At 33.6% G+C, this 129,412-nt stretch overlaps 9 protein-coding genes and 1 pseudogene across 23 annotated transcripts; 7 read left to right on the top strand and 3 right to left on the bottom strand.

Annotated features, from left to right (window-relative positions):
- The first annotated feature begins 2,380 nt into the window (after positions 1-2,380).
- Positions 2,381-12,072, top strand: LOC128191691 (chitin synthase chs-2-like). Of its 2 annotated transcripts, none has more exons than XM_052863901.1 (17): positions 2,381-2,682; positions 4,013-4,102; positions 4,214-4,246; positions 4,359-4,884; positions 4,985-6,183; positions 6,275-6,377; positions 6,495-6,604; positions 7,222-7,316; positions 7,402-7,519; positions 7,729-7,882; positions 8,188-8,434; positions 8,745-8,945; positions 9,290-9,687; positions 9,854-10,018; positions 10,105-10,307; positions 10,411-10,607; positions 10,935-12,072. In XM_052863901.1, exons 1-17 carry the CDS (start codon positions 2,609-2,611, stop codon positions 11,720-11,722), a joined length of 4,701 nt encoding a protein of 1,566 aa, XP_052719861.1. In that variant the 5' UTR covers positions 2,381-2,608; the 3' UTR covers positions 11,723-12,072. The 2 variants fall into 2 exon arrangements, with proteins under 2 accessions (XP_052719861.1, XP_052719862.1); XM_052863902.1 differs by lacking the exon at positions 2,381-2,682 and adding an exon at positions 3,738-3,815.
- A 1,067-nt stretch (positions 12,073-13,139) lies between these two features.
- On the top strand, positions 13,140-27,734 carry LOC128191690 (chitin synthase chs-2-like). Its single transcript, XM_052863900.1, has 16 exons — positions 13,140-13,378; positions 14,571-14,690; positions 14,862-15,369; positions 16,022-17,202; positions 17,330-17,432; positions 17,529-17,653; positions 17,881-17,975; positions 18,248-18,368; positions 19,069-19,219; positions 20,886-21,120; positions 21,217-21,417; positions 23,347-23,744; positions 23,846-24,010; positions 24,154-24,359; positions 24,531-24,868; positions 24,950-27,734. The coding sequence occupies exons 1-16, from the start codon at positions 13,329-13,331 to the stop codon at positions 25,750-25,752; spliced, it is 4,800 nt and encodes a 1,599-aa protein (XP_052719860.1). The 5' UTR covers positions 13,140-13,328; the 3' UTR covers positions 25,753-27,734.
- An 11,464-nt stretch (positions 27,735-39,198) lies between these two features.
- Positions 39,199-53,414, top strand: LOC128191692 (chitin synthase chs-2-like; annotated as a pseudogene).
- A 190-nt stretch (positions 53,415-53,604) lies between these two features.
- Positions 53,605-54,778, bottom strand: LOC128191689 (uncharacterized). The gene is made up of 2 exons (XM_052863899.1): positions 54,613-54,778; positions 53,605-54,414 (listed from the first exon to the last, which is right to left on the bottom strand). Exons 1-2 carry the CDS (start codon positions 54,679-54,681, stop codon positions 54,139-54,141), a joined length of 345 nt encoding a protein of 114 aa, XP_052719859.1. The 5' UTR covers positions 54,682-54,778; the 3' UTR covers positions 53,605-54,138.
- An 866-nt stretch (positions 54,779-55,644) lies between these two features.
- LOC128191688 (uncharacterized) lies at positions 55,645-63,076 on the bottom strand. Of its 6 annotated transcripts, XM_052863894.1 has the most exons (10): positions 62,929-63,054; positions 62,561-62,623; positions 61,675-61,710; positions 60,153-60,356; positions 60,013-60,036; positions 59,063-59,464; positions 58,155-58,285; positions 57,724-57,987; positions 57,467-57,579; positions 55,645-57,104 (listed from the first exon to the last, which is right to left on the bottom strand). In XM_052863894.1, the coding sequence occupies exons 3-10, from the start codon at positions 61,679-61,681 to the stop codon at positions 55,883-55,885; spliced, it is 2,367 nt and encodes a 788-aa protein (XP_052719854.1). In that variant the 5' UTR covers positions 61,682-61,710; positions 62,561-62,623; positions 62,929-63,054; the 3' UTR covers positions 55,645-55,882. The 6 variants fall into 6 exon arrangements, with proteins under 6 accessions (XP_052719854.1, XP_052719853.1, XP_052719855.1 ...); XM_052863893.1 differs by lacking the exon at positions 62,561-62,623 and having other exon boundaries at positions 62,929-63,076; XM_052863895.1 differs by lacking the exons at positions 60,013-60,036; positions 62,561-62,623 and having other exon boundaries at positions 62,929-63,076.
- A 2,555-nt stretch (positions 63,077-65,631) lies between these two features.
- On the top strand, positions 65,632-85,411 carry LOC128156907 (leucine-rich repeat-containing protein 74A-like). 4 transcript variants are annotated; one of them, XM_052819238.1, is made up of 16 exons: positions 65,632-65,790; positions 69,271-69,464; positions 74,255-74,953; positions 75,070-75,272; positions 76,885-76,992; positions 79,124-79,217; positions 79,495-79,544; positions 79,728-79,809; positions 79,921-80,006; positions 80,270-80,464; positions 80,656-80,751; positions 80,850-81,119; positions 81,216-81,301; positions 81,457-81,610; positions 82,090-82,134; positions 85,090-85,229. In XM_052819238.1, the coding sequence occupies exons 2-15, from the start codon at positions 69,320-69,322 to the stop codon at positions 82,114-82,116; spliced, it is 2,295 nt and encodes a 764-aa protein (XP_052675198.1). In that variant the 5' UTR covers positions 65,632-65,790; positions 69,271-69,319; the 3' UTR covers positions 82,117-82,134; positions 85,090-85,229. The 4 variants fall into 4 exon arrangements, with proteins under 4 accessions (XP_052675198.1, XP_052675199.1, XP_052675197.1 ...); XM_052819239.1 differs by lacking the exon at positions 85,090-85,229 and having other exon boundaries at positions 82,090-82,139; XM_052819237.1 differs by lacking the exon at positions 82,090-82,134 and having other exon boundaries at positions 65,633-65,790; positions 85,090-85,411.
- A 618-nt stretch (positions 85,412-86,029) lies between these two features.
- Positions 86,030-94,803, top strand: LOC128157532 (leucine-rich repeat-containing protein 74B-like). Of its 6 annotated transcripts, none has more exons than XM_052820118.1 (14): positions 86,030-86,215; positions 88,370-88,441; positions 89,538-89,689; positions 89,788-89,999; positions 90,260-90,367; positions 90,507-90,600; positions 90,910-90,959; positions 91,679-91,760; positions 92,241-92,326; positions 92,423-92,617; positions 92,858-92,950; positions 93,061-93,324; positions 93,671-93,756; positions 93,888-94,803. In XM_052820118.1, exons 3-14 carry the CDS (start codon positions 89,569-89,571, stop codon positions 94,057-94,059), a joined length of 1,563 nt encoding a protein of 520 aa, XP_052676078.1. In that variant the 5' UTR covers positions 86,030-86,215; positions 88,370-88,441; positions 89,538-89,568; the 3' UTR covers positions 94,060-94,803. The 6 variants fall into 6 exon arrangements, with proteins under 6 accessions (XP_052676078.1, XP_052676079.1, XP_052676076.1 ...); XM_052820119.1 differs by having other exon boundaries at positions 89,524-89,689; XM_052820116.1 differs by lacking the exon at positions 86,030-86,215 and adding an exon at positions 87,071-87,510.
- Positions 94,804-97,205: 2,402 nt separating this feature from the next.
- On the top strand, positions 97,206-107,858 carry LOC128157361 (apoptosis-inducing factor 1, mitochondrial-like). The gene is made up of 17 exons (XM_052819863.1): positions 97,206-97,331; positions 97,915-98,045; positions 98,619-98,769; positions 98,899-99,014; positions 99,518-99,639; positions 100,130-100,220; positions 100,624-100,708; positions 101,230-101,306; positions 102,250-102,358; positions 102,495-102,527; positions 102,679-102,741; positions 103,152-103,240; positions 104,916-105,056; positions 105,493-105,635; positions 106,464-106,575; positions 107,019-107,225; positions 107,700-107,858. Exons 1-17 carry the CDS (start codon positions 97,253-97,255, stop codon positions 107,784-107,786), a joined length of 1,836 nt encoding a protein of 611 aa, XP_052675823.1. The 5' UTR covers positions 97,206-97,252; the 3' UTR covers positions 107,787-107,858.
- A 953-nt stretch (positions 107,859-108,811) lies between these two features.
- LOC128155710 (uncharacterized) lies at positions 108,812-111,806 on the bottom strand. The gene is made up of 3 exons (XM_052817556.1): positions 111,708-111,806; positions 109,919-110,115; positions 108,812-108,959 (listed from the first exon to the last, which is right to left on the bottom strand). Exons 1-3 carry the CDS (start codon positions 111,742-111,744, stop codon positions 108,891-108,893), a joined length of 303 nt encoding a protein of 100 aa, XP_052673516.1. The 5' UTR covers positions 111,745-111,806; the 3' UTR covers positions 108,812-108,890.
- A 363-nt stretch (positions 111,807-112,169) lies between these two features.
- LOC128157489 (vacuolar protein-sorting-associated protein 36-like) lies at positions 112,170-119,996 on the top strand. The gene is made up of 13 exons (XM_052820069.1): positions 112,170-112,328; positions 115,272-115,340; positions 115,748-115,818; positions 116,013-116,127; positions 116,334-116,405; positions 116,543-116,659; positions 117,000-117,077; positions 117,515-117,649; positions 118,236-118,301; positions 118,505-118,569; positions 118,683-118,767; positions 119,244-119,320; positions 119,768-119,996. The coding sequence occupies exons 1-13, from the start codon at positions 112,233-112,235 to the stop codon at positions 119,862-119,864; spliced, it is 1,143 nt and encodes a 380-aa protein (XP_052676029.1). The 5' UTR covers positions 112,170-112,232; the 3' UTR covers positions 119,865-119,996.
- Positions 119,997-129,412: the final 9,416 nt, after the last annotated feature.

Below are 129,412 nucleotides of genomic sequence, written 5' to 3'. Positions count from 1 at the left end.
AGAATGGAATTTTAACGCAAAAATTCATCAGAACTTTTAACTACCCGAATATTACACTATTTCACACTTAATCTTTACTGGCATGCATAACAAATAGCTGATGACCGAGTACCAAGGCCACATTTTGTTCACGTATTGGACCTTAGAATAAAAATAACGTATTTGCCTCCAGCTTCCAAAGGCCGATGGCAACATTTTTGTCGTTAGGTCCAACAAATTGCATGCCACCTTTATAAATGTACTAGTATAGTATTACCCAAGCAACAACCTAGAAATGCTCAAACTAGAAAACTGAGAGAAAACGTGCTCCCCATTAGAAGTATTTGAGACATAAGTTAATCGGACAGATCCCTCACTTTGAAAGAAGAATAAAACCTACGGTGCTTTAAAGTATAAGACAACAATCACAGGAGGCCTTAACCACAGAGCAGATTTCTGTTTTGCTAAGCACAAGACAATAGACATGATAGACAAACCGCAAAATACCAATATCAAGATAGCAATACACTGTACATACATTTGGAAGAGTCTGTTGACACTCGCAGTGTAACATTGTATCGAAGGCGTTACATATCGAATTTATCGAGTAATTACCAAGAACTGGTCAACCATTGTGGCATGTTGTCAGAGCTGCTGTTGTTCTGGGATTCAATCATCCTATACGTTGTGTTTTGCCAATGTTGTGCAGAGACCTGCTGTATATGGATCAGTCAAGTTGTTTTTCAAGTTAGCGCCTCTTTCCATGACAAATAAAATATCTTATGCTGAGCACTATTTATTTATTTTTCTTCTGCTGGTAACGCACAGACACGTACAATATGAAGGAACAATACATTACTTTGTATATAAGATTCTGGTCATAAATATTTGATATTTATCTAGAATATGAACATACATATACATGTAGCTTACTTTTCTTAAAGCTTGCAATTTTGCAGTAGAGTTAAAAAAAAATTGGATATGACCGTAAGATGGTATGAAATATCTATGGCTATGCTACAAAATTAGTATGTTTTAAGATGATTGTTAAGACCATTAAATGATCAAAAAGTTTCCTTTGATATGTAAAACATTGAAGTTTTAAAAACATATCTTATCAGTTGGTTTAAGTTTTTGTGTTTAAAGTTTTCTTGTTTTCGTTTAGTAAGAATTAGATGATTGTCTTTTTAAAGTCGACGAAAGCAAAATACAGGGGGCGCTCACTGCAAAGCATGTTTTGATAATCACAGAACAATTAAACATTATAACGGAGATTCATATGTCAGAATCAGTTATTTTTGAAGACAGATGAGTAAGTTAGAAGTTTTGTAATGTGTCTTTAACATACAAGGAAAGAAAAATAAGTAAGCATCAGAAATAACATTAAGGTTAATTAATACAGTTGTTGTCATTTTTTTGGAAAGAAAAAATAAAAAAATAATTTTAAAAGAAATGAAAATATATCAAAAATCATATTTAAACGTTCAAGATTTAAGTGTACGTTGGACTAGTATATGAAAGAATTAAATTGCAATCTAACACAGCAGCTTTGTAAAGGTATAATAGTCATTTATCTTTCAGAGAGTAGAGTAATTGTATGTTTTATTAGATAAAATTTATATCAACATGCAGTTGTGTCTTATCTGTCCAAAAAATTTATGTAATAACTCTTATCACAGGTGCTATTTACAAAATCGATCGCTTTCAAGAATATTCAAGTATGAGGAAATGGCGGGTTTAACGTTTTATTACGAATTTTACCCTATAAAATATAAATTTTTCACCTGCATGAAGTGCGTTCAGTACTCAGTAGTCTATCGCTAGAGGGTTTTTTTTTCTAACAAATTCTCTTGATTTCTGATCTAAATATACGAAAACCTATTTCGCTGGTCAATTACACTTGATTCGGTCTACTCAAATTTAAGAGCTTTAGGAACCATTACATGTACAAGGGAAAATAAAACCTACGATAGGTAAATTTTTCAATAACAAAAGTGTATGAATAATCTTCAATAAAATTAATAGAATGACAAAGACATAGATGGCCAAATCTGTTACTTTAGTACATGCACAATTAAATATTTATCTATAATCTATCGAGGATTGGGAACAAAAATCTCCAAATTGAGAGAAAATCCCTTCCTAAGTGAATGAGCATTATTGGAATTTCAAAGTTTATAATAATATTAAATACATAAACATAGTTTAGAATTACGATTTAGATGTAACTTACTAGATTTATTGACTGCATTTATGTATGGACTTTGATATAAGAGAAAGCTATGAATGCAATCTTTTTTTCCAAAGTATCCCTTCGATAAGATTTTTTTGGGTTAAGGAAGTGATTTTCGATCAAGAAATTCAATAAATGCTCTCTGTAATCCAGTCGGCATTAGAAATAAAATCAATAACTGAAGTCATTTTGATAAGGTTATACCGGTAGGTTTATCACGGGTAATAAATTGTACCCTCCGAATATATTATGTGTGCTCCACGCCATTCTCCAAGACCTCCAGTTACAGCGACACAAGAGTAGATAACAATTAAAAAAGGTTATTTAAAATATCGAGATTGTGACGAGACTTTGGCGATTGCAAGTAGAAAGAGGGAAAGTTTTGACGTCATAACAATGGAGGAAACTGAGGTAAAAACACCGTTTGAAAATCACACTCTGCCGGGAGAAGTTAAACCCAAAATGAAAACGTAAGTCTTCACAAATATTTATTTATGACGACTCCAAAAACTATGTCAAAATACATGTACATTCTTTAACTTTTTAATTGATTGGTTTCGTAAAAAACCCTTTTTTTTTTTTTTGCTGTAAAGACCAGAAAAGTATTATGTTTTACATATATATTTGTCTTTTTCTACATACCAAAAAAACCTCAAAGAAAGTCATAATTTACTCGATTTAAAACTTTTTATTGAAAGAGAAATTGATATGGTGTATTGTTATTGAAAATTTAATAAATTGAAGCAATGAACTAAATGATATAGCCCTAAAATATTGAAATTTTTTTCTCTCCTGTAAACTTTTTAAACTGATTTTTTTCTCTCTTTTTATCTTATCCCTCGCTTTAGTTTAACCCCATCATCTAATTGTAAAAATCTAAATACCTTGTAAGAAGCATATCTATTCTCTGTTTAAAAAAGACCTGTTTAACAGCAGGTACCAATGATAAAAAAGAGACAAGCTTATTTTATTGACCGAAACAAATAAAGGTTCAATAATAAATGCTTAAAACACCAAGCATTGGGTGTCGACGTTTAATTTAGGTGGATTTTCGATCATTGATGTTGTTTCCAGGATACAACAAATGATTAAACTTCAATATGGATGTACCGATTTTATAGTCATAAAATTCACGAATTTTTAGCATGTTGATTTACTAGCATCTAGATAATAATTGAAGAATACTAGTATCAGCGACAATGAAATAAAAAGCATCTTGTCAAACAAATGGTAAATTTCAAAATAAATAAAATGCCAAGTTTTTTTTAGAAATATTTTTAACATACCACTATATGAACCAGGAAGTTGATTTATGAAGAACAATTTATATATAGGGAGAGATGTAAATAATACAACCCCTCGTACAGATTAAACAGTCGTTCTGCAGAATCTACACCGTGTGTAAATAAGACCCTATAGATTACAAGCTCAGTAAGAACACTTTGATAAGAAACCTATCGACTTCGAATAGGTTTTTTTCTTACCCTTGGATACTTCTCCGATCTCGATGGTAGGGTTATCATGAACTATAGTGTCAATACTTTACACAGTACGCATGAAATTAAAGTTAAGCCCGAGAATATTTAGGATGATGAATATTCCGGTAAGCAAGAAAATTTCTAAATTTAAATTTTGTTTGCGATATTACATGTTAGGATTAAATTTATCCATCATGATACCGTAATGATAAAGCTTTATAGCAAAGTACTTCAATCTGACCTTAAATACAAAGCTTGTATTGTTTTATCAAGAAAATGACCTGTTTGATGATTTTACTTTGATAAAATATTTTGGTTGCAGCAAACGGCTTAATCACTTCCCGCCGATGACTTCGAAAGACGAAGATGAAACCGAACGGAAGACTACCGCTGGCAATGGCAAAAAGAAAGGGTAATGGACTAATTAAAATAGAATGTGCAATATTATATTAAAAGATATAAATTTATTTGATTCCTTTTTGAATACTGTACAAAACATGTATGATTATATACCTTTTTACAGGAAGAAGAAGGATCAAAAGAAAAGCAATCAGGGGTATACTACAGTAACATATCACACGCTATAAAGAAACTTTAACAAACATAGTGTTTAAAGAATATCAATATGTTTTCTAATAACAAAGTTAACGAGAAGTTATGTTTTGCAGCGATGAGAACTGGGACTGGGACTGCGCCGAAGAGAAACCCATGCATGGTGCCAACGATGACGAGGGGACGTTTTGGCAAATATTTACTCAAATTGGATTGGTCGTCAGCGCCATAGCATTATTCGTGATCGTGTTCGGGTCTGCTTGTCTCTCCAGAATCATCATCCACGTGATGATATGGAAGCTGAATCCACCGTTAACTGAAACTAACTTCGCAATGAATAAACTAGGTGGCGTATTAAAGCCAAAGATTGAAAGAATGAGCCTGAACTGTAGTGACCTTTCAACGAGCGATTGTTTGCAGGGATATTATGTTCGAAACGGTCTGCCAGATTCGTGGAAATGCACAGTTGAACCGTACAAGTGTGTGCTACGTGAAGACCCCCCGTCCGTGAATGTGGCCTGGATATGGGGTCTCCTCATCATCATGTCTGCTCCATATTTTTACACGATTATCGTTTCTATGTGGAGGATATGCTTCAAGAAGAATAAAGTGGACAAATTTCAAATCAAAATGTTTTTACTTGTAGGTACAGTTTATCTATTCTTACTGCTTTTTATTTACTTAGTAAACATGTATATGTCATTATATTCATTTATTTTAATAATTCTTAATCTTTAAACAGAGTCTAGCAGTGGAACTGACCCATGCTACTGGCTTGTGTATCATGGTCTTCTTGGTTATGCCAGCCTTTGATCCACTGTCGGCCTCCATTCTCTCATACTTTGTATGCATTTTCCCGACGGTTTTAAGCTTAAGGTTCCAAGTAAGACAAGAAGACACCAAGTATAGAAAACAACGACAAAGAGAAAATATTAATTCTACCGTGACGAATAACCAACAAACCAATAACCCACGTACCGATGATTCTACCGTGACGAATAACCCACGTACCAATAATTCTACCGTGACGAATAACCAACAAACCAATGACTCTACGTCGACGAATAACCCACGTGCCGATACTTCTACCGTGACGAACAACCAACGTACCGATAATTCTACCTTGACGAATAACCCACATACCAACCTTAGATACCCAGAAACTCCTTTTTTAGGAGGACTTCTTTTTCTAATAGGATTAGTATTTCTGTGTTTATATGTTTATTATAGCGCAGAAGACGATAACTTAGTTGCCATTTTGGTGCTGTTGTTGATATCAATATGCATGGTTTCAGTAATATGGTGGGAAAATTTTGTGACGTCAAACATCAGTCAAAGCTCAGAAGCGGGAAAACAATCTTTTCTCAAGGACTATGTGAAATCAAAGCGGGAGAAAGTCTCGGTGCTTGTGTACTTGTTGAAAATAGCATGGATATTCTTAGTTACTTTAATCATTTACGTAATTCAATCGAAAGGAGACACACTAGACACAGCAAGGACGTTTTTGTATTTGGATGAGGCAGCAACAGTGAACACACTAAGTGGGGCCGTCCGTCTAGAATCTAGCTCGTACATTACGTACGGATGCATGACACTTAATCCTTACATGATGTCACTTATTTGCTTAATTCTTACCTTAATTTTCTTCAAGATGGCTCGATACGCCTGTCGCGTAGTACTGCAGCGGAAATGCTTCTCTTTACCTATTATTCTCAATCTTTTCTTTGTGCCTCTTTTCTTTATCATCATTATGCGATTTCCTTTACCGTTTACGGCGGAAGGATGCAACGTACTGCAGCCCTTGTGGGAACTTGATTTCAACAGTTCCATTGAAAGAGTCTGGCCACTCATTGCATCTGGCTGTCTGGGCTTATTATCGGTGATTATCTTGACAACATATATTTGGTCAACTGGAGGATCAAAGATGGAGAAAGTTGAAAGGTGAACCATTTGGCGCTTTTAAAAATGAAAGGCTGAAAATAATCACAAATTAAGAGGTAATTCTTTAAAGATATCAACTTTCTTCTTGCAGATTGTTCATGAAGCCGGCTTACTGTGGAATATTTCTCGATTTGTCGTTGTTATTATCAAGAAGGAGAACAATCGACAATTCTGATTTTGTCAAACACACACAGGTACAAATAAAGTCCTTTTACCATAAGAAGACATAATAATAAATTATTTAAGATACAATGTAATATGAAATGATCCTAACGAGAGTTTAATATATTTTAATTTTCCCTCTGACCCAGCAATCGGAGGAAAAACCACAGGAAGTGTATTCGCCTATGGTCTATTTCTGTGCTACGATGTGGCATGAAACGGAAAATGAAATGACACAGTTACTGAAGTCCATATTTAGGTAATAGAACACCGGCACTTTGTGAATAAATTGCGAACACGAAAAAAACTTTGTAAAAGTATTTTTCACCCCCGTTCTTTTTAACATTTTCTTCAATATTTTTTTTAGTGTTAATACAAGGTATTTACTGTCATTATTAACAAAAAGGCTCATATAAAGCTAACAGAAACATCTAGAAACAATGCCTTAAAAATATTGACAGTGCATACACGTATCGAGTTTAGAAAAAAGGGAAATTTTATATACCGTGTTCATTATGCATAGTACAAGAGAGATCTCCAGTAATTGCAAAAAACTTCACTTGAATAAGGCCAATAAATCTGTATAGATTACAGTTCAATTCTCCTGTTATGGAAGTAGTTAACAATTGCTTAATATTTAAAAAAAAATCGTCATAGAACAAAAGCATAATCAATTTTTAAAATAGCAGGTACATATTATAAGAAAATGAAAGTTTACCGATGGATTTGGATAAGTTGTAACAAACGCAACTGAATATTATTGCTCAGATTCTGGTTAAACAGTCAAGTTTGAAATAATTTTTCTGAAGTTAATTGTCAATAAATTATGGTCTTAAATCAGACGTTAAAGCATAGTTGCATGGGTTTCCTTTCTAGAGTTGACATGGACCAGTGCTGGAGAAGACAAGATCAAACTAATAAACAAATGCAAAAAGGAGGTTACTATGATGAAGACATATACGATTTTGAAGGCACGTATTTACGCAAAAACATAAACTTTTTGATAAAGATTATAAAGATTCTAAATTAAAAAAAAATGTGTAATTGTCTTTTTAGTTCATATATTTTTTGACGATGCTTTCAAACCACGCAAAGTGAATGGGAAACCAGGAAAGGGACGTCATGTGAATGAATATGTGAAGCTTCTGGAAAAGTGTGTCCCAAACACTGCTAAGTATGAATTTATAGCATACCATTCTACAAGTTTAAATCCAATATGATATATTAATAAAGTTTTTGTACTCTTGAATCTAAAAAATGTAAAAATCCATCATCCATCACATTAAACCAAAAATGTACATATTGTTGTAATTGAATTCAAATTTATAAAAAAAAGAAATAATTAAACATTTCTACAATGTAGTTGAAATTAAATCGTATTAGGTTGATTTATGGTAATTACGAACTTGACCCTGTAAAGAAGTATGAAACTCCCTATGGAATGAAGTTTGAATGGACCATGCTTACGGATGGTGCTAAACTGATAGTCCACCTGAAAGATAAACAGAAAATTCGCAATCGTAAAAGATGGAGCCAGGTAATGAGCACAAGTATCAGAAAGTAAACCGAGATTGTTTTCATCACACAACTGAATTGTAACGCTATATTAACATGCTCATGGTATTTTACAATATGTCCATTTGTTCAAGTATTTGCCATTTTTACCATACAATGTAAATGTACATGTAAATGTACATACTAGTATGCTTAATTTTGAGTTGAAATATACAATATTTTCATTTTTTGATTATATATGAACTGAAATACAATTGCAAAAACTATTTAAATTTAAAAAAAAGTTAAACAACTTCCCTCAAATCTCGGAATCTTTTCTAATTGTAGGTAATGTACATGTATTATTTACTTACGTTTGAGTTAAATAAACTAAAACCGCATCTAGATCTTCAATGTCAAGAACTGTCCAAATCGGTACCGGAAATGGTTCACAACCTCTCTGAAAACACATTTCTCTTGGCATTGGACGGAGACGTTGACTTCAAACCGGAAGCTGTGACGCTGCTGCTTGACTTGATGAGGAAAAACACCGAGGTTGGAGCTGCCTGCGGAAGAATACATCCTATAGGTTCAGGTACCTGTCCAATGTGTATGATGTCATTGTAAATGACTGATTTCTAACCTAAATTACATGATTATGAGCGCATATTAACAGCGATGTTTATGAAAAAAGATATATTAAAATAATGAGATGCCGATATAACTTCGAAAAAATGTTATTTTGAGGTTTCAACGATTTCAATTGAAATTATATTTCTTTATCTGTTTTTTTTTCAAGAGTTAAACATGTTTAGTTTATGTTGCAAATTGGACCAGCCTTAGTTACATGATTAATGATTCATCTTTCAACAAGTTTTCTTTAAATTATTCGACTTTTCATCTAGGGCCAATGGTATGGTACCAAAAGTTCGAATACGCCGTCAGTCATTGGTTGCAGAAGGCAACGGAGCACGTGATAGGATGTGTTCTCTGCTCGCCTGGCTGCTTTAGCCTTTTCCGCGGGTCTGCTGTTTTGGCGGATAATGTCCTGAAAACGTACACAAGACAAGCGACGGAGGCAGAACATCACATTCAGTATGACCAAGGTAAACTAATTCTAGTCACTATTGGTCCCTGAACAGAGTTGAAATATTGTAGACCTGGATAGTTAGTTACCAATATTGTTTCGATTCTCAATGCAAGGTTTTCTGTTTGTAAAATATATTTTTCAAGCTAAAACGATGTATATTTTACTCTCACCAACGAATCAACCTCGAGAGGGAGAAAACCAAGCATTTAACCATTCCTCCACTACAAACATTGGTTCCCTTTAAATTTAATTTTTCCACATAAGTGTTATTCAGCTTAAAATCTACCTACTAGTTTTATGGGAACATTCTGGAAATATGAAGGGTATCCAATTTCTTGTATGGATTCGTGTTAATTACAGGAGAGGATAGGTGGCTATGCACACTCATGCTTAAAGAGGGGTTCCGAGTAGAGTACTGCGCAGCGTCAGACGCACTGACGTTCGCCCCGGAAGGATTCTTCGAATTTTACAAGCAGCGACGTCGCTGGGCTCCATCTACCATGGCCAATATATTGGATCTACTTTTAGACTGGAAATATGTGAAAAAGAATAACGATAGCATTTCGATGTTGTACATCATTTACCACATTTTTCTTTTCGTATCGTCATTATTGACGCCTGGGACCATCTTTCTACTAATTATGGGTGCCATAATCACAGCTTTCCCTGCAATCCAACCATGGCTGGCTTTAGTACTCAACATGCTGCCTGTTGGCATACTTATTGTGTCTATATTTCTTACAAAGGAAGATACACAGGTATACAACATCCCTAATTCATCGCTAAAAATATTTATTGAATAATTTATACTAGTAGACAAATATACTTTTGTATTTAACATTTGATGTTTGAAAAAAATACTGTCATCATTGTCTTAAAATTTCACCCTGATCAGATTCCAACTATGTACATTTGTATTTTAAGCTGATGCTGGCTGGAATCATTTCCACTATATACAGCCTCGTTATGATGGTGGTTCTGATTGGATTGATAAAAGAGGGTGTGGAGTCGCAGTTCTGTTCCGTCACTACCGTATTCTTCTGCTTCGTGGCAGGTGTTTTCATCGTTGCAGCGCTTATACACCCACAGGTGTGTTTCTCTATGTTTGAAAAACAGCATTCGATTGTTAAGGTTTGTATAACATTTCATGACATTTTTTGTCGTTTTTTTTTTAGGAATTCACTTGTTTATTTCATGGAGTGCTGTACTTTCTGGCGGTACCCTCCATGTCGATGCTTCTGATTCTTTACTCCATCGGCAATATGCACAACATCAACTGGGGCACGAGAGAAAACAAGTCTGCCGATTCACAAGAAGCAGTTGCAAAACGAAAATCAAAGTTTGAAGGACATACTTGCTCTATTGGGGAATGGTGTCGGTGAGAGCGTAACCTACATGTTTCTATTGTCATTTTCTCGAAGAATTGAATTAATTTTTGTAACAACAGAGAATTGCACACAAGTCAATTAATTTTTTTATAGTTGCATGCTCTGTGTTCGAGAAATTGTTGAACCTATGCCACAGGATGCAATGGATTATGCGTCTGATAACCCTTCAGACGATGACAAACCACAGCAAGAGGCAACCGACAAAGAGGCTGCTCAGAAAACCACAACAGAAACAGAACAGGCTGACCATGACAACACTGTGGTGAAAAAACTAACGGGAGATAACAAAGGTAAATCAGAATTTAATCATGTAATGTTATATATTATTTTGAGGTTGATTTATGAAACAAAGTTACCATTAGAATATGCTAAATAATTTATGATTAAATACTTAAAAATTTAAGCACAGGGACGGTTTTACTCTTTTTTCAGTACAGATATTGAAGCGGATTGTTAATGATTTGGTCATTGAGTTTTAGTGTTTGTGGCGTAATATTGAGAACTCGGTGTTTGTAACAATCATTCCTTTTAGGTCCCCGATATATCTGCGCAAAACAAATCGGGTCCGTCGTCCTTAAGGTTACACATATTGAACATTGCACATTGTTTCTTTGCAGGCAAGGTTAAGAAGGGAGATTTCAAGAACTGCATGGATCTCTCCGAGGACGAGAATGTATTCTGGACAAGACTAATTAAAAAGTATTTGAAACCAACAGTTATAAAGCCTGCCGAGCAAGAGAGAGTTAAAAAGGAGTTGGAAGAGTTGAGGAATAAGGTTTTCTTTTTCGTTTTTATTATAAACGCCTTATTTGTGACAATAGTCTACGTTTTGACGCAAGTCAATTCCTACCAGGGAACATTGGAAATTCCTCTACCTTGCAATGTTGCCGGAGGCAAGCAGGGTAAAATTGAGCCGATATCCATTGCATTCACTTTGACATTTGGATTATTACTGTTGATCCAGTTCTTTGGAATGATATATCACAGAATATCAACCTTTACACACATTATCGCTTCCACCAGGTTAGATACTCAGAGGCAGATCAGGCGACCGAATCTTAGAAGAAAGGAGGAAGAAACGACAACAAAACGAGAAGAGGAAAGTAAAACCCCAGATGGTAACAACTTGCCTAAACACTTGCCACCAATTCCAAACAAAGGATGGAAGAAAATTAAAGGAGGTATAAAAGTAAGTAGTGCGCTTCGCTCGATTTCTGGAGAGAGTAAAAACCGACCTGAAAAACTGAACGAGCTGAAAAATAAGATGAAGGAGGAGTCTATAATTTCCGATGAAGATAAAGACATTTTGAGTCAATTTCCTGATACTCCGGTCGGAATTTTGAGCATTAGATCTCTCCGTAAAAATGATATACAAGAGGATATTCCAGGAACTTCAAAAGGCTGATATAATAAAGGCATTGATTATGAATACATTACATTTGAATAGTCAACATGATTGGCAGTTCATAAAATAATTTTTATTATTTTAAGATATATCTTATGATTATGATTACTATCTTATTTAGTAATGTAGAAATCTAAACTTAAGAATTCGTTGGTTTTGAATACTAGTAGCATCTAAACACAAATAAAAAAAATATACATTTTGAAATGCATGAAGGTACAGAAATTTGAGATCAACTTCCCCCTACCCCCATATTTTATACTTGATATAGTTTTAAAAAGTTTTTTTGATATTGTAATGTCTTTAGTTATAGTTTTAAATAATTATAATTAAAGTATGTATTTTGGATATTGGTCTCTTTGCGTGTCTTGGTTAGTGTGTTAAGTACGTTCTTAAATATTTTGAAAGAGCTTTGTAATGAATAATTTTTTAATCAGTTATATTTGTATTGTTATTTTATCGTCATTGTATCTGTTCTGACATTTCTATGATCTCAAAGTCGATCATTGGAACTTTGACCAAGAAACTAAACATGTTTAAACAAGTCTTTAACACTATAACTATTAAATTGTTCTTTCATTAATTGATAACTGTTTCGTTTTTACTGGTAATGTTTTGGTTGAGAAATGAAGCATTTGCATTTTACATGAAGAGAATACTAGAAGTTGTATTGATTACTTTTGTATATTAATAAATTGATACCATAAAATATCATGTATATTTAAATAATTTATTGTTATAGAATTTAAACTTAGTCACTCTAAAACCTTTATGTCTTTGATGGAGCCAATTATGTGTTCTTTTGGCATATTTATTGTAAAACAATTAACCACAAAATATGGGGAAACCAACAAATAATAAAAAAATATTGTTAATTTCAAATAACACGTAAAAAATTGATAGGAGTGCAATTTACAATATTTGAAATAGAACCCTTTCACTATTTCGTAAACTTCTTAAAACATTTTTTACAATTTCAGTATATAGCAATACACTTAATTTTGCACAACACTTAAGGTACGGTTTTTTCAACCACAACAAAAACTTCTTGTCTAATCCAATTCAAAATAATAAGAATAATAATCAAATAATAATAAATTAATTTCTTTTTTACAAAGGCATAAAAATTGGTTTTTAATAAATCATGTCACATGGGCATACATATATTTATATTTAATTGAGACATTTATTTAATCCGCACAAGGTTTTTGTCAAAGTAAATTAATAAATTGTTAAGACCTGGTGTGCATCAAGGTCACACATTCATAATAGGTTTCATGTACATTTCGAAGAATTTCTTGGTATTTAAACTTCCGGGTTTATTCCCGCCGTTTTCAATGAAAATCATCAATGTCTGTGTTCAATGAAGCAACCTTAATGCAAACAAGAGCGGCGCACTCATGGAACGGTGTCATTATTATTAACACAGTTAATGAATACACATGGTATACAAAAGGTTGGTAATTGCAGGCTATTTAAACCCATTCAAATACAAATATCTAGTGGTTTGTACCTCGGCTCTGACAACTAGTCAGGTCTTCGGAATCAAAAAAGCAAGAAAAATATAGTTGCAGTCTACGAAGAAAAATCTTAAATTTAGCAAAAAATGGAAACAGCAGGTGAAAGTGAAACAAAAGAAACGCTGGAACCAGTAAGGTAGGATGCTTTCTAGTAAAAGTCGAGGTACTTGGTATATAAAACTATTACAAAGAACTGGTAGCTTATCTTAAAAATTAAAACAATTCAAATTCTGCTTAGGATTCAGTAATTGATAAAAGAATAGTTGTGCATGAAATTATTTTTTGATTCATCAAAAGTCTGCAAACATAGTTTCGGTAATCTAAACCAAAACATCTGAATAGATCAACATTCATGTATAGACGTGTTATGTGCAATTTCCAAAAACGAAAAAAACATCACATAATTACAATTATGATAAATATGATAATGTGGATTTCTATTGTAAAGCGGAGGCTGGCATATTTCTAATAAATTGCATTACTTTTTTAAAAAGAATTTAAAAAACAAATTTAAGGTTGTAAACCTCTTCATTACTACCCTTTAATCTAATGAGCAGTATATATATTTTATCATGCAAACTTCAGTCGAATATATCATGCATTTGACCTCTCTAATATAAAAATTTGATGTTGCGACCCCAAAAGAAATAATACTGGTATTTGATATAGTAAGTCGTAATGGTCCTTTTTATATTAATTTAAATACATTGCTTGCATTTTGAATGGTCGACTTCAGCAAGAGCAATGAGATATATTGACTCGTTCCTTGTTAAAACCCAATCAGGTGTCTATAATCAATACGACAAAGGAACCATCATTCATAAAGGTATTTATTTAAACGACACACAAGCAAGGTCGCTGCTTATCTTTCAAATAGTAATTTTCCTTGGAAAATCATACTGATTTAAATCAAAATTTTGAATAATTACCGTCCAGTAACTTTAACTCTATTTGTTGCATACTGACAATCAATTTGGAATTTCGGGCTCCTCATACGGGATACAGGAATGGCTTGTCTGAACATGGACATAAAAAGAGAGATATAACAAAGAGAGCGAATAAAACTATTATCAGAAAAAACAACAATTTCTAAAATGCAATTTCTGACCCCATCTAGTAAACGTCATCTCTTTTATTGTCTAAAATTTATTTTACAACATTTTGTTTTTCGAACTTCGAGGTTTATTTGACAAATCGAATTTTAATACTATAATTTGTTTATAATCTGGTTGCATGCGAATCACGTTTTATTAAGAAAATATGTATCGGTCTTAAATGCCATCGTTTATTAAATACCGGTATATTTATTTATGAGGTTTTAAATTTAGAGACAATATGCAGAGACACTTGTCGCCTTTGCATACAACTCCAAAATCGAAAGAAAAAAAGAAAAAAGATGACATCAAAAAGAAGTCGACGAAGGTTGATGATAAGAAAAAGGAAAATGAGTGAGTATCTTTTTATCGAGAAGTTTAGCTTGGTCATTCACTTTTTTGTTAGAGTTTCATTTAATTGCATCGCCCAAAGCATTTTAACAGAAGTAACAAAGAAGGCTAAAAGGGTTATGCTGATTGTGCTACACACATATATATATATATACCTCCTTTGTTGTTCTCTAGGGATGAGGACTGGGATATTCCGGAGGAGAGACCTCAGATTAGCTCGGATGGAGCAGCAAAGATCTGGGACTGTTTAACAAGATCATCAGTCTTTATAATCAGCTCATGTCTGTTCTTTATCGTTCTTATATCCACCGGTTTAACACGCGTTATCATCCATCTAATGATCTGGAAGCTAAATCCACCAAATCCTAGTTCCGCCGTTTATCTAAATAAGTTCGGTGGTCTGCTGGAACTTGTGGAAGAAAGGTATTTTATAACCAATTGTTCTTCTGAGTGCGATTCTGGATACGTGAGGAGGAATGATTTACCAAGCTCTTGGAAATGTTTTTCAACAACCAATTCTACTTCGTGTAAGCTGCTTCAAGAGACTCCAACAGTAAATGTTTGGTGGATTTGGGGTCTCATAATTATAATATTGGTTCCAGATCTGTACTCTTTGATTCTGGGCTGTTGGAGAATATGCTTTAAAGAGACGGATGAGTTTAGCGTAGGAATGTTGTTGATCGTAAGTTTATTTTGGTTCATAAAATATCCCTTTTCTAAGAGCTGGACGAAAGGAAAATCTCCAAAACATTTTGTTGATGTTAATTAGTTTTAAGGTCAGACACAACCTATTCCATTATTTCCTATTTTTCAAGTCTCCGCAATATGAAGATTTTCACTGAATAATTCCATAATTATATTTCAATGTTATATAAATCCTTTTTATTTAAATATGAAGTGGTTAAGTGAATTTATAATTTATAAGCATTCAAATGCATTTTGTCTGCTATTTTAAGGTGAATTTTAAACATTCTAGCTCAAAAAATAGCCAGGTAATGTACCCTGAATTTCTGGGAATTAAGGTTTAAATGTTAATTGATAAGGAAGAATATATTAAGGAAAATTACATGTATATAAAAATGAGGAAGATCTCTTGTGTCCTTAACCCAACAAAAACCTTTTTCCAACACAACAAACAAAATGAAAAAAAAACAAACCTCGTCTTATAAATCAAGAAAAGAAAAGAATTTTTTTTGTTCCTTAGTAACTGTCACGAAAGTGTGTTACCACAGTATTGACACGGTATTCCGCCTTTCGGCAATTTAAACAAGTCCAGATGCATAGTTCAATAAAAATTCAAACCAGTTAATACATGTAATTTGTTTCCATTACAGAGCATTGTGGTGGAGACTCTTCATTCTACCGGACTGTGCCTTTTGGTATTTTTCGTGCTGCCAGCGTTTGATCCTATTAGTGCCTCATCACTTTTGTATCTCGTCGTTTTTGTTCCCTTATTTCTGAGCGTGATATCTGAATTTAAATTCAGTCAAATGACAAAAACGTACTATAAGATAAGTCCGCAAGCTGGATCTGTTTCACAAACATATAATAATCCTGAAGAAAAAGAGGGAAATGGGAAGCAACGCAAGCGAGATTACTTCTTTTACAAACTAACACAAGTCATTGGTATTGTCTTCTTCGGTGTTTCCATTCTTGTTGGAATTCATTATATGATTCAAAATACTGTTGATGAAAAGGAAATACTATGCATTCTATTTGTCGTCTCAATATTACTTGTATCTGTCGTTTATTGGGAAAATTTTCTCATCTTTAGTTCTACTGAGAGCAAGGAAGCAAATACAAACCAAGATACAAATGAGGATACAAGTACAAACCCAGAATCGAGTAAAGAACCGAATACTAACCCAGAACCAAGTAGAAATACAAATATAAATCAAGAATTACCTAATTCTAGCAGGCCAAAATTATCATGGAAACAATTTTTAGTAAAATATATAAATTCTAGAAGAGAAAAAGTTTCTAGTTTGACAGCAATTTGGAAAATTATTCTGACAATAGGTCTTCCATACTTGATCTTCACTACGAGGTCAATAGATGAACCTCTCAAAGTCGCAGAAGCCATTTCCTTTCTAGGAACAGCAAAAATGAAGACCTTGACGGGAGAGGTTGTGTTGGAATCCCAAGGTTACTCTTCATTTGGATGCCAGAGAAATGATATAGTTTTACTAATTGTCATCGGCATCATTCTTGGTTTTATCAGTTTCAAGAGTGCTCGGTTTGCATGTAGGGTGTACCTTCAAATTTGGTGTTTTTCACTTCCCCTTACCTTAAGCTTGCTCGCAACTCCTCTCGTTTTTATTTCGATCATGAAGTTTCCTTTGGTTTGGACAATACAGGAATGTAGTATTGTCCAACCATTGTGGGAGTTGAAGTTCAATGATTTTAGAGAAATTTGGCAAATCTTTCTCGTTGGAATACTAGGATTCTTTAGTTGCGTTCTTCTTACTCTGTACACATGGACAAACAATGGATCCAAATTATTAAAATGCGAAAGGTTGTTCTTTTTTTCATTTATTTTCTTATATGAAAATATTAGGCCTTATAAAAATTCATGTTGACTCATCGTTGCTCTACAAGTCAGATCTTTTATTTAACATTCAGTCGATAATTATGTTTCACAGGTTATTTCGAAAACCTCCTTACTGCGGATTATTTCTAGATTTATCGTTGCTCCTAACGAGATGTAAAGATACAACGGAGCAGATGGAGGAAGAAATTGACGAGGCAAGTTTCACCGAAAACCTTAGACAGTGTCCACCTCTTTTTGCATAGATTAAATGTTTTAAAATTATTTTCCATTCTTCGATTTTGTTCTCTCAGGAAACAGGTTTAAGAACACTTCAAAAGAAGAGTGAAGATTATTGTCTTCCATTTGTGTATTTCTGTGCAACTATGTGGCATGAAACTGAAACTGAAATGACACAGCTTTTCAAGTCCATATTTAGGTAAGAAATGATTTTCGATTCAAACCCTCGTATTATTTGAAATCAAAGTAAACGAAACATAAATACATTTGGATTAACATATTCCTAATACACATATATTAACACATACATGTATAATTAATACAAGTCAAGACTTACATACAACATATGAATCATTAAGTTATCTTTCATCAGAAAGTATTGTTAATGTGTTAAGAACTAATGAATAAAACGTACATATCTTGTAGGGTCGATTATGAGCAATACCTTCAAAGGGAACATCAGAGAGAAATTCAACAACGTAGGAAAGGATATATCAATGAAGATGTATATGAATTTGAAGGTAATAAGGTATTTTTAATGTTCTTTCTATTAGATTATTTTATAAGCTTCTTAGATATTTACTAAAAAGAGCCTTATGAATTGTTTTTGTTTTAGTGTGTGTTATGATATCTTCAACTATTTTGACCGATTAACATGATTATTTACTACATGTAAATCTTTTAAAACCGTTTGGTTTTATCAAGAAAAAAAGGGGCAGCCTACATTTGATTCTTATTAGAAGAATGTTATTCAAAGAATTTTGAGTTATAATTTTCTCATTTGTTATTACAGTGCATATATTTTTCGATGACGCTTTCAAGCCCCGCACGAATAAAAATGGAAAACCAGTGAAAGGAATTAGAGTTAATGAATATGTGAAGACTTTGGAAAAAGTTATCCCCAACACAGCAAAGTAAGTTAAATGCAACGAACCTGTCGTTAATATAGGTTTTTTTTAAAATAGTTTTGTTAGGTTAGGGGGACATTGCCGTCGTGAATATTTCTCGCCGAGTTGTCGGTGTGTTGTTAAAACAAGACGAGTCTTGTTAAGGCTTTTCGCGAACTTGGTTGTCGCAAACCAGTCTATCAAAGTAAGTCGCGAAACAAGGTCGTCGCGATTAAAAGTTTGTTTACACTTTACCCCATATTGTTATCTCGGGAGAATTATTTATTGATCCATATAGAACTATTTGAAACTGTTTTCAATGTTAATACAGTGACATTGAATGCATATTAATTTGTTGTTGTTGTTTTTTTAGTTTTAAACAGTGCTTCAGACTTTACAAGTCTGCAGTTTTAAAAACCAGATTAATTTAATTTTTTTTTCAATTTTGTGTTTTTTGGACGCATTAATTCATATCAGATAAAGAAAATTAATATTAAAAAACGTATTTGCGCAAGTTATAGGGTTTGTAATGGGTGTTTAGCTTTATCAACAGGTAATGCTATTTTCCTTTGCACAACAGAAGAAATATAATTCATCTACTATTCACTTTTTAGTCTCAAAAACTCTAAAGTAAAGTAAATAAAAAAAATATATATATATCGTGACATGAGTTTTTAAGATTTCAATTTCATTTTCTCGAAACGGCTTTTTGCCATTTGATTTTCAGATCAGAGTATAGAGGATTTGAATTAGAAGAGGTAAAGAAATTTGAAACCCCATATGGTGCCCGATTTGAATGGACTTTGCTCACAGATCAGAAGCTTATAGTTCATCTAAAAGACAAGACAAAAATCAGGAATCGAAAGCGATGGAGCCAGGTAAATCAAAAAATTGATGTGAGTCTTATATGTGTATTTCGATTTTAACTCGCTAATCGTCATTAACTGCGATGGGCAATTAGAAATGCCTGAAACAATTCTACATGATCAACTAAGATATTTTTTGGAATTGCGATCATGTCCTTTGTAAATTTGCTATGTGGCACCGCAAATTGGATTTTGTTTCAAAGTGCGTTAAATTTTTGACCAAATTAACGCACTTTGAAAACTTTTTTCAAAGGCCTTTAAATTCAGGAAAGTGCGTTATGACGGTCTATCAACATTTTTTTACTATCGAGAAACTAAACACTCTTTGAAAAATTGTGTATGAGTTACAAAGGGTTGAATTGTTTGTTGATAGTAGGATGATTTGCTAACACTGATGAGTCTAATTTACCGTCTTTGAGAACGGGGGTTGGGGTAAAACAAAGATACAAGTCCATTACCACTACATCATTTTTTCTTCAAAAAAACATGATATTCAGCAACTCCGGGTAAACGTATAGAAACGAAAAGAACAAATACACTTTGTAAAATAAGTACAGTGATCTTGAAAAAACGAGCTGGCCAAACAATAATTTCTCCAGTGGTTTTGAGGCCAAGTTAGGATCAAAATCGAAAATATCCCTTCGGTTCGCTGTGGTAGAATTGTGCTGACTAACTTCCGGTTTCATGTAAGCATCCCATTCGATCCTCAGCTGTTCACGTGATACCCGAAGGGTATATAGGCTGAGAAAATCAGTAGGATCGGAGAATCTGTGTTTGACGGCAGAAACACCAACACATCGAAGCCAGGGAGGAAATAGAGTATTGTAAGGTTAACCTGCCTATAGTCTTACGTGCCTGTAAAAGGCTTTCGAGACTATAGAAGTATATTTGGATTAATAAATATAAAAATTGGCTTGTAGACTGTGGTTAGTACGCTACAGACCCGGAACGGCGCGTGCGCTCCTGTCTCCGAGAAGCGCATACGCAATCGTCATTTGAAGTGCGTGCGCAACAGAGATCCGGGGAATATTATTTGTACATATTTAAAATTAAATTCTGTGATTGAGGAAATAGATCCTTTAATTCACTCTTTGATTTGCTCAGGCAGAGCAGCCGAATCCCATATCGAACTCAGAAAGGTTACAATTTGTTGAAGACTATGTATGTGTTTTAACATAAACCTTTTTTTCAAATTTTAATAAATAAACCACTTCGCTATAAGCAAAAAAGTTACATTGACAAAAATTAAATAAATATAAACTAGAAAATACGCATAAACGTGTGGTTTTTTTCTCGCACTAATATTCTAAAAGATAGTACAGTAACTGCTTTTCTTAATAACGAAAAAAACATCATTCAATGGTATTAAAAGAGCACTACTAAACATAGAAGCTTAAGAAAGTTAAACATTAGTCATAAATTGCGACTTCCTTATTTATATTCGTTTAAACGATTTTTATGGGCAATGTTTTGTATTTGGCAAGTAAAATTGAATGTCATATAGTATTGGTGGGTTTTTTTATTCGCCACGTACATGTATATATGTGTATCATTTAAACTGTCATTTCTTTAAATGCACAAAACATAATGCTCGCGAATGTGTTAAATGAAACACAGATAAATATTAACTGTGCTTGTAAATAAGTTATAATGCTTTTCAATGTTTCTAAATTAACAGGTTATGTATCTCTACTACCTTCTTATATTCAAAATGAGCGATGTTAGAGAAGAAGTTAAAAATAACAACAAAAAACAAGGAGTTTCCATTGAGACATTTACTTCGAACACCTTTATCTTGGCATTAGATGGAGATGTAGACTTCAAACCCGAGGCTGTAACACTGCTGCTAGATCGTATGAAGAAAAATCCATTAGTCGGCGCTGCTTGTGGACGAATTCATCCCATAGGAGCCGGTATGTCTTTGCTTGTAGTCGCAGTGGTATAAATAAAGTTTAGTTGAAATCTGACATCAAATCATTGATCTTTATTGGCTGGAATTTTTTTTACAGGTCCTATGGTATGGTATCAAAAATTCGAGTACGCAATAAGTCACTGGCTTCAAAAGGCCACCGAACATGTTTTTGGATGTGTTCTTTGTTCCCCCGGATGTTTTAGTCTGTTTCGTGGATCCGCACTTCTGGACCACAACGTTATGAAGACCTACACACGAAAGCCTACTGAAGCCAAACATTATGTGCAGTATGACCAAGGTATACTTCTCTGAAAATATACAGTACATGGTCAGTCGTGTGCCATAAATAAGTTCGCAAAATGGCCACAGTAACATCTTTTTGCCTCACATGAACCAAATGTGCAAGTGAGCTTTTCTGATCACCTGTTGTCCATCGTCCGTCAATCTGTCTGTATGTCTATAAACTTTTCACATTTTTTGACTTTTTCTCTAGAACCACGGGCCTTGATTATACCCCGCTCCAAAGGAGTGGGGGTATAGTGTTTTACTGTGTCTGTGTGTCTGTCTGTCTGTCCGTCTATCTGTCCGTCTGTCTGTCTGTCTGTCCGTCCGTAACAAAAATTTCTGTCGCATTTATCTCAGCAACTATTTATCGCAGATGCTTGAAATTTTTACACAGTGTTTGTTAAGGCATGCCATATTGTGGGATATATTTTTGTACCCATTGGACGTCAACTTCCTGTTAAATGACGACTTTGCTTATTTTTTTTACCAAAATTTTTAAATAAATTTTCGTCAAAGATTTCTCAGCAACCGTTAATCGCTGATGCTTGAATTTTAAACAAAGTATTTGTATAGGCATGCCATATCATGGGATATAATTTTGTACTCATTGGACGTCAACTTCCTGTTAAATGACGACTTTGCTTTTTTTTTTTACCAAAATTTTCAAAGAAATTTTTGTCTAAGATTTCTCAGCAACTATTTATCGCAGATGCTTGAAATTTTTACACAGTGTTTGTTAAGGCGTACTTTGTTTATTTTTAGCAAAACATTTTCAAACAAATTTTTGTCAAAGATTTCTCAGCAATTATTAATCGCAGATGCTTGAAATTTTAACACACTATTCATTTTGGCATGCCATATTGTGGGATATATTTCTGTACCAATCGGACGTCAATTTCCTGTTAAATAATGACTGTTTATTTTTAGCCAAAATTTTCAAACAAATTTTCGTCAAAGATTTCTCAGCAGCTATTTATCGCAGATGCTTGAAATTTTTACACAGTGTTTGTTAAGGCATACCATATCGTGGGATATATTTTTGTACCAATCGGACGTCAACTTCCTGTTAAATGAGTACTTTGTTTATTTTAGCCAAAATTTTCAAACAAATTTTCGTCAAAGATTTCTCAGCAGCTATTTATCGCAGATGCTTGAAATTTTAACACACTATTTGTTAAGGCATGCCATATTGTGGGATATATTTCTGTACCAATCGGATGCCAGCTTTCTGTTAAATGTCGACTTTGCTTGTTTTGCATATTCACATCAGAGCGGGGGTATCACTAGTGAGCTTTGGCTCACAGATATCTTGTTAAACCAAACTTTGTACAAAGCATCTTTATGTGAAGGTGATTCTAAATTGTTAAAATAAAGGGCAACTACCATTTTAATGCGGTAGATAATTGCGAAACAATAAGAATAGTGTGCGTTCTAAGAAATCTTTTAAAAACCACTGCACCCGAAATTCCAATATTTACACCAAATCTTGTATATATAGTATATAGCAAGTATTGAATAGTCTACAATTTTTAACGCATAAGAACAAAAGAATGATTTTATGAGCTTTGGGTATTATCATAATCCCTACGACCTATAGACTTACCCCACAAAGGGACATAATTCAAATTACATTTTGTTCAGTTGAAAATCAACGTGTACGGAGTATTATTATCTTAATGTCGCGAGCCTGATAACCGTTTTTAGTGAATCGTCAAAACCACCTAAGTCATGATATTGCAGTTTTACGTTGTTGTTAGAAATAGTTGGTACACAAAAATTAGGTGACGACGAGACCTAAGTAAACGTCGACCATTTTGTGAACTAAATGATGGCCAACTACTGTATATCCTTTTGCAGCTGTTGGGTACATAGACTAAAGAAAAACACAAAATGACTCAACTGCCTATGAACTAATGAATGTTTTGTTGGTTTCATTTTACAGGGGAAGATAGATGGCTATGTACCTTGTTATTAAAACAAAAGTATAGGGTTGACTACTGTGCTGCCTCTGATGCATTGACCTTTGCCCCGGAAGGCTTTTACGAATTTTATAAACAAAGAAGACGATGGGCTCCATCAACTATGGCGAACATCCTTGATTTATTGATGGACGGTGACAACGTCAGAAAGAATAACCAAAACATTTCGAGGCCGTACATTTTCTACCACATTTGCCTATTTATTTCATCAATACTGACACCCGGGACAATATTTCTGTTGATCTTAGGTGCAATTATAACGGCTTTCCCATCGATAGAGCCATGGGCTGCCTTGCTGTTTAACGGACTGCCTGTTGCGATTTTTATCATTTCTATTTTCCTTGCAAAAGAAGATACACAGGTAATGACGAATTCTGAAAGAAGACACTATTTCATGTATACTAAGTTCTTTTTTTCAATTTTCGTCCAAACTAAATAATAAGTATATGTTTTCTTTTCCAGCTTTTGCTTGCAGCTATATTTTCAACAATTTATAGCCTGGTTATGCTAGTTGTTTTGATAGGACTGTTAAAAGAAGGAATCGAATCGCAATTATGTTCCGTCACAACCGTTTTTTTTTGCTTCGTGGCTGGTGTCTTTATACTTGCCGCTATTATGCACCCAAAGGTAATAATTTTATTCATTCCTGTTTTTATCATACAATGATGGTCTCTAATAAACAATAAAAAAAACCAACAATTTAAGTTCAATGATACAAATACATAAAACATGTAATAATGCATTTGTAACAATTTCAATATCACTTTCAGGAATTTTCCTGTATCCTCCACGGATTGCTATATTTCTTGGCAGTTCCTTCTATGTCGATGCTTTTGATCTTCTATTCTGTTGGAAATATGCATAACGTGAACTGGGGAACTCGCGAAAGTAAAGTAGATAATAATGACGGATCATCTGCAAAAATGATTCAAAGACAATTTCTTGGACAGTCCTGTTCTATTGGGGACTGGTGCAGGTAATAGCGAATATTTGCATTTTTTTGGCGGTATACATGTACTAGTTTTCGCTTATTTTTCAGTCCAGATGTTTTCCTTTTAAAATTTTCTTTGAATCCCAAAAATGACCGATTCATTCATTTAAATGATATACTCCCTTTAAGATAAGAAAGGCAATTTGTATTCTACAGATGCATTATGTGTGTCACTGAAAAAAAAGATGATCCAGTTATATCTGACGATTCTGAAACGGACGAAGATGAACATCCAAAAGATGAAGAGACTAAAGATGAAGAGACTAAAGATGAAAAGCCTAAAGAATTAAAGCCAAAAAATGAACCTTGTGATGAAAACGAAACAAAAAATAGCAAAACCATGGAAGAATGCGAAAATAAAGACACAAAAAAAGAAAAGAAAGAGAAAAAACCTAAAAAAGACAAGGCAGATACAAGAGATGAAGAAACAAAATCGCCAGAGGGCGTAGCAAAAAAGAAGAGCAAGGACAAACCTAATCCCACTGAAAAGAAAGGTATACCTCCTTCGTGTTCGTTTTATTTTCTTCTTCATCCTTATTATTGAATCCTTAAAAAATTTCATCATTAATTTGCAGATAAAAAGAAGCCTGGAATTTTTGCCAAATGTGAGCCAATTACAGATAAAGAACAGCATTTTTGGACAAGGTTCATAAAAAAATATCTCAAACCTGAAAAACAGTTAAACGAAATCAAACGAGAAGAGTTGCAAAGCGAACTTATTGATCTTAGAAACAAGGTCTTCTTCTTTTATTTCATCACTAATGCAATTTTTGTAACGATTGTTTATGTCCTCACACAAGTGAATGCTCGCGAAAGCACTCTCTCTATACCCCTACCCTGCAACGTTGGTGACAAGCAAGGTACAATAGAACCAATATCAATAGCATTTACTCTAGTCTTTGGTATTCTACTCTTCGTACAGTTTTTCGGTATGCTGATGCATCGTATATCCACTATTTCCCACATTATTGCAACCACCAAAGTTTGTGGTAATAAACTTTACACAAAGAAACCCATTGTTAAAATAGAGAAACCAAGTGCATTTCAAAATGATGATGTTACGCCATTTAAAAACGACAAAAAAGAAAGAACAGCAAAACATAGATGGAATACTGTCAAATGGGGAATAGAGCTGCAGAAACGTTCTAGTGGGCTGCGAAAACGTGACACGAAAACTCTTGTAGATCTTAAAACTACTATTCGAGAAAAGTTGAAAACTATTACTGAGAATACCGAAGAAGTGGATAAGATCGCTAGCTTTTATTCCGATGAACCTGTCAGTATAACTAGTGTCAGAAACCCCGTACGGAGACCCAAACCAGTCAAGAATAATGAAGAGGTGTCGAGTAGCGACACACCAGGACCTTCATCTTCTTAGATCTGTAGTTTTTTCTCAAAATTTCATGTTTTAGTGGATAATAAGGACTGCAGTGGAGAAATTCATGCAACACACATATCTTGGTTATTTTTTTACCACATATTATGATAGCTTTTTCAGGTTTGTGTTTATTTTTTCTCTCTTTTATCTCATTTGTAGAGATCTGGGTTCTTATATTTATCATATCACCTCTATTTTTTACAAATCAAAATAGTGCTTGATATAATGCACTAATTGTTATGTATATTAATGCTAGCATTTAAACCTTTTAAGAGTTTTTCTATTAACCCAGTATATACCCGCTAAATGATTTGTTGTGTTATAATGCAATTATTCACCAGAAACCATATAACAATTTCTTGAATATCTTAAGTCTTAAGGACACAAAAGTAAATGCACTGTTCATTTTGTTAAAGCAAGGTAAATTCAATAGTATTATTCAGAATTTTATCGAAGTAAGACTATTTATAATTATATTAATTAAAGTTGTTTTTGTGAATTTATCGGAATAAATGTTGAGTGAATACAAAAGGAAGAAATAAATTTATGTCGTTTTGAGGAGGCTATTTATTTTTTGCTGTCTTGTAAGAAAGAGGTTGTGTAAACAATAAATTGTGAAAGTCTACAGCAGGCTCTTTATTTGATTTAATTATATTTGGGTTTTGAACTTGCCAGTACAAGTATTTGAACCTGGTGTCAGATAAACAAATTAATCCAAAGTGCGGCGTCAGCACGTTGCACTACTTTTACTTAATAATTAAAATATGAACTCAATATTTACCCAAGTTATACGAGTATACCCTGGGTTGGGACAGTTTACGCTTTATAATTCGCGAAAAAACACAAAAAGGCGCTAATTGCTACAACCAAGGTCATATATACGAGTATAATTCGGGTAGATATTGAGTTCATTCCTCTTCTCAAAATTGAGCACGTCAGGTTGACTAGGTTAATAAAATCAATATCTATACTTCTATATTAAAATAATAGACTCAACTTTTTTAGCTTTAATACCGAGAAATCGTAAGAGTACTGTCTTTTGTTTTATATATTTTAAACATCATTGGTACTTGAAGGTTACCAATTTGTTTTTATTTTTTCTCAATCAAGCTTCGCTAATTAATAATTAACGAAAATTCCTTTTAAAAATCCGGAAATCATCTGCATTTTTTTTAAATTTTACAATCATGCGCATTACATTCACGCCAAATCACGAGAGGCTCTTTAATTTATGTATCCACAATATCACATTTGTATGGATAAACTCAGAAACGATGTTACATAAACGGGTAAATTTTTATTGGAAATTTGTCATACATTCTGTTCATCAAAGGAAATACGGGAGATAACTCAGTGCATTTATTATGAAAAATTCCGAGAGTTCCGAATGTCAACATGATGTGTAAATTCGAAGCGAGTAAAAAATGTTGGTGAAAAGTGTTAAATTTCTTATTAATATGAATTAAATTTTTAAATAAAAGGTATTTACAGTCTCAAAATGGTTTGTTATGAATAATTTGACTGTTATTTTCAATGCAGCTTTATTAATTTTCTCCAAAATCGATCGTTTTAGAGCGATTCTGCAATATTGCTAGAGTCTATGGGTCTATGGGAGGCATTTCAACTGTGGTGAAGGCCTGTTCCAATACACAGTTAGATTATTATAACTAAGCAAAGTTTAGTGAAATTAACAGAATTGTTGTAGGCTAAAAGCCTGATTATGTAAATGTCAACAATACGGTGTGTCGATGTATCTCTTTCGTAAATGTCCGATATCATATGCAATGCCAACCCGTGCACGCAACGGTCAAAATCTAGTTCTTTGTTTAAATGTACTAAGTCTGATAATTCCCACATTAGCCCATTGTCTAATCATGAAACATTCTTTAAACAAATTGTATTTCCTTCCCGATTTCTTGGCTAAAAGATAATACTTTTTCTTACTTTCTAATAACCCAACATTCCAAATATATAAGGTCAATTTTGTATGATATGAATTGGTATATTATTTATATGCAATAGTAATATCATTATATGCAGTGATAACATCATTATATAATGTGAGTTCATAATTATATTCAGGGATAAAAGCTTTTAGAGGTGGTCGAATCAATACCTTATGTCGTAAAATCATTATGTGCAGTGATTAATTGGTTATATGCTAAGAATGAATCTTTATGTGATGTAATAAACACATTTTATGCATAGATAAACTCATAATCTATTGTTGTTCAATCATTTTGTTATGTGGTACACTCTGTAAGTACATTTGCAAAATCCTTCTATACACTGCAACATCTTGAAATTAGGTGATAAATTCATTATATGCAGTACTAATTTCATGTTATGGTGTGTAAAAGTAATTATGAACGGTGGTAAAACATTATTGTATTGTGGTAAAAACGTTACGTGCAATGGTAAATCCTTTATATGATGTCACAATTTTATTGTATGTCGTTGTTTGGTCATTATATTATATGATCGGCTCGTTATATGGAGTGGTAATTTCTTTATATGCAGTCGTAACTCTTTATGATGAGGTTTAAAACAGGTTCTCGCTGTAAAGTTTTACAATGGGGAAGAGGTCCAGTTTTATTTTGGAAAAAAACGCCGCGATCATTGTTACAGTGCACATTTCCTGGTAAACTTGTTCTTCCGATTATAAAGTTTTTAGCTGATAACGTAATTCCAGTTTGAGATTTTAAAGATTTTGTTAATTTTAAAGGACAATTTTGTCCACTTAACTCCTCCTTTACTACGGTTATAGAAACTTAAAGGGTTTAAAAAAAATCTCCATTGATTTCACATTACATCACAGTCCATTAACAATATCTAACCATTTCAAGCCAAAATACTTAGTAATACAGTTATATCTATAAGTCAGTGGATATGTTTTATAACAATTATAGCATATCTGCAAATTTCACAAGATTAATTTTAAACATTTGTATTTTTTTTTTTTTTAGATATTTACAAGAACATCAATATTGAATCTTACATTGTTTTCAAATATGAAACTATTTTAGTATAGATTATAATAGACTAGACTTTGACCCGTGCGTGCACGGGTTGACATTGCATATCGGACATTTCCGAAATAGGTACATCGACACACCTTATTATTGACATTTACATAACAAAGCTATAAGCGTACAATAATGCTATTAATTTCACTACACTTTCCTTAGTTTGAAAAATCTAACTGTGTCTCGGGAAAGGCCCTTGCCACAGTTAGAATGCCTCCCTCATACCTGTAATGTAGCAGAAAATTGCAGAATCGCTCCGGAACGATTTTGGAGAAAGTTAATGAAGTTGCCTTGAAATAACAGTCAAATTCACCACAACAAACCTTTTTGAGACTGCAAATACCTTTCAACTAAAAAATTTAACTCATAGAATGGAAAAATTTAACACAATTTGACCAACGTACACGTATTTTCTTTGTAAAACTGGGTCCGTAGTACGTTATTCATTTTTGCGATAAAACATATTCTATCTTCACTCTCCTAACAAATATATGTAACTTTTTTTGCACGTAATCAAATATTATTTGTCATCACGAAGACAAAAGTAAGTACTTAGTTGAAACGTATATTTGTTATTTTATACTTTCTCTCATAAGAAATCATTAATATATATGAACAGAATATATAGCAAAAGTCCTATGAAAATTTACCCGTATTTGTATTATCATTTCTGAGTTTATTCATGCAGATGTGATATTGTGAAAACATAAACTAAAGATCCCGTTAGCGTGAATGTAATGCGCTAGTGCAAGATTGTAAAATCCAAAATATCCAGGTGATTTCCGGGATTTTTGGAGGAATTTTCGTTGATTATTAATAAGCGAAGCTTAACTGAGAAAAAATAAAAACAAATTGGTAATCTTCAAGTACCATTGATGTTTAAAATATATAAAACAAAAGACAGTATTCTTCCGATTTCTCGGTATTAAAGACCAAAAATTCGAGTCTATTATTTTAATATAGTAGTATAGATTGATGTCTGTCGATGATCCTCTACATTTGATATTATTGAAAATGCGGAAGGCGCCGAAGCTCGCCCAAGCGCGAAAATCAGTACCAACATTTTATTAGGTTTTATAAAATATCTCTTCCGTTTGATGCAGGGGCCGATGATGTAGCCTCGATAAACCCTCGGCTCGGCGTTCTAATTCGCTTCAACGGATTCCCCCATACGTTTTGGTTTCCTTTCTTGTGATTTTTAGGAGGCATTTGACCTGATGGTTACAGATTTTTCACGCTCTGATAAATCAGTATGTATTAGAGGCTTAGTCTAATGAAAAGATGTGCATTTGCCCAGATCATAGTCTCAAAATCGTTTGAATTGATCGATGTTTATCTATACATCACTACTTTAATAATATTTTACGTAATTTGGAGTTTTAAGGGAGTCGAAGTCCTAAACTATAACCATAAATATCTTCAAAAGGGAGGAATATTTTGAAAAGTAGTGTAGAACAAAAGTAGCTTAGAGTAATTTGTTTTAACAACATGCTGCCTTAACCCTCTTGGTTTATGGCCCCAGTAAGAATTTTAAGGTTCGGTCCCCAGAGATATCTCTAAAACGGTCAACAATTCCTTAACAGCTAAAAAAGGGATTTTTTTTTAAAAACAATGTGCAACAAAAGTTGTTTAGAAAGGACTTAAAGGATCAGCCTTATACACATTTGTTCTGATATCTCTAGAATAAGTATCAATTCCCGAACAGAATATATTTTATTCTTAAAACTTCATTTCCTTTCAGACAAAGGGACTGGTCACTTTAATTAGGGGCCGGGGGCCTCTAAAGTCTTTTTTTACTATAATATTTCACAGAGCAAAAAATTGTTTTCAATTATAAATTAAAGTAAAAATGTTGTTCTTGTCGTTAATTATCTGAAAAATATCATGCCGAGTTCATATCTCTAATCTGTTTCAAAAAAGGACAATGCATTGCAAAGATGTCGAGGTTTAAAAATAGACCTATTAAAATTGTCGACATTTTTATTCCCGCGGTCTTGGTAAAAAAAAAATACAGTGAATAGCTCATATTAAAGTTAACTCGTACCAAAAAGAATGTAATTAATTGTTAAGTCGTACTAGAACTTATGAACTTATTCAGGTTTTTTGTTAACTCTTTCTTGGAATCCTTTGGATTTTATTTATTCGTATTAGAATAAGTCGAATGTGTTGTGTTTTACCAAGAATCATCAGGATTTTTTTCTTTTGCTCGTCTTGTAGCTATTGACTTCAGAATCAAGCTTCCAACAGGAACTGTGAACTTTTACTTATAACATTAACGGAAGACTCGCAATCATTAGGCTTTGCTGTAGTTATTCCTTTTGACGCTTATTTTGTGCAAGCGATTTCTTAGTAACGACCCAATCATTTCCATACATGAAACTTTAAGATCTTGACATTGATATAAGCTTATATATAAGCCTTTAATTTCATTTCAAAAAGGGGGGCTAGTCTCTTAACTAAGGGCTGATATAGTTCTAAAGCCTCTCATTCATAGGTCTCAAAATAGGAATATTTTACATTTATTGCATGAAAGTAAGGGAAACATGAAGATTTATTCCTCTAAGAAAATTCATATTTCCAAAAACTTTGCCCGAATAAAATGTTTTTTCGGGGGAATAAATCTTCATATTTCCCGGTTATTCATGCAATAAAAGTTTTATTATACCCAACAACATAAACAAACATAATACAAAATACGTCAATTATTCTTTTATAAATTAAAATCAAATTTAGTAAAATTGGTTTTTGTGGTTTAAACAGAATTTAAATGTTTAAATATTTAAAGTACTTTACTGCTATGCAGTGATTTGCTATGCAGCGATTAGTCATCCCGCACGCTGATCAATTAGGTTGTGATGAAACTGGGAAAGAATTACCAGACAGTCCGTGTTAGAGAAATTCGAAGAAGTTATGAAACTGGTCAGGGTTTTTTTTTGTCAAACTGCGCACCGTCGCATTGTATACGAGTACACTGCTACAAACCTGTCTCCTCACATACAGTTATAAAAATATATGTACATCCACCTATTATTATTGACCTGGAAACTATTTATATTTTGTATTTCATAGATTGTGTAGTCTCTTGTAACCTAAAATTATCCACTGGCTGACATTCTTAGCTTTAAAAAAAGCTAACCTTGTGAGGAAATATAGTGCGTAAACAGAAGCTGAAATGTAGAAAAAATCAAAACGCCGCTCTCCCTACAGCACATATATAAGGAACTGATTAAACACTTCAAGTTTGCATAGTAGATCTCATTTGTGTGGAGGTATATTTTACGTCGCTTACACTTGTTACTTATAATTAGAATTAAAGTTTTCTTTATGGCTTCGCACCATGGGTTATTAAAATTCTTCAATACGTTAAAACGTTTTGCTGACAATTTTGAGTTCTGGACATTAACTAATTAACCCCAGAAGGAAACCATTCTAACTTTAACATTCATTGTTAAGGAATATCTTCCAAGTTCCCCATATACCATAACGTGGTGTGTTCCCGTTTTGCACACATTTGATAATTGGGTATAGAACAATAGGTGTGAATTGTGTTGTGATTGCAATTATAGTCTGCTTTCAGTCAAAGATTTTACCTGGATTTTTACTTGTGTTTTATCATTCATTCATCAGCGCCATGAAACAGGAAGAATATAGATATTTTGTTGTGTTTTAGACTAATAACTATCACAATTTTTTTCATTTGAAAAAATAAAGATAAAATTAATATTTTTAGTCTTAAATTTCCGCTCACTGATAAGAAAAATAAGGATTAGATGATTTGACTTTTACATTTTTGCCCATTTACTTTAAATATAAAACTCGATGAATTGAGGAAAAATTGCTGGCCCCGGGCCAATTGGAAGCTGATTCAGTGGAAAATTATATGATAAAGGGGAAAACTACACGGCCAGTCATATGGGGTAGTCCGTGTCTCTTTTTACAACTTACATTGTAGATGCAAAATATGTAAATCGCATGTTTATAATTGGTTGTTTGGTATCAACAGAAAGATTATTATGAAAAGAAACAGACCTTTATCACAAAATATTTCAATCTTCGAAGTAGCAGCCTTGACAGTAGATCTTATGATCAACATCACCGCTTTAGTATATCGAGGGTCACTTTTCTGGATTTTCAAATCAGCAACTCAATAAATTCCGACAAAAATAATAATTAAAATATTGAATCGATATGTATACCTCAAACTGAAGAAGATTGAAAATGTATGAATTAGGTCTACATTTGATAGGTTTTGTGAAAAAATATTTTCAGTTTTTGAAGCATATAAAATTGCCTATTTATCATCATATCGTCATATACATTTATTCGTCTAATAGTATTCTCTTCGATTATTCAAGCTACAGCATAAATGAAAAATAATTAGCAGCGTTTTCACTAGACACATTTCCTCCATTTATGTAAGCAAAAGCAATAAATAAATACTAATATATGATATTTTCTCTTCAAACTTGTAGCGTGTAAATGTACTTCCTAAAAGGCAGGAAGTTAAACAAAAGCACTACATAAACAACATTTTTGCAATAATCTATTTTGTTTAAAGAAATTAATGAAATTGTTGATGACAAAATCGATGTTTAAAATTAAATTCCAGAACATGGATGTCAATTATCATGTAAATGTGCTTCTATGCAAGTTATATTGTAACATAAAATAAATGTAAATATCAATTGCGAGTAGGTATGTTTTATTTATTTGATTGTCGGTTACCCACACAGGAACTGTGATATAGACTATAGCAATTAAGCAATTATCTCACCTGGTCAAATTCCCGTTTCGCACACATTTTTTCGATACCTAATTTTCAAATGTGTGCAAAACGGGAACAAACCGTTTCAATATCCTAAAATGAAGAAAATTTTTGAAAAGCAATATTGAACAATGCTCTAAGTAATGTGTTAAAGAGACAGTACAGCTGAAAATATATGTGTAAAAAACTTCAGATTTACCTATTGTATCGTAAGGGAATAAGAAATAACGTTGATTGTAATAGTTGAAATACATAAAAATCCCTTTCACATTCCTAATAAACATAATTATGAGCGTCCGAAAATTCAAGGGTCGTACAAACCAAAATAACATTGTATCGTTTATTTGTACCATGTGGACTTTGATTGACAGTAATTGACACGTGCTAAAAACTACAAGATTTTCGTCCAAGTACGGTTAACATGGTATACGATGTTTAAGGGACTCTCTAAACGGAACATCGTCACTTACTTAATAATTTATAAATGTTTACCAATTTCCGTTCATTTTGAAATGAACAGACATAATTATGTCAAATAACCTCTTCAAGGGGACTCATTTACACAAATGAATTTAGGCTGTAGCAACTCTTATGATAAACATGAAAAAACATGCTTACAAAAAAATAATTGTGGTTATTTTAAAAATGTTGAACAATTATATCCTGAGAGAAGTAGAAAAAACATATTTTTATCAACAAACATGTCCAGGAGAATCTTCGCGAGCCCTGCATGTGTTTTGTTTACAGTACATACCAAAGCGTAATTGCTAGCGCTCTCGAGCACTAGCAACTACGATAGTCCTTTTCACTTTAATACGCATGCCCAACTCCATTGTAGGGGATTCTGGGAATACTGTAGATAAACAGTACCATTTGAATTTTTTTTATAATCTTCACATGAAGTTTTGTGTTTTATTGTAGCTGTAAAAAATAACAGTAGCTTACATGTAGGTCTTATGATGCAAAGTTATTTCAAATAGTATAATAATTAACTAGCTTTATCTTAAAATTTCTTCAAGCTCGGAAAACAACCTCTAATATGTTTTCCGAGCTTGGCGGAAAGTCCCGACAAGATACAATTGCTGCAGGGAAGTACAAATGGTTCTTCGAAATTGAAATTACAGTAGATACATGTACATTAAAGGCACAGTCAATGAGCTATGCCTTTGCCGATGTGAAACCCACTCTAGATTAACACCACGTATAACACAACATTCGGGGTGTATGCTATATTGTACACGGGGTGTAGGCTTCCGAAGCGAGAAAACGGCGTCGAAGGTACGATATTTGTCCAATTGATTAACTAAAGGACTTATTTTGCCAAAAAAGTATGCTTACGGAAGAAAGCATGAATTAAGGATTATATAGACACGTTTTATTCCATTTTACATGTTCTAGTTTTCTCAAACACCTCAACACAATTCCGACAGTCAGGGTGAGTTTGACCCTGACGTACGTTAATGATCAAATATCTGCACAAAGGTTCCGTTTATCATCTCTGTTTTGTTATTAACAATTACATACCATCAGTGTTTGATTATACATAAATTTTCTGTGAATAAAATCAATCGCATATAGAAATATTTGCGAAAAAGTGATGTTGTACACGGGGTGTATACAACGTGTTGTACAAGGGGTGTATACAATCGCTTTTTCTTGCAGAGACTTGTGCATAATATCAATGGAAAATGTTTAATGCTCATTTATTGGGAGTTGATTTTAATCAACTCTCCTATGCAGTTACTCAGGCAAACCGAAAGTGAAACAGTGTTTGGACCTAAGCGCAAATCAACACCGCTGACAAAATTTAGTTCTAATCAATAAATTCGATGTAATGAGTTCTTAAGCATTGTTCTAAAAAAGTCAAGGAAACTCATTTATAGATACCTTGTAAATAGTCAGATTTTAAATGGTACAAACAATTTAGATATTTTTTGAAGTCGTACATTTTATGTATTCCTACGCCAGAGTTCAATATAGTCTCGTTCAACCAGACGCTCGACTGACTCCGTAAATCTCCGACAAGCATAAAGTCTCTCTTGCTTGTCGGAGATTAACGGATACAGTTGAACGAGAGTAGAGTTCAATTTTGTTTGGATCCATACAATTTCTCATAAGTATTTCGATTACTAATACGTAGTTTGATGGAATAATTCTTTGAATATTACACAACATGATTGATATTGGATTTTCACGAAATTCCTGTAGGATTCATATTATAAAATTGTGCGTAATTCAAATACTTATAGGAATTTACTTGCCATGCAAAATAACATATCGTTGATTTTAAAGTGAATAACAATCGATGAAATCAACTCCCGTCAGTACTTCAGTACTTTGATTTTGATAATGTAGCTCTTTATATTGTCTTGGATTCTAGATTATCATGTATAGAGCTTGGTTAGCACAACACACGGTAGGTACAGACTTTCAACAGTGTATATTGATAAATCTTTTGATCAAATGTTTTTAATTAGTCCAAAACTGCTTTGTAGATGGAGACATATTTAAATTGATCCTACAGAGAAAGTTCATGAAGAAGAATCCTTTACATGCGAATTTTGCTCAAAGTCAATAAAACACAGATCGTCTTTGTATAGACACCTGAATGCTCACAAAAATGAACTGTTTAAATGCAAATCAATGCCCAAAATATTTTCCACGCGACATTATTTGAATCTTCATATAAGAAATGTCCATACAGAGCCAAGAAACTTCCTCTGTCCCCATTGTGGTCGAGCATTCCACACTTCATGTGCATTGTCAAACCATATAAGGTTTAAGCATAAGGGTGGGGGTAATGAATGTAGCATATGTGAACGTAAATTCAAAGACAATTACGGTTTAAAACGGCATTTGTCATCTCATGAAGAAAAGGCACAGCACTGCTCCATTTGCAATAAAAACTTTAAAAACTTATATGAACATTCGAAACATTGCACAAAGGAGAAATCAGATCAGACGTATTCTTGCCATCATTGCGACAAAAAATATGTATTGAGAAGATGCCTGAAAGTGCACATTAAAACACCCCATGAAACCAATTTTGAAGGAGTGCACTGATGCTTTATACTAGAAGGTGTGCATTGCAGTGCAAGTTACGCGAATCAGTAAGTAATGCATATTTGTTTTTAGTTGCCTTGAAAGATATGCGATTTGGTTTATTAAGCCAGAGTCTTCTCTTTTTCCGAGACATTTGTATACATGTTTTTTGAAACATGAATATTAAAAAGTAAACTTACAAGGTGTAAAATATAACGTTTTAATCTTTATTCATACCCATATATTGCTTGTTTATAAATAGTGATATATAATATCGTCTTCTTTTATTTTTAATTGATCATTCGTATCAATGATGGAAGTGATAGACATAATAAATATGATAAAAGCAAATATTTCTGTATTCGATTGATTTTATTCACAACATATTTATGAATAATAAAACACTGATGGTAAGTAATTGTTAGTAACAAAACAGTGATGATAAACGGAACTTATTCATAAATATGTAATACAAGTTTACTTTTTAATATTCATGTTTCAGAAAACATGAATACAAATGTCTCGAAAAAAGAGAAGACTCTGGCTTAATAAACCAAATCGCATATCTTTCAAGGCAACTAAAAACAAATATGCATTACTTACTGATTCACGTAACTTGAACTGCAATACACACCTTCTAGTAAAAAGCATCAGTGCACTCCTTCAAAAGTGGTTTCATGGGGTGTTTTAATGTGCACTTTCAGGCATCTTCTCAATACATATTTTTTGTCGCAATGATGGCAAGAATACGTCTGATCTGATTTCTCCTTTGTGCAATGTTTCGAATGTTCTTATAAGTTTTTAAAGTTTTTATTGCAAATGGAGCAGTGCTGTGCCTTTTCTTCATGAGATGACAAATGCCATTTTAAACCGTAATTGTCTTTGAATTTACGTTCACATATGCTACATTCATTACCCCCACCCTTATGCTTAAACCTTATATGGTTTGACAATGCACATGAAGTGTGGAATGCTCGACCACAATGGGGAAAAAGGAAGTTTCTTGGCTCTGTATGGACATTTCTTATATGAAGATTCAAATAATGTCGCGTGGAAAATATTTTGGGCATTGATTTGCATTTAAACAGTTCATTTTTGTGAGCATTCAGGTGTCTATACAAAGACGATCTGTGTTTTATTGACTTTGAGCAAAATTCGCATGTAAAGGATTCTTCTTCATGAACTTTCTCTGTAGGATCAATTTAAATATGTCTCCATCTACAAAGCAGTTTTGGACTAATTAAAAACATTTGATCAAAAGATTTATCAATATACACTGTTGAAAGTCTGTACCTACCGTGTGTTGTGCTAACCAAGCTCTATACATGATAATCTAGAATCCAAGACAATATAAAGAGCTACATTATCAAAATCAAAGTACTGAAGTACTGACGGGAGTTGATTTCATCGATTGTTATTCATTTTAAAATCAACGATATGTTATTTTGCATGGCAAGTAAATTCCTATAAGTATTTGAATTACGCACAATTTTATAATATGAATCCTACAGGAATTTCGTGAAAATCCAATATCAATCATGTTGTGTAATATTCAAAGAATTATTCCATCAAACTACGTATTAGTAATCGAAATACTTATGAGAAATTGTATGGATCCAAACAAAATTGAACTCTACTCTCGTTCAACTGTATCCGTTAATCTCCGACAAGCAAGAGAGACTTTATGCTTGTCGGAGATTTACGGAGTCAGTCGAGCGTCTGGTTGAACGAGACTATATTGAACTCTGGCGTAGGAATACATAAAATGTACGACTTCAAAAAATATCTAAATTGTTTGTACCATTTAAAATCTGACTATTTACAAGGTATCTATAAATGAGTTTCCTTGACTTTTTTAGAACAATGCTTAAGAACTCATTACATCGAATTTATTGATTAAAACTAAATTTTGTCAGCGGTGTTGATTTGTGCTTAGGTCCAAACACTGTTTCACTTTCGGTTTGCCTGAGTAACTGCATAGGAGAGTTGATTAAAATCAACTCCCAATAAATGAGCATTAAACATTTTCCATTGATATAATGCACAAGTCTCTGCAAGAAAAAGCGATTGTATACACCCCTTGTACAACACGTTGTATACACCCCGTGTACAACATCACTTTTTCGCAAATATTTCTATATGCGATTGATTTTATTCACAGAAAATTTATGTATAATCAAACACTGATGGTATGTAATTGTTAATAACAAAACAGTGATGATAAACGGAACCTTTGTGCAGATATTTGATCATTAACGTACATGTACGTCAGGGTCAAACTCACCCTGACTGTCGGAATTGTGTTGAGGTGTTTGAGAAAACTAGAACATGTAAAATGGAATAAAACGTATCTATATATTCTTTAATTCATGCTTTCTTCCGTAAGCATACTTTTTTGGCAAAATAAGTCCTTTAGTTAATCAATTGGACAAATATCGTACCTTCGACGCCGTTTTCTCGCTTCGGAAGCCTACACCCCGTGTACAATATAGCATACACCCCGCATGTTGTGTTATACGTGGTGTTGACGAGACCTTACAATAGCAAACAATAAGTGCACGCATATTTAACGATGTTATTATTATTCAGACAGAGTTAACGTTGCCACTGAAATGGATGCACATGGTATAAAAAAAGCTCGTAACTACAGGCTGTTTAAACTCATTCAAATGCCAATATTTAGTGGTTTGTATCTCGGCTATAACAACCAGTCAGGCTTCGGAATCGAAAAAGCCAAGAAAGAAATCTTTGAATTCCATTTAGCAAAAAATGGAAACAAATGGTGACAGTGTAACAAAAGATACATCGGAACCAGTAAGGTAGGATGCTTCTGGTAAAAGTTGAGGTACTTTGTACAAAAAACCATAAAAGAGAACTAATTGCTTATTTAAAAAAAATACAAATTCTACCCAAGATTCAGTAACTGGTTAAAAAAAATTGCGCAAAATTATTTTTTGGTCAATCCAAAGATTGCAAACATAGCTTTGGTGATCTAAATGATTTATGAAAATATCTTTATTAATACGATTAAACTAATAAGCAGTATTTTATTATGCAAATATCAGTCAAATATTTCATGCATTTGACGTTACTAATATAAAAAAAATTATGTTGTGAATCAAAAGAAATAACTCTAGTATTCAATATAGAAAGTCTTTGTGTTCCTTTTCGTATCAATTTAAATACACTAGACTTTGTCCCGTGCGTGCACGGGTTGACATTGCATATGATATCAGACATTTAAGAAATAGATACATCGACATACCGTATATTGTTGACATTTGCATAACCAAGCTTTAAGCCTACAATAATGCTATTAATTTCACTACACTCTACTGAGTTGGAATAGTATATTAACTGTGTCTCGGGAAAGACCTTCACCACAGTTAAAATGCCTACCATATACCCGTAATGTAGCAGAAAATTGCAGAATCGCTCCAAAACGATTTTGGAGAAAATTAATAAAGTTGCATTGAAAATAACAGTCAAATTGTTCATAACAAACCATTTCGAAGCTGTAAATACTTTTTTTTCGAAAAGTCTTATTCTTTAATTGCAGATTCAACATTTTTTCAACAACGTTTTTTACACACCATGTTGACATTCGAAACTCTCGGGATTTTTAAAGTAAATGCACTGTGTTAGAGTTGTCTCCCGTCTTTTCTTTGATGAACAGAAAAAAAATTCCAATGAAAAATTACACGCATTTGTTTTATCGTTTCTGAGTTATCCATGCAAATGTGATATTGTGGAAACATCAAATAAAAAGAGCCTCCCGTGATTTAGCGTGAATGTAATGCGCATGCACAAGATTATAAAATCCAAAAAATTCAGATGATTTCCGGAAGTTTTTGAGAAATTTTCGTTAATTATCAATTAGCGAAGCTTGATTGAGAAAAAATAAAAACAAATTGGTAATCTTCAAGTACCAATGATGTGTAAGATATATAAAACAAAAGACAGAACTCTCCCGATTTATCGGTATCAAAGCTACAAAATTCGAGTCTATTATTTTAATATAGTAGTATAGATTGCTTGCATTTTGAATGCTTTACTGAATGATTTCTTGGCTTGAAATTTTTTAGTTTGTTAATAGTTAAATCCCAATCAAGATCAAGTGTCAATAAACAATATTTTTTAATACGACTGAGCAACCATCATTCAAAGAGGTGTTTGTTTAAATAACACGCACTCAAACATCACAACGCGGGTTGGTTAAGGTTAATGATTGTCAATATTATGGTCATTGTTTATTTTTATGAGAACAATGCTTTATATTAATATATAGCGAATTTGTTCACAAAGGAATTATATTTCTGCTTTAGAATCAAGTCACTCTTTGAAGCTGTCGTGCCATGGTATCATGTGACAGTTAAAAATAGATTACTATTTTACTTAAACAAAAAATCAAAGAGTGTAACACTACCCCGAAGTTCATTTGTACGCATGATATTCTATCATCAGTACTACAAACATATTTATTTATAATGTTTCAAATCTAGTGACAATATGCACAAACACTTGTCGCATTTGAAACAACTTGATGTACAGCTTATTTGGCAAACCTGTGTTACAGTTCTAAAACCTCTGATAAACCTCCAAAAACGAAAGAAAAAAAGGAAAAAGATGACAACATTAAAAAGAAATCGACGAAGAGCGATGATAAGAAAAAGGAAAATCAATAAGTATACTTAGTTAATCAACAAGTGGCTTAGATTGGCCATTTAAATTCATGTTTGATTTTTTTTTATAATTGCATCACTAAAAATTTTTACCAGAAGTGATGAAATATGCTAAAAGGTAATGGTAATTGTGTAAAACATACCATGTGTGTTGTTTTCTAGGGATAAGATCTGGGATATTGCGGGGGAGAGACCTCATGTTAGCTCGGACAGAGCAGCAAAGATCTGGAACATTGTAACAAACATAGCAGTTGCTATAATCAGAATATGTCTGTTCTTTGTCGTTCTTATGTCCACCGGATTAACACGCGTTATCATCCATCTAATGATTTGGAAGCTGAATCCACCAAATCCTCATTCCGCCGTTAAACTTAATAAGTTGGGTGGTCTGCTGGAACTTGTGGAAGAAAGGTATTTTATAACCAATTGTTCTTCTGAGTGCGATTCTGGATACGTCAAGAGGAATGGTTTACCAAGCTCTTGGAAATGTTTTACAACAACCAACTCTACTTCCTGTCAGCTGCTTGAAGACACTCCAACATTAAATGTGTGGTGGATTTGGGGTCTTATGATTATAATATTAGTTCCAGATCTGTACTCTTTGATTAAAGCTCTTTGGAGATTGTACTTAAAAAAACCGACCAAGTTTAGCAAAAGAATGTTGTTGATAGTAAGTTTTTATTTTTCTAAGAGCCGGAAGCAAAGGAAAATCTCCAAAACATTTTGTTGATGTAAATTTGTATGGTTTTATAAAAAAAAACCTTTTCTAACCCACCGCGCCATACAAATGTATACTAAAAAATAAAGAAAGCAAATTATTTGGTTTCTTAGTTACTGTCAAGAAAGTGTGTAACGACAGTGCATATTGACACGAAATTCCATCGTATTGGCTTTTAGCACAAAGTCCATATGCATAGTTCAATAAAAATTCAAACCAGTTAATACATGTTTGTGTGTCAATTACAGAGCATTGTGGTGGAGACTCTTCATTCTATCGGACTGTGCCTTTTGGTATTTGTTGTGCTGCCAGCGTTTGATCCTATTAGTGCCTCATCACTTTTGTACCTCGTCGTTTTTGTTCCCTTATTTCTGAGCGTGATATCTGAATTTAAATTCAGTCAAATGACAAAAACGTACTACAAGATAAGTCCACAAGTTGGATCTGTTTCACAAACAAATAATAATCCTGAAGAAAAAGAGGGAAATGGGAAGCAACGCAAGCCAGATTACTTTTTGTACAAACTAACACAAATCATTGGTATTGTCCTCTTCGGTGTTTCCATTCTTGTTGGAATTCAATATATGATTCAAAATACTGTTGACGAAAAGGAAAATCTATGCATTCTATTTGTCGTCTCAATATTACTCGTCCCATTCGTATATTGGGAAAATTTTCTCATATTTAGTTCTACTGAGAGTAAGGAAGCAACTACAAATGAGGATACAAGTACAAATCCAGAATCAAGTAAAGAACCGAATACTAACCCAGAACCAAGAAGAAATACAAATATAAATCAAGAACCACCTAATTCTAGCAGGCCAAAATTATCATGGAAACAATTTTTAGTAAAATATATAAATTCTAGAAGAGAAAAGGTTTCTATTTTGACAGCAATTTGGAAAGTTATTCTGACTTTAGGTCTTCCATACTTGATCTTCACTACGAGGTCAATAGACGAACCTCTCAAAGTCGCAGAAGCCATTTCCTTTCTAGGAACAGCAAAAATTAAGACCTTGACGGGAGAGGTTGTGTTGGAATCCCAAGGGTACTCTTCATTTGGATGCCAGAGAAACGATATTATGTTACTAACTATTCTCAGTATTATTTCTGGTTTTATCAGTTTCAAGAGTGCTCGGTTTGCTTGTAGGGTGTGTCTTCAAACTTGGTGTTTTACGATTCCTCTCACTTTAAGCTTGCTGGCAACTCCTCTCGTTTTTATTCCGATCATGAAGTTTCCTTTGTTTTGGACAATACAGGAATGCAGTATTGTCCAACCATTGTGGGAGTTGAAGTTCAATGACTTTGGAACAATTTGGCAAGTCTTTCTTGTCGAAATACTAGGATTCTTCAGTTGCTTTCTTCTTACTCTGTACACATGGACAAACAACGGATCTAAGTTATTGAAATACGACAGGTTGGTCTTTTTTTCATTGAGTTTCAAGCATAAAATATTAAGGTTTATTATATTTCATGTTGACTCATTGTTGCTATACAAATCAGTTAATTTTTTTTTACATTTTTAATGTATTAGTTGTTTATTTTTTATAGGTTATTCCGAAAACCTCCTTACTGTGGAATATTTCTGGACTTATCGTTGCTTCTGACGAGAATTAAAGATACAACGGAACAGCCTGTGGAAGAAATCGAACGGGCAAGTTTCACCAAACTCCTTAGAAAGTTTCATCTTCTATCTTTTCAGATTGAATATCATATTAATTTTCATTCTTCGATTTTTTTCTCAGGAAACAGATAAAAGAACGTTTCAAAAACAGAGCGAAGATAATTATCATCCATTTGTGTATTTTTGTGCAACTATGTGGCATGAGACCGAAACTGAAATGGAACAGCTTTTCAAATCCATATTCAAGTACGTGATAATTTATTAAATCCTTGTATATTTTAAAAAGTAAATGAAATACATGTAAAAAAAAATTTGTTTTGAAATATACGTCATATTATCAATTGATACCAGACCTGACTACGATAAATAAATCATAATGTTATCTTTTATCAGGAAGTATTATCAACTTGCTAATTAAGGACTTATGAATAAACATATTTTTAGGGTCGACTATGATCAATACCTACATAGGTAGGATGAGAAAAAAAATCAGCAACATGAGAAAGGATATATCAGTGAAGAAATATATGAATTTGAAGGTATATCTTTCAAGATTAATCATAGGAATTTTTAAATGCTTCTTTCGCATTTACCATAAAAACCCTAAATTAACCATTTTTGTTAGTATGAGTCATGATATTGCGTACCAAAAAGAATTTTTTTCTAATTCCTAAATTAGGTTTTATTTACTATTAAACTCGCCTATATTTGTTTTCTATCAGAATAATGTTCCGGACAGAATATTGAGCTATGGTTTAATTTTGTTTATTTCAGTGCATATATTTTTCGATGACGCTTTCGAGCCGCGAAAGTCAAAAACTGGAAAACCAATGAAAGGAATAAAAGTGAATGAATATGTAAAGACTTTGGAAAATGTTATTCCTAATACTGCAAAGTAAGTTAAATGTTACGAATCTGTCAAGAATATAAACCACATAATGTATTTTGTCTTATGTGTTGTTTCGACACTTTAGACGATCTTTATGAAGAAAGCATCACAAAAAAATCAATTTTTTTTCTTTGACATCTAGGGGAGTTACAAAAAAGTATGCAAATTTCAAAAGAGAGCCTGATATCTTTGATCCATTTGAAACGGCTTGATACTTATTTCATATGCATTCAATTAAAAACAACAGGAAATTCTATTTTCTTCCGCATAAAAGAAAAGAAATAAATCTACTATTCGTTTTTTTTTTTCTCAAAAATTTGTTCAAATGGAAAATTCACCTGGGGTTTCATACATATCGTAGTACAAGTTTTGAAAATATCAATGTCAGTTTCTTATAACGACTTTGGTGCAATTTGAATTTCAGAATGGAGTATATGGGATATGAATTAGAGAAGGTTAAGAAATTTGAAACCCCATATGGCGCCCGATTTGAATGGACTTTGCTCACAGATCAGAAGCTTGTTGTTCATCTTAAAGATAAAACAAAAATCAGGAATCGCAAGCGATGGAGCCAGGTAAACTAAAACTGATGCGAATGCATCTCGATTTTAACTCATTTTAAAACTGTCATTAAAACTTCGACGGACAATTAGAAATACTTTAGATTAATGAAATGATGAAATAATCTTTAAGAAAATTTCATCCATATTGCTATATGGTTCTAGTGCCTTAATCTTCTACAACGTGTTTTGCCAGTTTCGATTTTGATTAAACGGTGTGTGCAATGACTGTAGCTACAATATGCTTTATGTTGCGAATATATAATCAAAGGTCGTAGGATCATATGAATTATGAAATACTAACTGTACGATTTTTGCATTCATTATTCGTTGAAAATCAATTTTCATGGATTTCGTTTTTGATTTGATACCCGAAATTGAACGTTTATTGAATTGCAGTGCTGGTGGAATCATTTTCAACGAATTCACGTATTCTCGAAACTGTCATTTTTATTGTATCCACAAAAATTAATGTCCACAAATATTATTGAAACACAGTACAGTATTAACTGTGCTTGTTAATCAGTTACCGTATATCCGGTTGTTTTCGCAATAATTCCATTTTTGATTTTTTTGTGATCACTTTTACATCGCAAAATATTTCATACGCAGGAATTTGGTACTATTTGTCATAAGAAAAAATGGCTGATGCAAAGTAAAGATATTACACAATTTTCGAGACACAAGAAGAACAGATATAAGTTATCATACTCTCAATGTTTTAAATTAATATGACAGGTTATGTATCTCTACTACCTTCTTTCATTCAAAATGAACGAAGCTAAAGAAGAGGTTAACGTTTTTGAAAGTAACGACAAAATAGTGAAAGAGTCCATGTTGAAAATTACTGCAAACACCTTTATCCTGGCGTTAGATGGAGATGTGGAGTTCAAACCCGAGGCTGTAACGCGGTTATTAGATCTGATGAAGAAAGATCCACTTGTCGGAGCTGCTTGTGGACGAATTCATCCCATAGGAACCGGTAAGTTTTTTTAACGTGAATTGTTATAAGAGCTTGATTGAAGTCATCAAATTATTAAACTTTATTGGTGAAATCCTCTACAGGTCCTATGGTATGGTATCAGAAATTCGAGTACGCAATAAGTCACTGGCTCCAAAAGGCATTCGAGCATGTTTTTGGGTGTGTTCTCTGCTCCCCAGGATGTTTTAGTCTGTTTCGTGGATCTGCACTTCTGGACAACAATGTTATGAAAACTTACACACGAATGCCGACCGAAGCTAAACATTATGTGCAGTATGACCAAGGTATTCGTCTTTGAAAACTACTAGCATTTCCTTTCACGGTAATAGACACATGAAAGAAAAAGAAAACAGCAATCGACTTAACAACATATGATGAATTTTTTGTTGGTTTCTTTTCACAGGGGAAGATAGATGGCTGTGTACCTTGTTATTAAAACAAAAATACAAAATTGAATACTGCGCTGCCTCTGATGCATTGACCTTTGCCCCGGAAAGCTTTTATGAGTTTTATAAACAAAGAAGGCGATGGGCTCCGTCAACTATGGCGAACATCCTTGATTTATTAATGGACAGTGACAATGTCAGAATGAATAACCAAAACATTTCGAGACTGTACATTTTCTACCACATTTGCCTATTTATTTCATCAATACTGACACCCGGGGCAATATTTCTGTTGATCCTAGGTGCATTTATAACGGCTTTCTCATCCATAGAACCATGGGTTGCCTTGCTGGTAAACCTTCTACCTGTTGCAATTTTTATAGCTTCTATTTTCCTTGCAAAAGAAGACACGCAGGTAAAGAAAAAAAAAACTGGCAAAATTCCATTCTCTGTTCTTTTTTCTATCTTCATCACAACTAAATAAAATTATGCAATTTATTTTCCAGCTGTTGCTTGCAGCTATATTTTCAACAATTTATAGCCTGGCTATGGTAGTTGTCCTGATAGGATTGGTAGTAGAAGGAATCGAATCACAATTATGTCCAGCCACAACAGGTTTCATTTGTTTCGTGGGTAGTGTCTTTGTAGTTGCTGCCCTTCTGCACCCAATGGTAATTAATTTCTTTATCTGAGTTAAATCATAAAATGGTAGTCTTTGATAAACAATAAAAACATAGCAATGAGAATACAGCATATCTATCTATACTATCTATACTATTATATTAAAATAATAGACTCGAATTTTTGAGCTTTAATACCGATAAATCAGAAGAGTTCTGTCTTTTGTTTTATATATTTTAAACACCATTGGTACTTGAAGATTACCAATTTGTTTTTATTTTTTTCTCAATCAAGCTTCGCTAATTAATAATTAACGAAAATTCCTCGAAAAATTCCGGAAATCATCTGAATTTTTTGGATTTTACAATCTTGCGCACGCGCATTTCTGCTACATTACGGGTATATGGTAGGCATTTTAACTGTGGTGAAGGCCTTTCCCGAGACACAGTTAGAGTATTCCAACTCAGCAGAGTGTAGCGAAATCATAAGCATTATTGTAGGCTTAAAGCTTGGTAATGCAAATGTCAACAATATACGGTGTGTCAATGTATCTATTTCCTACTTGTCCGATATCATATGCAATGTCAACCCGTGCACGCACGTCTAGTAATAGCATATAAATAAAGATGATGCATCTCTAACAGTTTTAGCTAACTTGAGCCAAAGGTTCAAGTGTGCTTCTCCGATCAAAATTTGACCTGTTGTCTTTGTTGTCTGACCTGTTGTCTTTGTTGTCTGTTGTCTTTTTTGTCTGTTGTTGGCGTTGTCGTAACTTTTCACATTTCCATCTTCTTCTCAAGAACAATTTGGCCGATTTCAACCAACGCACCACGCATTCTTGGGGAAAGGGCTTTCAAGTTTGTTTAATAAAGGACCACATCTGTTTAAAAAGGGAGAACATAAGGAAAATGTAAAATTTGGGTGAAGTTTTTTTTTAACAAATCTTCTTCTCAAAAACCAAATACCTTGTGATATCTAAACGTTAACATTAGCTTTCTGATCTATGGTAGATTTAAGATTATTCAAATCGTGCCCCCCCCCCCCCCCAGGGGTCAGGGCCCGCCTTAACAAGGGTTCAAAGTTCATAGTTCTTAGAAATTTCAAAGAATAAATAGCAAGTAGAGATTCACGTGTTAAATATCAATTATAAGTTAAATTAGTATTAGTATTTTTTAAATGCTTTACTGTTGAGTTAGACAGTGCAGCCTTACTGCCTGATTTTTTTAAGGGGGTGAGGAAACAAGACATAAGATTCTAAATTAGGTTTGAAATTATGAATTGGTAGTGTTATTATACTGTATATATTTAAAGGTTAGATATTAAGAAAATAACTACACTTTTTTTTATTCCTCAAGTGAATAATCAACAATCAAGGTAATTCGAAAATGAAAGCAGCAAAGCCAAATGCATCGCACTGAATCTATTTATGGCCTATATGGTACATTTGTGTTAAGTGCAATTTTACTATGTTAAAAATAAATAGCATTAATGGAATACACGTGCATTTAACACACATGGTGCATTTTTATATTAGCCACCGGTTAAAGGGAGCTAGCTTCTCTACCGATTGAAATTGAAATGTATTCCTTTAAACAATTCGTGGTTTTATGTTAACATTGTTTGCAATACTTCGAAAATTCAGAACAATTTGTTCAGTCAACAATTAAATATCAGTAATTATCAGTACCAACAACAATTATTAGTAACAACAGTAAACCTATCAGTAAATATCAGTAATTCTCAGCAATGACGTAACATTATCGGTAAATATCGGAAATTATCAGTAAAACGACACTTACGCTACTTTTTCGGTCAGTTGTGTAAGATTTGGCTGCTTAATTGAGTTAATTGACTTATGGCCAATGTTACTCAGGTGAACGATGTGGCCCCTTGGCCATATGTTACTTTACTTTCAGGAGTTTCCCTGTATCATCCACGGATTGCTTTATTTCTTGGCAGTTCCTTCTATGTCGATGCTTTTGATCCTTTATTCTGTTGGAAATATGCATAACGTGAACTGGGGAACTCGCGAGAGTAAAGTAGATAATAACGACGGATCCGCTAAAATGATACAAAGACAATTTCTTGGACAGTCCTGTTCTATTGGGGACTGGTGCAGGTAATAGCGTACTATATTAGGTCATTTAAGCGGTAATCTAATTTCAAAATTTTTGTTTTTTGATATCACTTTTACCTGTAGCAATATAAACAAGTCGCTGATTTAAGTCCGGATGTTCCAGTTTTAATCTTTTTCGATTCCAAAATTACTTAAACAATAAAGGTTACACATACAATCCCTTTTTGCAAATTTTATGACACGAGATAAAAAAGGATATGCGAGTTTATTTTTAAAAATGTGAGTTAATGTGCACATTTGATACCAACTAATTATATATAAAGCTTGAGAATAGCAAAGCATTTGTTGTAACGTTTTGCATTTTACAGATGCATTCTGTGTGTCACTGAAAAAAAGAATGATCCAAATATATCTGACAATACTGAAACGGACGAAGAAAAACAGCCTGAAGACGAAACTAATGATGAAAAAGAAACAAAAAACAGCAAAACCGAGAAGGGATGTGAAAACAAAGACCTCAAAGACAACAAAAAAGAAAAAAAGGAGACAAAAACCAAAAAAGACAAGGCAGATACAAGAGATGAACAAACAAAATCGACACAGGGAAAAGGAAACAAGAAGAGCAAGGACAAATCTAATTCAACTGAAAAGAAAGGTATCTCTTCTTCCTCTTTTTCTTTCTTTTTCTTAATCATCATCCTCATCCTGTTTTTGAAATCCTTCAAAAACATTAATGATACCTCGCGCAACGAAGATGCAAGTGGTATTTTTTTGACCGGTCCGTCTGTCCTGTTTTTGTTGTTGTTGTAAGCGTTACTCCTCTTAAACCGCTGCAAGGAACTTCGTAAAACTTTGTAAGCATACATGACACAATGTGCATATGTGCATATTACCAGGAAATTCCGATTCCTTTATTTTTTTTCTTGGAATTTCGGCCCTTTCAAACTTAAAATTTTGGCCCTATGTTCTATATTAAAAAGCAGTTTGTAAGCGCAACTCCTCTTAAACCACTGCACGGAATTTAGTAAAACTTTTAGGCTTTTAGGATGCAATGAAGATGTAAATATCACCAGTAATTCCGATTCCATTATTTTTCTGGAAATTTTGGATCTTTTTATCTTTGAATTTTAAGGTTGTTAAAGACAAAGGAATAGATGTGCATTATTTCAGGAAGTTTTTGGATGATGTTGTATTTTTGCGAGTTATGCTTTTAAGCTCACCTCAACCGAAGGTTCAAATGAGCTTTTCTGATCACCTATTGTACTTCGTCCGCTGTATGTCCGTCTGACTGTAAGCTTTTCACATTTTTGAATTCTTCTTCAGAACCACGGGGCAAAATTTAACCAAACTTGATACAAAGCATTCTTATAGAAAGGGAATTCAAATAATTTTTTTTAAAATAAATGACAAATCCCTTTTTTGAAAGGGAGATAATTGCGAAATAGTGAAAATAGGGTGCATGTCTTAAAAAATATTCTTCTTAAGAACCACAAGAACAGAAATGCCATTATTTACACCAAAGCTTGTATATATAGTAAGGATTATAAATTGTTAAAATCGTGACCGCCAGACCAACTCTTTGGCCTCGGTGGGGGGAGGGGGTTCAAAGTTTAACATAAAACTATGTAGGGAAAATATTTAAAAATCTTCTTCTCCAATTTATGATATAACTATGCAAGAATCCTCAAATAATGTAGATTATAAATTGTTAAATCCGTGACCCCCCCCCCCCCATCAATACTGAGGCCCTATGAGGGGTTCAAAGTTTAACATGGAAATATAAAGGGAAAGTGTCTTAAAATCTTTTTTAAAGAACTAAAATGCTACCCTTTGTGAAATTACAATGCAAGCACCCTTAGATCATGTAAATTCTAAATTGTTAAAATTCGAATCCCTGGACTAATACTGGGGTCCCAAGAGCTGTTTGAAGTTAACATAGTGATATTTTGGTAAAATGTTTAAAAAAATAATTTAAAATGATACAAGGAATTACTCTTGTTCAGAAGAGCGATGAGGCCTATGGGCCTCTTGTTATCAAATTAATTTGTGTATTTAATGCATACCCTACCATTAATTATATGTATCATTGTCAAGTAATGGGGAAGCATCGGGAATGTAAGCTTGCTTACTTTCTTTTAACTTATTCTGCAGATAAAAAGAAGCTTGGACTTTTTGGCGAATGTGAGCCAATAACAGATAACGAACACGAATTTTGGACGTGGTTCATAAAAAAATATCTTACACCTGAAAAACAGATGATTGAAAATCAACAAGTCGCGATGAAAAGCAAACTTATCGATCTTAGAAACAAGTTTTTTTCTTTTTTTTCATTATAAATGCAATTTTTGTCACGGTTGTGTATGTACTCACACAAGTGCAAGCTATTTCAATACCCTTATCCTGCAACGTTGGTGACAGGCAAGGCGCCATAGAACCAATATCAATAGCATTCACTCTAGTATTTGGGATTCTACTCTTCGTACAGTTCATAGGCATGCTATTGCATCGTATATCCACCATTTCTCACATTATTGCAACCACCAAAATTTGTGGTAATAAACTTGACACAAAGACACCTATTGTTAAAATAGAGAAGCCAACTCTATTTCAATATGATGAAAGTGCAAACAAATCCGGAATAGGAGTGCAGATGCTTACCGGTGAGCAAAAAATTCACATAAAAACTCTTGTAGATCTTAAAACTACTATTAGACAGAAGTTGGAATCGATTCCCGAGAATGCCAAAGAAGTGGATCTGATCGTAAGTCGTTATTCCGATGAACCTGTTCACATAACTAGTGTCAGAGACCCCGTTTGGAAACCCAAAACAGAAATGAATAATGTAGATGTGTCGAGTAGCGACACACCAGGACCGTCATCTACTTAGATCTGTAGTTTTCTCTCTCTCAGTTTTATTATTTGGGGGAGAATAAGGGCTGCAGTCGAGTTGTACACGCAAGGCACGTGGCTTTTATTTTATTTTTTTATTCCATGTATGATGAAACTTTACTAATTATAATTTTGTGTATCTTTGCAGGTATGTCTTTGATATGGTACCAGGTATTATAGTTTTATTGTATTTAAGTTACAATTTTTGTGATACTCATTATATTACATGTCTTAAACTAAATTCTGTGTTATATTAAATCATTTACTTAGATACCACAGAGGAATTTCCAAGAAAACAAAACAAAACGCGAGGACACCAATATACTAATAATGCATTATAATGAAATACAAAATATTATTTTTTTTACAGCAAAATACGAAGGTACTTATATTAAACATGTAGTAATATACAAACAAACAATACCATGTTTAGTAGTGTTAACTGAAAGTTGATAGTATGGTATAATGATATATACGTATAATATTAATATAAACATTTGATTCCTCTTAATTATTTGTGCAGATACAGCTTTTCTAAGTATCTCCTTAGAGACATAAGAACGAGAGGGGGTACATTTTATGAAGATTACTCTAATTATGGCCATTTTTAGAATATATTGATATCCTTTGAAGAGCTTTGTGTGAAGGGAAATATTAAAATTTTAAAGCTAACATGAACGGATTTTTTTCTTACTGAATAAAATTTAATTTTTTACTTAAGGGTTTATAGTTAAATCATATCTAAGAATTTAACGCAGATCTAGTTGGTAATTTGATGACCACCCAGCCCCCATACATGTTGTGATCAATGTTTGTGTGTTTAAATGTGTACATTTATACAACTTGTGCTTTATTTATATGGGGTTTTTGTATTTATGAATAAAATTAATTGCTGTGTTCATTTGTTTTAGCATCATTGAGGTTGTTATTAATTATTGTTGATATGAATATGAATTACTAATCTTTTACAATGTGTAATGAAAAAGACACTGACCAATTATTAATCAATTTATCGTTCAGTATGTAAGCATAGAGGCTTTGTTAGTCAAAAAATTCATCTTTAAAAACATTCCAAAAATAAAACCAAATAATTCCTGTTCAGAAAACAAATGAAATGAATAGCTGAGTTCATTAGAATTAGCTCCCGTCGTGTATTCTTACACTGAGCCTCTTCCGATAGATATCAATCAGATGTTAGAGACTCCTCAATAGCCAGACGGATACCCTAGCGTTAATGGCTGCTGCAAATGTATAGATCTACGTGAAAATCAGACATAAAAGAGATAAGTAAAATTTGTACACCGCAAATTTTTATCCATTTTAAATTCTGTGTATTTTTTTCAGTATTGCTATAGTCAGGTTGCTAACATGTACATGTATGTCGATTTACTTTTCGGTAAAACTACGTCATCTCTTCCGGAAGGACACTTTCATAAACCACGGTAAATGGTAGCTAAATGATAAATACGCTTTTAGAAATTAATGTCAATATATATATATATATATATATATATATATATATATATATATATATATATATATATATATATATATATATATAAATAAAAAAGCACTAAAAATAACCAACGACACGAACAATAAAGTAAAATATTGTCAAATTTTCGGGACAACCCGTCCCTTCTTCAGGACAACAAAATAAAAACTACATAAGAAATAAGAAAAACATCTACAAAACTAGCACTAAACTAAACTAAATAATATATAAAAACTAGATAATGTTTAAACACCGGATCAAAACGTGGCAGCTACATCTTTATATTTAAGAATTCGAGCCCGAGAAAGAAAAATCCTGTCCGACGCAGCGGACCGTCTGTGAAGAAGTGCTGAAAGATAACGCGAACGAATTAACTTGCTAATTGGGGGTTGCTGTTAATTAAGTTGTACTAGTAAGATAATTCGTAGTGAAAGTTTGTAGGGAAGATTGGCCCTGTAAAAGACCACATAAATAATCATGAATGTAAAAACTAATGGAAGTGAAATAAAGCAAAAGAACAAAACCGATTAAGGAAATAGCTAATAATTTGAATAAATAACATGATTAATAGTTTGTACATGGACCGAAAAATATGAAGATGGTGATATTGCTACGAAAACAAATCAGTACTTAGTTGATGTTCATTTTGGTGAAGTCACTTAATTTGTTAATGCCGTCAGGGCGGAATGACTTCAGTCTATGCATCCAAAATTTTTCTTTATTTTTTCTCTCCGCATCTGTCCAGTTAGGGTTGTGATCAATGACCAAAACCATCATGTCCTCCCATTTGTGATCATCTAAATTAAAATGTTCCCCGACGGGTTCTTTAATTTTCTTAGTTTTGATGGTGGAACGATGATTATTGATGCGCCTGCGGAGGTCTCCTGTTTCCCCTACGTATTGTTTCTGACAAAATTTACAATTGATGAGATATACACAATTGTCCGTACGACAAGAAGTATTTGCGAAAATTTTGTAAGTACGGCCAGTAATGGGGCTAGAGAAGTCGTCTGCATCAGAGCTGTGTTTGCACAACAGACATCTGGTGTCAGAACAAGTTCTAAAGCCACCATTAGGCAGAGGGTTCTTTAGTTTGGTTCTTACCACCATGTCCTTAAGGTTTCTAGGGCGCTTGAAAGCTGCCATCGGGGGTTTTTTGAAAACCTCAACCATTTTATCATTGCTGTAAAGGATTGGTAGGTTCTTCTTTAGGACTGCATTTAGGCCCCTAAGGACAGGGTGGTAAGTAGTGACAAATGGGACCTTGTTGTCTTCGTCTTTGTCTTGTCTTGTTGTCTTATATAAATATAAATATATATATATATATATATATATGGATTATCTAACCGTTGCTTAGAAAAAATTGAAGTTCTGACAATTTGAAAAGTTTTTAAGCAACGAATTTTTACCAGTGATAAATATTGTACCGCTTGATATTGTAACGGTTTTTCAAGTTACAAATTAAAAAAAACTATCTATTAATTCGTGAGTTCGCTTAGGTTTCCTTCCTAAGAATCAAGTAATAATCAACAAATGTAACAAAGCCTTCAACTGCCAATATAACACGCAGTTATTATAAGCTTTTTCTAGGGCCTACCTTGGCTGTTTGGTTGTAGAACAACTAACCAAGAATAAAAACTATCTGTAGACTGTGGGTTTAAGCAAACAATTCTGTTTGCTACCACTGTGCTACACAACCACTATCAATTCACGGTCAGTCGACAGTCACTAAGACACTAGCAAGTCACCAAGACACAAAGACACTATCAAGTCACCAAAACACAAGTTACAGAAGCAGAGTTAGAACAGAGAGGTCTAGCTAACAATTCTGTTGCTTTCCGACACAGCTCAAATCCCTGTTCTGCAGAACTCTAACCGAAGAGTTTCACCAGAAAACCGTTCGAGTCGTTCACCGGCGGAAGACTGACTTAAGAATGATGGAGTGGCTGTTTATATACCCAGCAAGTTCTCGCTGATTGGTCTAATCATGCATCATTTCTATAGGGTATACTGATTATCACTGATAAGTAAAAAAAACACCGAGGTACTGATTGGTTAAACACCTGATACATTTCAGTTCGGAAGTAAAATCATTACAGTATATAGAGGACTTAATCAGAGAATTATGAAACCAAGTCCAGGCAAAGAGGCATTTTAATTTTAGAAATAGATAATGATATATACAATCAAACATGTTTTTATGTATGCCAGTTTAAATACTTTAAAAAATTACAAAAACAAAATAACATCGCGCGTAAAAATCATAGGTAAAAATACTGTAACTGCAAGTTTAGGATAAATAAAGCTGGAGACAACAATTTTGTATACAAAATTAAAAAAAATCAACAGTTGGTCACCGATAGCGAACAAGTACTCATTCGAAAATACTTGGAATGGCAGATTTACGCGCTTCTCGCTTCTTCTGAAGGTTAACCATTTGGTGTTGCAGATTGCCGGAAATCCGACGAATGTTCGGAAGTGGAGCGTAAACATCTGTGTTCACGTCACTGGAAATGGTTGGTGCCTCGCGAGAAATGGCGGATGAGACAGCTTTAATCCTCGCCCAGTTTTTGCCGTCTGGTTCATGTAAGTCTTGTGTTGATTTGCTTCCTTCGAGTTCTGTCAGCAAAGACTGCATGGTGTTCATGATGCTATCGGCGTAGGTCTCCTTTTTCTCGGTCTCCCTTTCTACCGTCACGTCCTGCAACATATCGCGAACGCTCCTCATCAGAGTATCCGCGGCGGCGATACAGTGGCGGCCTCTAGGGGCCTCAGACTCTGGCTCCGCGGCTGCCATGGCCCCGTATTTGTCCATTAAGGCTTGTAGCTCGCTTTGTCCTTGTTTGATCTGATTCGCTGATGCTTCGATGTTTCCTGTTTTTACATGCTCAGCTGCTATGTGAAGAACATTCTGTGAAATAAGTCTTGCATCGTGCATCAGGTTTGCTTTGATGGCTTCAGATTTTCGGCCGGTTTGGTCTGAAAACTCGCCTCTTGCAATTTCTACGAAATATTTCATTCTCATGCCCACTGCTTTTGTATATTCGACTTTAACTTTCAAAACAACTGTGTTTGCATCACTGTCAACATTGCTCAGATCTAATGCTACCCCAATATGCTTCGTGGACGCAGCTGGGATGTCGTAATAAAAGAAGGCCTTCTCCATTTTCTCCTTCCCTCTCCTACTTCCGCGTAAGCGAACCTTGTTGTCTTGTGAAGTTTCATTGTTTAAAATAACAGCGCCATTAACAGCTTCCACGACAACGGACACATTCCAAGCAACTGCCGTTTTTCGCAACATGACAGGGAGAAAAAGATCGGGGTCGTTTTCCTCGGACTTCTGCACATCCAGATGATAAAACGCATCGCTGCTGCAACATTTTGACAGTAGGTACATTGCTTCCGATACGTCATTTCCTGTAGCAATTGTGGAGATGCTAACCCATTGGTTTTGCGAGTCGTCCAAATCGAATGCGTTCCGTCGGATTTTTTCTCTGACTTCATGGATGAGTTTGTTCGGCTCCTTTGTGCCTTCGTTTATTTCACCGTCAGAAAAAACAATGATAGAATTCCTGTACGTTAGAAGATCTTCAGGTCTGAAAAGAAATGTTCGGCTTAAATATAATTTACGGAAATCTCTTTTAATTTCTTTGAGAAAATTAAAACGTTTATGTAACATTCTCCAATTTAGTCATTTCTGCCATCATAAACAGAAAAATGATTGTTTCTTACAATTTAGTCATACTCTTAATGCATTTAGTTTTAAATCAAATGAAACGTAGACTAAAACAATAGGGCAAATTAACTGAAATCGGAACCCCGACCCCCCCCCCCCCCCAAACAAAATACAATTGGTTTATCCTAACTTACCAAATAGAAAACTTGCAATTAGAAAAAAAAAAAGTTTTCCTGCAAAATTCAGCCGGTTTACGGTATTAAAACTTAATGAAAGTTTTACCCTGTGGCGTTTTCGCTGAATATGTCGATGGCCCGTGAGATTCCAGCGCTCAGATTGGTTTTAGTTGAAAGGTAAGTTTTGTCCAAAGTCTCCAATTTCGTCTTCAATTCACTCTGTAAGATGGATAGAGAAAAATTGAAATTTAGTATCTTTTATAAACTTAAAGTTTATCTTTTTTTTGGTATGATACTAAGTATCCCACCTCCCTCTAGCCCCCATTGAAAAACAAGATCTTAATATTAGTAATAAATACGTACCCTTGTTTTAGAATTGATTTCTTGGAGCGGCACCAGAACGTTTGTTTTCTCGCCAAAAGTGACAACCGACGCAAAGTCTCCATCGTCCAGCGAATCCACCAACTCTATGGCGAACTTCTTCATTCGTGACAGTTTGCTGTGTTTGCGTCTCCTGTCGTATTTAATCCCCATGCTGCCGCTTATGTCCACCAAAATCAGGATCCTCGCTTTGACACAATGTACATCAATGTCTTGTTTGGTGGACAGTTTCATTACCACTTTTCCCTGCAAGATATACATAAAAAATAATTTTTTTTCTGAATAGCATAGATCCTCCGTTATATGGTTTTAAAAAATTTTAAGGGAAGTTGGACAGGAAATGTTTCTTCCTTGAGTTATTCCTTGACCTTCGTGGTAACAAGTACCACGGAGCATTAGTTTAAACTGTATACCTTATCCTCCGTCTGTAGAAGGTTGTAGGTGAGGTCAACGTCCCTCTCCCCCTTACCGGCCAGTTTCACGCTTCCCCCGCGGAACGTGTCCCTCTTCATGTGAACATGCCCCTCCTCCTCCCCCTCTGATTCTACAGAGATGCCATACACACCAGTTAATCATTCGTACGTGCATTGAATGTTAAGTAATGTCTCAATGTACGTACTATACTGTTAATTCCTTCACTTCATTTTCTTATAAAGGTATAGCGCACTTAGTACACGATTTCCTATAGCGTATTTGCAAACAACAGACATTTTCAATATTACACAATATTTAACCAAAATATGTTCCGAGAAAACGCAAATTACACAATTACCATGGTCTTAATTATCTTACACAGCATCATTTAAATCGTCAGGTGTTGTAATGAATATTTAGGGAAATAGCATGCAATAAAAAGTTTAATATTTGACTAGTCGAACCACTTTTACTTTTCGTTCACACACGAATGTAGGCGAAATAATAGGAAAAAGCGCTATACCATAATCAAAAATTTGATATTGAATAAATTAATTAAAAAATTAATATCTATATTTCTGGTACTGGTATATTTTAATTTACTTTGCTTCTTCAGTTGAATTTTACTGCCGATATAAGCAGAATTGAATGAGATTAAGCCAATACAGGTAACCTTTTAAGCATGAAATATGACGTTATGATGAAGGAATCGATTCATGAATATAACATTGATAATTACATTGAAGGTGGTTTGTGACAACGTTTGATTATTCCGTTATGATGTTAATTTCTATGGTTATAATGAATAATTTTATTTTTGGTAAAATTCTTAAAACATCAAACGAAAATAACAGCCAAACTACATCTATTTCAAATGTGTGTTTTATTGACATGCGCAGTAACTCACCGGAAGAAGAAGACGGGGATACATGTAAGATACCGGTAAAATTCTTAGTGACTGCCGCTCGCTTGACAGTTTTAATGGAAGGTGTTGTGTCAAGACCATTTACTTCCGGTGAACATCTCACAAAACGAGGTTCCTCGTCATCCTTTCGGAGCGATGGCAGCCCCTTGCCTCTCGTCGGTTTTCGGCTGTCAAAACGCTTACTCTCTACGCCATTTTGTTGCTTTCTTCCAAGACTCCGTATTTTCGCCTTTTGTCCTGTTTTAAGATTCAATTTCTCGATGTCGTCTTCGCTAAGTATTCTTAAGGTCTGTAGATCCTCGATTTCCTCGTCCAGTAGAGTCTGAACGGTAGTTTCGTTCAATCCGTTGGAGAGAAGATATTGGCGGAAGTCATTGCTGTCGTCTGAAATGTTCGGGGGTCGTAAAACGTGGACCAATTCATTGAATTTAATTCAGTCTAAGACTTGCTTTAAAGTTTTATGAAAATGAATGAAATATAATACAAAGCAGTTTTAGGATTAATTTGTGAAGTACTTTAAGAAAACTGTATAGAGGATTTTTTGCTCCGTGTTAAATTTTTTTAAAGATATATGTATCGTCGAGTTTTAAATACACAATAGTACGTTTGTTTTTAAAGATAAAATACGTACTTGTATTCATACGGTTTTGAATTTGCAACTGATAATTAGGGCGGTTGCGCAAAAATAAAACGGAGACAAAATATACTCTTTATACAGTTAGTTCTCAAGCAAAGTAGTTGTTATAAACCATGACTTGCATAGGAAATTTGAAGCAGCGTTAACTAAAGCTAAAGTAGAAATGCATGTTAGATATTGGGTTACTTATTATTATAAGCAGTTCTAGTTAATTGCCTTTCTATGGCTACAAAATACATAAAATTATCCTTTGCTCGGATTTTTTTCCAGAATTCTCCGGGGAAAAAAGCATTACCTTTCCATTTTACTCTGCCTCGTACTTTAAAGATATAAAAATAAACTCGATAAATACCATAAAGTCTTAAAGACATATCGCTACTGGTTTACTTTTATTTCAAACGTCAAATCTCGCTATATTGCTATTGTAGTAGTAACCTTTTGAATGGGTAGACTCGATGCTTGCTTTCCTAGCTAAGGGCTCGCCGTCAAACTTGACCCTTTGATTCCGTTTGGGTATGGGTGGAGGGGCTCCTTCGTTACTTTCAAATCCGGGTTCTTCCATAATGTCTTCGTTAATGTTCGGACCAAATTCCGAATACATATCAGCGGTTTCTCTGTATTTACTCGAGCTTACTAGGTCTGCACAAGAAAAAAAATCCCGTTTTTTTTCCCTAAAAAACGAATAATGCATTGTCCCTTCCCAAGCAAAGGTAACCGTATATGTATTTCTGTGACTAAACTGTCTAAGGTTATAGAGGAATACTATACATATCAGAGTAGCCAACACCTAAAGACATTTGGAATTATTAAAATTCGTGGGGGCCAATTTTCGTGCATTGCTTAAATTTTACAGGTTCGTGGGGACGTTATTTCGTGCAAATTTTTACACCTAAAACAGAAAATATGACTTCATATGCACAAATCATTAATTCGTGGAGGATGTGAATTCGTGAATGAGAAGTAAGCCACGAATTCCACGAAAACTGAGCCACCACGAAATCTAATGGTATCATAGTATCCCGTGAAATTTATTACAAACGAATTTATTTGGTGTTGGGTTTTTTGTGTGTGTCATACAAATATAAGGAGGTTTAGCAGTGATGACACAAGTGAAGTTTTCCCCGAATGTTACATAGTGTTGTAAGTAATTACATGTACACGTTTGTGAGACTTAATCACTGAGTACTAGTTTTTGTAACATTAGAAGTACTTTTGAAAAGCATGCCAGGGAGATGTTTTTAGTATCATCTTCTCATTCTTCAAGAGGCTGAGTGGTTATCATGTAATAACTAAAGTATGATCGTTATTTTATTCACCATTCTTTGAAATCAAGAGAGAACACTCCATGTACAAGTGAAACGTGCTTAGCACTGTGTCGTACTATAGTCTGCCCAAAGATATTTATGGAGCACATTTGGGCGATTTTTTTATAAAAATACACATACTTGTGAAAGAGGTGCAATTGAAATAGTTGAAAGGGATAATTTCCAAAATAATTTCATTGACACATTATCAACTTTCACTCGGAAAAATTCTCAGGAACGAAAAAAAGATTCCTTATTGAGATTTATAATGGGAAATGTTTACATCTTTTCTCCATTCGGAATAGATTCGAAATACATCGCGCAATTTTACAACGTCATCATCCGGGCTTACTGCAATATAAAATCCCCGTAGACATCACATTTTTTAGCATTGTATTGAAACCTGAGAAGCTAACAGGGGCGTTTCGACTGAGAAATCTTGGAAATTTTTCTTATTTTTGAATGAACATCGTTTAAACCCTGAGGTATTTATGAATACCATGCAATTAAGCAAAATGTAAATCTAGGATATCTTGGGACAGAGTATAGTATACCTACATGCATGGTAGGTTTTTTTTTTCTAGTTAAGTCTTTGTGTTGACGTGTTTAAGTGAGAAAAGGAGATTTTTCTGCGATGTGGCGGCGATACTTACCGGCCATTTTGGAATCTCCTACACCACTGCAGTTATCTGAAAATTGAAAATGAAAAAGATATGTCTGAATTTTGGTCATTTTCCAACAAGGAAGATAAATTTACTCAATTCGGGTCCGGAAATTTTTAAATGTGAACAGTTTAATAGATCGCAACTATATAAGGAGGGTAAAATTACTTAACGCACATGAATTTGATACAGAAAGAGTTTAAACTGGAACAATTAATAACCTGACAATGGTATTGATATTTGTTATTTATGACATTTCCAATGACCCCGTATATATGATGACATGCATGTTTGTTTAATGATGTGTACCGTGAGAATACAAGATTTAAAATGCTGTGCTCTCTCTCTCTCTCTCTCTCTCTCTCTCTCTCTCTCTCTCTCTCTCTCTCTCTCTCTCTCTCTCACATACATTTACACTGTAAATACAGCCAATTTGATCTGACACATCGGTACAACCAGTTTCGGAAAAGGGTCAAATATTACGTATATCATAAAGCTCTTAACATGGGAAATTGATTCACCACACAGTGTTCAAACATGTACTTAAAGAAATAAAAATAGATAGACGGTTAAAGCGGCGTTCTATAAAACCTCGACTTCTCTTTATACTCAGGAAAAAAAAAAATCAGTCGTGACTTTAGCCTGCATTCTGCATTGTCCTCGTGAAAAAATAGAGTGCATTTGAATTCTTGTCATCGTAACCACTGGTGGAACTGCTGTTGTTACTAATGTCACTACACTTTACTTATACAGATAAGTATATATTGTACCACTTAAATAAAGGGATTTTGCCAGTACTACAATTGTTATCATTACCACTGCGGTTGAACAATACCACAAAGTATAAGTTTTTACTACTACATGCTGCTAAACATACTTCTTATGTTGCGTTTAAGCAGTGGTTGTTACCATTTCGCTATCCGTTATCTCCTTTATTTGACTGAAAACAAAGGAGGAAAGAACTTTATCTTAATACACAAAACACAGTAAATTTCAAAGCTACCCTCAATCGCCAGCGTTCTATGATTTCGGCAGAGTGCCCCTAAATAATTACTGTGTTTAACAAGGATTCGTACAACATGATTTTACAATTAATAATACAAGTACGTTATTAAAGGAAGTTTTTATAAGCAGTAAAATAGTAGTAAAATCTATCGTATCAGTGAACGCGATCCAGCAGTACATTATTCTGTCGCTCTCTACCTGCGTAAGAGAAACTTATATAAGCTGATTAATAATACATACCTTTTATTGCGTATCATTAACCCCAAAACTATGGTTCCCGAAAACGTGGCACATGAGCAACAGCTTAGTGTTTGGAAATGCCCAGCAGACTAAAACTTCCCCGTTGTTTGTAATCATTCAAACCCGGAAGTTTAAATGTGACACATTTGCCAAATCCCCCATTGAATTATCTCCGAGGACTCTTAAGCTATCAAAACTATTCTACCATGAGGCTTATTTATAAATATAGTTTTTTAAATGCTTATATATTTTAAAAGGTTTTTTTTTTATTTTATAGTGAAAGTGAGAATCTTGAAGTGTGTATACAAGCTTGTTTACACTTTAAATGAGCTTTGTATTCATTATACATATATACAACCGGTTTTGTTATGATCAATATATTTTTAAATGTTTCTGGCGATCTAGTGAATATCAATGTAGCATTTAATTGGCATGTATATATAGCGGAAAACAACTAGAGAAATAACCAAAATATACCAATTTTACACTGGAATATTATTACAAATGTTACAAGCGCAATCAATTTTTTAAATTTTTTTTTGGAATTTATTTTTTATACGAAATTAAATTCTTCGCATACTTGTACATGTATGTTACAAAATAAGTTATTATTTTATTACATTGTTTAGTATATATATCCTACACAACAACTTTATCTTAACACAAATGTATGCACGTAATGTAAATACCGTTCACATTTAGGTTATAGTGTCACGTACGGACGATAACTCTTGATTGCCTTTTTAAAGAAAAAAGGGTGGTGCTTCTTTGTTCATGCTTTTCAACAATCGCAACTTCTCGGGCCTTTCCGGCAAGCTCGGAAAAAAACTTTTCCGAGCTTGCCGGAGAGGCCCGAGAAGTTGCGATTGGTTTTACAAATGAAATCCTAAAACAATTATCTCAAAAATATATATGTGTATTTTTAAAAAAAATGTTTATGCTAGTGAAAAGAATCCTTGCGCTCAGAACCGGAAATATTTTTATTGCATTGTTTTGGTACTGAAAATAATTCTAAATCACATGAACATTGAATAACGTAAAAAATATGAGTGAATTTTTTTTATATACTCTAACTTAAGATTAAAGGTAATATTGGTACACTAAAAGAATTTTGATTTTTTTAAAGATGATTTGCAGGCAACATGCACGTTGGTATCAGCAGAATAATGTTGGACTTGACATCATCTCGTTCAGACATAGGTTGTCTGTGCAAAATAAATATGAAATTTTGAAATTTGACTTTTTTTCCGAAACCAAGCTTTGAAAGGATCAGATGTACAAATATAATCTCTAAAAGTATTCTCACATTATTCATTTATTGTATTAAATTTCCTCTCAATGCAATATTATATTTTGATATTAAAATTTCTCCCTCGAGTTGGTAAAGATTATTCATGTCATGAAATAAAAGCGACTAGGGGCTTGACAGTGGGAGTCTTAATAAGTATTGAATATATATATTTTTTTTTTTTTGGTTGAAATGTCATTATTCCAATGGATCTGATTTTAAACCGTGTACAACGGAAGTAAGACAATTGAATAAAAAATGTTTGTTCCACTTCCAGAATTATCGTCGATTTATATAGGAATGAAACCTAATATTGAAAAAATAAATTCCATTTTGAGAGATCGTGTACATTGTTTAAAATAAACAAAGTATGAGACAATTTTCAAGTTTTAGCAATATCCAAGATCAGATAAAATCGAGTCAATAATTATTACATCGAAGTAAAGGTGTTGACTAAGTAGGTCTATAGGTCTAATTGATATGATATGTCTTTATCATCAAATTTCATGAAGGGGAAGCAAGGAGCTCAGTTATATTAATACGACCAATAAACAATATTGAATGGACTATAGCTACAATTCAAGTGGCAGGGTGTGTATATATATATATATATATATATATATATATTTATATATATATATATATATATATATATATATATATATATATATATATATATATATATATATATATATATATATATTCGTTTTTTAAAAATACATTAACTATCGGTATTTTTGTCTTCAAAATCATTATTTATAAACGTGAGACGAAGAAATTTAAAAAAAAAATAACCGTATATTATCACCAATTACGAAAGAGAAACTAAAAGGGTGTTGATTTGAAATAAACTGCATATTTTTTTGGTTCAAACGTAAACACAAAATTAATTCACATGTAAATTGAAGATAAACGAACGTCTTAGGAAACTATACCGAAAAAATAATGACGACAATTAATTTACTAACGACATATTCATATATTATATAACATCAGCTGGGACAGAAGAAAAACATTCCATTCCACCCTCGCCCCCGACCTCCCCACCCCGCATTGTGTGTACACATGTAGAGTAATGACTTGACGAAATGCTGAAAATAAGATCTAGATTTATATGGCTTGATCTATCAGCCACTACTTTGTAGTAATCCAGTGTGGGGCTGTAATAAGGTCGCACAGGATTTAAAGTTGTTTTAGCACATGAATTATTCATGATTTTTTAAACATTTTTTTTTCTAATCGGACAATCCTAAAACGCAGGTAGATTAGTTTTGGTCGTTAATTGTATAGTATAAATAGATTAGTTATAAGTACCTTCCAGAAATTAATATGTTGTTTGTATATGGGGGTCTCTATGTCTTTAGTATGACACATACATGTAAAGTATAGGCGTACATATATATATTGTTAAAACGCTGAGACGAAATTCTTAATCCAATTCCAAACCTTGTGCTTTGAGAAAGTGCCTCTATTCGCATTTTACCGGTTGAATATGTGATAATTTTTTGGAAATTTATTAATCATATTTTCATGTGAGGATAACCACATGTAAAGGGATTACCACTTTTAGACAGGTAAATATCACTATCTCTATATCTGTTCCATCTTTTTTTTTCCTCGTTTGGTTCTGAAGGGGGTTGCGATTTCAAAAACAATATTTATATTGCAATTGTTTTATTTTGCGTATGTAAATTAATGTCCCATTAAATCACAAACTCATTTCAACTCCATTGACCTTTACACAAGTAACTACGGTTTTGATAATTTTGAATAATCATGGATTAAGAATTGACCGTTGTTAATGATCAAAGTTTAATGAGTAGAACAAATCCAAAACTTTAAAAAAAAATGATTATTTACATTACACCATTTTATAAGAAACGTAAAAATTGTGCATGTAGAAAATAATAATTCAACAACACACATAAACTATGACACTGAAAAAAATGTTCGAGCTAGAAAGATATTTGTTTGTCAAAAACAAAACAAAAATCATAGAATTTCAGATTTACCGTAAATTTGTACATATAATGAAGGGGGGGGGGGGAGAGAGAAAATTCATAAGGAATCACATTTCTTTTTTAAGAAAATTAAAAATTAAAACATTTAAAAAAGAAAAGAAAAATTACATTCAAATTTCGTGCTAAGCGTCTTACCATTCAAATAAACGCATATTCATGATTACATACTTGTATGTTTGAATAGAATTTTTCAATTTATTTTACCTATAATTTGATAAAGACAAACAAACTAGGCAATCAAAACCTTGGACTTCGTTAGTTGTTTTGTCAATTTTGAATTAAAAAGAACACCGCTCGATACCGCGTTAAACGTGAGTAAAAGCTTGTCATGGAGAAGCAAAATGTTATCTAGAACTACTTGTAACTGGAAACCATATTGGTGCAAGTGTTCCGGAATGAAAAGGAATGGCCCGACATTGTCACGTAATTGTTACTTTGTTTTTTATTTCATGATTCAGCCAGATCTAGAGACAACTAGTGTTTAACATTATATTAAATGTCATACAATAGAAATGAATTCAAATTTTCACGGTTAGAAGAAAAGCGTGTAAGAAATATATGCGTTATGACAATTTTGATGAAACATTGTTTTGACTATACATCGTAAGTTGTAAGAACTTAATTTTTATAATGTGTTCCAACCTTTTTGGCATGATTTCGAACAAAATATCCCCCCCCCAAAAAAAAAATAGCCCAAACTTTTACATAGATATATAATAATTGCAATATTTATATGTAAAACGCTGTTTTATCATACCACGCTATACTGTAACCTAAATGGTATGAATTTGTTTCGTCATTTACATACGGTATACACATACCATGTAGTTTGGGATTACGTATAGTTTCTCTGTCCTAGGCCACCGATGACAACCCCCCCCCCCCCTCCCTTCTTCCAATCGTTCATGACCGCACTTCCATGACATACAAGTATCTGTGTCTGATCGAAAATCGATGAAGTACATATATGTAGTATGTACAAGATATATATGAACGATCCATGAAGACAATATATATTTACAAAAGAGATATCTTGTGTTTAAGGAAACACAAAGGAATATCACGTACATTTTTATTATATTAAAAAAAAGTCACGTGCCATTCGTTGATTGCATGAATAAAATAAATAATTTTTAACATTCAAATCATACAAGAGTAATTTTATATAGGCTAGTTCAGAAGGAAAAACCATTGGAAGATGTAAATGTATTTCATAGAAACTGAGTTATTCTCTCTCTCTCTCTCTCTCTCTCTCTCTCTCTCTCTCTCTCTCTCTCTCTCTCTCTCTCTCTCTCTCTCTCTCTCGTTCAGCTATTTATCACACGTCAAAGCAATAAAGCCTTCCTGAATTAAAAAGTTGAACTCGTTTTTAAATTTCGGTGATCGAAGACCCGGGGTTTTGTTTAAACTAGCCTAATCGCCATATTTATTTTATACGGATAACCAATCTTCTTTAAGCTGTGCATTCCGTTACCACCACAATCCCGCAACACGTCTTAATACAGCGAAAAATTTATCAAAGCGAGAGATGTTTCATCCAATGATAAGAGAATGTCCTGGCAAGCTTTGACATATCATTAAAAGTAGATTACTGATGTTCCAGACTCTTCAGTATATCCTTTGATTGATCGACGCGACACACAAGTATATGTTTAAAGTTTGTACCATACTGACGGACACGTTTGGGGGGTATATCGTTTGCATAAGACACTGTGAAGACGGCCACGGGTCGATATTGCATGTCATTCGGAACCTTAAAAAAAAACTTGAAACGCGACGTTCGTGCAACTTGTATTCTTATAAAAATCGAATTTTTTCTTTGACAATTGAGAAACTTTGATCCGAGAAATAGGCTAAATACCGTTTGGTTTTATCTTATAAATGTGTGTTTTTCCAGTATTTTAAAAAATTGAGAACATTTACTTAGGTTTTTATTCCTTTTACTTTGATCAACGAAGAAAACAATAAGGACAATTGACGGACGGGTTATTGGCTTGCTTCTTGCATTCCAAATCTTCAAACTAACGCCAATGATGCCAAACAAATTCAGTCTTAACAAACTACAATATTTGAAATTGAGACTCGACTATTGACAATTTGATACAACGCAGAATCAATGCCAAAAAAATACATGCAATTTAGACTCAACATTTTGTATATCAATTCAATTAAATGTTCTGAGCTCTTACTTCAAAATCATGTCATTTCCGTTCAATTAAATTTCTACATACTATGATAACCAAAAATCAAAAATCAGTTCCGTTACATCGAGCAATATCACACAAACTTTTATTATAGCGATTCATAGTCTTTCAGTTGGACCGTGTTCATACGACGCATTAATCAATTGAAGATCTATATATTTGGTTTGTCACAAACTTTTTCATCCACCCTCTAGCAATTCGTGAATCCAGTCTCCTTTAGCCCCCCCCCCCCCCCTTACAACTGAAATTCAACAACTCAACACAGTTAAGTGTCTACTAGAGGATGACCAATCCATGCAATCTATAGCACGTAGACAGTTCACAATGCGATCCGGTCACTACAAAATATAGCAATTTATTTCGCTATGTAGCGATGCATTACAAAAGGTAGCAATTCGTTACAAAACATAGCAATTTAATGAATTCCTGTCGTCTTTACATATTATAGCAGTTCAATACTAGTTCCAGATTCTACAAAATACTGCTATATAGCAGTTCATTACAATTTAGTCTGTAAAATTATAGTGCGATACAATCTCTTCAGAGCATAGCATTTTAATATACAAAGCAGAGTAAACTACCCGAAATGTACAAAGAGCAGTATACCAATTACTTTTTGATCTATACCAATAGTATCCATTATAAAGTTAAAGAGATAACAAAAAGATATTTAACGTTTTTTTTTCTTCTTTTAGGCAATTAAACATGAAGCGCGTCAACTCATATGTCATTTTCACACCATGATCACAATACCAAGATTATCGGGCACATTACATAATCGACCGGCAACAATATTTAACCTACAAAATTAACAACCCTGTCATTTCAGCTCATGACAATGTCTTATACAATCTGAACGAAGAAACACGTGCACAGCGATGGCGACCAAAAAGAGAGATAGAAACATTAACTTTGCGGAGGTGAAAGTCAGGGACAGGACCATGCGCCGACCCTCGGAGCTACTGGACCCCACCCCTCTCGAGAAAACCGCCTCCAAGCGGCGCCGGAAGTCCACTTTTGCAGGTATGTTTCGTGTAATGATGAGCATATTTATCATCATTGTTATTGCGGATCGGTGGTTACATTTACAGAGTATTTTAAATCATAAACTTTCCATCACCCCCTCCAAATAATTAAATAGATCGATAAGTAAATTATACAAAAGAAATGAACTTAATAGAAATAATAATTTATTCAGTTTCATTTGAGATCTGAAAAAAATCAAAGGAAAGAGACATTGTAATCAAATTACATGTAACTCTCGTCCAAAATTAATAAATAAACAATGAAGCAATTGTCTTTGCTTTTAATATAAAAGATGTTTTTGTTTGTAATTTGTTTATTTGTTTAAAACAAAATTAAGTTTTATTTTATTAGGACTTTATTTTTCCGTATTATAAAAATGTGCTCAAACAACTAAAATAGATATAGGCTTGTGCTTTATTTTTGAGTAATGCTTAATGAAATGAAACACATAATGAAATGAAAAACAGCTTCTGTTTAACGAAATTAAGGATTGAAATTACCATGCAACTTAATGCTTGATAGATGTTTAATAAAATGTGTTCCGTAAAAATTGATAGCTGTATAAATATAGCAATTGTATTCTTTCATCTGAGTAAGAAAGAAATAAAGAAATAAGTATTACGTACAACATTATTCTGCGCTTTAGCTTTATATGAAAAACAACATGCTGATCACTCGCAATACTTGAGGTGTTATCTTCCCATCGTTGAAGAATATGGATTTTTCTCCTTTTTTATCGTTTCAGAGAAATATTGTAAAAAAAATTAAATAAAGATATAACGATAATTAACAGGTCCAGAAAAAATCTGATAATACTGAAAAGAAACTATAACTGCATAAATGGTTTTTTTTCTGCAGCGGAGACTTTTCTCTCTAAAGATATGCCCACACGAAGCCTCGCGCGCGGTCAGTCATAACAAATCGATGAAAACGCAACTCAAAAATAATGAAATATCAGATCGTCATTCTAATGACAAGGTTTTTCAATCAATGTAGCATAAAAACTTGAAAACGAAAGAAAGAAATTAAAGGGAAAATCATAAAAAAAAAAACCCGAATAGTTTTGAACGATTTTATGTTGCCTGGGTACTAACACGTCCTTGCTATACAAACAAATAAAATAAGTCCGAGAGATATTTCTAATATCCTTTGTTTATTTTTTTTTTCTATATTCATTTGTCACTTCAATCTTCTCAATAACAAGAGGGTTTGTCTTAGTTTGCTTGGAATGGATAGATTTTAAATTCTTTTAATCATAATTTTTCTTTCTAAGTTTAACCATAGTAAAGGACCTTTGAGTTATACCTATACCTGCCTATTTTACAAAACAAATCAATGGAAAGCATTATTATATAAATAGTGCCTGTTTGGGAGGGTAACAGTTGAAATTGACACCCCGAGAAAACCATTGTCAACCGACGCGAAGCGGAGGTTGACAATGGTTTTCTCGGGGTGTCAATTTCAACTGTTATCCTCCCAAACAGGCACTATTTATTTTGTTATACTGAATGTCTTTTTTAAAATTTTAAAGAAAATTTTACTGCTTTTATATAGGAATAACGTGAATTCTACAGCGAACCGTACGCGCATAATTTTCGCGCATGTAACATTTTTTAATATTACCCGTTGCCAAGTGCGTTGCTAACGCTGAGGGTAATAGTAAATATTATTAACTGCGTCTTAACCAATCAGATTTCAGTATTTAACATGAAAGTATAACAATATCGTTTGACACTCCTCCTGATAATCATAAATTCTTTTCAACAGGTGTTTTGGTTTGCTTTAAGAAAATTTATACCAAATATTATGTTACATGTATGTATTTCACCAAAAGGGTTGAATATTATATATATATCTAGAGTCTAGACGATGAAATGTGGCAAAAAAATTTATTTGAGCTATCAATAGATAATTTGTGATGAACTATACTGTTTATGAAATGAAAAAGGTGTGACTTGTATGCAATAAAACAGGCATAGATTTTGTGCGCAATTCTATGCAAATTTTCAATTGATTATAGATGTGGTTTTATTTCATACAGTTTAGTGAACTTAATTAAAAATCGTTTTGCTGGATTCTTGTGGGAAGATGTGGTAGTAGAATCAAACGTTTTAAAGCAATTGTGAAGAACTTTTTACCTACATACATTATTTTTTTTAATTCAATTCCTATAATTATATGGGAAAATTTCGAATTTCAATTGTTGGGTGCGCGCAGTTTGAACGCCATAAAACACTGGCCCATTTATCGAACCATCAGGGGATTCTTGGGGGGCTAAGGCTTTAAACCCACGTAATTTATAACGCTAAGGCTAGATCTTTTTTCACTTCAGCACGAAGTTAATTTCATCACCTGTTTGTGTGTTGTAAACAAATATCTGGTATCTATTGAGAAATGCGCCTCTTCAACAGGTCGTTCAAATGGCCGTGTTTGCTGAACAATTACATGCAGATTGAAATGACTTACGTCCGCTTAAAATCAACAAACATTATCTCTTCCTCGTATATTTATTTTAGTTTAGTACGAAGATGTACTTTTATTGTAGATTCCTGTTATCTTAAGCTGATTTTGAGAACCACTTTCGCTTTTTAGTTGCACCCCTGCAACAATCTCATCTTAACCTACCTGTATACGTGTATATATTGTTTATACTTATTGCATTGATAAGCTGTACAGCTTAAAGTTAATACAGAACTAGATTGAACTAGTTAGTTGAGAGGGTTATTATAAATGACTTGCTCATGTTGTTGGAAAAATAATTAAAAGTTGTTAATTAGGTATGAGTCAGTTTCGCTTCACTATTCAAACTGCGGTATTATATACATAAAAAGATATCGCAATGACTTTGATTACGTGACCATAACCACATTCTTTAAAAGAAAATCGTACCAAGAATATTACTTTTTACTACTTTTAAAAAGGCAAACAATTACGGAAAATTTCAGTGTGTAATTAAAAATTTCGATTTCATGATTTGGAAACTTTTGCCTTTTGTCCATCTGAGAAAGACATCTTCGCTCCGCGAGGCATGTCATTAGAAAATGAATTAAAACCCAATAAAACCAAGCAAACAAAGTGCTTTACTCCCAAACATTTAAAGAGACTAAATTGTCTATATACCCTAACAACTTTAATTTTTTGGGAGAGAACTGATTAAACAGTAATATGGTCCTATGGTCTGGCTAAAGCTAACACTGGGTCGATATATGTGGGGTGACTTTTTGTAGATTTAGATGCTTCATCGCCGAAGACTGACGGAATGTTATTTAATATCCAGAAATAAAAATCAATTCCCGTGTTGACTTTACTTACAAACAGAGATCACTTTTTTCCTCTCTGTAACCACGTGGGTCATCTTTCTGGAGTCAGACATGCGTTTGTAAATCAAAATTTAAAGGGATTCTGACTGTGTTTCGTACTTTTCTGAAGGAATTTCACTGTCATACTTTGTTCGTCAAAACAGGTAGGGCCGACTTTTTCCTCCACGTCTGGACTTATATGTTTATGTAATAGGCCATATCTTTATGCCGTCCGTATGTCATGTTCTAAATTCTAAATTCTAAGTTCTAAATTACCTAAAATTTACAGTATCGCAAATCATACGGTAATTTTTGTATTTCCACTCACACAGTTAATTCAAAATTTACAACAGAGCACGTGCAAGTACCGTCATCTGTTGTTGTTTATTTTTGTTAAAAAACGATGGTTCTAACTCAAGTCAACATTTACATGTACGGCTCCAAACATTGGCTATACGTGATAAATGAATTCACACATCTATGATTTTTGCAATCAATGTTTTATCATTTAAAAGCAGTCGTGCTTTTAATGTCTAATGTATATAGATTTTTATCATCTTTTAAATAAGAAAGTTACAGTCCATGTGATAAATAGAACTTGGGGAGTCATTTTCATTCATTTATTTGGATATACTATTATGAAAAAAATCAAACATGTTCAATTGACAATTAGTAACTTGAAAAGGGGTCAAAAACAAGGTACATTTGACCAATTATTACTTAATTAATCAACGACATGTATTATGTTATGTAACCGCCATAGATTATCTCCCAAAAATAGACCTTTAAATTTACACTTTTAAAAATCTGTCAAAACCATAAATATCGCATTTCATTATATTCATTGTGTAATCTAAACAGTTCTAAAGAGCCCCCCGACAGGGTACATAGCTTTGTAACCCTAAAACCTGTGCGGTGATGAAATGTTGCGTATTTCTGACGGTTGTATATAAAGGGGGGTTACATTGGTAAAATATTGACCACTTTGGCAGACCCCTACACAGGTAACACGACAATCAAAGTTTAAAATGATATACAATAAGACATCTTGGACAGGTAAAGATAAAAACACATGCGGGGTATTTGAGAACCACTGAGATATATAAGAGTCGCTCCCTACTGTACAGTTGCTTGGATTTGACAGAGGAAATATTAAGTGCAGGGGGAAAAAACAAGGGGGTGAGGTTGACATGTTGCTACGTACTCATAGATGTGCTGCATTTAAATTTTGTTTAATGAGTTTCCAGACGGTAAAATCGCACGCTTTATGCATTTTTCTTCATATGCAGTCGCCATCGTATTAATTCTAAGTAAACAGTGCCGAGTGTATGTAAAGACCGCGTATTTAATAAGTCCTGACAAATGCCTATTTTTTCTATTCATCGAAGAATTGACACTTCTCGAGAAGTGAGCATGGTTATTGCTCATTTAACAGACAGACACATGCTTGTTTCTCCTCATGCCATGTTTTTTCTCTCCTTTTTTCAGCGCTCGTTCATATTCGATGGCAGCTTCTCCGAGACTACGTCAGATCCGGGAGATTTCGTGAACTTATCCAGGACTCGGATTATGATATGATGGATCGCGGCGAAGACGCTGATATGATTGTGTTCAAAATGGGAGAACGCGAAAAAACATTCTTTCAGAAGCTTGGTATGGACACTGGAATTAAGAAAGTTTCGTTCCGTGAAGTGGCTGAAAAGATAATGGCGCGGAAACTAAATTCTGAGGGATTCGAGGATCCCAGGGAAAGGTTTTTCCTAGATCAGTATAAAAAAAGAAAAGAAGAAAGGCGAATAGCTGAAGAAAAGGCAAAAGCCGAGAAGAAAGAGAAAGACAAGGAGAAGTCTCCCAGAAACGAACCGAAGCAGCAGAATGGGACGAGTCAGTTGGAAACGGTTGCGGAGGAGGGGTTTCCTGCCTTGGATTTGAATTCGAATGAATTACACGTGCCGGGCAGTACAAGAAAAAGTAGTGTGTTTAATGATTCCAGTAGCTACGCTACGACTGATCGTCGACTAAGCACGCTAACTGAAACAGATAGAAGCGTCATCACGGACGTTCTTCAAGATGACGTCACTAAGGACATTTTGAATTCTTGTCAATCTAGAAGATCCACTGCTTCCCTACGCATGCGTCCAAGACGTTTAGATACAGTCAATGGATTCGATTTTGACGAAGGAGAAGGTATATAATTAAATTTTCATTTTCAATTTCAAAAGACACATTGGAACCAAAAGGTGTGTTTCAGTTTTCATTAACTTTGCGTTATGAGTATTACTTTTTTTCTTTTCCTCTATCAGATATAGCCATAGCAGATCTAAAATCCCACAAGACACCGCGTAGGATCATTACAAAGACGCGTGAAATGTACAACATAGCTTGCGTCATGTGTGGCGTGGTGCCGTTACGTCAGTACGTCAAACAGTGTTCAGGGAGATACGTCAATCTAAATAACGTCATGATGAGTGCCCAGTCCATCAAACCCATTGCTATATCACTAGTGGTGAGTAGATGTTAATCTTAGAATTATTTTAACAAGAGCTTGGAATTTGGGTAGTTGTGTCAAACAGCAATGTGACGTAGGCCTGTCTATTTCATTGCTGGCCACTCGGACAATGCTCTTTGAAATCAACAAGATTTCTCTGGCTTTTGAGCCAAGACTACGCAAACGGTGCATATTTCGCTTGTAACCGCGTCATTTTTAATTTGGTTTGACGCAAGAAATAGACAGCTACGTCTAACCGAAAGTCCAAGGTCTTGTTACATGCATAATGGTTCTAATTCAATTTACATTTAAGTATATGGCATGATCTAGATACATGTAATACTAGTAATAGCTAATAATAGCTAATCAATTTATTGTTCAGTCTACTTTTGATATTCCTTGATCGAAGTTCTATACAAAGTTCTACTACTGTTTCGTCAAAGTCGGTCTAAGGTTTAACCAATACAACGAAGTCTTGAACTATTTGCACTCTCAAACACTAACTAAATGGGTTTTTATTCTGAAATGAGACAAACATTAAAACGGAAGTAAACAGTTTTATATCTACTTATACCCACACAAACTAATTAAACAGTTCTTATGCAAATAGTTTGTTTGAAAAGATATGTGTAGCTTATGGTCTGTGAGTTATCGACTAATTATAAATGCTTCGACAACATCGCGGGAGTGAATTCTTCGAAATGTTCTTCTTAAAGCTAACCCATGTCGAAACTCATCTCTCAGAATTCTCCCCATAAGCTTGGCAGCTTGGAAATTTCATTGATGATGTGTCGTAATGATGTTAGAAGAGAGTAATTTGTTGACAGAGTTATGCTTGGGTTTTAGATATTGAAATATTCCTGACGAGCAGATCGTCGCTGCCTTTGTGTTTCGGCAATTTTGCTATCTTATCATTGTTGTATGAATAGTGTGAAAATCTTTGTGATGGGACAAACCACTCCAAAATTACACACAGAAATTGATAAATTTGAGATTTCTCGAGACCCCTGCAGTCCTCAACCATAGTTGATTACGGAAACTCTGTCCTCTTGTAGATAAATTACCCAAAACTCTGGAATATGGTTTTCAAATTTTATTAGCTATACCAATTCGTTTTCCAACTTAAACCTAATTCATCTTTCAGTGATAATAAATGTAATCTTTTTTTTTTCAAGAGACTGGCGGTTTATTAATGATATATAGAAATCTGATTTTATACCGAAATTTTGGCTTTTACATTCAACAATGAATACTTCTATATTAAATCAATGTTTAGTTAAGACTAAAAAAAAAGATCATACATAGTGTTTTAAAAACCTTTTCAATGTATTTGTATCTACTTCAATAAAAAATTTTTATCGGATTGCATTACTCCATCTAAATCAGTAGCTTCCATATTTCATGAATTTGCACCATCGTACAATTTTTCCGTGGTCAATGATAAGAATTTTTTTAAATGCAAAATTTCCAGATTTCATGCATAGTCATCTCAAAAACTTAATTGTTTTTGTTTCCGATCTTCATGAAAAGAGGGAATTAGCCCGTACTCTTATCAATAATGCACTTCAGTGTGCAGTTAATGGCCGGTAAATGAGTCAATATTTGGACTTGTTGCGTGTTCTTATTGTAGATGGACGCTCGGGTGGTCGACCTGGATGTGTCGGAGAACAACATCGGTCCCCTGGGAACCATGTACCTGTCCGAGATGCTGACACGGAACGACTATATCGTAGAACTGGTAGGTTACCATGAAAACGTATAAATAAAAGACTGGTTGGTTGCCATAACAATTTGCTGGTACTCTGCTTCCAAGAATTTTTTTTTCAATTATTTTTCCAATTTTTTCAATTTATAAAATTAAAAATATTTTTTAAGGATCAACAAATTAACAATCAAATCTGGCTAAATCAAGATAGTATTTGTTTGGCTATAAACTATCAGTTGGTAAAGGAACCCCCCCCCCCCCACATATTTTACCTTTTAAATTTGGATATTTTTCTTTATTTTTATAAGAACTCTTTCTCTAAAGGAGGTCAATACAGTCTATAAAATGGCCACGACCATCGAGCCTTCTTAAGCTGAGGGACTGTGACTGAGAGAGATTATATTGTGTATTAATTTTGTCAATCAATGAATTCTAGATTTAACTAGTTAAAGCGCAAATGTAAAGCCATGTAATCCTTTAAAACCAACTCAATGGCAAATTAATGTCATAACGGTAATTAGTTATTCTCCGTTATAAGATTTTATACTACACTACACTTAATGTGATGTCACTAGACTAAACTGTAGTTATACAAATAGATGTAAGTAAAATGAACTTTAAAAGGGGTTTGGTAGTTATGTAACCGCGATTAGGTAAGATTGAAAACTTATCCACATATGGCGGGATATTTTATTGCAAGTAGATTTATACTAATCTATGTTACAAGTAAAAATCAGTGAGATTAGACTTGCATCTGACGAACTTAACAGGAAAACTGGCATTCTCCCAGCCTGCGTGCTTTTCCGCTAGGTTCGGGGTTGGGGGGGGGGGGGGGTTGCTCGAGTGAGAAAAGGGAATAGGGGCTGTAGACGACGCCAATATACAGTCATTTTTTGACACATTGATTATGAAGATCAAATACAATGTTGCCTACTTCATTGCAGATTTCAATGAACCATGCATGCTTTGTTAAAGAAAAAAACCACATCATTTTATTTTGCTTTTATTGTCATGTTGTAAATTTTGAATTTACTGGGTGGGTGTAAATACAAAATTTACAACAATGTTGTAAAAGTTGTATTTACACCCACCCAGTAAATTCAAAATTTTAACATGACGTTAGGCCTAAAAAAAAATAGGTTTGTTTCCGCTTTCCCGACCGACCCTAACTTAAACCCGCCGACCCAAAAAAATTTTTTCGAGTTTTTTCGTAAATTTCCGTTTTTATCCGTTTTTTGTTAAAATTTCGTTTTTATCCGATTTAAAAATTTATTGTGTCCTCCAAATTTAAGTCGTAAAAACGCTTATAGAACTTATTGAGATGTCATCAGTGTTGTGTAGATGTTTGTTATTTACAAATGGCAGCACATGTCGTGCCAATCGCAGCTTCTCGGGCCTTTCCGGCAAGCTCGGAAAAACACCTCGAATGTATTTACATTACCGGATGTTAGAATTTTATACAAAATGGAGTCGCTTCCCATTAAAATAAGTATCGGTTAGACAGCCTAATAAGTCGCTTGTGTGTTGTATTTTAGGGTATATCATTTACTTTAATGAAGTCTAGCTTACATCTCAACAGATCGTAAAATGTGTTGTATTTATATCAAGTTTTATAAAAAGGGGGGTTGTCATGGACGCCTAGGTAATACATTCGAGGTGTTTTTCCGAGCCTGCCGGAAAGGCCCGAGAAGTTGCGATTGATGTCGTGCCAGTTGAGCTCGAGAAATGTTCCCACCAGCCGGGGAAAAAGTTCATCATATCATTTAAACAATGACGACAAATACTTGGGTTTTTTTAATCTTACCCAGTTTAATAGATAAATGGTTTAATATGCACAATTGAACAGATGGAGAGGGAAAAAAAAAAGATTAAAAAAAAAAGAAAAAAGCCGACCGACCGACCCTAATTTTTTTCAGCCTGAAAGCGGAAACAAACCTATTTTTTTTTTAGGCCTTATTATCACAAATGTCCATCAAAAAAGAAAGAGTTATTTTTCAGTCATTCATAATATAACAAATATGTTTCATGATTTATGAACCAAAAATCAATTATGAGGGCGAAATGATTTCGTACTGTGGGAGACAGAATTTACAATTACGAATGCTGTTTTGTAACAGTTCTTTTTTTTCAATTCAATTTGTTTTAATTCAAAACTTCCCTGTAGAATCTCAACGGCACTTATCCCGGAAAAGAGGGTCTGCGCGTGCTCAGTGAATCTCTGACACAGAACAAGTCTTTGGAGATCCTAAGATTGGAATGTAAGTTTTCAAATTAGTTTAAAATTGATATTAAGTTGGATACAAAAATTCCTATTCAGGTTGAACAGGCAGTTAATGTGTTTAAAAAATTCCAAAGCAAATTGAACAATCAGTTTATGTGTTAAAATTTCTTTCATTTTTAAGCTGACAAGTGCTTGTTCCTTTCCATTTAACACTTTGACATGTTTAAATAATGTACACAAATATAATAAGGGAATTTATTTGAAATTCATATTAATGCGTACATTAAGATATGTTTAAATTGATTTTTTTTCAGCAAATAAAATTCAGCACACTGAAACGCACTTAATTAACTCTTTAATACAGGTAAGATTTTTGATTTCATGATATATACTAACCTGTACTATAGTATGCCGTTGTCGACAAAAACGATGCCATTAATTTTGAAATTATTTACTTTTTAAATTGAAAACCAATTTGAAAATTTCCCTCAATATCAATGCAATAATTTCATAATTTAGAGACATATTTTTTAAAAATCAATTTCAGAATGTTCGCAATCTGAAAGAATTATATTTGGGACATAATGCAATAGGATACGAGGGAGGATGTGCACTGGCGAAATGTCTTGGTGAGGCTCGCTTTAATGAGATACGCCTGAAATGCATAATTCGTCATGAAATATATCTATTTGCTTTTGAAATATCTAAATTATTTGTCACTATCCCCCCTTTTTTTAAAGAGGAGAACACTACTCTGAGAGTTTTAGATTTGCAGTGGAATCACATTCGCAAGGAGAGTGCGGCTGCCCTATGCAAATGCTTATCGGTACGTAATGTGTTTCGCCATTGTCAACGCTACCATCTTTAACAATGTAAAGCTGCTTATCATATCAAATTAATTTTTCAAAACGAATTTCATTAATAGAATATATGTCGTGGTTGATTTTTTTGTGCCAGTTTTTGGTCAACATGATCTAAAACATCCTGCTTAAGATTACACTAGATTTTTCATTTATCCTATTTTACTTTTTGAAATTCGACGCCAAAAACCATTTTCAAATCTTATATTTTTTATCTAACACCACGCAGGCAAACGTTGGTCTACGTACGTTGGATGTCTCATGGAACGGACTGGGTAAGGAGGGGTGTATAGCTCTGGCGACATCCCTCCCCAAAAACAGCTACCTCAAATCGCTGTGCATCACCTCCAACAGAATAGACATGTTGTCACTAAGATTTCTTCTCCATGGCCTGGTCCGGAACAAAACTCTTCAGTCATTGGAGGTAGCATTCGTATGATATTGCATATTGTTGATTACTAATACATGTATCTGTTTCTGGCACACAACAAAAACTTTACCTTGCTATAACAAAAAAGCATTAGTCCGCACAACTGTTACATGCTTTTCAACGCTGTAAGATTAACTTGTGGAGGTGGCAGAACATACAAAATAATAAATGTAACAAAATTGCAGATGGGACAAAATCCCATTACCACAGAGGGCGCTAAAGCGGTAGTGCGAGCTGTTCAATCTGCAAAAGACACCTCCCTCATCAGAGTCTGCCTTGACGTACGTACACCAAAAGTTACAATAAGTTAATTCAACGGAAATAGTATATTTAATTTTATGGCACATTTTCAACCGTCGCTCGTTTCTTTTCACTCTAGGGAATTTCTGTAGACGAGCAGTTTATGATGTTCATGAAAGAACTGTTCGACAAGAAAGGAGTCAGGGTAACTCACGGAGATTTACTGAGTATGGCAAACTCAACGGAGCAGAAAGAGCATGACCCCCATGATCTAAACCGGTTTGATCCAGTTATGGTGCTAGTCGAGTACATGCGCATCGACAATCTTAGACTAATCGACTTCTTCCAGTATCTAGATACAAACTCTCGCGAGAGGTTGAGCAAAAGCGACTTCAGAGAAGGAGTGGCGGTAAATTTCAAAATTCATCTCAAAGTTGCTTTCTTTTCGAAAACACAAATATGTAAAAATAGATGAAAATAATTCCATTGTTTTCTTTTATTTTAGAATTTGTGCTTGCCGTTAACAGAACATCACCTTGACTTAGTTATGGAAAAAGTTGACCTAAAAAGGGATGGTTACGTAGATTTAGAGTATGTAAACTTCATGATTATTCTCAACATTAAAGAGTTTTAGTTTTTTCATTTTTCTAATTCCAGAAGCATCGTTGCATGTTTTGAATTTCATCGTTCTGATTTTCCATTTTTTAAAATTTTTAGATAGTATCGTTGCGTGTTTTTAATTTCAGAGAGTTCATGACAGTGCATCGCGAGGTTTCCCGACAGATCACACAGAGAACGACAAAGGCTCGTTCTAAGCGGAAGGAGGACGAAGGACTGGTCAGTTTACGAAAAATACTCAAAGAAATCGTGGAAAAACGCAACAAGTCCCACAAAGAGAAGGCGAGTAATCGGAGCACCAACCAGGGCCGTGATCACGTGATAACTAAAAATAGAACCCTTACAGTGACTAAACCTTCACTATCTGCACAGCATGGATAGAGATGATCCACTTATATAGCTATATACTTACCTCTCCTGAAATACATAATTGTATTAACTGGAATCTTTCTTGTTACTTCTACTGAGGCATTTTACCGGTGAACAGAAATTAAAATACAAGGGGGTAGGGGGTTGATCATCGGTAAGATGCTTCCGCTGAAAATGTTCACAGCAAATTGTCACAATTTTCACCCTCCTTGCACATTGCATGTTACATATAGATTTAGTTCCCCCGTTTAAAACGCAATTCCTTGATTGCATAATAACTGTCAAACCTAATATCGACAACTTGCAGCAGCACAACCACTGTGAAAAAATATTGTCATAAATATGATGACGATGATGATGTTTAAAAGGTTGGTACATGTATATTATTTCAGGCAGAAAACAAGTTCAACAAGACATAAAATGTTGACCAATGATAAGTAAGCTCTTGGTGTGACGTCATTGTTTTTTAACGCGCACGATTGTTCAATGATAGTCATAATCAGTGTCCACTTTATGTCGACGTGCAAGCACCTTGAAGAATGTGTTCATATCAACGAAATTAATTAATATCACGTAACAAATTTAATGTTTATTAATATTCTCATTTTTCATTTCATTGCAATGTTTCAGCATTTTCGTAAAGGGAATCTAGTTACAACTACATGTATTTCTAAATTTTAATAATTTTTACCTCATTTTAAAATTACGTTTAACAGTTTAGGGTTATAACGTCATTGCCATGCCGTGTACTGTTTTATGTCTAGGTGCATTCCTTATAACTACTAGTTGCGTTCATCGCTCTACATTCACAATGACTTTCATCAAAATTAACAATCTTGAAAAATCAGACAACAAAAACTTTGTCCTTTTAAAAGCAATTTCCAGTGATTTTAAGGAAAGAATAAACTGGGATTGTTCTAATTGCATATATCATGATACACATACGCTCATGCGCATCGTGCAAGTCAGCTATTGCAGCATCAACACTGGAAACCCACGGCCATCGTCAAAAATCACCGATAAGTTTCGCATGCACCTTCTGTTCGTTTACCAACTTTACCGCTGGATTTTTATTGTTCTCATGAATTAGTTATGCTCTGTTCTGATTGGCGTCTTCAGACTTTCATGACGCATGCATCTATTAAAACGACGCTTTCACGACATGATGATTGATTTGATTAACCCCAGGACCAAAGAGTTTCGCCCTCTCAATTATTAATTAAGATTATTAAAAATAAGAAAAGTTCAATAGGTTGGCCATTGTCAATAAGAAGTATGGGAAACTTACCGTGGGTCTCGGACAATGGACAAGTCTACGACACTCAGCAGCTACAGATTATTGTGCCAGGTTCGCTGACCAAAAACCCAGTTACTGTTAACTGTATTAAATTTAATTGCTTGTGTGACAGCATTGAGAAATCACGATTTACCTGTTAATTGTTTTAAGTAGTAGCGTCACTTCCCAGTGTTTATTCATCTCAAAACGGTAGGTATACAACAACGAGTTAATCGATATAGGATAAACATTTAGGTTTCATACAAAGAGCAACAACTCTACTTTCAATTTGAGTCGTTTCCAGCCGAAATATTTTATATATATTAAACGTTATCTATTTTAACTTACTTGTATCTGTAACCTTATCACAATAGATATAGACAATTCAATAAGATATGAAGGTATGCGAAATGCATATCCTTATAACAAAGATTTTTTATTTTTTAAATATTCGATTTTTTAAGCAAGTGTACTTTATTTGCCAAGTCTACCAACAAGGCACAAAAACATAAAAATGATAGTTACTTTTAATCAAAGAATGGTAATGGAAAAAAACTTTCTGACCAAGTGATTGCTACGTGTGTAGTTAATATAAGTTTTAATTATACTGCACACATTTATCTCGTATTGATGCGGTCTGTCTCAAACCCTCTAATCGGCAATGAACTCGTCCACCAGTTTTGGTCTAAAAGGGAAATTATAGCAATAAATACATGTAAAGTTTAAGATGGTGCTTATGTACATGAAAGCTAAAATACACTTGATAAAAATGCATAAAGAAATAATTCCCCATGTTGAACATCTTTTATTGCAAATTTAAGAACAATAGCTCGATTATTTTTTTTTATCAGCGGACGCAAATGTGCACAAAATGAGTAAACAAGCGAACACGTAATCCTAACCTGATGATGTATTACAGCGCTGTATTGTGCGACACTTTATAGGGAATACATAATTATATTTTTTAACTCATCATCATGTAACATGTTTGAAGCCAATGTGAATCGCCAAATTATGGTAAGATGACACACGAACTCGTGAAATTGTTTCGAATTATTAATTATATTTTAAAGACACATTAATTTGAATCATTCATTAGTTTGTAATTAATAAATAATCATAATACAGTCGTCTGAATTTATAATTACTTTCATCAGATTTCTTATATTTCAATTTAGAACAAGTAAAATATCCTGATAGAGGATAAAAATAGTCTGAAATAAATGGTTTTGTTAATGTACACGTTTGGCGTATTGCAAGTAACTCAGTTGATGGGAAGAAAATTATTTACGACTGAATCACGGGTTATTCTGCTGAATAATGCCCTAAAAAGTTAACATTTGACATTTCTTTCAAAATTGTGCAAGTTGAATAAGGATATATAAAAGTTTGATGAGTTTGTAAATTTTTTTAGACATGTTGTGTACTTCTTGTCCTTTGAATATTTTTATAACCATCACGAGGTATATATTTTGATGGAATTTGTAGCTGAGTCCGCTTCTGGTTGTTCTTGGTAGAACCTCCATATCGGTGGAAGGAAGGGGGGTGGGTGGATGGGGGAATGTTTGTCATATTTACCTGAATTGAATAAGAAATAAAACGAAGAAATCGTATTGTTCTTCATTTATACTGTGATACTGTGTACATGGAAATATTCGCCCCCGTTTTATTTTCGCCCCTTTCGCCCTCGTTGTCATCGGACGAATTTAAGACTGGGCGAACACCAATAGTCTCATAATATCTCTCTTTAAACACAACTGTGTCTGGGCGAATTCAAGATGGGGCGAAACTGTTTGCAAATGTAGAAAGGCGAAAATGACAAGGGCGAAAATAACCATGTATATAGTATATATTAAGAAAATATAAACTTTATTACTACTACTACTTTCTATATATTATTCAACATCTTTTTTATCCTTTTCTTCAGCATAAATATGTTTTTCGTTTGGTAGAATTTCTAAAACAAATATATGTAGACTCTTATACTTTCCAAGTCAGTATAGATTCATAGCCATTGTGTTTTGACTTCACGTACTAGTACATGTATATACTTCAAGGGATTACATGTAATTGAAGTAAACTACGAGTTTTTCACATGTAAATTACTATGTTACAGGCAAGAGAAAAAAGTCAGAAGAGAAACTCCGAAGCAAACCTTTTGCAACTTGGCGCAGCCAAACGGCTTTCCGAATCACCGAGCAAATTAGAGAAGTCGCCAACTCAGCAACGAAGAAGGTCCATCCAAATGAACTCGCCGTTACCATCATCTAAACAAATACGATCATGAAAAAAGTCATACTATTACATGTACTTATTTTATAAAATTTTGGTCATTTTTCAAGTGATGCAAACAGACATACATTGTGTTGCAGATTTTGGGGGGAAACGTGAAGACATTGTTTCTTTTGTTTTTATTTATAATAAAATCATATCTTTTGAAAAAAAATAATCTTAAACTTGTTCATGATACCCTGTGTATAAAATCGTATATAAGGATAGCCATATTATAGCGTTGGTTGATCTTTATAAAAAGAAAACCAAGAGTTTTATAATGGAACTTCGAAGTCTAGATATTATGCTTCTACCATCTTAGCGACAGCATCAAATGTACTTAAATCAATTACGGACCGTGACTCAAAATGGAATATGACTGTTAGGTAAATATTGGGGGACTGGCGCTTCCATTCCCGTACTTTGGCTAAAAAATCAAGAATTGTGACCGGTTTAATCCTATTAGAACCCATTTCTAGAGGGTACCTTTCCTTGTTCACACTCCAAAACCTCGTCAATCCCACTTTTTTCAAGTGTCCACCCTCAAATGCGTAGGATTTGCTTTATAATTTTAGAATAACGCGCAATAAATCGGGGCGACATGACACTACTCTCCAAAATACATAAGTATTAATAAAATAATCAACAAATTGATTTATGGACAGTGGTGGATGGTTACGGAGCGATATGATTGGTGCAGCCTTTATGTATAAACTGTAAAATAACAGGTCAACATATATACGACAAAGGATGAGACCCCCTTTTAACCTTTTGATTGTTCTACGGCTTCTAAAAGTTGGTTGGAGTAGCTAGACTGCTTAAGTTGATAAACCGCCATGGTAGCTTTGTTTGTGAATCGGATAATTAGATATCATCTGCCTGTTGCTCTGTTTTAAAATCTGATGTGAACAGAATAGTATAGCCCCTATATTTATCAAGGTGACAGAAAAATCAACCAATTCTTCTAAAAGGTACAGTGTATGTTTAGTAATTATCTTACTTCTTTACTTTTGCTTCCCTTGGTCTGTAACTTTATACAAGTCATCGTTTTAAAGATAGATATTACACTTCCTGTTTTAAACATGGATCGAGGGGACGGGTGGGGATGGGGTAGGGTAAGTCATTTAAGTAAAGTCACTCGCTACGTACACGTGGTTAAAAATAAAAGAAAAACATTTATAACTTTATTTGTGTTTGAATTCAAAACGTTGAATTATCATTTTAAAATACATTTTTTAAAAGTAGATAGTGACGTCAGTGTAATAATGATTGGAATTCATTTGTTGTAAAATTTGTTGTGAAGTAAAATAATAACAGGTCCCAAAGGTAAGAGCAATCGTACAATAGGTTCTCCTTAGTGGTCGTAAAAAAGAAAACATCCATCGATGAATTGGATTGGTTCTCTACTCCACGTCTAGAATATTTTCAGTTCAATGATTAACGAATTATGATATGTTTGAGCAAGCAAAATGTGGCGGTGATGATGAAATAAGGTTTCGGTCCGATCGCTCTCTATGAGTGGTTTGTAATTCTCAGAAGTGATGTTATATTTACAGAGGGCTCAGCACGAGGGACTTTATTTATATCCTGTCCCTGACACGAACTTTGTTCACAAAATGAATTAATGATATTTAAATATCCGAAAGACTGATTAGTATGGCAAAATACGCATTTTTTTTCTCACAAAGTCATTGCTTTGTGGGGAAAAAATGGAATTTTACAGAATGCAATTTAAGATTAATTCGGCTTGCAACATTTTTAAAAATAAAATTGTTCGAGAATTAACTTGAAAAATTTTGCGTTTAAATGTTGCATGCATTAAAGAAATCCGCACTTTAAAATGTTTTTGTTTGTGTACATTTATGTACAAACAAAAGGCCCAGTGTGCACTGTGGATTAAACAGCAGGTTTCTGTTTTAATTACTAAAACACCGCGAGGAACCTACAGGCGTAGTAACGGAATACATGCCCATAATATACACTCAGACATTATCCATATTAAAACTTGAGGTACTTTAATTAATTTAATTGAAATATCGATCGGCAGACCCAGAGCTAAGCCATAAGAATGGCGCTCTGGAGCTTGATAACAATAAACAATAGGCTCTACATCATAGATCGACCTATTGATTGATATATCGTCATAGGAAGCTCTGTTCGGGTACATGTACCACTTTCAAATCTCGACCTTTACTCCAGTCTAAAAGAGCGTGTCTCCAAATCACTGTGACTGAATCATTATCTAGATTTATCCATCAGTTTTCAGGTAAGACAATGGTTCTCTCTCTCTCTCTCTCTCTCTCTCTCTCTCTCTCTCTCTCCGACATCAAAAGTCAAGATATTCAGAATCATTTTACTCAAACATATTAAAATATTAAATTTAAAATAAGAGAAAATGAACCTATTTAAATCTAATTGTATTTAGCTGTTCTATCTTCCCATTATGATGCAATCTATACATTCCGCGTGAAACTTGAATCAAATGTGCTAAAATATTCTTAAATTTTAAAGACGTTTACTTTTTTAATCGAAGCATATCGATGTAAGATCTAAGATCAAACCAAGGCAATCTAAATTATCCATATCATCCACAACACTTACAATCTAATTACAATGTGACTGGATTTTATGAGCATAAATGTTGTAAATCAAAGACATTGTTATTTTACGAGTTACTTTAATAGGTATAAAATTACCCAAACAAATGTACTATTATTTTTTTGTACCGTATTTTTACGGTTCATTTGGTCAAGATTTTATATAACTAAAGATCGTTTCCTCTCATTTTTCTCGTGGCTAAACTCGATATCAGGTAATGAAATAAGTTGTACCTTTTATAAAATGTTTTATTAGCTTAAGTATAGAATTTAGTAATTTTATCGTAAAAATTTTCTAACGGTATTTCAAATCCAATTTCGTATTTGTTTTGTTTCGTTTTGTTTGAACTTTATAGATTCGATATGAAACTCTACAATATACAAATGTTTCATCTTTACAATGCATGCATTGAGGTGGGAGGAAAAAAATGAATTGATATGTACATATCTGAGTCGATATAGTTAAAATCCCTGCTATATATTATGCATCAAATTTCGTCTGAATAGAAGAAATTGATTTTAATTCAGGATTTGCTGAATCTCACAATGTGATATTTTCCTCTGGACAACAGATTTTGCAGCCATCCTCCAGAAGTATAGGTAAACAGACGTCCATTATTCATAGCTATTTGAGCCGTGTATGTCAGGGATATTTGCAAACAAAACCCTTTGCATGACAGATCTATTGACACAATGTACCACGAATTCTAAGAGTATTTAACTGGTTTGTTTTAGATACCGTGCACACAATTAATTCACGCAACAGAAGGTTACTCTATTTTACACCAACTCGCCTCCTTAGATTCACGATTTTGTATATTAAGCAATATTTTATTTTAGCACATAAATAAAAGATTTTTTGGTAAACACATGTATATATAGGGAAAGAAGAAACAACAATAATTTCGAAACAATTAAAAAAAAATCTAATTTTTCAAGAAAATGGATTTAATTCAATATAGAAAGCCGTAAAATACGAAAGGATACCAAAAATATTCTAGTAGTGCTAATTAAGACAAGGTATTTATTGTAAAAATGGAAGCGAAAGAAATCTTTCTAAGACAATCTTAATGTAGAAAACATAAAAAAAATCCATTAATATAAAAGAAATTTTATAATGTAAGTAAATCATAATGAAATTAAATGACAGTTGAGTATAAGAGTAAGAGAAATTAAAATACGTTCAATCATTTGATGCAAGGAGGAAAGGGTGTAATTTCATAGCAGTTCCATGCGCGTAAAGAAAAAAAAAAGAAATAGTATTACATTTTTTAGACTAAGTTGATGACGATAATAATCAAATATTATTTAAATCTCCTTCTCTCTGAATACATGTACATGTAGATGTATTGAGAAAGTATCTAATAAGAGTTTGACTGTAAAATATATGTTGAATACACTAATGTACATTCACCTGGTCAACCAGTCGTAGAAAATACCACGGACTCATTGTGTAGTGGACATTTAATGCCATTAAGAGAAATAAAATTAGAAAATGTCGAAATTAAATTGTTAATCTGTAATGTAATTTTCGTTTAAACTCCCAGCTTGTTATGGGTGATTTCCTACGTTTTCTCTTTTTGCAATCAATGAACAATATTTGAAGATCAAGTAATTTGTTGTTTAACTTTTAAGTTTACACTGTTGCTGAGGATTATCTTGTTGTTTTAAATTGTTACAAGTTTTGGTGGTTCAGGTTTGTGACTGACAATGTGAGACACAAGACAATGACGGTACCCCGGGAGCATTCTCAGGTCTTCATCACGAACAGAGGCCGACATATCACCGCTTTGTCACAGCTACCCGAAAACCAGCAGCCCGAGAGTGAAACCACTCCCATAGATACAGGTAACCACCACCTCCTCCTCCTCCTCCTTCTTCTTCTTCTTCTGTTCAATCATGAATGGCATTGGTCATGTAAGTTTACATTTCTTTCGGTATGGTAGATGGGGAGTCGTGTTTTCTCGATACCCCAACACCGGAAGCGTTCGATGTCGTCACACAGTCTACGAGTCAGAGCACTTACGTTAAAGCCTGCAAGATGCTGAGCATCACGCCCTCTACATTTTGCTTCAGATGTTTGAACGAAATCTCCCTAGTTATTCCCCACCACGGAATCGGGCCCAATGGTGCCAAAGCTGTCGCTATTGCTCTTGTGGTAAACTACTATATCTATAGATGTATAATAAATCTTAATTGTTTTTACTACACCTTTAGATATCATTTTATTCTTACTACAGTTTTGTTATGATTGATTATGTTGATATCAGACCAATTTTTGTTTTCATTTGTTCTCTTTTTTTTGGGGGGGGGGGGGGGTGCGGTTGTACTTATTTTTGTGTTTTGCCTTAGGGTTATATAAATATCCCCTCAGACACGTTCACTCTGTTTAAATTCTCTTTGATTTTTTTCTTTTAGAACAATTCGACCGTGTCCTCCCTGGATTTGTCCAGCAATGGTTTGGGGAGTGCAGGGTTGTTCTACGTACTGGAGATGTTACAGTCCAACAAAATCATATCCGACATTGTGAGTAAAGTGTTACGTGGTTATGTTTAAAAAGGCACGTGAATCCACCAAACATTTATATTAAGGTTTTGAGCTAGGAGCTGACATTTTCTAAGATACAATAATGTATAGTCATGACGTTGTGATATATTCTTCGCAGAATTTGGCGGGAAATGACCTGGGATCTAGAGGCGCGAGATTGATATCGGACTCGCTCAGGAAAAACAGAACGATAACAAAACTCAACATTTCTGGTAACGCAGTTCTTACTCTATATAGCGTTGTAAAACAACACTATTTCTGTTGTCATCATTGATATTTTTATGTTAAGAAATATTTACTATTCATTCGAATTACGGACGTAAAAAAACTGAAAATGTTTAGTTTCAAAACAGACACAATTATACATATTTCATTATATACATATGGATGTAAATTGAAATCTAGGTGTAGAACTGAAAGCCATTTAATTCCTAAATTATATCTTTTATCATTTTTTGACCTTTTTAAAACATTGTTTCAAAATCAATTCAAACAAATGAATACATTTTTTTTATTTTCAGGAAACAGTTTTTCGGAAAGAGATGCAACTCATATGGCAAAACTTATCTCGGTAAGCCCCGCTTTGTATGCACTTACTTATACCTTAGCAAAGAGCATAGACAGCAATTTAATTTAGAATGCAAGTAGTGTACTCCAAGCAATTTAAAGAATAATGCTTGCACTGTCTTCCAGCTAGCATGAAAAAAACATGCTCGCACTGTCTTCTAACTTCCTTGAAGTAGCTGGTGCTTGTCTTCCAACTGTAACCTAATTAACACGATTCCACTGTCTTCCCGTTCGCTTGAAGAAATATGCTCGCACTGTCTTCCAGCTAGCTTGGGCCTATAAAAAAATATCTGTGTGTTTAGGGTAACACTAATGAACAAATTAGGTTAGGTAGGTAGGGATTTTTTTATTTTATCATATTTTTTCTGCATGAATCCTAAGAATGTTTGTTTGTGTCACATTTAAAAACGGATTTTTTTAAAAGAAATAATATAAAATTCACAATCGGATAAAAATTTACATCTAAAAATGGTAGGATAGGGGCATTTTTGTAGGTTAGGTCGTGTTACCCTAAACACACAACTTTTTTTTAGGCCTTGAAGAAATATGCTCGATCGCACTGACATCCAACTAGCAGTAGGCTTAGTGCCATTTTGTTGCGTTTAGCTTGAAATTGCATGCATACAATGCCATTCCGCTAGCTACGGCTGGTATATAAATGAAATTGCCATGCATTTGTACGATGAAGTGACTGAATCTTTATTGTGTAATTGTATTTTGCAGAGGAACAAGGCTCTGAAAGAATTGATTCTTAGCCACAATACATTCCGGGAGCAAGGGGGTGTGATCCTTGGAAAAGCCCTCGGTAAACGGAAATAAGTCTGCATGAATCGAATTTTTTTTCAATGCGATATTGAAATAATACATAATATTAGGTTATGTTACCTTTCCTATTTCCATTCTTGGACTTGTTGGCTAGTTAATAATTGGTTTGCACATTGATCGAAAAGAGAGTGATTTCTTTTTATCTTATTCATTTTTAACGCCAGGCAGAGCAATTATCGGTTTTATGGATTTACCAAATAATAGAGGCGAAGTTCTTTAACAAACAATGTCATAAAGTTGACATGATATTGTCTATTCTGGGAAATCTTTGTTTTCTATCTGATTTATCAAACCGTCATTTTTTGTTTAACCGGAGCTAAAAGTTGTTTGCAATTTAATCAATTTTACACGTTGTCGAGTCGTAAACTTGGTCCTTGCAAACACTTTGCATCTTTTGAAGCTCAAATTATCACATGACCACAATGAATATTGATATCAGCGACAACCTCTTGCCTTTTAGAGTCAAACAGTGTATTAAAGACCCTGGATCTAAGTTGGAATCACCTTCGTCTATTAGGGGCTGTGGCCATTTGTTGGAGCGTTGCGGTAATTAATAACAGTAAATCAAAGTCTTTAATTCATATTCAAACTTTTTATACACTATTTTAGAACATCTGTTACTGTTGCTTGAATATTTGATAGGAGAACACCTGTTTGACGTCACTGGACCTCTCGTGGAACGGATTTGGAATGGAGGGTTGCCATGAAATGGGCAAGTCTCTCCTGCGCAATCGGACGCTGACGCATCTGGATTTAAGCGCCAACCGCGTGTCCTTTGACGCGTTTAGACAGCTTCTGAGAGGCGTTGTGCACAACAAAGTCCTCAAAGTTCTTAAGGTGCGCAGATGAAAATTTCTCTCCAGATCTCAAATATCTTAATGTTTTAACAAATTAATAAACTTTTTAAAGAAATATAAATCAGTTTGGTCTAGAACTGAAAACCTATCATTTATTTGTATGCATGTATTTTTGTTTTTCGTTGAAAGGGTTAGAGTCAATAAACAAACTTTAATATACATAAGTTTTGTTTGAAAATGAAAACAAAATATTGATTTATGCGTTCTTTTTGTTGGAAAGGTTGGAGTCAATCCAATCACGACTGACGGGGCGTTTGCAATTCTACAGTCCATTGCTGTATCGGATTCATCGTTGGAAGAAATTGATTTAAAGGTTAGAAACGTCTTTAAGATGGTATCAGAATGCACTATAGGTTAAACTGAGGTCACATTCATAGACAACAGACCCAGCTTTATTTAATTAACGCATTTCTCTCTCCTCAGGACGTGTCAGTTGACATGGATTTCGTAGATCTACTGGAACAAATTCAGAAGAGACGACATCTCGTCTGCGTTTACGGCAATACGTTACGTCACGACGAGACCAAAAAAGGAAACGTCGCGCGCGTGCTGGACACGGATGACCCGGTCACGGTGCTGTTTGAGTACATGAAGCAGAAGAACCTCCGACTGATAGATCTCCTACATAACCTAGACAGAGATCACAGTTATACGATCACACGGGACGAGTTCCAGCAAGGATTGGCTGTACGTCTGCGATCTGTCGTAGTATCTTACGATAATCTTAAAAGTATAAAGATTATCAGTCAGATACATCACATGATGTAACTGTGCTATCCAGTCAACTGGCAGAATTATGCTATTAATCACTTTTTTTAAAAATTAGGTCACCTATGTCATGCAATTTCGATTTTTTTTTTGTTTATTGTAGGTATAATATCTGCAGTATATTTATATATATTGTATATGCAGTAATAGGTCTTTCGGATTGAAATTCATAATGTTTGAATACAGTCGTTAAACTAATCAATATATCTTGCATGCATTAGGCAAATATGTAAGAGATATAAATCTATTAATTTTTCGATCACAGAACATCGATTTACCACTGAGCGGTCGGTCCCTGGACATCTTGATGAAGAAACTGGATACCAACCGGGATGGATATGTAGACTACGAGTATGTCTAATCGAACGCCATTCGCCGTTTACATTATTACGTCAAAATATCTACGACTTTACAGTTAAGAATAACACTCAATTTTCCCGATCTATTTTAATTTACAAGTACTATTTATTTTTCCTCTACAGGGAGCTCTCGGCTCGGCACAAGGAACACATGAGAAAGGTGACCAAGCTTCGACTACAGGCGGACCTGGGTCCGAATCACTACAAAGGGTACGACAAGCTGGAACAGCTGAGGGAGGCCGTGCGTCTGAAGATTTCGCTCAACATGACGCGCCAGAGAACGGAGACTTCATAAACTCTATTTACAAAGCGATGCGTCGTCCGAATGTTCTATTGTATTTTTGTATTGTTGTAAAATGTGCGTGTGATCAATGCTTTTGATATCAGTTTTCTTTAACTCCACTTTACAGATATTGACTTTCAAGATTACTTAATAATATGGACTTATCTCACATTCTCAATCCTATAAGTATTCCATTATTATCATATCAACTGTTAAATTAAAAAAAACCCAATGTAGTCTAGTCAAATATATATTAAAATGCAAAGTTGGAGACTCCATCTTTGCGAGCCATTGATGAAAGAGGAATCGGAGAATACCTGTACATGGTGGACCAAAACGCATTTTTTAGTGTAATACATGTACATGTGTATAGAAATGAGAATTATAATTGATGTACTAATTTGGCGACCGTTGCTATGTTTACGAAAAAGTGGCTACAATAGGCTTGATTAAATCTTTAAGGTCCTTGATTATTAGTCCATTATGTAGAATGTGTCCAAATATATTCTGCAGAAATATACAGTACAAATTGCGTACTATGAGTATGGTATGTCTGTACTTAATTTTTTGTGTGTTAATATTGTGGTTGAAAATCTGTACCTAATATTACTTTGCATACATTGGTGCTGGTGACTATAGATGGACAGTATTACTTTGACTGTGTGATAGATAAGTATTCTTTTCTCTATAAGTATTTTTATAGTGTTACATTTGAAGTTAATAAATGTATTATACAAATGTTGTGTTTTTCTTTCCTTTATGATATAATCTATACGTCTTAAGAAAGTCTATTACGCTGATTAATTTAAATAGAATACGTGCTTCTATATTTTTGACATTATTTTTTCCGAAAAACTCGTTCAATGTATTTGTATCAATTGTTTAAAACTTCAGTATCAATTGCAGTGATTTTAGATAGGGTGAAAGAATATTGTATCAGGCTAAACAACGAATATAGTTGAAATTCTTCTATATAGTTGACATTTTAAAAAATAATATTGGTGCAGTTTTCTTATTCTTTACAAAAAAAAATATGTCATATTGCGAAAAAAATAATAATATCACAGATTCAAAAGAAAGATATCCCAAACCATAGGTCAGTGTACCAATTATCAATACATCTAACATAATTTTGTAATTCTCGCACTTTTTTGTATGAAATATTCTGAACTCAATCTCACCAAATCTTTTCATTTTAAATTTGTACACTTTAAAACGTAAGGAAAATATCAAATTATTCAATGTAACTGTTTGAGTTTTAATATTGTAACAGGGGGTATATTTGTTGAATGTTGAAGAAATCAAACAACGCCTGTTCGGGTTCTGGGCATCTCCAATATTTATTAAGATAGATGGTAAACAAATGAATAGCTCTACAATGAATAACAACAATAGAAATATACGGCATAAAAATATTACAATCGGAGCAAGTTGCGCTAAAGGGGAACAACTCTTTACATTAATCCATTATACATGTATGAATTACGTTATGTATTAATTCATGTATCTAAAATAGGTTTACAATGATATTCATCTGTAAAAAAATGTCTATAAACAGATAAAGACATCACTATATTATTCTAAATCATAAAACACAGTTAAACATACCATTCTATGGGAATGCGCTCTTGTACAGTACGTATATAACTCTATGGTATGTACAGTGTACTATCTGGTATGGCAACTACAAATTATTGTAAAGTTTACATTAATAAACTTGTACTTATGTTCACAATATAAAGGGATAAAAACAGTGAACATATTCATGTTATTCTTATCTATTTAAAAGTTGATATCTCACAATATCATTCACTCTTACTGTGCATGAGCTATTATTATAATTTGGCAAAATTATAGAATTCACTGTTAATGAAATGTATAACTATGAATCAAATTATTAGAATTAGTAATGTTAACTTACCAAGAGGTAGAGTTTGTTATGTTTCACAAGTTAGCTTTCAGATTACGAAAACACCTCCACTCTCTTTGATGTGACAAAGAAATATAACAAACCAGCTCCAGGAATTTGGAGGGAAATATCAACAATCAATAAAATCAAAGAAGACAAAACTAAAAACCAATTGAATACCTAGATACATTATATATTTGGCCAGAACCTTAATTACAACCCTAAGGCAATTTATACCATGGTCAAGATAGCTGCCTGTTCTATTCAATTGACCATGACCAGATTTTTAAGTTTATTAAAGATTTTATATATACTTTAGTATTAAGTTTTAAGTTTATTTGTACAATAATTAAAACATAATTATATTAATTTATTAATCAATAAATTAATTACTTTTATTTATAGATTTATTAATTACATAATTAATAAATCTGTAACTCCTACAATATCATTATTAAAACCCAGGATCGACTGTATGTTTTTCGCTGATGTTACAGTGATACGCAGAGGAATATGTTACTTGTTGCCATTTTTAACGATGTCATACTCAGATAACAAATGCAACGTGTATTTCGACTAACTCAGGCACGTAGCATTGCATGTTTTTGAAAGTGTGTGTGTGTGGGGGGGGGGGGGGGGGGGCAGACTCATCCAAAAAATCTTGACAAGCAAAAAAAAAAATATTTGCTGCTCGAAAATGGGGGGGGGGGGGGGTCAGGCTCCCCCTGCCCCCCCCACCCCGATGCTACATGTACGTGCCTGTAATTTACAGACAGTCCCAAAGTATTGAGATACATTAACTCCCATTCCCTTTACTTACATGTACCAATTTCTCATTTAATATACAGTGTAGTGATTGATCATTTATTTCTCGTATATCATTTAAAAAATATATCATTAGGTCAGGTAAAAAAGAACATTTTGTATATATACATATCTATGTATCCTTAATAGCTATTAAAAAAAGAGCAAGGGTTCATATAGCTTTCTACAGAATCTGATCGGATTTACATGATTTTCCCTGTAGTTTAATCAGATTCTTACGATGGCGTAAACTATAATATGATTTGAATTAAAATTAGAAATGTTTACACTGCAAATTATTATAGGATAAAGGTGTCCCACATAAAATGTTCCGATGTTCCAAACAATGACCAATAGAAACATTAGAGAGAGAGAGAGAGAGAGAGAGAGAGAGAGAGAGAGAGAGAGAGAGAGAGAGAGAGAGAGAGAGTTATATCCCTTTATAGGAACTCTTCATAACTTTGTGGCGCACATGAGTCCGAGGTGACGAAAATGCACCGGCTCGTTCCGTCAAGTAGATTGTTTTCAAGAAGTATAACCTCATTACAACCTAAAATAAAACACAATAACTGTAAGTTTTTGAATAGATTATAAATTTGTATTTATAGATTTGTTTGACATTGCATTATGCAACTTCTCGGTCTAATGTTATCGTTTCGAATTTCCTCAGTAAATACCTCTTTTACGCATTTTACATGCATAATAACTATTACCGTTTTGTCCGCTATTTAAGGTAATTCGAAATATATCTTTGTTTTGTTTATGTACATATTTAATCTCTCTTTCTTTTTCTCTCTCTCATTTATAATTAAGAACAGCTGGAATATCAGCTGAAAAAAGTTTTTGGAAGTCATAATTGCCTATCTTTTTATATATAATTAAACTGGTAAATTAACTGAGCCACCCAAGATATAAACTTATATATTTTTAAGTGTTATCAATATTGATTTACGGCCATTTACATGCATTAAGCATAAATAAAAATTTAAAAGGTATAATCCATTAATTGACATATTCTTAGCTTGACTTTTCAGACAGACTTTATTTACCTATGTTGGCATTCTCCTCCTTATTTTGCATGGTCAACTAACCATACTAACAGTCATGGGGCAAGACTCAATACAATCAAAATTGATGCATGTATCTTGTTTTAGGTACTTACGATCATTTGTGTGTAAGATGTTTGTCAAATCAGTCCAATCAACAAGGAAACCACCATGAATGGTCATCACGACACACAGCATATGCTTCTGTGGCCGCAACGTCTTTAGTATCACTTTATTTTGTGAGTCATAATTTCTGCTCTATTCAATTTATAACTGTAAAACACAATTTCATTGGCTAGAATCTTTGTGCGAAGCTTAAAGGTATCAATTGAAAACTGATGGTATTCAAGAGCTCCTTTGTCTAAAATGTTTTGATTGGCTCACTACCCAATGAACAGGTCTATTAACTTTTCTGAGTTTCTATGAATATTTCTGATTCTCAGTCCAACAACCTCTTGAAACCAAAGAATGTTTGAAACAGAAAAATTCTTTGGTTTTAAGAGATTTGAAAATCAAAGATGAAAACATGCAGTTGATTTAGATGCATTTTAAAAACGTGAGATTTATTCCACAAAGTATGAAGGATCCAACTGGAATAGATTGACTCTGTAATTATTTATGAAAGCAAGGAAAATTAACAAGTTGACCCACACTCAGTATGCCGTAAGACTGGCTGTAGGTTTCCTGCAATGCAAAAGTCCTTCATGTTTGAAATTCATGCAATACATGCATGTATAATGTTTTACTTTATAAGAGCAAAATGTAGTCTGATTTATTGAACTGTCACCCCACACCTGATATTTTGTTTATAGCTGGTTAAATCCCTAAAGAGAGATGAGAATAGGTGGTCATGCTACAGATCCGCTTACTGTCAAAAAAAGCATGTTGTCCCAGGAGCTATTCCAGAAGCCAAGGCATCCACCTTATCGAAGGATAAAAACAAAACCACCGAATCAGAACAAAGTTTGTATCTCATAAATTCTCTTTGGTGACCATTGTCAAAGAATTAGACATTAGAGCAAGCTATTGCAATTTTTATCATCATCCAGTTGGTGTTACTTTTACATGTAGCCATTAACTTTCTGTTTTCAGCTGATAAAGAATCATCTGATACTGAGCTACCATTTTATAAGTACCTCATAGTGGGAGCAGGGACATCCTCAGTATCAGCTTATAGAGCAATCAAAGCCAGGGACCCCAAGGCAAAGGTAAATGAATCAAAGTACTAAAAGTACTGAGAGAACTAAATGTGCTGGAATTCTTCCACACATACAGCGTGGATTTTAAAGTGCATGAAGATTTAAGATTTCTCAGTACTTTATGTCAAAGTGTGTCAAAATGTTCAAACCTTTTTAAAATCCGTATAAGGAATTTTAATTCCCAGTGGTGGAAAGAGAGAGAGCTAGAGCTTATCAATACATGATGAAAGCAGGAAATTTTTTCCTTGTATCGATTTCAACAGTTCTTCAATGACAGTGTCTAGTTTTTTTTAAGAAAATTGACAAAAAAGTTTTTTGGGGGGGGGGGGAACTGGAATTTAATTGAATATACATCGTGTTGGAAAAAAATAACAAATAATCACGATTTTCAAATCAAAATCACCTCAAAGTATCCATGTACATGTACATGTATATGCTTCTTTTATGTAAAATTCTCTGTAAAGCATGATTATCATGTAATATTTTGAATCTATTTATGTTTTTGTTTTCAGATTTTAATTATTGGAGAAGAACCTGATGTTCCCTATGAGCGCCCACCTTTATCTAAAGAGCTGTGGTATGTTGATCCTGCTGTGGCCAAGGAATACAAAATTGGGAAATCAAAGAGAGACAGGTAAGTTAAATTCTTGTTAATTCCCTCAGTTCAATCATTCTCAGAAATTTAGGTCATATATTTAAAAAAAAAACAATTTATTTGCATTCAACTTGGTGTTCAAAGTTTTGTTTGCTGTGTAAGAAACTGTTTTTTGAACAAAATGTAAATCAGACATATTAGTCAGATATTGATCTACCCAGAGTACAATTTTAGAAAGTAGACATAGAAATTAAACTTTTGTATTACATGTATTGGAACTTCAGTACTGCTTTTATTGCTGAGCAAATTCGTATAGTTAGGCAAAGTTTAAGTTGCTAATTAAATGAATTAAATTAAAGAATCACTGTTACATCATATTTCACCAAACAATGACAATAAGCGCTGCAGAAGAGCAAGAGTTATTGTGAAGGGGTTTAATACAATTTAATAAGTTTTTGATTACTTGTATGAAATTAGTTTTTGTTAAAGATTTATTTTATGATTATGAATAATTTTATATGTGTTATAGCATTTTCTATGAACCAAGGCCATTTTATTTGAGCCCAAAGGCATTACAAGAGGCAGAAAATGGTGGAGTTGGCTTGATTTCTGGTAAAAAGGTATACCCATTTGATTCCATATTTGAACCACATATACATTAAACATAAAATTACTGTATAATTGCTGCAATTTATTGAATTTTGGAGGATGAAAAGAGTTTTGATTTTAGAACTTTTTATTATCATTAAATCGATATATAATTTTTAGGTCACCTGAGTCACTGATATGACCTATTGCTATCGGTCTTCATCCATCACCGTGCATCTGTGCATAGTGCATTGACAAATTAATTTTACATTTTTAACGTCTTCTTGAAAACTCTAAAATGAATCTTAAAATGCAAAAATGACCCCCTCTGACAGGTCAGTCTTAGGGCTTTGGTACTCAGGTGACTGTCAATGCCTGTGGGCCTTGATCTTGTTAGAATGATATAATTTATATTTTTACAATGACATTTAACAGGTTGTAAAACTTGATGGTCAGAAGAAAAAGGTGTGGTTAAATGATGGCACAGAAATTCTCTATGAAAAATGTCTGTTGGCCACAGGTAATTATCTTATCATTACTGTGAACCAACTTTCATTAGCTAGCCATTACTTTATTTTGTGAAGCACTTATTTCAAAGTTGATTTTGATTATGAATTGTTGCTATTTGGGCTTTGATTGTTACTTTGGTCTGTTATACATTAATGTTTAAATGTACTCACAAGTGATTTTCACAATCAAATAAAATATGTTAGTTCAGAGTATTTTCTTTAGGTGGTAAAACATACAATGATGAATTAATTTAATCTAAGGTTTAAACTTTATCCCTTGATTTAGTTTATACCCAAATGTTCTAATTAAAACATTGCTTTCATTCTTCAGAAATGCTGTATTAAACATTATCTTGTCTGAGACATTCTGTAAATATCTTAAATTTCGAATTCATGCATTTTCTAGGGGTCGTGTACATGTACATGTGTAATGGACACACTCAACTTGACTCAAGTTCATGGTTGCATGTAAACATTTTTAGGAATAAACTGAAAGTTTCTCCTGATATTAAATCCTGTAAATCCCTTTCAGGAGGTCGTCCAAAGAACCACCCTGTGATGGAGACAGCAGAAAAAGACGTTCAAGATCGCACCATTCTCTTTAGAAATGTAAAAACTTTTTCTGCATGTAACATTTTGTTTTGTTATACTTTCATGTTAAATACTGAAATCTGATTGGTTTAGACGCAGTTAATAATATTTACTATTACCCTCAGCGTTAGTAACGCACTTGGCAACGGGTAACATTAAAAAATGTTACATGTGCGAAAATTATGCGCGTACGGTTCGCTGTAGAATTCATGTTATTCCTATATAAAAGCAGTAAAATTTTCTTAAAAATTTTAAAAAAGACATTCAGTATAACAAAATAAATAGTGCCTGTTTAGGAGGATAACAGTTGAAATTGACACCCCTCGAAAACCATTGTCAACCTCCGCTTCGCGTCGGTTGACAATGGTTTTCTCGGGGTGTCAATTTCAACTGTTACCCTCCCAAACAGGCACTATTTATATAATATCATGTATTATGTACAATGGGAAACAAGTCAATATTTAAAATGTATGAAATACATGTGCCTTTGAGTTTTTGGTTTCTCCAGATGGAAGATCTAAATCATATTGCTCTTGTTCTTTCTCTTTGTCCACAACTTTAACCAACTTTCTAGTTTCTACCTTTAGAACTGTACAAGGTAGTGGCATCATACTTATTGACCTTCAAAGGTCAAGGTTATATTTATTGCCTGTACTCTTCCATGTGTTCTTGGTGAAACAAATTGATTAACATACGGTACAGCTTTCTATATTGTTCATTTTGATAACATATACCCAAGATAATTTTGTTTATCTCTACATTGGGTAAGGCATACTTAAGTTGATGTAGATGCAGATTTTTGCATAGTTATCAATCGATTGGTCAATTTTAAAATCTCTACTAGATAATATTGTAAAATTTTGTTCTTAAATGACTGGAGAGTCATAAGATTTCATCGACATAATGAGTCAGAATTTGGGTTATTTTTTATTTCATGCAAAGTGTACCTTTATTTAAATAGACATCAGACTTTACTCGTCTCCATGAAGCGGTGGAAAAGTCCAAGTCAGTGGCCATCATCGGTGGGGGGTTTCTAGGCAGCGAGCTGGCCTGTGCCCTTGGATTCAAAGGTAAAATCAGATATCAATTATTGTTAACAGAGCATCATACAATGTATTTAGATTAATGGAAGTGGAATAAAAATACATGTATGTTACAAATGTTTTCTACAAGTTGCATAATAAAGTGGGTTTTTTTCTGTTTCAGGATTAAAAACTTACCAAATTATTCAGGAGAAAGGTTTGTAAATTATATTGTACTTACAAAAAAGTTTTCAAGAAACAATTACAGAGAGAAACATTTAACATTTTTATACAATGAATGTGTATATAATCCAAACTCATTGATGTTGAGTTTAAATGTTTAATGTGATCTTTTTTTCTTTTAACAGGGAATCTTGGCACTGTTCTTCCTGAGTATCTCAGTAAACACACAACAGAAAAAGTACAAGAAAGTAAGTGTAAAAACATACCTATATGAGCTTTTACATGAAGATACAGTGTACATGTATTGATGTACCTTTACATGAAAATTGAAACACATTTTTACTGTAAATTCCTAGTTAAACGCGAGGAATTAATATCAGCATAAAATCGTGAGAAGCATCCTTCGCGGATTTTAAAATCTCGCCATTATTTTCTGAGAGCTAAAAACTATAAGAAAAAAGGAGAAAATTAAGTTTAACGTTTGCGATTTTTATTCTCGCGATTTAATACAAACCAGCTGGATCGCGGATTTAAGTACTCGTGTAATATAAGGAATTTACAGTAAACCACCTTCAAATAATTTTTTGATGGGTGTGTTAAAATCACAGGCATTTCTGAATAGTGTTCATGATGGGTTTTTTTTTTTACCATTTTGCAGGTGGGGTAGATGTGCTAACATCTCTCACAGTCACAGAGGCTCAGTATAACAACAACCAGGTGGAACTAACCCTCAGTGATGGCAGAAAGGTTGGTTAAACAGAAAGTAAATGTATATGTAGATTATGAATTTGTATAAAGTGGCCGAGATCTTGTTCTGTATTCTTAAAAAACCCTATAGTTATTGAAAGTTTCATTTTGTTAAGAATTTGTCTTACTCCATGTATAAGTATACAATAGTATGTTGTCACCTTGTCTGTGTATATGTACTTTTGAAATTGTATTGATGGAAGTATTTTAGAGGAATTAATAAAATTTCTTTGATTTTTAAGCTCACCTGAGCCAAAGGCTCAAGTGAGCTTTTCTGATCACAATTTGTCTGTGTCTGTCGTTGTCGTCGTCGTCGTTGTTGTCGTCGTCATTGTTGTTAACTTTTCACATTTTCATCTTCTTCTCAAGAACCACTGGGCAGATTTCAACCAAATTTGGCACAAAGCACCACTAGGTTAAGGGGATTCAAGTTTGTTCAAATGAAGGGCCACGCCCTCTTTAAAGGGGAGATAATTGAGAATTATTGAAAATTTGTTGGTATTTTTCAAAAAACGTACTCTCAAAAACTATTTGTCCTGAAAAGCTAAAACTTGTGTGGAGGCATCCTCAGGTAGTATAGATTCAAGTTTGTTCAAATCATAGTCCCTGGGGGTAGGGTGGGGCCACAATTGGGGGATCAAGTTTTACATAGGAATATATAGAGAATCTTCTTCTCAAAAATTATTAGGCCAGGAATGCTCAAATTTGAGTGGAAGCATCCTCAGATAGTGTAGATTCAAGTTTGTTCAAATCATGGTCCCCGGGGGTAGGGTGGGGCCACAATTGGGGGATTAAGTTTTACATAGGAATATATAGAGAAATCTTTAAAAATCTTCTTCTCAAAAACTATTTGACCAAGAAAGCTCAAATTGGCGGGTAACCATCCTCAGATAATGTAGATTCAAGTTTGTTTAAATCATGGTCCCTGGGTGTAGGGCGGGCCACAATGGGGGATACATTTTTATACATAGAGAAAATCTCTAAAAAATCTTCTCAAAACTATTAGGCCTAGAAAGCCCAAATCTGAGTGGAAGCATTTCCAAATCGTATAGATTCAAGTTTGTTAAAATAATAATCCAGTGGTATGGTGAGGCCACAGTGGGGAATGAATTTTTACATAGGAATATATAGAGAAAATCTTTAAAAATCTTCTTTTTTAAGACCATTTGGCCAGAAAAGCTTTAACTTGTGTAGAGGCATCCTCGGGTACTGTAAATTCAAAATTACAGTCCCTAGTGGTAGGGCGGGGCCGTGATGGCTGTTTGAATTTTTACATAGGAATATATAGAGAAAATCTTTAAAAATATTCTGGGAAAGTTTTTCGGTCCAAAACTCAGTACTTAGTGTGAAAGCACAGGTTATGCAGATATAAGTTTGATGAAACCATGATACCCTAGAGAAAAGTGGGGCCACAAAATGGGGGGGGGGGTATATAGGAATAGAGAAAAATCTTCTTACAGGTATAACAACAAAAGGGGCTTGGTATTTACCAAAAGAAAGAGGTGGATAAAAATTTGCAGATTTTCAATTTTTTTTTAGCAAGATCTACAGTACTTAGTTGTCAAGATATTTTGATACTGTAATGCTAATTTGAGAAGAATTAAGGCAATTGTTGCTCAGCTGAGCGATATGGCCCCTGGGCCTCTTGTTTAAAAATGCTTCTTCTCTTTGGTAGATTTCAGTGGATAAAGTTGTGGTGTGTGTGGGTTTAGAGCCAAATGTAGATTTAGCCAAGACATCCAATTTAGAATTGGATGAGAAACATGGGGGATTCCGTGTTAATGCTGAACTGGAGGCAATGTCTGGACTGTGGGTGGTAAGTGGATCAACACGTTATTTATACATGTATTTAATGAAAACTGTTTCAAACTTATTAGTTATCAAAGATATGCCAATTTGAGTGAGATATCAAGAAGGGTGCTTTTGGCTTTTTTGAATGGTTTGTAGTAGCTTTAACTTGCCAAAACCTTTCATCGCTAAATTTGTACTCAGGTGCATATATGAGCTATTCGTATCAGTTGCAATGTAGTTGAACTTTTTGTATACCAATTAAAATTAATCAATCAAAACAACCCAGAAATTTAACACTAACAAAAAACTTTTTGATGGGTATGCACTGACAATGGTTATTGAATTCAGGGTCTTTTATTGGTTACATCAATTTAGCTGAGGAAAGCCGAATTATATCTTATTTAGTGACTAAAAGTCTCTTTATCTAAAAAAAAGTTGAATTCCATTTTGTAATTCAACAGGCAGGTGACGTCTCTTGTTTTTATGACATTAAACTTGGTCGTCGAAGAATTGAACATCACAACCATGCCTGGGTCAGCGGAAAATTAGCAGGAGAAAACATGACCGGGGCCTCTAAAATGTATCGATACCAGTCGATTTTCTGGTGAGGAATGAATTATTTTTACAGATACATGTTTGCATCCTTATTTAAGGAATAAGGAATCATTCTTTGAGTATTATGAGGTGATAGTTTTGGTCGGGGCGTGATCAAATCCAATAAAGCCCAAAGGGCTTTATGATAGATTTGATCACGCCCCGACCAAAATTATCACCTCATAATATTCAAAGAATGATTACTTATATTTATATAATATTATGCCATTGTACGATTAAATATGTAAATATAAATAAGCAAACCTCGCTGGCGCCTCAATTATACTTCATTTGAATTATTAAGTTATGGGTTATATAGTACAAAATCGATATGTAGTGTTATCACAGGCATAAAGACACTGAAAAATGTTAATATTATATAAATAGTGCCTGTTTGGGAGGGTAACAGTTGAAATTGATACCCCGAGAAAACCATTGTCAACCGACGCGAAGCGGAGGTTGACAATGGTGTTCGAGGGGTGTCAATTTCAACTGTTATCCTCCCAAACAGGCACTATTTATTTTGTTATACTGAATGTCTTTTTTAAAATTTTTAAGAAAATTTTACTGCTTTTATATAGGAATAACGTGAATTCTACAGCGAACCGTACGCGCATAATTTTCGCGCATGTAACATTTTTTAATGTTACCCGTTGCCAAGTGCGTTGCTAACGCTGAGGGTAATAGTAAATATTATTAACTGCGTCTTAACCAGTCAGATTTCAGTATTTAACATGAAAGTATAACAACATCATATAACATTCAAGTACAATAGATTTTATTACCAGGTAAGAGACTATTCACAAGTACATGAACTTTCTTCTTTTTATACATGTAGGTCAGATCTAGAACCCTATGTATCATTCCAAGCCATCGGTATAATAGACTCTAACTTGGAAACTTATTCAGTTTTTGAAAAACCTCCAGAGAAGAAGAAGCAGAGAAAGAAAGTGAGCAAAATTAGAATTTGTCTTTTTGAACCGTTTCTAGAGAGGAAAAAGTAAAATTTTATGAAAGGTCAACAAGGAAACATACAGTCAAACTTCGTTATCTCGAACAAGATGGAACTGTTTAAAAACTTCGAGATATCCGAGAATTCGAGATATCAAGGGTAAAATAGTTTTTAAAAAAGTTGTTGGGACTAGCAAATCACTTCGACATATCCATTGTATTCGAGATAACGGTGTTCGAGATAACAAAGTTCAACCGTAATTTGTATTTTAATTTTAGCTAATCTTGATAGGTAAAACTTAAAAGTGATTTAAAATTAGAAATTGAAAAGTTTGTAATTTGTCACAGTGAGTCATCTCTATCATCATCGGAGCATTGTACCTTAATTAAATGTTTTTATTTTTTAATAAAAGATTCATTTAAAATCTTGATTCTGTTACAGAAAACAAAGGAAAGCAATTTAGAAATTGCCAAGAAAACAACAGAAGAATCACTAGGAACAAATCAGGAAGTCAGTAAAGATACTGGCTCTGAAGAAGAGAAGCCAAAAGAGGAGTTTAACAAAGGCGTGATCTTTTACTTAAGGGGTGGATCCATTGTGGGCATTTTACTCTGGAATATAACAGGGAAAATATATAGAGCCAGACAGGTAAGAAAAAATTAGAGTAACTGTCAAAAAAAATATATAAAAAAATGCAATGCACATGTACATTATGTACAGTACAAGCTTTTAATTTTGGGAAATATTGGATTCAAGTACTGTATTCATGCAACGTACATTTATAAATTAATATTCAAAATAATGAATAGGTGGATCGCAAATTTTTTTCAACTTGTCCAATAGACATTTTCATTTTGTAACCACAGTTTTTTCCAAAAATGTAAAAGAAGTGCATGATGGAATATTCCTATCAAAGTATTGCTTTATGAACTTTGGAATGATCTTTTTTTCGGGAATTTTTTGTACAGTGTATATTATTCAAACGAAGGCTTGAATGAACTGTTTCATGGTTTTTGTTAAGAATTAATTCTTCCAAAATCAAAATGTGACTAATAAATTGTTGTTTTATCTTGTTCTTATAACTTGATCAGTATTATTTACTTAGCCTCCTTGATTTGACAGGTAATCAGTGATGGATGTCGAGATGAAGATTTGTATGAAGTAGCCAAGCTGTTCTTTGCTCCAAGGAAACGGAGGACAGAGGACTAAGTCTGTGATATTACATGTGACACTGTACATTGTGATAAGAGTGCTAATGAGAATAAAGTGTGGAGGAGTCAACAGCTTTGTTTTTATATTTACAGAGTGTACCATAATATTATAGGTACCGTATTCTGCATGTGTCTGGTAGTCAATGTAAAAATTAAAATTATATAGTTGATACCTCGGAACATTGATTTTTTAATTACTATGAATAATGTTAAAGTGGTCAGTACATCCACATGTCATGACTTACTTTTGTTTGTAGTTTAACAGATATGTGAAACAGACAGTACTCTAAACCTGATGACTTTCAAAACTAAAAATATTGCAGTCACCTGTTTTTCATAGTATAAACCTGTGAATTGGATTTCTACGATATCAAGCAACCAAATGTTTTCTAAAATCCAAAGGCATTATATTAGTTAATCTTGGCCATAGAAAGGAACAGAACACTATGATTTAACATGATGATAAATACATGTACATGTAGCTTAAATATGGATCATTTTTTGTTCTAAAAATTCAGTATTGGTCAGCTTTTAACTATCTCTCATCTATTGACCTTGTAAACCAATACAGGTCATACTAGTATTTTGGCCTTAAAAACCAATAAGGTTCACTGCCTCGCCATGGCCAACCTAGATATGAAGCTTTTAATAACTTTAGGAAAGAGCTTTTGGTCAGAAAGGGCCTGCATAGTGACCTTTGACCCCTTATCTGAAATAAAACCCTCGTATGGATCATCTTGTTCTCTTGAAATTTGATAATAGTGAAGCAAGGGGATTCGAGAAGATGGAACAATGCTTGAAACTGGCATAGATGTATACCTGGTAACATTTTGATATATAGGGATCATTTACTTGTCATAGTCAACTATAGTTGAATTTTAATGAATGGCTGGCTTTAAACAATGATGAGACATCAGATGTGGTGGTCTACTCACTAAAGTATTACTTTCCTTTGAAAAGGGGGCTTTAAAAATTATGTACACCACATTAGGCCGGAAAAAAGATTCAAGGAAAAGGTAACAGTCAAAGGTAACACAGTTTTTATTTCTTCAGTAATTTTTCCACTAGTTTACATTCAAAAGTTATTACTTTAATTGTCAATTTATTTTTCGTACATATTCTTGGGATAGCGGAACATTTGATGAGTTGTAAACACTCTTTTGTGCCAGGCCTGTAAAGAAAAAGAAAACGATCATTAATATTCGGATTATCTACAATAAGCCATCTTCGCAAGCCAAGGGTTTTCGGTCCACTCCATTCCCCATAAACGTTTATGGGGAGCGAATTGGACCAAAAACCCTTGGCTTGCAAAGATGCAATAAGCAGACCTGACAATTCTAAGCATCTAAATATATGTCCTTTTAACTTCCTTGTAAGAAAAAAATTCGAGAAAACTTTAAAATAATATGTAGACCATATGGTCCATATATCTGAGTAAAACAGCTTAATGAGCCTCAAGGCATCTTGGCAATATCTGGTAATGCTAATTTATGAAATTGTCCTCACCACACAAACCAATTACACAAGTTCATTAGGGTCTTCCGTTTCCAACGGAAGACCCTATTGTTTTTGTTAGGTTTCTTTTTCTCTATTTTTCACTATTATTATTCTTTTTTTTCTTAACATTTTTCTTAAAACTCAAATATGCTACAATGGATTTTTATGAAAATTTCACGAATAATACAAAATATCAAGGTCTTTTATCATGTACATTTTTGTTGATGACGTCACTTCCGGTCGGCCGTTATATTCGTTTTTCTTTTTGTAAAAAGTGATCTTGTCCTCAAGATCCTTGACTAATAGATTTCTTTGGCCTATGTCTCATTCCACAATGTTTATAAACTCAGATTTTAAGTCCACAAAACAGTTATAACATGCTTTTCACTCAACTTTTAAGTTATATTCACGAAAGTAAGTTTTTAAATAATTTCTTAACCATAACCAGTTATTGCAAATTTTAAAAAAATCATCAAGAAAACTCTGATAACTTTACCCCTAAGCTCATAATTAAAATTGGAGATACCAGTGCATGTGTATGACTTCTGTAGAAACTGGCTGTAAAATGATATTTCACAATTGAAGTTTTCATAAATAATCCGAATACATGTATATCCGCACACATATACTTACATAGTACAGAACCACCACCAGTCCTAGACTTGATAACAGCATGTAACGAGTGTTCTTTGCTTGGTGGGCTGCGTTCATCTCCTTGAAATTTCCAGCACGAACAGGGAGGTTATCCATGGTCATCCCATATTTCTTGGCCAATTCTTTGGCTTCAGCTGGAGTCGGAGCATGTCCGAATCTTTTCTGAATAACATTTCCTGTAATATTTAAATAGAAACATATGATAGTTCATAATAACTAATATACTGAGATATTCTACGAAGTGGATTATCATAATCATAGATTTTTTTTCAAGAGGTTTAAAAGACATAAATATTGTATGTTGGCCATCACCCATTTTTCTTAACTTTTCTAAATTTTTTGTAAATGTGCAAAAGTATAGAATTTTTTTCATGTGACGTTTTCAAACAGAACATTTTTCTTCTGTAGCTCCTGGTCTGAAAAAAAATTGAATTGATGACTTAGAAGATACAGTTCTTTACATTTTAAAAAGCTGCAATTTACAGGGCACAAAAAACTTGCGCTAGATTTTTAATGATTAATCTCATTTCTGAATACATTCTGCACATATATTGATTCCAGAAAATTCCTTGGACATTTTACTTCAGCTATTGTCACTTAACTTGCCTCTGATATTCTTTTAAACACCATCACCAGCCCCATTAAGTTGTGTATATATATAGTTTGTTTACCTATCAAAGTGGTGACTCTCGACCTGCATGTGAATTCAACACGCTTGATTTTCGGAGGACGGTTAAGAAGAATGTCTCAAAGTAAGTCTGAGGCAAGTAGAGCAAAAACTTCAGTAGTTAACTGTCTGAAGAACTAATCATTTCAACAGAATTGAAGTGGAAATAAGGTTAATCAGTTTAAAAATGGCACAAGTTTTTGTGTGCTGTATATTACAACTTTCTATTACATATGGAACTGTAGCTCCCACGTCATCCATCCGAATTTTTTCGAACCAGAAGCTACAGACGAGTTTACATGTACAGGTAGGTACTGTTGTGTTGAAGTGTGCAACTTCCTTCTTACAAATAATTTAAAGTGTACAAAGGTTTGAATTTGTAATACAAAAATCAGAAGCCATACAGGCATATGGGAAAAAGTGGGATTCCACTACTCCAGCCAAAAATAGTGAATATCTACCACTCCAGCCAAAAATAGTGAATACCTACAAATGTACTTCTTATCAGGTCAGAGCCAAAAATTAGTTGGGGACTAATCATTACCATATATAAGGTGAAAGATGTTCCAAAGTCCCTTTGAAAGTGTTCACTGATAAGAATTAATGTCATTTTACACAGAAGATTTCCTCTGAACATTTGTCAGATTCTTAAAGACATTAACTACATTTTTTTATGTGTGATAGGATAAACATGGTCACTTAAGAAGATGATTACTTTAACACATTCTTATTCATTGAGATAAAACCCATACTTCATGATATGTGTATTGATGAAGGAAAACCTCAGTCCTTGCAGTCCAATGACAATGATCAATGTGGTAACCGACTAACTGTAGCATGTTGATGACATGCATATTACAACAGTATTAACCATCTTTCAAAATATACGGGCGGCATGATATTAACATTTAAATATATTTCCGTTCGTCAGTAAATGCAGCATTTATGTTAAAATATAGCTGAAAACTATAGGAGGAATTTCGAACTTAAATATAAAATACACTGACAGTGTTCCGTCATTCTGCTATAAGACATATTAATTTTCCAAATAAATCATTTTCGTAAATTCTCATTAAAATCAAATGTATATAAAAAACATACTTGAAACATTAAAAAGAAGGTTTGATTTGGTCAACATTTTGCTCGAGTTCGTGGTTGACCTTCCGATTCTCTTCTACAGAATGAGGTAAAGGTAGGGTCATATATGAAAAAATTGCACATTTTATTTCAGTATGTTATTTACTGTATTATACGAAACCATATTTCTATACTCATTGACGATAATTATATCAAATTTTATGCTATAACTTTAAGATGCATTTATGGTCACGAACAATATTTATGGTACTCTATGCATAATTATCATAATGAAACTAGTTTTACAATACGCCAAACATAGATAAGTCGTTCCCAGAATGAGATATAACCGATAAACTTGAGAATTATTTTATTCTCTAAAACTAATAAAAACAAGACTATTTTCACTTGAACTATTTTACCAAAACTTATTTATCCTAAAAAAAATCATTATTTTGTGGTGCAAAGGTTGCATGTAAAGATTGTCTGTAAAATCGAATGAAGAGTTCCTAAGAAGGAGGCGCATTTGTGTTATTGACAAAAATCAGAATGGATCGTCTTGAGTGGAGTGACACAAATCTTGTTCCTGGAGAGGAACAAGTAAATTTACAACCAGGAATTGCAGTATATGACGGACAAGATAAGGTTACCGCCAGCTTTTATCCAAACATAAACATCTGATGTGATATTTTAGCATTTTAAAGGAGAGAGAGAGAGACTTTGCAAATAAGTAATTGATTAAGTGTCTTTTTTCCACAATATGACAAGTATGGTGTTCCGATGGGGCCACTTCGACCTTCGCACTTTCGTCTTTAGGTCGAAGATGCGAGAGTGGGAAGTTTCGAAGGCAAAAGTGCGACGGCGAAATTGCAAGGATGCGACGGCAAAGATGCGATGGCGAAAGTGCGAAGGCGAAAGTGCGAAGGCGAAGGAGCGATACTACTATCGCTCCTTTGCCTTTGCAACTTCGCACTCTCGCCTTCGCAACTTTGCACTTTTGCCTTCGCCTTTTTTGATAGCACAGAAAGTCTCGGTCGATTACATAAAATTTGATGCAGGCACCATACTCGCCAAGGTTTTCCGATTAATCCATGATAATATTGGTACGCATGCGCAAGGCCATTGTGCTTACTATGAATGTTTATAAATAGTTTAATGTGTATATGTGACATATATGTTTACCAGTGCTGGCTATGCCTAATCATTATATACTCCGTATAAAATGTAATGTCCACCAGAATGTATACATGTGCACTTCCGGACTCCTGCCACTTACCAGCTGTCTGTTTACCGTGGATCAAACACAGATACATTCTAATTTCATTATGCGACACTCCTTGCTCATGTATGGACCTAGAGGGGGAGAGGGGGTCTGCCCCCCGGAAAATCCAATATTAATAACTTTACACATGCAGTAAAGGGGGAGAGAGGGTCCGGATCCCATCCCCCGGAGAATGTAATTTTCTTAATTATATATAATAAAATCTCTAAAATATGTCTCGGATCTGCGCAGGCTGTAAAAAATAAATTCTAAAAAGTTCATCGTCTACCTCAATACCTCATATGTCCTTTTATACAGCTAAAATTGTCTTTAAACGATAGAGAGCTCCACAATCATAAAAAGGCGAAAGCGCGAAGATGCAAAGGCGAGAGTGCGAAGTTGCGATGGCGAAGGAGCGATAGTTTTATCGCTTCTTCGCCTTCGCAACTTCGCACTTACGCCCTTTTGCCTTCGCAACTTCGCACTCTCCCACCTCGACCTAAAGGCGAAAGTGTGAAGGTCAAAGTGGCCCCATCGGATCACCATACAGAAGGGTGTGGAAGGGTAAAATTTCATACACCAGTGTTATTGTTTATAGTAATAAGCATACTGTATGGAACAGATGCCTGAAACAAAGCTCATATATGGCCAGAAATTAATCGTGACATTTACCCCATTTCATTTGTAACCAGTAACATTTTACATTGGTTCGCGGGGATGTTAAGGAAGCATATGGGCAATTTAGCGTCTTAATTTGACTGATATATTCAAAATCGTGAAATTAAATAATTATTTTGAATAAGATCAAAAACATAGTATTATCCTTTAAATTAGATGTCGGTGCAATAAAATCGGGTAGTATATAAGTGCCACATTGGTGCATTATCACGTGACAACTAAATATACGTACGTATAAATATACGTATATTCCTTAACATAAAATAAGATAGAACAACACTACCCTGCGGTTTCAAAAATAAAAGAAACATACCTATGAAAGCAAAACATCTCAGTTTAATCAAAACCGCTGCTAGAATCCTATGTTTTTCTTTATTAAAAAGTCATTTATCCGGTTCTCGTAAAACCGTCCCAACTTTTATATAGTTTGCACTGAAAACGGCAAATTGCATCAAAACAATACACAACATGGGATTCTAGCAGCACTTTTCAATTTAAGCATTGATCAAACTAACGGTACGTATAAAATTTCAAGTTCAATATATACGGGGTAGTGTTGTTCAAGTCGGATTTTTATATTGTAAACAACGACAGAGGAAAGCCTGGCCGAAAAATAAAAGCAAATTTTCATACCTTTTAGCGAATGATTGATATAACTAACATCTCCCCCAGTATTCTTATGTTCAATTCTCAATAAATCACACCACAATCCTTTATGAGAGTTCTTAGATTAGTTATAATTTGAATTTGTTTACAATGCTTTCCGATCAAATTCACACGACATTCAACTTTTAGTCATGAACTCATCAATGTGTAAATCTACGTAATACAAACTAATTTCTGGAAAACAATTGTCTTCAGTATTTTTCATTTGTTTTTGATCTACATTTCGTTGCTTAGATATTTGTATATGTACATAATAACTTGGATTTGTGATTTCACGGAATTACATGTAACTCATATTCCATATGCTTCCTTAACACCCCCGCGTTACAGTGCTTGATTATGAATGATTTACAAACTTTGATAAACTTATGACAGGTTACAGTGTTGTTAACGGTAACACTGGTTAAAAATTAGTTTAGGTTAGGGTTATGTTTTGGGCTAGGGTTAGGTTAGGGTCGCATTAGGGTTAGCTTAGGTTTATGGAAGGTTAAAGTGGTTACTGGTAACATTGGTTACAAATTAATTAAATAAGGTTTGGGGTTAGGGTAATTGTGAGAGTTAGGGTAGTATTAGGGTTAGTTTAGGGTTAGGATTAGGGTTTAAGGCTAGGGTAACCATTGTAACCAATGTTACTGATGTAACTTTTGGTGCTCGACATAATCCTGGTCATGGCACCAAAGAAACAAAATGATACAGCTGACTGAGCTTTTTAATGTCCACTGTCAAAGATCAAACTGGTTTAACACACATCCTCCTTAAATAATCTGTAGTTATAAATCAACAACCCAGGTTCGTTAATGCTTGACAGTGCTATGCCTCTAACTACCAAAGGCTGGTCTGCTGCATCAAATGTATGGGGTTCAAACTTATTCTTTCTGAACGCCTAGTCACTGACAAGTGCTTTATAAACTGAGCTATCATATACAGTCTCATTCACATTGACAACAAAATTGAATTTTATACTATTCATTTAAATATTACAGACCTGCTTTGAAAATGGAGTACTAACACTTACCACTCACAGAGTGATATGGAAAGATAATAGAGACAGGGTAAGTGTATAAACAAATAAATTATCACTACATTTATATGTTTAATTCCAGATTTTAATTTCTTCTGTTGTGAGTCAGAGAAATTGGTTTGATTTCAGGTTTTCTTTTTTTGTGGGTCAGAATTAATAATTGGGGATAAAACACCTCTGAGATAGTTGTATACCAATTTAGTGTAAAGTTTAAGACAACTGAAAAGAATGATCTATGTACATAATACTTTAAAGCAAGTTTTAAACAATTTCATATGTTCTTTCAAAATTGTGCATGAAATGTACTGTTAATATGACAAATGCAGATCCCATAAGAAAACATACAAAATTCTATACTTGTACATGTTTGTGACTTCATGAAACTTGTAAATGTCTTTTTTTATATAACATCATTTCTAATTTTTATGCTTTTTGTAGACAAGAGTTTTAGCCTTGCAACATAGTTTAGTTGTATATATTGAAGAGCAGCCATCAGGGTTTGCCAAAAGGTAGGTTGGTCTTTTCTTACAGTATTAAATATGTTCAATAAAATAAAAGCTCTTTGTCTGATCAAAATAAAATCACTGAAAATCAACCAAATATACATGTACCGATAGTGGTTGCATACATTGATCAAAGCACAAACTGTCCAATTTACATTTAGACTTCTGTCACTGACTTAAAAATTCCTTTCCAACTTTAGTGCAAAGATTGCAGTACACGTGTCAGCCCCTGGACCCAATAAGAAGCCTGGGCCAGTGACCCAGAGTCGCTATGACTACATCCGATTTTCCTTCAGAGAAGCAGGGGAAGGACAGGTGAGGTCAAAAGTTCAAGCTGTAAATAATTGACCAAAACTGTAAATTACACTGTTCTTTTTTCTACAGATACATGTATATATATCTATACAAGTAAAGTCATTTCAAGCTGTAAAGAAACTACTTAGAAATGTTTGAAATATATTTTGTTGAAGCAATGTATATCATTTCAAACTATATACAAATGCTGTGCTTTCTTTTTATAGTTTTTCAGAGATTATAACGAACAACTACAACAGAAAAAATGGGAGCACGTTATACCTCAAAGGAAACCAGGTGTAAGGGTTGTAATTTTTAAAAAATGTTCTCAAATTTCAAACACGTATCTGAAATCTCTGAACAGATTTATGGTTATTTTATTTTGTACCTATACTTGTATATATAAAACTTTTGCAAGTGAGATTTTTTTTTAAAGGCATCTCGACACAGAGCTGGTATTATGGGCATTGAACGTACCATTCAACAAACACACGCTAACACAGACAAAAACATTTCTCAAGCGTTTCAAGATCTAACAAAACTGATGGAAAAGGTGTGCATTACAGTTCATTTATTCTAGTGTTAATAACTAATGTTATGTGTATATCTTTTGGTTTCTTAGTACATCAACTAGTAAAAGCTTCTCAAATCTCAGCATCTCTTAAAACTAATTTCATATACAAAGAAAAAAAAATGTTGCTATACGACAGCAAATATTTTAATGGAAAATTATTTCAAATTCTAATTTTTAAAAGGGAGCAAATGATAAAAAATGTGATGAAATATGGTGGGTTAACTCCAGTGCTGATCACTAAAAATATTGATAACATTTTCATGTTCCCTGCTGTGATATATTTAGAAATCCTAAGAAATATTACTACTCTCCTGTTTAGGCCAAAGAAATGGTAGCAATTTCCAAATCTATAGCAACGAAGATCAAAGATAAGCAAGGAGATGTTACAGATGATGAGGTAGGGATCTGAGAAAACATAATGAAAAGAAAATCTTCTGGTACTCCTTATTTATATTAAATGCTCTTTGCTCCATTAACATACTTACCAGCAATCTAGGCATACAGGTACATGTATGTATTGCCACAGTCATGTCAACAATTTTATCTGAACTGAAACTTTACATGCATGAGGCCTAGGGTATGTAAAAAAGATTTTTGACTCCGACTGATGAAAAAAAGATCCTAACAGGGGATCACCTTTTTTGAAAGCAGGTGGTTGCAGATTATTTTTTAGTGTACTAATAATGGTTTCAAATTATATTTTTCATTAAAAAAATTTAATTTCCATGCGACACAGAGTCTGGAGCGAGCAAAAGGACAATTTTTACTAGGAGACTTGATGTAGTTACTGTAATTAAGTAAATGTTGTTATTCATGCTAAATTGTTTTCTTCAGACAATAAAATTCAAGTCCTACTTGCTGAGTATGGGTATTCCTAACCCGGTCACCAGGGACACGCATGGGTCAGGAGACAAGTACTACACAGAGCTGGCCCGGCAGCTGTCCAATGTCCTAGAAAAACCCCTCAAGGTGAGAATACATCAACATCTTTAAGGTACATTGATCATATAATAAGGGATGTGACTCTCTCTGTGATTTTAAGCTATTACAGTGTAACAGTTGTAATCATTTATAAAAAAAAAAATTAGAAATATTTAATATTGAAGGTAAAATGTTGCCCAGCGTGTTATGTTGAAATTAAGTAAATTTTAATCTTCTGTAAAATCATTGTCACAAATGCCAAATTTGTAATTTAATGTTAGCATAAAGTGGGCAATTAACTTAACAAATATTTATCAAATTAACAATATGAAAATATAGAACAGATGAACTAGGAGTTTCTGATCATTGCCCAATGTAGACTTTGTTAAGTTTGTCTTAGTGATTATTGCTCTATACAGCTCGTCATGCTACTAAACAAAGGACCAAAAATATTATCTTAATAGCCAAAATTTGAATTTACACCAAACATTACACATCAGATACTAGTAGGTAGTTGAAAAGATGTTAACCATTGGATGCACAGTAGAATATGTGATCAAAGAAACAAAACAATAATGAAGTCAAGAATTTGTAGGTACACTGTCAGTGTTGACATGTCTTTGTATATTTCCAGGAATGTGGAGGTATAATGACACTAACTGATGTGTACTGTCGAGTTAACAGGGCAAGGGGAATGGAGGTATGGTCGTTAATAGACAATTTAATTAGCAGTAAAAATGCACCTATTATCAGTGCATACAATTACATGTATTTTCTAAATGATTGTCTTAAGATTTGACTGGAAATAAATTTTTTATTGTCATAAATTCAATATACCCATGTTCATTTTATGCAAGTTTTGCTGTACCGTTAAATAAACATATTTCTTTGGTGCATTTTCAGTTATTATCTCCAGAGGATTTACTGAATGCATGTGAAATGTTTGAACTTCTACGACTCCCTGTCAGGTGAATGAATGTAAACATGTCCATAAATAGAAAACCATATGCATGTACATTTAATATTGAATGTGTTTCAGTCTCACATCACCCTTTGTCATTACACAACTGCTCTGTTTTAGACTGAAGACATTTGACAGTGGTGTGATGGTGTTACAGCTACAGAGTCACGATGAAGACCAAGTCATCCACCTCACCACTCAACTGGTCAGTCAGCCACTTCTCTCCCACTTTAAAAATCCACTGTACCACTGGGTTTTTTTTAAACAATCATTTGAAATATTGTACTGATACATGTAAAACTGCTAAAGAACAATGGTGGGCAAGCTTTAAATGTATAGGGATGGTGTGAAGAAAAACAAGACAAACAGGAGTACCCCATTGTAAATAATCCCCTTTTATCACTTTAAGAGAAGGAGATTTTACAAGCTTCATTGGTTGATACTGTAAACGTTTTGTACATCCTTGGATCCAAACTGTCATTGTGATATGCAAGTTCTATTACACATGAGTATAACATTCTGTGGATATTTTTTGGGTACATTTAGCACATTCTTTCACAATTTGTTATTATACATGTACATTTTATAACCTTAGAAATAAATGGAGGAAGGGGTGACTTTGTGTTGATTTGTAAATTTCATTTGAAATCCGTTTAACGGGCAACTACATCTTTTTTGTAGGTGGAAGACAAGGGTTCCATAACTGCTGAAGACTTGTCCAAAGAAGTGGGCGTGTCTGTAATTTTGGCAAAAGAAAGGTATAGTATTGCAACAGTAAATAACACTATTCTCTATCGGTCACTTGCCTTATGTTTGGTCTATTTGAAGTCTTTATAAAAATAGGGAGGCAGTATACTGCTATACTTGCCCCGTGTGACCATGCATTTTTTATAATCTAGCTGTGGAGAGATTGTAATTGCTAAGATCAATGAAACTTAGATGAGCTCATCTATGAGTTCAATATTTTTTCCTTTAGCAAAATTGAGAAAATAAAGATTAAACAAAGTTGTATTGCAAAGGAACATTGACTTCTCATCTGTTTTTATGAATTTACTGACACAATATTGACTTTAATATTGCTTATTATTCATGTGACCGTTGCTAACATAACCTGCTCAAAACCAATTACGGTACGTGTAACACTTTACTAGAGTCTGCAGGTATTATAAAGAATCTTTAAATATATCTCATTCTGTTACTTTCAGGTTACTTCTGACAGAGAAGGTCGGAGGGATCTGCAGAGACGAGTGTGTGGAAGGACTGAGATTTTATCCCAATCTGTTCTTGACCAATGTCACCTGAATAACAAAAACAATTTTGTTTATTAGTTTGTTACCATTGATTTTATTTGTAAAATATTTAATGCGCCTGTATATATATATATATACAATTTAAAAAAACAACAAGTACAATTATTAAAAATTTATAGTGCTTAATATTTATCTACATTGTTCTTTCCTTAATTTGGGAATATCAGGAGTCTTTGGCCTATGGTCATTGTTGGAGCCCACAGGGTTTCTATCTGTTTCACTGCTATCAAGAGTGTAACAGATACTGTGGAATCATTAAAATTTGTGGGGGCCAATTTTCGTGGATTGCTTAAATTTTATAGGTTCGTGGGGACGTAATTTCGTGTATTTTCGTATACATGCAAGAGGAATATGACTTTATAGCTCTAATTTATTAATTCGTGGGGGATGTTAATTCGTGAATGAGAGGTACCCACGAATTCCACGAAAATTGAGCCACCACGAAATCTAATGATTCCAAAGTACATAACTTATGGGTTCCGACGATGACTTATGGTGTACAAGGTTTCCATGTTTAAAACAAATGGCGTCTGGTATAACCATGCTCCTTATCATACAGGCTTCCCTTTATATTTATTGTTACTACATTTATGCTACACATATTTGACTGAGCTTTAATGTGATTTCCAAGGACTAACTGTACTTTCAAGATGTCTGTAAACATGCGTATGTTGGTTTACTACAACCTGAGAGATTATTATACAATAGACCTTTTTCTCAAAAAAAAATTTGAAGCTTTTGTATCTTTCTCTGCTTGTTTCTTTTAAGCTTTTTGAAACAATCACAATTTATTCAAAATTAATCCAAGGTAGTTAAAATCAATTACTAGATCCATCATTTTAGTACATTATTTAAACTAAACTTGTCCTTGGAATATTAGATTTTTAGACCCGAGTCATCTGGGGTTAAAAATATTTCTTTTGATAGTAGAATTGACTCCTGTACTATAATGAAGACTAAGTCATCCACCTCACCACTCAACTGATCAGTCAGCCAACTCTCTACCACTATAAAAATCCACCACTGTTTTTTTTTTTAAAACATTGATGTTGGATAATCGTTTTAAATATTGTACTGCTAAAATTGCTGAAGATCAATGGTGGGCAAGCTTTAAATGTAGAGTGATGATGCAAAGAAAAGCAAATCAACAAGATTTCCGCATTGTTTACTAAATGATCTAAAATTTTAGAGGTTTTTTTCATTTGACAGTGTATATATGACTTTTCTTAATCACAGGCACGTAGCATTGGGGGGGGGGGGGGGGGGGGGCAGCAAAGATTATTTTTAAAAATATTCTTGAAAATAAGGAAATAAAAAGTGGAATTGAAGTTTAAAGTATATTTGCCCCCCCCCCCCTTCCCCCCTTTTTTTGCTTGTAAAGATTTTTTGGTTGAATCTGCCCCCCTCACTTTCAACAAGAGGCCCATGGGGCCACATCGCTCACCTGAGCAACAATGGGCGTTCAAAAGATATTGTGCCATATGGCCCTCGGTAGAATAAAAAAAAAAATATTGTAAAGCATTCGAATTTTACACTTATTTTTGCATACACGTAATCTTTGACATTGTACCTTCATGAAATACTGTTTTTACACAGAATAAGAAAATCCTACGCAAGATATAGAACTAAATATTTGGTAGGGGTACACTGTTATATAACTTCTAATTCCCTGTATTTTCATTCTGCCCCCCTCCTCCACTTAAAAAAGCGATCAAAATATATGAGAGAATATACTAGAAGGTACATTTTCTTCCTCAACTACTTACTAGTTATTGTAATTTTTTAATATAATAGTTATTGTATTTTATCAAAAAAATCCTACATGTATATATGTGAAGAAGAAAATTGCACCTCAATGCGCTCAATTTTTCAAATTAAAAATATTCAACAATTTAATTTGTCTTCTCCATTATAATTAAATGACTGTTGTTTACCTCGCGTAAATTTTATAACTTTACTCACACTTGATTGATGAATGCACTGGAATGAAAAATGTTGTCACGTGACATGTTAAAGAGCTATAAAAAATCAATGTTACCGTATTGACAGGCACATCACTCCAATTTACTATGGTCACCCATTATTTTCATTTTTATTAAAAAATAACAAATGGCTACAAACCAGGATAATTTTCCGCTGTAATATTTTCTTAGGAATAGCGATCGATAATTCTTTTATCCCCGCAACAGAAACTGTTTTAACGATGTCGTTTTTATTTACCCACATTTCACATTATTCATTGTGTAAAGAGGGGGCCCCAGAGAGTAGTTATATACAGCATATCATTCTTTATTTTTTTTGTGTACAAGTATTTAACATACTCTAATTCATATAGAATTTCTAATGATCAACCAAAATTTCAGCGTCAATCGTACAATTATAAGCAAGATGAGCTCAAAATTTTGCTAGGTTTGAGACATATTTTGTTCACATGAGTTTATTACATGCAGCTTAAGATTTTTAACTTGGTATTTCCTATTCGGCATTTAAAATGGAAAAAATGAATGGCCTCAGATCTACGTACAAACATAGAATTGTGAGCAAATCTCTGTATCTTGCTTATAATTCGAAGCTTAACACTCAAATATGGTAAGTAAATAGAAATTGTAAACAATTAAACACAAGAAACATGTACTACAACAAATAAAGAACACAATTTATTTTTCAAAATGAATCATATACATGTATATACCTACATATTTCCGTCAGCGATATTAAACTCTATTTAAACTGAATAAACTCGATAAAATGCCGAGCATCTCAACAAAGCATATTGCATTATTCTACCATTACGCAAAAGATGATACCGAATTACCGATAGCCTGATTGAATTGCAATTTAGTTCTTTCATAATACATCAGATGTTGCTTAATTTGCGCAAATACACAGTAAATTGTTTGATTTACCGAAGTCTCTGTTTGATTTGATACGTAAAAATCAGGAAATACAAGCGACAGTTCCCAGGTTAACGCAAAGCATAAATGAAAACGAAACAAAAATCACAACAAGCTACAAATGTAACACCACCGTCATATGTGAAAACTGTCAACGCATTGAAATATTTAGCCTCAATTAATTTACTTCACAAAATCGGCACCAATGTATTTTGCATGTTTCAAAGATTCCCTTTGTACACGAACTGTTGCACAACATACAAATTCATCATTGTCAGATCGACCCGTTTATCATATAGTCATAATAGTGTCATGGCTGCTTTAAACAAAGAACCTCGTGAATACGGGGGCAGATCGGCAATCGTCAATTCCAATTACGCAGTATTTTGCAGCAATATTTACAGCGAATACAAATATACTGGTCAATAAATATCTTGAAATTTTAATGAGATTGGCAGATTAATAACTGTTAATCTTTTGTTTTGCCCTGGCCCGGTCATGCCTACCCATTTTACCAAGACTCATGGATGCTATAAATTGCTTGAAACACGCCTTTTTTTTCTTATTAATTTCGTAATAACTCAGATTTGAAACAGAGTTAGTCCATAATTTTTGCAATTTATATTTTCCTTCCCAAAAGGATTATTCATGCTAAATTACGTTGAATTTGCCTCAGTAGTTCTTGAGAAGAAGATTTTTTAAAATGCACCCCCCTTTTCTTTCATTTCTGCAATTTACATTCATCCTTCCATAAGAATGCTTTGAGCCAAATTTGGTTGAATTTGGTTAAGTGGTTTTAGAGAAGAAGTTCAAAATGTGAAAAGATTACAGACGGACAGACAGACAGACAGACGGACGACGGACAAAATGTGATCAGAATAGCTCACTTGAGCTTTCAGCCCAGGTGAGCTAAAAACGATGCTACATGCCTGAATCGTACATACAATTAAAAAATATCAATATTTTAATCGTACGAACGATTTACAAAACACAATGACTAAAAATTGTATAAACCTTTATTTCTTCTAATGAAAATAACATGTGGTGTTAACGAACAGTGTTCAAAATCATAAGCCCCAAAAATACAAAGCAGGAGCAGAGCAAACACGGACCTCTACAAAAAATAGATGTAGGATCAGGTGCCTAGGAGGAATGAGCATCCTCTGCTGATTGGTGACACTCGTCGTGTGCTTTTTGTCGTGCTCGGGAAAAACGGAGATGTCCGTAGACAATTATACTCTGTCCCGAGTTTTTGCTTCCACCACTTTTCGCTTGATATTTCGATAATAATAGATACCTTTGTGCTCAAACAATGTTCATCCACTAATATGAAAAGTGTCTAGATTATCTGTTTTGAAACGCCCCATCTACCGCTTCAGGTTTCAATACACATCCCAAAATAGAAAGACAACGGGGAATTTGCATTGCATCAGCCATTAATGAGCCCGGATGATAACGTTGAAAAATTGCGCGAGGTGTCCCGAGTACTTCCGAATGGCGAAAAGATGTAAGCATTTCCCATTATAAATCTCCGTAAGAAATTTTGTTTCGTTCCTGTAAACTTTTATGAGTGAAAAGGGATATTTGTTCAATGAAGATATCTTGGATATATTCCCTTTCATCGATTTCAATTGTATTTCTTTCACAGGTATGTGTATTTTTATTAAAAATCATCAAAAATTGATGGAAGCAATAACTTGGGACAGACTATAGTTGATTAATTTAGTCTAACAATTAGTATGAAAAACGTCAGTCAGCATGCGACCCAGTCAGTGGAAGACTGTATTTGCTGACAAAGTTGGTGTATTGACCATGGAACCTACGAAAAGATGACTAAGTCTTCAATCGAGACTATTGATCCTATAATAGTTCTGTTTTAGTTTTGGGTCAACTTGTTTGCCAGTAGCTTCCCTCGCCTTAGAAATGGTTCAAACACGTACATGTCATATGTACGTCATATGTACGTAGAGCATGCAATTACGATGGACAAAAACTCCATATGCAGGTAATGAAGGTATATTGCTACAAAATTAATCATGTTTATCATAACATATTTTGTTGTTAGGTTCCATCAATGTCCATTTCCAGTAAAATATCCAAATATAAAACAGAAGTATTACGCAGACTCTGTGATATCTATTATCGCAAATTCACTGGAATATATCGAGTCGACATAAGCATGGAAGTAACAATTGTTAATTGACAATATATATGTTGTCGATATACCTTCAAAGTTATTGTTATACTTTCATGTTAAATACTGAAATCTGATTGGTTAAGACGCAGTTCATAATCCGTTCCATTACCCTCAGCTAATTTAAGGTTTCAAAAAATCCTAGCTAGGTAATTATAAAACAGAAATAAATATTCTATCAGTGTGGGAAGTTGTTTGCCATTTGCACGATTATTTACCGTATTGTTTACAGATTAAAAAGGTGACCCAGATATGAGCTGCCGGAAGTGCAAGGCAGAAAAAACGATCTGAAAGTGTGAAAACAATAAGCCTAACTAAGAAAATAAGTTTGTTATTGGCCCCTATTGTACAAAAGACGAATAGGGCCACATTAAAAAAAATTTTTCTCGTAATTACGAGAAAAAATCTCGTTATTACGAGTTAATTTTCTCGTAATTACGAGAAAAGATCTCGTTATTACGAGTTAATTTTCTCGTAATTACGAGAAAAGATCTCGTTATTACGACTTAATTATCTCGTTATAACGAGAAAAGATCTCGTTTTTAGGAGTTAATTATCTCGTAATTACGAGAAAAGATCCCGTTATTACTAGTAAGTTTTCTCGTAATTACGAGAAAAGATCTCGTTATTACGAGAAAAGATCTTTTCAAAATGGCGCGTTTCATTATTCTATTCTCTTTATGTCAAGTGTATGAATTTAACTACTGCAATGTCTTTTATTATACACATACTTAGCATAATCATCGCTTAGTAGCATAAACAGAATTTGATATAAAATCGGACTAATCAGTTTGAACGAAATTTCAGAAGAAGGAGCAAAGCAGGTTGATTGATGAATTGATTGAACTATATATTGATTAAAAGGATACATGTAATTTGTTTTCAGACTCCAAAATGTTGATATACAAAATCAATTATTTTCAATATACATATAGGTTGTGAATGAACACAATTCAGGTAAATCCTGTATATCAACGATTGAAACTACATAGTCATTAAAGTCAACTGTAACAATAGAATTGTGTTTTAACGACAAGGGCTACCTGGTATTTAATTCGGAGTGGGATTATAATACCGGTATATAAGATGAAATGAGAATTACATGAAGTTCTTTCCACTTATTCATATTAGTTAAATGTCAAATCCGATCATTTGATTTAAAAATTAATGAATAATGTCCGGTGTTATTTAAACATTAATCAGAATTGAATTAACGTTTATGGAAAGAAAAAGAGTGAACCAGTCGACTTGGAGGTGTTTTCAGAAATGCACCATTTATATAAATCTTTTTTCGTAATAACGAGATCTTTTCTCGTTATAACGAGATAATTTACCCGTAATAACGAGATCTTTTCTCGTTATAACGAGATAATTAACTCGTAATAACGAGATCTTTTCTCGTAATAACGATATCTTTTCTCGTAATTACGAGATCTTTTCTCGTAATTACGAAATAATTAACTCGTAATAACGAGATCTTTTCTCGATATAACGAGATCTTTTCTCGTAATTACGAGATCTTTTCTCGTAATTACAAGATAATTTACTCGTAATAACGTGATCTTTTCTCGTTATAACGAGATAATTAACTCGTAATAATGAGATCATTTCTCGTAATTACGAGATAAAAATATTTTTTATGTGGCCCTATTCGTCTTTCGTACTATTGAGTGGATAATTATAAATTATGATCCATTTAATAAGATTATGCATCATATCAAATAATTATTGCGCGCTGAATGAAATTACGACTTCAAATAGAACCACGTGTAGTTTTCCTAGGAACGGTTCATTGCGAAAGAAGCATCATTTGGCTGGATATATTGACAGATATACGGACAAAACAAAGGCAAATGACAGTTACTTATCATCAATTACTATTATAGAGTGTTTCTATGAAAATTCAATTTCATAAAGTAACGCAGATAAAAATTCTGCAAGTCCAGTTTCAATTTGACGGGAAAACGGTATGACAAAAATAACGATCATATTATTTTTTTAAAAGACATATTCCCACAATTATTTTTCCTTCTTCATTTGTAAGTCTATTAACACGTACCTCTAGTATATTTTTGAAATAAATTCGGTCAGAAGTAATATAGGGCGCTTGATTCGATACTGGAAAACGAATTCGAAACTAGAAAAATGGAGGGGGTGTTGAAATTACTATCTCCATAATTCATCCTTTATATTTTCGGATTTAAACAAGAGGCCCATGGGCCACATCGCTCACCTGAGGAACGATAGGTATGATAAAATCAGCTTAATGGAGTCATAATACAAACAATCTGGACAATGTACAATAATACATGTAGATCTTGTATAAATAAAATCGATTTTCCCCCCTGGATATTCTTATGTTTATAATCATTAGTCCCTTTTCTAACAGGATGATTTTATAGTCATATCACATGTTGAGTATTGCAGTCCTCAAAAAGATCCCTTACAATTGTTTATATATGGGATATTAAGCTACATCAAACTCTGAACCTTCTTGTGAGGCCAAAGAATTGTCCTGGAGCCAAAGTCTTAACAATTATAAAGAATCATCTGGCTGATTAGTTTCTGAGAAGAAGATTTTAAAAGATTTACTCTATATATTCCTATGTAAAACTTTAACCCCCCCCCCCCCCCCAATGTAGGCTCACCCTACCCCCAGGGATCATGTTTTCACAACTTTGAATCTACACTACCTGAGGATACTTCCACACAAGTTTCAGCTTTCCTGGCTGATTAGTTTCTGAGAAGAAGATTTTTAAATATTTACTTACTCTATATATTCCTATGTAAAACTTCGACCCCCCATTGTGCCCAACCCTACCCCCAGGGATCATGATTTTCACAACTTTGAATCTACACTGCCTGAGGATGCTTTCACACGAGTTTCAGCTTTCCTGGCTGATTAGTTTCTGAGAAGAAGATTTTCAAAGATTTACTCTATATATTCCTATGTAAAACTTCGACCCCCCATTGTGGCTCCACCCTACCCCCGGGGGTCATGATTTTCACAACTTTGAATCTACATACCTGAGGATACTTCCACAAACGTTTCAGCTTTCCTGGCTGATTAGTTTCTGAGAAGAAGATTTTCAAAGATTTACTCTATATATTCCTATGTAAAACTTCGATCCCCCGTCGTGGCCCCACCCTACCCCCGGGGGTCATGATTTTCACAACTTTTAATCTACACTTCTTGAGGATGCTTCCACACAAGTTTCAGATTTCCTGGCTGATTAGTTTCTGAGAAGGAGATTTTTAAAGATTTACTCTATTTATTCCTATGTAAATCTTCGACCCCCCCCCCCCCTCCTTTGTGGCCCCACCCTACCCCCGGGGGTCATGAATTTCTCAAATTGAAATCTAAACTACCTGAGAATGCTTCCACACAAGTTTCAGCTTTCCTGGCTATTTGGTTCTAGAGAAGAAGATTTTTTAAAATTTCTCGAAATTTTTCATTAATTTCTAATTATCTCCCTTTGAAAACGGGTGTGACCCTTACTTTTCACAACTTTGAATCCCCTTTGACTAAGGATGATTTGTGCCAAGTTTGGTTGAAATTGTCCCAGTAGTTCTTGAGAAGATGCTGAAAATGTGAAAAGTTTACGGACGGACGACAGACAAAATGTGATCAGAATTGCTCACTTGAGCTTTCAGCTCTAGATTAAAACATAAACATTCAATATTTTACCAAATTTATTTTGTTCATATTCTTATGAAAAAGCTCAATTATGTCTGATTTTATAAAAAATTTGTCATAAAAATCACAAGTTTTTCTTTAATTACAAAAAAGAATTGTTTTCAAATACCACAAAAAAAGGTAAAATATAAAAGTATAGGAATTTCCCATGAAGGTATTGGTTTATAAAAAATAAAGTTATATGTCTCTATAATGTGAAACCCTCAATTCAGTTTTGCTCCATTTTGATGCTAGCTTGAGATTACCTCACCTATATGACATCATAGTGATGAGTTGTTTTTACTCACATAAGTGTAATATTTGCTGAACTTTTATTTAAGCCTAATTTTGGAACAAATACACAATAACTTAAGTCTTAGGGAAAAGAAACTTGCTTATAAGGAGTTTTTCTTTTTACTCTTGTATATTGTTACCATGGTAACAAATTTAACATTTATCAAAAGACATATCCTGCGGAAGAGAGTTCAAAATCCAGAAGAACAAAAAATACCCACTAAGTATGTGAAATATGTAAAATCAAGGCAAGGAACTCCGCAACACGGGGCTCGGCTTCGAGCTTAAATCCCTCATCGGAAACATTTTTATTTCTTCCAGTAATTCCCACTCTTTAATTTTTCCCTTGATATTCGTTTTTAGAAATAACACAAAATTTATAATCCGTCAACAATATTTTACATTTGATAAATGAAATCAAAAATATTATTCCTTTTGTATCGTATATTTAGGTTTTGATAGTGTACAGTATGTAAACTGTA

This window comes from Crassostrea angulata, chromosome 7, assembly GCF_025612915.1.
Source record: "Crassostrea angulata isolate pt1a10 chromosome 7, ASM2561291v2, whole genome shotgun sequence".
In the NCBI taxonomy this organism is placed as follows: Eukaryota; Metazoa; Mollusca; class Bivalvia; order Ostreida; family Ostreidae; genus Magallana; species Magallana angulata.
Note: the sequence above shows the minus strand (reverse complement) of the source record. Positions and strands in the feature narration are given on the sequence as shown.

What these genes read in the sequence shown, in the direction of transcription:
- LOC128191691 (XM_052863901.1), top strand. Translation starts at nt 2,609, where the DNA reads ATGGAGGAAACTGAGGTAAAAACACCGTTTGAAAATCACACTCTGCCG. An exon ending in CAAAAGAAAAGCAATCAGGG is followed by an intron (nt 4,247 to 4,358) that starts GTATACTACAGT and finishes TATGTTTTGCAG; the next exon opens with CGATGAGAACTGGGACTGGG. An exon ending in ACTAACGGGAGATAACAAAG is followed by an intron (nt 10,608 to 10,934) that starts GTAAATCAGAAT and finishes GTTTCTTTGCAG; the next exon opens with GCAAGGTTAAGAAGGGAGAT.
- LOC128191690 (XM_052863900.1), top strand. Translation starts at nt 13,329, where the DNA reads ATGGAAACAGCAGGTGAAAGTGAAACAAAAGAAACGCTGGAACCAGTA. An exon ending in TGGAGGAAGAAATTGACGAG is followed by an intron (nt 17,433 to 17,528) that starts GCAAGTTTCACC and finishes TTGTTCTCTCAG; the next exon opens with GAAACAGGTTTAAGAACACT. An exon ending in AGATGTATATGAATTTGAAG is followed by an intron (nt 17,976 to 18,247) that starts GTAATAAGGTAT and finishes TTGTTATTACAG; the next exon opens with TGCATATATTTTTCGATGAC.
- LOC128191689 (XM_052863899.1), bottom strand. Translation starts at nt 54,681, where the DNA reads ATGGTTGAGGTTTTCAAAAAACCCCCGATGGCAGCTTTCAAGCGCCCT. An exon ending in GAAACCTTAAGGACATGGTG is followed by an intron (nt 54,415 to 54,612) that starts GTAAGAACCAAA and finishes AAATTTTGTCAG; the next exon opens with AAACAATACGTAGGGGAAAC.
- LOC128191688 (XM_052863893.1), bottom strand. An exon ending in CGAGTCTACCCATTCAAAAG is followed by an intron (nt 60,037 to 60,152) that starts GTTACTACTACA and finishes ATATCTTTAAAG; the next exon opens with TACGAGGCAGAGTAAAATGG. An exon ending in AAATCAATTCTAAAACAAGG is followed by an intron (nt 57,580 to 57,723) that starts GTACGTATTTAT and finishes TCCATCTTACAG; the next exon opens with AGTGAATTGAAGACGAAATT.
- LOC128156907 (XM_052819237.1), top strand. Translation starts at nt 69,320, where the DNA reads ATGGCGACCAAAAAGAGAGATAGAAACATTAACTTTGCGGAGGTGAAA. An exon ending in TAATTAACTCTTTAATACAG is followed by an intron (nt 79,545 to 79,727) that starts GTAAGATTTTTG and finishes AATCAATTTCAG; the next exon opens with AATGTTCGCAATCTGAAAGA. An exon ending in GATGGTTACGTAGATTTAGA is followed by an intron (nt 81,302 to 81,456) that starts GTATGTAAACTT and finishes TTTTAATTTCAG; the next exon opens with AGAGTTCATGACAGTGCATC.
- LOC128157532 (XM_052820118.1), top strand. Translation starts at nt 89,569, where the DNA reads ATGACGGTACCCCGGGAGCATTCTCAGGTCTTCATCACGAACAGAGGC. An exon ending in CTGTCGCTATTGCTCTTGTG is followed by an intron (nt 90,000 to 90,259) that starts GTAAACTACTAT and finishes TTTTTCTTTTAG; the next exon opens with AACAATTCGACCGTGTCCTC. An exon ending in ACAAAATCATATCCGACATT is followed by an intron (nt 90,368 to 90,506) that starts GTGAGTAAAGTG and finishes TATTCTTCGCAG; the next exon opens with AATTTGGCGGGAAATGACCT.
- LOC128157361 (XM_052819863.1), top strand. Translation starts at nt 97,253, where the DNA reads ATGCACCGGCTCGTTCCGTCAAGTAGATTGTTTTCAAGAAGTATAACC. An exon ending in GGGAAATCAAAGAGAGACAG is followed by an intron (nt 99,640 to 100,129) that starts GTAAGTTAAATT and finishes TATGTGTTATAG; the next exon opens with CATTTTCTATGAACCAAGGC. An exon ending in AGAAGAAGCAGAGAAAGAAA is followed by an intron (nt 106,576 to 107,018) that starts GTGAGCAAAATT and finishes ATTCTGTTACAG; the next exon opens with AAAACAAAGGAAAGCAATTT.
- LOC128155710 (XM_052817556.1), bottom strand. Translation starts at nt 111,744, where the DNA reads ATGTTGACCAAATCAAACCTTCTTTTTAATGTTTCAA. An exon ending in CCTTCTTTTTAATGTTTCAA is followed by an intron (nt 110,116 to 111,707) that starts GTATGTTTTTTA and finishes TAAATATTACAG; the next exon opens with GAAATGTTATTCAGAAAAGA. An exon ending in TGGTGGTGGTTCTGTACTAT is followed by an intron (nt 108,960 to 109,918) that starts GTAAGTATATGT and finishes TTTTCTTTACAG; the next exon opens with GCCTGGCACAAAAGAGTGTT.
- LOC128157489 (XM_052820069.1), top strand. Translation starts at nt 112,233, where the DNA reads ATGGATCGTCTTGAGTGGAGTGACACAAATCTTGTTCCTGGAGAGGAA. An exon ending in CCATCAGGGTTTGCCAAAAG is followed by an intron (nt 115,819 to 116,012) that starts GTAGGTTGGTCT and finishes TTCCAACTTTAG; the next exon opens with TGCAAAGATTGCAGTACACG. An exon ending in TCCACCTCACCACTCAACTG is followed by an intron (nt 118,768 to 119,243) that starts GTCAGTCAGCCA and finishes TCTTTTTTGTAG; the next exon opens with GTGGAAGACAAGGGTTCCAT.